The following is a 136899-nucleotide window of genomic DNA, read 5'->3' on the forward strand; positions in this document are numbered from 1 at the left end:
ATCTTTGCTTCTTTGTATGCTTTTTCTTCCATAATTATTTGATAACTGCTATAATTATTCTTTTGTTCCCGGTTTGTTCCCCTTGTTTTAGGTATTGTTTTATTTGCCCCGGAATGATTTTTCATTTGCTTCTGCATTCTTTCTTAACTCCTAGAATCCTTTTCTTGGCTTTGGAAATACTTTTATTTGCTCCTAGCATCCTTTCTGTTGTTGCTACAATTCTTTAATTTCTTTAAATAAAGTTTTCTTGTTCCTTTGCTTTCCTTCTGTGTTTTCTTCCCTCTCCGAGAATCCTTTTATCTGCCCCTGGAATACCTTTCTTTCCGGATACCCGGAATGCTTCTTTGCTTGTGGATCATTTCCTTTGCTTTTGTTTGTATTTTGATGTGCAGTATTTTTCACGCCATTTTGTTTAAAGCACAGAATTAACTCCGTGTGTATAGTAAGACATACAAAAAAAAGTCAAATGAGTTTATCAAATGCTTCCAAGAATTAAATCTTCTATTGTTCCATAAAAGACAAAAGCAGGTCACTTACTGATATGGAGCCTTCACCTTGCCCAGTTGCTGTTACTGATAGGTCTCCATTTGCCATGAACTATCGAAAGCAACACAATATTAAAAAAATAATTTTTTGTCCATTTTTTAAAATTTAATAACAGAGCTTTGCAAACTTTTATAAATTGTATCCCACGACCTTGACCACAATAAGGAGCCTCTTAACCTATGTGTTAGTTTGCAATAACTGCAAGACCATCCTTTTTTTTAATGTCCCGGTCCCCAGATCGATCCTGAGCTCAGGGTTTCATCTGGGTTCTCCATTTTACTCCCACTTCCCAAAAACATGCTAGTAGGTGGATTGGCTATAGTAAATTGACCCTAAGTGTGTACGAGTGTATGCATGGTGCCTTCTGTCCTGTCCAAGGTGTATTCCTGCCTCAAGCCCAGTGTTCCCAGGATATGGTTGGAATCCACTGTAACCCTGACCAGGATAAAGCACTTATCTATTCTCCCTGTGTTCTTACCTTGTCTGAGCGCTGTAGGCTTTTTTCATTTTTGGAGAACGAGCCTTTAAACTCTGTAGCTCTCGCAGTAGAACTGACGACGACAGTCAACGATCCCTCCCTGGATCGAGGTTTCTCAGTCATGTACTTAGCGATAGCCTCAAACACCACAGCTGTAGCCTGAAGGTGGAGCGGAGTACTAAATAAAGCCATTTATTAGCGTTAACATTAATAACAGTGAAACAACAGTAGACACTGTAACAGATACTAGGCTACTTTTTTGCAGTTTTTTTTTTTCTTTACACATTAATGTTCTGTCCACGGATCCAGGACATACATCTTTAGACATACATTGCATTGAATTATATTGTCAGTGGAAAAAGAGACTTCCAGTCATTAAAAACGTTACTCATCTAGCTTGATATATCACCTGTGTGTGTTACACTAGAAAACACAGGACTGCCTATATAAGCTGAATGCAGTGACTTTTTGTGTGATGTAACACAAAAGGAAGCTACAATGAGCTTTAAATGAACTTTAAACTGGATAACATGCTTCCTGAAATAAAAGTGAATAAAGGCATAAATGAAAATGAAATGGAAATTAAAATAATATGCAGCACGTTACCTGAGTGGAGCGGTATCCACCATAAAATCTTTGATTTGCCTTCAGCCATCTTACGATGGGTTTGGCGTGCTCAAAATCACGAACTGTAAGAAGTGCCAGGAGAGCGTAACCGGTTGCCTCCAGTGTAAAATCATGACTCTGGCTCACTGGCCAGTGGCTCCGGTCTTTAATAAAGCACACACACATCTATAAATCCACGCTAATAACATAGCAACATGCTAAAGCACCCTCAACACACACATATTACCAAGACATTATAATATTATAAAATATGGTGCAAATCCATCTTCATTCATCTGTATATCTGTAGACTATCAACATGCCAATGAATATGATGTAGATATACAAATAAAGTCATTAGCAAACTAAAGTTCAGCAGGAATTATAGATATATTTAGCCAAAGAAACAGATACAATGTTTTTCATTTAGACTTAGGAAGGTCACTCCATCTTTTGGGCTGTTTAGCCTAGTTTAATTGTTTAATTTTTTTTTGTATTTTGTTCAGCTATTTAAAATACAGCCTACTGTATTCCAATGGGAGATTAGTAGAGACACCATTATGTTTTCATATGCTCAACTGAGATGAACCATAAAAATATATAATAAGTGAATTACAGGTTTCTAGATAGACAAAAATATTTCTATATACAGCACGTAACCCCCCCCCCCCCAAAAAAAAACAAACAAACAAAAAAAACAAACAAACAAAAAACACACAAAAAAACAAAAAACAAACAAACAAAAAAGACACAAGATGTTTCCACTTTGGGAGTGGAAATGTTCAGTGTCTGGCTTACCAGGTGAAGCAAATTTGAACAAAAGGTCAGAATCCAACTGATCAGCATTCGCCAGAGCACAGGACGCCAAGGCCACGGCATATGGATCAGAAGCAGAACCGATGTTCTGTGCAGTGTAATTTGTTGCCTTGCTTATGGAAGTTGAAAGGTTCTGAAAAATGAAATAAAATAAGAGCCTGGTGATTGAGTTGAAACATGGGATCATACTCAATTTTAGATGGGTCAGAATGATATTTAGATCTAAAATGCTATTGATGTAAAATGCTTTTTTGAGGTATAAAGTGAATGCATTTAAATGATCTGCACATAAACATACACACACAGCTTAAAAACCTTCATTTAAGAACTGATGCACTGATATATGACATTCCACAACATCAAATGTAACTTTAAATGGTAATAAAAAAAAGTGTGTTCTTTATTAAATAAATGATCACAATCATTGGCGAATTGGGACTTTGAGATACAAAACGTAAACTAATCTGCCTCAGCATGGCATGAGTAACTCTGTTTCATCACACCACCCTGTCGCTGATCGTTTTACCATAACAGCAAAATAATGAAAGGTACACAAATATGGCTGTAGAGATTATGTTGTGAGGAATTGGTAGTGGAGGAAGATAATTTATCGCTGTGCAGGTCATTTATTGTGGAAAGTTGAAAGAAAGCAAACAAAATCGTGAAAACTAGAACCATCGACATGAAGTATGGCTAGGAGACAAGAAACATTCAGACTATAAGCTATAACACGGTTGGACAACAACCCACAACAGCAACAAAAGATTGACAGTAACTATGTTTCCATACATGTATTTTTATGTGAATTTTGGGATTTCGCATAAAACAAAAGCTGGATGGAAACACCAGATAAATAAAATCGAATAAAATTCTCCAAAATGCACAAAAAAAAAACCCCAATTGAGGCAGATATTTTTTTTTATTCCATAAGAAGACATGTGGAAACACATTTACTGAATAAATTCCTCGGTGTGCATCAAAAAAGTCATGTGACTTTGCCTGAACAAATCATGTGATTGGATAATTGGTTCAGAAAAGTAAAAATGGCGGTGAGCGAGATGCACCAGTTTCCCCCAGAAGTGACGATTTTGTTGTCTTGAACACACGGGATGGAAACGGTGCTTTATTCACAATGTTTTATATGATATTACAATTTTCCACACAAGTTAAATCCGCATCTATGACGAAAACATAACTAATACGGTGCTGAAAACTGGAACATATGATATATAGTGGTGCTAACAAATGGACATAATGTGACACAGGTGAGAGTGCTTAATGTGGTCATGTGATGTCGTGGGAATGATGAGTAGTGTAGTTCTGCACCATTAGCTGACACGTGTTAGTTTTTTGCCTTTGTACTTACAGGTACATCTTTTTGACAAATCGTGCTACACTTCTGTAACGCGATCAACACAAAAGCCGTCATAGTTAGACCGGAATATTTGCCCTGAAAAAAAAGTCAGAATCACATAATCCCATGGTCAAACCCTTTAGTGTCTCATGTCAGTGCTCTAGCATGTATAAAAGGCAGACCGAATCTCGCTATAAGACCTCTAGATGAATATTGTGCCTGGCTTTTAGTACATCACAATATGTTCTTTTGACAAGTACAAAATGATTTGGGCTTCCCGGTGATTCAAAACATCAAATCTTCTCTTATTATCACTAGTTAGCAAGGGAAGTCCCACTGATGTAGGCATTAGACTCCTATATAGTCTTATATGATTAACAGTATAAACAATAAAATAAAATAAAAAGCCAGTCCCATGCTTGGGGATTGTCCATGACGTACCAAATCAGCATTTTCATTCAGCTCTACAGAACCCGAATATTTTAAGAATATTTTTTTTACTTCATCATAAAGATAAACAAAAATGAGATGATTTTTTTAAAGGAACATTGGAACAATCATTTTTACCGAAAGTCTGATTTTAAAAACTTTACCCTGAGCAATGCATAAAGGTTTAAAAAGTTCAGCTGGGGTAACTTACACCCATAGAGCTGGAGTAAATATATTCCACTTCAAAGAACCTGCCTTCAGAATCCTGAGTGCTTGTGATCAGCCAGTTGATGGCATCGCAAATGACATTTTCCTCTATGTAGATCAAATCGCTCGCCAGACTGAACATTTTCACCACATACGCAGTTAACCTAGAGAGAAACATGTAAACATGTAGGTGTGTGTGTCTGTGTGTGTGTGTCTGTGTGTGTGTGTGTGTGTGTATGTGTGTGTGTGTGTATATATATATATATATATATATATATATATATATATATATATATATATATATATATATACACACATGCACACACACACACACACACACTATGGGTCAAAAGTTTGTCGACTGAAATGTTTCTCATCATCTTAAAAACCTTTTGATCTGAAGGTGTGTGATTAAATACCTAGATTGGTTCCTATTGATAATTTAACTAGAGTTTCCTGGACAGAATTTTGCTCTAAGATTTCTGTTGGTACAGTTTTCTCCATTGCTTATAAAGGTTTCCGATCACTCAGAATAAACTTCTAATATTTAAAATAACAGTTAAAAAAAAAACTTACCATGTGCTACCTTTTTTATGAGGGTAAATGGCAAAAGACTTATCTACAGTATGAAACTTGAGCTCCGTCACATAGCCTGCGATAAGAGGAAAAACAAAGACTTAAGTAAGAAAGCAGACTCCCAAATAATAGCAAATATTGTAAGTGTTTAGTGGCTCAATATGTGTATCTGAGAGTGCAGCACTAGCACCTGCTTCCAGACCTCACCTTTTCTAAATGCTCTCTGGACTGAAATCTTCCTTAGCACAATAAAACCACATGTAAATGCAAATGCCCCATTTAAAGCCTTATATCCAACCTGTATTAATGTGATGGATAGCTTCGCTGCGTTTATCCACCCCCAAATCCGTCCACTGGTTGGTTTTGTCCAGGTAATGTGTTGCGAGGAGAGGCAGGACCATGGCCATCAGGTTTTGTTCTCCACAGCCACTGGGCGCTTGAATGAGACTTTCTAGACCTTTACCGCTGATGGCTTCATTAATCATCTGTGCTAATGGTCTGCCTGTAAGAATGGACACCACCGTATACGTCACAGTTTACAAACCCTGCTGAAAAGCATTTAACAATACTCTGTGGTCAAATATTATAATACCACCATACAGATCTAGTGACAGGTCTGTAATAGCACAATGTTTCATCTATACAGTATTCTGCCAAGTGCACTATACTAGGTCTGATCATGCCAAGAATTCACTTCTTCTCAAGTTGTCTTCAATTAAAATGCTTGTTAAGATAAAATACAGACCATAGACCAGCAGATATTTATTCAGATTTATTGCTTACACTGTATGCAAGGAAAATCCATACACGGGCAAGCTATGTTTAGATGAAAGCAAAAACAAATCTGTACAAGAGTAGCTTGTGCTCTCAACTTTAGGAAATTAATACATTCAAACTTATTTCCTGTAGAAAGAAGTCGACAACAAACTATTTATGTGTTTACAAAACTGAATCAAAATGAAGCACTGGAAAACTTGAAAAATGCAGTCAGGAAAACTCTTAAAAAAAAAAAAAGTAAACATCACAATGAGGAGAGTATAAAATGAAGAAGAATGAATTGCTGAGGTAGGACAAACAATCGTGATCAGTGATTGCTCTTGAGTTTGAACGCTATTATACTTGACTTACTTGAGTTCTGTGCATGAGCACCATTATTAAGTCATTTGCCTATAGTCTTCCACTTCCTGTGTATTTTTTTGTGATTTGTAAAGAGTATAAATGCCAATTTTGGTTTATTTCATTTCACTCTACATTTTCATTCTCCCCCTAATTTATAAGTGTTATTTGGCTTTATTAGCTATTTTATCATGTCACAGCAAACCAGTGACTACCTTTCCCATCCTGCACTGTGGCCTACAAACATGGCTGCCATGGACCGCAATTCCCAGAACACTCATTCATTCTAATCACGCACACCTGCATCCAATCTCACACGCACTCACAACCACAGTATAAAGAGACAGTTTGAACACAATGACTTTGTGAAGTACTGAGTGTTATCACCGTACCAAGTGTTTGTACCCTGTTCCTCGTTTTGATTTATGTTCTTTAATCTTGTTTCTGGTTTCTCGTTCTCGATTCTTGCCTTGCCTCATTTATGCCTGTTCGCTGATCACCTGACCCACTGCCTGTTTTTTGACCACGCTGTTCTCTTATGATTCGGATTTGTCTTCCTGTCTCTCTTTATTAAAAGCTCTTATCTGCACTTGCATCCGTCCTAACCTTCATTACGTGGAATACATGATATATTTTAGAAGTATTACCTCTAACAGCTATGTATGTGTGGGCTGGGGTGTCTGGCATTTGGTGCTCCAGGAACGGCCTCTTGAAATCTGATCTTTGCACTCCACCTTCTGAAGACAGACAGCATGAACATTAAGATGCTTATTACCAAAAGTGTTTGTCACTGATGGTTGATAGTTGCAGCCAGAAAGCGTTTTTAAATTCACTTCAAACCCATGATCTGACTCTGCTAATTCATTCACCTGATGGAAGAAGATAAGCGTTTACTTACCATACTTGTCAGGCTCTAATATTAAAGTGACCTCTCCTGTTGATGTCAAAACACCCTGAGTCTATCCAATGCAACAGAACAAAGAGACACAGAGCAAGAACAGGTAAAAGGAGACGGTGAGGCTGTTCTACTAATAATCTAAACAAAAATTTACTCCTTAAAAAACCTAACTAATTATGTGGACAATTAAACATCACACCCATAACGTGACTGTTAAACATCTCATTCCAAAACCATGGACAATAATATGGTGTTTGTTATAAAAGAGGTAGTTTTAAACTCTGCAGTGGATATTGAAATGATTTATACACACTACTGGCTATATTCCAAGTCAAACACTGGCAGTAGAATGAAGGGCTCAGTGACCTTAACATTGCACTGGATGCAATCTTTCTAACTAAATGTGAGCTTATAGCCAACTCTTCAAATCTATTAGTGGAAACAAGAACAATTACTTCAAGTCAGCTTCAAGCCTATGTTTATAAGGAGGATCTCAAACAGACTCCAGCACAAGTGATTCCTCAAAAACCGTGGTGAGTGGACAATCCTCGGTTCCTTTAGAAACCTACTGGACGGTACTGAGATGGTTATACTGAGATGGCTGCCCATAAACTATCAGGGTAGATAGGGACTTCCTGCTGTTTAGCAGTCCTTGGAGAAAATGCTCATTTCTATCCTGCTGGAGCTGTCCCGACTCAAATGAAGACCTCTAGATGAATCAAAGCCTTAGCTATGAAGCAATAGGCCACAGAAGCTCACAATGAGATGATCAATCCTGTTATGGTAAATGGTCTGCACTTATATAGCGCTTTTTAAACAACAGTGGTTCTACATTCACCCATTCACACACACACACACACACACACACACACATATATATATACCAATGGTATCAGAGCTGCCATGCAAGGCGCTAGCTTGCCATCGGGAGCAACTTGGGGGTTTAGTGTCTTACTCCACACTTCGGCACGTGGAGTCATGTGGGCCAAGAATCAAACCGCCAACCCTATGATTAATGGACAACCCACTCTACCACCTGATCCACAGCCAAACAAATTCAAACAGCTTGTTGTTATAGTGACAAACTGCACATTAATGGTATTGGGATGAGATGTTCAACAAGCACATATTTTTGTGATGCTCAGGTGTCCACATACATTTAGGCATGTAGTGTAGGTTAAATCTGTCCGCAGGATCGATGGCATTTTTGTTAATTTACAAATCAATAATCAAATGTCAATAGCTTACCACTACTTTAAACGATTGCCGCACACCATCTGTCGTCTGTGATTCCAAGTCAAGGGCCTTCACCTCAATGTAAATTACTCCTACATTTAGAGGAATGATGACAAAAGGGACAGCACGGGAGGATTTGCCTCCAATGCTGACAGTCGTGCGATACTTGCTTTTAAAGCTGGCCATGCTACATATCTCCTCATTCTCCTTCCACTCCACAAAAACCTGTGGAACATTAAGGATAAAGTAGATTACTTACTGATGAGTGATGGTCATAATAATTAGATGTCACATTGCTGGCTTTGTCAGCTGAGTGCAATATTCGAAAAGATGTACGAAGTCAGTTTTGAGGACAAGCAACCTTTTTCATTGGAGTTTTATCTAAGTTATGGATAACTGCTTTGATTTCTATTTGCTCGCCGACCGCAGCAGAGTAAGGCAATTTCAGATCAATAAAGAACCTCTTCTTAACGATCAACTCATATGGCTCTGCCACACAAATACCTAAGAAAAACCGAAAACAATAAGTTATTTTTTGTTACATTTGTAATTTTGAGTAACTATCGTTTTTTACTTTTAAAAAATCGGTACAACATATTTGGAACATAAAAACATGCTTCTTCTGGATACTAAATAAGTCCAATTTGTGAATTTGAGCACACTCACCATAATCATCTGAAATGCTGACAGCAGTGACCACCCAGGTGGTGATGGAATCTGGTAGGTTATGAGAGCTGATTACGAAAGCAGAGTCACTGTGTAGAGAAACAATAACCTCATTGGATTCATTTAATTTCTGCACCATATGAGATTTATTTATTTTTTGCATAATGAGCTACTTGCACAAACACTTCTGTGTTATATTTACCAGCGTTCCAGTGTTTCTCCCGTCAATAAATGTCAGTAATGTTCATCGGATATGTAAGAACACTTACAAAACCCGTTCTATCAACCTGGAAAAATTTGTCACACTATGTGCTGCATCATGAATACACTACTATGAAGGTGAGATATAAGAATATATATTAACAGAAACGAACAACCAGGCTAGTGTTAGCCAACACAGTTCACTGCAAAGTAGCTTGTGCTGTTGCTAGCAGGGTGTCTTCGCTTGAAACTGGATACCACCCATGATATTATTTTTTAGACACGTATATTAAATTATATGTGATTTTCTTTGAAAATTTATCGTATGTCTCTTTTAAAAAAAAAGAAAAAGAAAAGATGATAACCCATATGCTATAAATAATGTCAACCTGAGTAAACACACAATATCGTTTTAATTTATTTATTTTTCTTTACCGTAGCAAAAAAAAAGTTAGCCATGACTGTGTGAAAAACTAATTGCCGCCTTAAATTTAAAATCTGGTTGTGCCACCTTTAACAGCAATAACTGCAACCAAATACTTCCGATAACTGGAGATCAGTCTATCACTTACTTCTAGGACTAGGACTTACTCCTACACTTTGGTTCATTGAGCTTGAGTTTCAATTTATGGACTGAAGACCGGACATTCTTTTGTGACTTCCTGGATGAATAGCTCCTGTGCTCTTGGAGGAATTTCGGAAGTTCGGACACTTCTGGGAAGGTACTTTGGAGTCCCCAAGACTTTGAAATAGCTCTGTGACCCTTCCCAGGCTGATGTATTTCAATCACCTTCTTCCTCATCATTTCTGGAATTTCTTTCAACTTTGGCATCATGGGTAAGAACTTTTAACCAACTTCATGCTGATGAAAAAGTTCTATGGAAGTGTTGATTTGATTGAACAGGGTTTGCAGTAATCAGGCCTGGTTATGTCTAGTCCAGCTGAACCCCATTATGAATGCAGTTTCATAGATTTGGGGAATTAGTAACTATGGGTGCAAATATATTTTCACACAGAACCAGTTGATATTGGAGAACTTTTTTGCTTCAATAAATAACATTTTTATTCAATTAATTCAATGAATTTTTATTCATTTTTATTTAACGTATTTACTCAGGTTGCCTTTGTTTTAGCTTAGATTTAGTTTTAATTTCTGAAACTATTTATTAAGATATAAACAAAAACAGCACTGTGAAAAAGTATGTTTTGTAATTTAATAATAATAATAATAATAATAATAATAATAATAATAATAATAATAATAATGTTTCTTGTTAGGTGTCTGTAATTAACCGATGCCTTTCTCTCCCACACACTGGGTCGTAGTGCTTGAATCCTGTAGCCACTATGGCACTGTGCTTGTCTTCTCTGACTTTCTCTGGTTTTGGTTTAAACAGGTGGTCTGGTGAGAAGTGTCTGTTAAAGCCTTTTGTGTGGGTAAAAAACTGGCGAAATGCTTGTGGTGTAAGTTTGCTAACCATTGTCTCCTGAAATCAGTCTAAGCTGAGAAGCTTAAAGATTAAAAGTGCTACATTTCGAAGATCTTGTGCAGCGAGGAACATGGTTCCAAATGATATCTCCTAATTTGTACTGGAAACACATTACGACAGACACTCCTTTTGATCACATTAAAAAAGACAAACAGTAGTGACAAATGTGAACAGTGGTACCGGGAAATTGAGAACTATACAATTTCAATACTAAAAAAAGCATTATAACTGTGCCTACGCCTACAAATGTATTGTCACAATTGTTAAGTTGTTTTGTGTATTGCCCTGTATAAAAGGAACAATTTGAATGTATATTTGCAATGGATTTAAGTAGTATTTCTGAGGGTGCAATTGCTTGATTATGCCACAAGGGGCATAAGTGTTCACTTATGTGAGCGCTAGTAGGGCTGCGCGATGCTTCCGCTTCTCAGACAGAGAACAGCTTGCTGAGCGATCACAATTAACATCGCCTGTGTCTGATTTTCCTGTACAAAACAGGACACAATATCTGTTCACAGGTTACTCATGCTTGAGGCATGTAACATAAGCCTTAGTGCAAGTAGCCCATTATTTAAAATATTTCATATATATTTACATATATATGTCATGCTTCAAGAATATGAGCAGGAGTGAAGATATCAATACACTAAAAAATTTACTATGAATACAACCATACTTCAACAATCATTTTCCAGAATCTCCTCACCAAAGAAAAGGAACCCTGAAAAGGCACCCCTTCTAACTGCACACACTGTATAGCATGGAATGCTCTGCAGACTTACTAACATTGAAGGTCAGACTGCCAACAACACTACTGGAAGAGTGTGCAATTCAACATCGATTTCAGTTGGAAGTAATTGCTAGCAAGAAGGCCGGACAAAGAGACCCGCTTCAACTCAGCTTCAATCTCTGGCTCTTAAGGAAGGTCTCTAAATGTCTCCAGTACAACAGGAATGCCCCAGGCTCCTAAAAACTGTGGTGAATGAAAGCACCTAATACCCTTAAGAAAGGATTAATCTGCCTATGGGACCCTAAAGAGATACTTAACATGGTGCTGTGTAGCTCTGAGACTGCTGCCACATACACTTAAAGGTAGGGGTTTCCATAATAGGGGTTGCATGTGTTCCATGTGGGGTGGCTTGCTTTACAAATTGGGTCATGAGAGTAACTCACAATCTCCTCTTCTTTGTGTTGATGTTTTGAAATATCAAGACTGCACCAGTGCAGGATGTCTGCAATAAAAATGGACAAATGGAAATCTGATGGACGGGGAGTTTTGGTATCTAGTGAATATCGGTTTTAATCCTATAAATTCACATAAATTACAAGGTGAGTGTGTGAACAAGGCCATTTGCTCTGCATGTGCACACAAAGTAATGCATCAGTTATAGACCCCCCTCTTCCTTGCATTGGGCTGAATCACACCACCCCAGCATGGATTATTTTCCTCGAACAGCAGAGCACTTCCCAGTAGACCAGTAAATCAGTGCAAGGAATATTCCTGGTTTTTAGTTGCGCATGCTACAGATACACGTTACTAAGATAATTAAATGTGAAAATGTTTTTAAAATGTGTAGGGTGGTCAATGTTTGGGGTAGCAGACCCACAGACACAGGCAGAAGTGACAGCAGAAGAATCTGCCAGGATGCTACATCAACTGTCTAAAGCAGCTGTTAGAACCATATCCTTGTCAGTCATCTTGGAACCACAAATAGGGCTCTTGGGTCTAGCTGCTGAATCCTGAAGAGAGTGGGAAGTAAGCCTGTTCGTGAGTTGTCCCACCTGAGGAGACGCTGTTGCAGGTGGAAATTCTGTTCAACTAGTTCATGGGGAATCATCTAAGAGCCTACAAGAGCAATTTCAGGAACAGATGGACCACTCACAACCCTCCCGTTGGTTGTCCACAAACGCCCAGTCACACTTAGCTCACTCGATTGAAACAGTTCAGGTCCAGTTGCAGGGTAACCCACTTCTGGAATTTTCTGGAATACTGTTATTAAGCCTAGGGGGATCACTAATGCAGTTGTTACCATCTATCTTGAGTATAATGTGTAGGGAGATGAAGCCGGATGCAAGTGTGAGTGCTCTGTATGGAAAATCCAACAATCAGAATCAGGAGAACAGGCGAAAGTGAGGCATTTGGGAAACATGACTGAGACTTATGGACAAATTAGACATAGTAATTAAGGGATAATACAAACAGATCAATATATTTGGGTAATAAGCTGATGACTGAAGGGGGAGGTGCATCAAAACAGAAATCAAAACAAACGTGAGCATGTGCCGTTTGCGTTTATGTGGTATGCCTGCTCTTGGAAAGCAAACCTAAAGAAGCATTTTTTGTCACACAAAAATTGTAATAATTCTGTACAATTTTTTTATACAATCACTTTTGCTCAGTTTTATTAAAAGTCCCAGTAATACTGAAGTGCACAAGTCATTTTCTACTGACCAGTTGTTATTTCCTCCACAGTTGGGAATCTCTTTCATATCCCACATCATGCTCTCAGGGAAGTTTGAGCGCGATGTGATTTCATCAAACAGTTCATCTGCATCTTTCTCTTCACCTTAAATAAAATTTCATATGTTCTATAAGTTACATTCAACATACATCACAAAGTTTTAGGAATAGTTCATGTTATTCCTATTACTATTAATGCCATAATAGTATGTTGTATACTTTGATATTCAACTCATTACTTATTTAAAAAGAGTGTACTGTTTCAAATGAGAACTTTAAGGATTTAGATTTAAACATATTTGCTACAGTGCTCAAATCACCAAAGACCTTCGCATTTCACAAAAGTGAGTACATGCTTTAACTTTGATAGAACAAGTGTGTGAACGTCTTTTTTTTTTTTTGCCAAGATGTAAATACTGGCTCTCTTCTTCTTCTCAGTGATAAGTGGGTGTCAGAAATGGAAAGTTATGCAGCACCACCTTGTGTACCAGGGGTATTTCTGCGTTTCAGTAAGCGCCATCTACTGTCAGGGAGTGAATCTGCGCTTTTGTTCAGCGCGTCGCCCCGCGTTTAACGCCTGGGTGTGAACACAAATGGTGTGAACCGGGCTTAATGGTGTTTCATTCTTATTTACAATGGATCACTCAAACACTAGGTCATTATTAAGCTTCAGTTTATAATGCTGAATATTTTAATTGACATCACGGTATCAAAATGGCATCAAATTAATTTTTTTTCTATCTTTACACCCCTAATTTTTTTTTTAAACATATGCATGTGCTATAATGCATTAACATTTAATTAGCTACTGCTGAATTTTTGTGACCCACTGTTCCATTTTTACATGCCAGCTATTGTAACTTCATTATGTCATCTATTTAAGGCTAGGGAATTATTACATTAACCAGTTAGCAAACAAGATAGCATAACTTGTGATAACTAGTGAGTTAGCAATACAACATAAGTCCTCCTCTTATGCTGAAAGTGGCCTCTCACTTAAACACAACAGCTCCCTTTATTGGCGCTAAATCTTTTCCTCATCTAATCAATCAATCGACTATCCTGACTGACAATATCATTCAAAAAATATTTTTTGTACCATCGCTCACATTTAAACTTCTCTTTCCATCTTTACCACCGACCTGTCTATAACAACTGCCTTCAAATGTAATATTTAAATGCATTGTAAAATGTTTTAATGCCAAAAAAAGGCAAAATGTAACTTACTTCTGGCCAAATGCAGCTCCCCATGCACAGATTCTTTTCTTAAATCAGCAAGTTTCTGGCAACAACGCAGGAAGGCTTCGCGGCATTCATCTCCATCAGTAATATACTGAGATCTTCGCTCACAGGTGTAACCCAGGAAGTTTTCCACCATCCCATCCCTGCAGCACTGCTTCTGTGTGTCACTGTACTCACTCACTACCTTGAAAAATGGGTGTCCGTGTCAAAAAGATAAAAAAAAACTTTATATATAACAAGATCATAAACGTTGTACATTATAAACGGTATATCTTAAAGTAATTTAGTATCAAGTTTATCGGTTTGTAGAAATTATACTAACCCAGTTTGCTTATGATTTGTGATTTGGTGATGGCACGCCGCTGTCTTTTTGGATCAGGTGTGCATGAGGTCTCTTCAAAGATAAAAGATAGGGGGAAAATACCTGTTTTACTGTATATATTTCTATATTTTCTTATGTACCACCATCTTGAAGAACATGGTCTCACTCTTCAAATTAGTAACAAATCACATGACCCTAATTGACAAATTGCTGTAGTCACATTATATGTACATTTTTAGGTACCTTTTAACCACTCGTTCATCTTGACACATTCTTATTTTTCATTGCATTTGTGTGAAGTGTCAAGTCGTATTTTACACAACGAGGCAAAATGGTAAAGTATTAAGTAATAGCAATCATTTAGAATGTCTGAAAAACTTAGATCTTTTGTGAATTTTTTTAGCATTTTAAAAATTTTTTTTGGTCTAGCTTTCTAATTTCTGTATAATTGAACCATTTGTCAATTAACACACATTGCAGATAATTAAAAGTGGATTGCCCCACCCACCTACACCCCAGCAACCACATGGAATACCATAGTAACCAGCTACTATATGGACTGGCTTCGTCCTTTTTAAAAAAAATAAATATAAAAAATCGCATACTCTTTGGTAATCCCAAATAAAAAGAGTAGGCGTGTACTTAACACTTAACATGCCATCAGATCTGAAAAGCTATTTTGAGCATTACAGGTGTCTAAATCTACCCTAAAAACTTTACCACACCTCTTCGGTCAGCAGAGCTTCCTGCAGTATTTGATATGAACAGCAGACCTGCATCATAGAAAACCCCCATGCTGTCTTTACCACTGCCAGCTGTACAGCCAATGTCATGCTGCTCAATAACATCCCAGATCTGTTGGTGGGAGCAATGAAAGCACTGTATTCAGCACGTGTGCACTGTATATAGCTTCAGAAATATTCACAAACGGTGTTAATTATATAGCATCGGGGCAGACAAATCATATTATCCATCTATTAGCTAGCCCACTGAGCATGTGAAAGCTCCACTGTGCTGCCCAGTCCCAGTTTTGGAAACTGAATAGGTTAAAAATTGGTACTTAATACAACCCCAATTCCGAAAAAGTTGGGACGGTATGGAAAATGTAAAAAAAACAACAACAAAAAGAGTGATTTGAAAATTCAGTTCAACCTGTACTATATTGAAAACACATTATTAACACATTATTTGATGTTTTATTTATTATGATATTTTACTTTGTGGATTTAATTTATTTTTGAAAATATAAACTCATTTTCAATCTGATGACTGCAACACACTCCAAAACAGTTGGGACAGTCGACTGTTTATCACTGTGTAACATCAGCTTTTCTTTTAATAACACTTATTAAGCGTTTGGAAGCTGAGTGAAGACACCAGTTGGTGAAGTGTAGAGTAGCAAGTGGAATTTTTCCCTGTTCATCCGTTATGCATTTCTTCAGCTGAGCAACAGTACGAGGACTTCGTCGCCTTATTTTGCGCTTCTCCATTGGAGACAGGTCAGGACTGCAGCAGGCCATGCTAGCACCTGCACTCTCTGCTTATGCAACCATGCGCTTGTAATCCAGGCAGAATGTGCCTTGGCGTTGTCCTGCTCTGGATGGCAGCATATGTTGCTCCAGAATGTGTACATATCTTTCTGCATTAATGATACCCTCACAGATGTGAAAGTTACCCATGCCATGTGCACTGACACGCCCCCATATCATGGGCACTGACACACCCCCATACCATATGCACTGACACACCCCCATACCATGGGCACTGACACACCCCCATACCATGACAGACGCTGGCTTTTGGACTTGACGCTGATAACAGCTCAGATGGTCCTTTTCCTCTTTGGCCCGGAGAACACAACAGCTGTTTTGTCCAAAAACTTTTTTGAAATGTCGACTCGTCGGACCAGAAAACATGACTCCACTGTGCTACTGTCCATCTCAGATGAGACTGAGCCCAGAGAAGTGGGCGGAGCTTCTGGACAGTGTTGATGTTTGGCTTCTGCTTTGCATAGTAAAGCTTTAACTTGCATCTGTGGATGCAGCGGCGAATGGTGTCGACCAACAAAGGTTTACCAAAGTATTCCTGAGCCCATGTCAGGATCTCCATAAGAGACACATGATGGTTTTTAAGACAGTTACGTCTGAGGGATTGGAGATCACGCGCATTCAGAAGTGGTTTTTCGGCCTAGCCCTTTATGCACCGAGATTTGACTGGATTCCTTGAATCTTTTAATTATATTGTGCACTGTAGAAGGTGAAAAGCCCAAAATCCTACTGATTTGTCTTTGGGGAACGTTCTTCTCAAAGCGTTGGATTATTCGCTGACGCATCTGTTGGCAGATCGGCGAGACTCGACCTTTTTTGGAGGCTCCTTATATACTATGATCAGACGATTACCTCACCTGTTTCACATCACCTTCTTATTTCAACTTCTCACATTGCTATTAGTCCTAAATTGGCCCTAAATTGCCAACTTTTTTGGAATGTGTTGCATGCATCAATTTCAAAATAAACATTTCTCTTCAAAAAACTTTGCAGTTGATTAGCTAAAACATCAAATACCTCATCTATATACATTTTTTGTTTAAATACAAGTCAAAGTACATTTACACATCACTCCTCTTTGTTTTTATTAGCATTTTCCATACTGAACCAACTTTTTCGGAATTGGGGTTGTATAATTCAATAACATACGGCAAGCTAATTAGCTAATAGGATAGCTGTAAGGATAAAAACTCAAAAGGATCATTGATATGATACAGTGGTGGCTTGATACAATACAGTTTCAATACAACAAAAGAAATCATTGCCTGTACATTATAAAAGTTCAATAACTGAAATCCAAAGGTCTGAAACACAGAGCTCTTTATTTCACATTCATCTCTTAGCTAGCTGTGCTGTGAAAGTTACAGCTCTCTGTAATTTTAACATGCTTTTGAGTCATATGTTTTCCACTTTCCAAATATGAACGTCCCAAACACTACAGTGATTTCTTTGTTAGCCCAGACGGAATCAGCCTACTGTAACCTAATCAGTGCCCAGGCTACTGATTTGTTCAACCCTGAGCCTGGTGCTAATTACTCACCTTGGTTTGAGTGAGTCTGTTTTTGTTGTTTAGGATGTAGACACCCTTATCCACAGCTATCAGATAAACAGATTGTCTGGGACTCCCAGTAATTTTTAAATTAATTACATTAAGAGGTGCATATGCTGGTTGAGGATCGTCTACTTCCACTTCAAGCTTGATGCATTAGGAAGAAAAAAAAGAAGACATTATCAATTGCCCTGACATTTAACTTAGATTTGACTTGTGTGACTAATATACTAACATGTCAGATTACAGTGTTTTATGGCTGAGAAGATGGCTCTGCTTTTATGTGCACCCCACCTCATCAGTTTTAATCTTTAATTATTACTTTTTTAGTATAATGTTATAATGTTTTAATCAGTTCACGTAGATCTTTATGGACATTCCATCCATACACTGGTGTAACATTTATGGAAGGACTCTTCAGCGTTAGCACTTTGTAACAATCAGAGGTAAATCTTCAATCCATTTATGCGCGGTGCCTGCTGTAAAAGTCCCCATGAACAAGCTGTTACTATAGAAACGATACCAAGCGCATTAATATAAACCCGTGATTTGCAGCTGTAGTACTGCCAGAGCTGCTGTTCATAGAAAATGAATCAGAGTTCAACAGCACTTCGGTATAAAAATACTATAAAATAGCACAAATCATCATGGATAATCTCACAGGCCCGTGAAAACCAGAAAGACCATTCATCTAATATCATCAGTGATGTGTGGTGTATAGTTGCTTTTTAATGACACCTTTTCCGGTTTACTGAGGAAAAACAGATAATAAACTAACCGTTCCAATACACGTGTCCTTCACATCAACCCAGATGGAGTCAGCAACAACCTCAGTGTCCCCTATATGGTAATATGCCACCAGTCGAAATGAAGGAAGCATGTCCTTGGTTATACTCAAGCCAGGTATGCTCATCACAGGATTATCACGTCTAGTCAGCTTAGAGGCGCTCACAATTTGCCCTTTACTTATGATCTGGGAAAACCGAGGTGATAATACATATGATAAAAGACACAAGACATTATTTTGACCAAATGCAAAAATGTTCATTTGTGAGAATATACAATGAAGCTACATACCATATAAGTAATATCGTGGTTTTTATTTGTATAAAAATCAGGAATGTTGATCGAGATATGGAGCGGATTTCCAATCTTCAGCTCTCCAGTAGGTAAGTTAATGTGCAGGTAGTTTTGGGAGCCAGGTTTAGACTTGTAGGCATGTGCCGTCCACGTGTTAACCGCTTGGCGTCCCTTCCCGGTGTTAAGTTTCTCATCATTAGTCTCTACCTTTGATGAAATATAGTAATGCTTGAACTAAGGCAAAGAGTGCATGAGGAAAACAGACCTATTTTCATATAAGAATCACTTTTTAACTGGTGCAGCAGGTGTTAAACCTTTTTAGTTTTTTTTTTAACCATATATATCATCTAATATTAAGAGAAACTCCACATTAACAATGAATAAACTCAGGCCCTGATTAATCCACTTGCCTGAGAAGGTATGTTATTTACCCAAATTGTTTCAGCATGTAACGATTCCTCTTAATAATTTCCCCCCATATTTAAAAATAAAAATAAAAATTTCTGCCTTAAATGTAAGCTGCAAAAAACAATACGGTAAATGCTTCATTTATATCCTGCACTTATTATAGACGAGTGGCAGCAGGTTAAGATAAAACTAAATATAAATGAGGAGTGTAGAAGTGAAGCTTACGGTGAAATTTGTCACATGTTGTGTTTTATAGGTGTTTATGGTGAACATAGCCACGCCGTTCTCCATAGTCCGTCCTTTCTTACCATCGGGTTTCAACAACAGTTCAATGTTTTTTGCTGGCGTCCCATCAGGGTTCAATACATACACCTGGGAGATGGGAGATCACACAAAGCTCTCTTAGCTAAATCACTTCACCCAATATTTTATGCATTTAAATGAGCACTCAACATAAAGCGCTTCGTTCAGTCACTACCGCGAATGAATAATTAGCTACAATAATGGGAATCAAATGCCACAACAAATGATCTCTCTATCTCATGACACATTTGTTTTAGTTATTCAGGCATTTTACACAACTGGTCTCTCAGCACAAATCCTAGACCGGGGGTGTCCAATCTTATCCGGAAAGGGCCGGTGTGGGTGCAGGTTTTCATTCCAATCAAGCAGGAGCCACACCTAGGGTTAGGGTTAACCTGTTTAATCAGTTGAGCTTGGCTTTCAATAGACTCAGGTTTGGCTTCTGTTTGGTTGGAATGAAAACTTGAACCCACACCGGCCCTTTCCACATAAGATTGGACACGCCCCCTATCCTAAACCATACCATTCCTCAACTATTTACTAAAAAATGACAGTGTTAAATGTTTGTGTTAATTTGTGCATTTCATATACTTGATGTCTTGTAAAATGCAGAACATGGCAAAGATACAATTCTTGTGACTGTTGATGGGCAGTCGGTCGTATCAGTTTCAGTAACAACCCTATTGTTTGTTTCCAATTTTAAATGAAAAAAAAAAAAATCTCAGATTCTCAATGCAGTCTCAGATTTTTGGACCTCACAGATATATGTGACAAATAAAGGCATGTACCTTGTGCTATCTTTGCATTTTGTCAATTTTCAGCTTTATGTCACCTTTCAGGCTTTCATGTCATGCTAATGTTCTTTACTTGCTTTTAAGCCATATGTCAGCTTTTGAACTTTGTATAGTCCACAATTAGGCTAGCTTTGTCAAAAGGTATACGCTTTATTATAATTGCGTATTCTGTATATATGTAAATATTCCAGATTGGCTTCTTTGCACATACTACTAATATTATCAGATGTTCATATTTTGCACATTACCGGATTATCGTGTCCTGTATACTGTAGCTGCACGCATACTGTAGGGGTGAGGAGCTTTTCTTTTGGAAACTTTTATTTAGATTGGGAGAAGAGAAGAGACTGAGGTGATAGCATCTTGATCCTTCAAACCGCATGGACATTTTCTTTACATGTTCCTTCTTGGGAATCTCGGAGGCAGGTAGCTTGCATAATCTTAATGTAGCTAAATTGACTGAAGCAGCTGCTTCAATTAACTCTGAATATGAGGAACCTTTGGACTTAAATCACAGGCCCTATATGCTCCTCCTGAAAATCCTCTCAATGGGTATATTATTTGTCCTGACTCCTCTACACCCATGTACTTGAATTGATTTATGAACTTTCTTGCCACTGTTGCCTCTGGGTTGTTCGTTAGGGATCTAAATCTGCTTTCTGGTTTCTGTAAGGTGCTGGAGAATAATGTATATTGTTAAAAGCTCCATATAAATATAGCTGAAGTGAATCGATCTAGTTTGTACCATGAAGGTAAAGGGCATTCCAGGTTTGAAATATTTGGGGGTTCTGGTGAAGTGGATGGTGTAAGGTGACGTCACTATATGAATGCCCCTCCTCTCAGCCTCGACCATTTCACTGCCTGAAACACACACACACACACACACACACACACACACACACACTCACAGAGTTGTAATAAATGTTATGAGATGCTAAGGAAGACTGAGTTTGCATGACTGTGTGTGAAAGACAGGTGCTAATCTCTGTCACGCCATTTACATAGTTTTATCTGGTGCAAAACTCACCCTATAATGATGCATGTGTAAGTAAAAGCATTGACTATGATGGGATAAAAAAGGAAGACTTCCAATTCTTTAAGAAATAATAATAAAAAAAATGTAGGTAAAATTTCAGGTTATTTATTTTATTTATTTATTTTTTTTTTTTTTTTAGAAAAGGGATGTGCTATTATTGGAAAATAATCAACCTCAGGGTATGATAATGATAAATGTTTAATTACTGTTGATATAAAAAGTCTACACACCCCTAAAATTTCACAGAAATAAAAATATATGGATTAAAAGTGCAGGTTTTTGGGATGTAAAACGTAAACCATGATAAATCATGTCGGATAATTCCCACCTTTAATGTGAAATAGCAACCACCGACACTCAAGTAAAAACACAAAAAAATATTTATGGGTGAAAACACAGAAAAAGAAAAAACTTATAATAAATTTCTGCATGACTGTATATTACTCTGAAGTAATTACTTTATTAAAGCACCTTTTGTGATACAGAACTCAGTCTTTTGGGTAAGAGTCTCCCAACTTAACACTTAATTTTATTCCACTCTTCTTTCCAAAAATGCTCCAGATCTATAAAATTGTTGGGGCATCTCCTGTGCAGGATCTCCATTCTTCTGAAGCCTTTTGTGCCTTTTGTCGGTATTGTGCTGGAAAGTGATATTTATCTTTATCTTGAGCTGTTTAACAGAGACCTCCATGTTTTGTTCCCAAATAGATCTCCGATTCCCTCTTGACTAGAGTCTCAGTAATTTTAAGGAAACAGCTGATCTTTATTTGGAGTTAATCAGAATCACTTCATTGATGACAACTGTCTGATAATTACTTTTGAACACGAGGCTGAATGTGATTATTTAATTCCGAGCACAGTCACATGACCCATTATAAAATGGCATGTACACTTAATCAACCGGGTTATTGTACATTTCTTCAGTTTCTATTTGTTTTTTCCACGTTTTTCACTTGAATGTTGTTGGTTGTTAAATCACATTAATGGTGGACAATGATCTGACATGATTTATCTCGGTTTCATTTTTTTTTACATCGCAAAAACCTGCACTTTTAACAGGAGTGTGTAGACTGTTTATATCCACTGTATTAAAGACAATATCATCCTTTTTATCCATTTATATTTACGTATAATGTTGTTGATTGTCTGTGAAGCACGTTCCTGTTTTCACTTACATTATAGCAGCTTCCATGTCAGAAAAACCCCATAAGATTTACCTCTGACTGTTTCAAACCGCTGACACTGGAGACTCCTTCCATGAATGTTAAATAAACTTGAAGAAAACTTCACAATTGCATATGGATCAACAACAAGCACATTATTCTAAACCTGTGATTTGCAGCTGCACTACTGTCAGAGCGTTATTATAGAAAATTTACCAATGCCTTCTGACCAATCAGTGATAAGAATTCAGCAGAGCTGTGATATGAAATGAAATATCAGTGAGTATTCTCATTCTTGATTCATGTGTCAGAGCCTAAAAGTTTCATGCTTCACTACTTACCAGTGTCAGTAAGCACACTGACAGATATGTATAGTGTGTCCCCGATGATTTGATGTATGTCTGGAAAGGTTTGAAGGATCTCTTCTCTGGTTAGGACTGCTGTACCTTCTCCAGCTCTAATCTACAGAGTTCAGGTCAAAAGTATGTTGTTTATGTACTGAATTATATCATTATCACTTACTGCAGAATGAGTTTGCATAAAAGAAACAACCACCCTGAAAAATGTGCTGGTTGCTGCTGTATATTTGTTATTCCTTTGAGAAATAGCTCAAATATATAGCTACATATTCTCAAATACATGGCTGTGCAGTCTCAGCAATATCAGTCACCTTTCACTGTTAGTGTCTACATTAATTACATTACATTACAGTATTTGGTAGACACCCTTATCCAGAGTGACTTACATTTATCTCACTTATACAACTGAGCAATTTAGGGTTAAGGGCCTTGCCCAACAGTGGTAGTTTGGCAGTGCTGGGGCTTGAACTCCTGACCTTCTGATCAGTAACCCAGAGCCTTTAACCACTGAGCCACCACTCCCTCCACTTTTGTCTAAAAACAAAAGAGTGAGAGCTTTTATTTCTCACTCACAACATCCAATTTATCGTGTTGAGAAATGCATTATAGAAATAGTGGAGACAGAAAACAGAGGACTCAAATTTACAGAATGCAACGCAGCGATAGTTATCGATCTAGAAGACGACAAGCATGATGGCGTTGATGGCATTACATGATTACTTAAAAGTTGAAGCTTTGGAAGCTGATCTGAGTGTACAAATGAGGAGGTGAGAGAGCTGGACAAGCTAAAGAACTAAAGAGCCACTGCATCACTCTCTTTAGGGAGAGATGAAGTGAGGGATTAATCCCACTTCGCCATTATCGGCAGATAGTTCAACAGCATTATGAGGAATCTAGGAAACCTTTAACCAAAGTAAAAATAGACCAACATGTTGATGAAAGAGGTTTCATTAAAGAGACAGAAATTCATTAAGGTCAGTTATTTTTAATTAAAAATGAAAAGGTATATCCATAGCCTTACCACAACCCTGTCCAGGGAGCTCCGGATGATTATTTTTTCCTTTCCGTGGAACACACCAAACACAACAAAAGCACTACCTTCAACATATTCGCCAAAAAGATACCTTAAAATAAGTAAAGAGTAGAAAGTAGAAAGGTCAAAAATAAATACATCACCAATCTGACATCTGAACTGTAGCAATCAATTAACACAATTTGTAGCAAAAAACAGAAACAAAAAAACTGCTACAAAGCCAAATACAGCAGTGGATCCTAGTAGATCATTCCTGTGCTGCTCTTTGATGGCGTGAGATTTCAATGAAGTGAGAACCTTTCAACTAGTGTGTTGCTAATTTTGGAGTTTAATAATCATGATCAAAAACATTATCATACATGAACGCTTACTTTGCATTGATATTGACAGAAAACTTTTCGTCATCGGCGTAGAAGAAAGATCTCTCAGGTGTCAGATTTACTTCAAAACTGGGCAGCCCTAGAAAGTAAAGTCATACAAAACGAATAAGGCATGATTTTGGATAATACAAACAACACGTTCCTGCTACCACATAGTAAAGAAAAAACGTATTATTCATTAAAAAATAGGCTTCACAAAGTATAGATGATGATGATGATGATGATGATGATGATGATTATTATTATTAGAAGTAGTAGTAGTAGTAGTAGTAGTATTGTTAGTGTAATAATAATAATAATAATAATAATAATAATAATAATAATAATAATAATACATCAATAGTGGTATTGTTATTGACCTAATGCCTATTAGTATTACACTTATTAGAATACTTACTGTATTCTTTGACCTCAAACTCTGTTGTGAAATTCTTATTAGGATTATCCTTAAAGCTTGCTGCTATTTTCCAGATTCCATTGCTTCAAATACAAGACAAGTCACAGTGTTATATTAACTATTACCATGTTCATGTACATTACATTTATGATTTGGCAGTTGCCCTTGTCCAGAGCGACTTACATTTATCTCATTTATACAACAAAGATAGTAAAGATAGTTGTTTATTTCAACACTGTGGACTACACTGTGTACAAGCACAAGAATGACAGAACTACTGTCGTGATTTCTTTCCATTGGCCCATCTCATCTGGGTAATTATTGAGATTGCTCATTGAAATGTGAGTAATGTTCTTGTAATGCAATTATAAAGCGATGGTGTGATGATAAAACATGTGTCTAAAAGTTTAGGGTTATTGCTGTTAGAAACACTTCAACAGGTTTCCCTGCAAAAACGATTTTATATTCAGAACCTCACGACAGCTGATCATACTGTATAAATGCGAAATCAACACTAAAGTGTAGTTTGGTGTGAGCTCATTAATTCGTGATCACTCAGAAACATTTTCAAAAACTGTGAAACAACTGCAGGTCAAAACCAACCTGATGGGATCTCCCAGTTTAAAGTCATGAGTTACTAATCCTTTGCTTACAGTAAGGAGTTTTTGATGAACAACGATCCCTTCCGGAGTCTGCAGATATAAATATAACCATGTTGTTATGTTTATATTATTTCCATAACATTTGACAAAAACTCGCATTACTGGGATTTGATAAATCATTGTACTTGTGCTTATTTTACAAAAATCTGTTTTATATAAACTTACCACTATTTTCACAATCACAAAATTGTCCACAGGCTTTATTTTGGAGTTCACAACAAATATTCTGGATTTTACTGAAGAAAGTTCACAAAAAGAAAATGTCAACAACGCAGCAATGCAAAACCAGACAGGCTCACATTAGGTATAAACATAGACTTACACACTGCTCAAACAGTTATGTACTGTTGACTTGCTCGTGGTAGAATTTGCCAAGGACATAGTCCTGTCTTTATGTTGTTATCACACAATCCTGACCTGTTTTATGTGATATCTCATTAAGCAAGTCCAGCATTGACCCAGCACCACTGTCTGAGAATTTATTAAAACCACAATATTTCACCCTGACATGTTTCCTGGAATGCCGTTCAAGGGCTATATCCATCCATCCATCCATCCATCCATTTTCTATACTGCTTATTCTACGCAGGGTCGTGGGGATCCGGGAGCCTATCCCAGGCGACTTGGGGCACACGGCGGGGAATACCCTGGACGGGGTGACAACCCATCGCAGGGCACAATCGCAACATGCAAACTCCATGCACACAGGGCAGAGGCAGGACTCAATCCCCAACCCTGGAGGTACGGGGCAAACGTGCTAACCAGTAAGCCACCGTGCCCCCCAAGGGCAAAATGTAAAGTAAAAAGTAAAAAAAAAAACATGTTCCGTTAGAGGAAAGACGGGGTGCTGTGATAAAGCAGAGTTACTATAACCACCCTGAAGTTTTCCTACAACAGTACATCCATCATCAGCTCTAAATATGACCCCTTATATTAAAAAAAAAACCTGTTAGAATATAGTGAGTTAGAGACATTGACCATTTAATGTTTGATCAGGTTTTCAGTAATTGTACGATGAGGAAAAGTAACACTCACCAGTAGTATCTGGAGTATATATTGGTTTATCAGTCTGAATAAACAAATACCCCGACTGAAATGAGACCATAACAATTTTCTCCATGGCAATGGTATTATTAATTTTTGCTTTCAGATAAACATACTGTTGTTCATCAGAGTCCACTTTAAAAACTTTATCGTTGAAGGGAATCTACAAAAAGCAAAAAAGGTGAAAATCAATGGTACGTTCCAACGTTTACATTTACTGAGTACAGAATCTTTACTTATATTGAAATATTAGCAGTATTAATTTTAACAGCAAATTCAAATTGAGTTTTAGACTTGAAAAGAGATACAGATGAAAATAGATATGAAGTATAGTGATATTTTAGTTACAATATTTGGTTATTGTTAGTCCTTTGTTCCAATTTAGTTGACAATGATATATCACGTAATTGAAGAGGCAGCAGGTGCAAGTGCCGATTTATTAGAAGAAACGGAAAAAAAAAAGCAGTGAAACATGAACTAGGAACATAAACACTGGAACAAAAGCAAACAGGCATACTACGAGCACAGCTGTGGAAGGCACAACTACACAGAATACAAAGAAAACAACGCTAGAACATAAATATATGTGATGTGCTCATATGATGTGCAGTGGTTGATGGGTATTGTAATTTGTTGCCTTATAGGTGCCAACCTGACAGAGACCCCATTTAAGGCTCGGCTCCTGACGCACAAAAACAAGTTAAACAGAGGGGGTCCTAGACAACCTGAGGAGATGTCCCTCAGCTGATCAGGGTTCCTAAGCACGCTACTCCTCGCAGAGCTGGTAGGAGGTATGATGCCCCTCAGTAGGCAACGAGGTGACACGTTCTGCTCGGAACAGCCGAGGGGTCACAGACATCTAAGGCGGAGCACGAATGCGGAACGATATTCACCATGATGCTGGTGGGGAGAGAGAAACCCAAGGCGGAGCCAGAGGGGGAGCAACATCCTCCGTGATGCCAGAGGGGGGAGCGACATCCTCCGCGATGCCAGAGGGGGGAGCAACATCCTCCGTGAAGCCAGAGGGGGGAGTGGCACACACCACGAAGCAAGGGGGAAGAGTGACGTCTGCCACAAAGCCAGAGGGGGGAACAATGACCTCTGCGAAGCCAGAGAGGGCAGCGACATCCTCCACGAAGCTAGAGGGGGAGCAACATCCTTCATGAAGCCAGAGGGGAGAGTGGTGCACACTGCAAAGCAAGGGGGAAGAGTGACATCCTCAGTGGTGCAGGGAGGCAGAGTGATGTCCTCAGTGGAGCAGGGAGGTGGAGCGACATCCTCATCCTCAGGAAGATGGAGCGACATCCAAGGTGGAGCAGGAAAACAGAGTGATGCCCATGGCAAGGCTGTGAGCTGTAATGGTGTCCTCTGTGGGGCCAAGGGTCCAGGGGACATCCTCAGTGGAGCAAGTAGGGAGAGAGACGTCCTCAGCGAAGCAGCGAGACAGAGTAATATTCTCAGCGGAGCAAGGAGGCAGAGAGATGGGGCAAGGAGGGTGGGAGATGGTTTTTGTTGGGTTAGTAGCCTTATGTGATAGGGTCATGTGACATGCAGTGGCTGATGGTTATTGTAGTTTGTTGCCTCGTAGGTGCTAACCTGGCAAGATGACAGTAATTTTAATCAACCAGTCCATCTAAAAGCAGCTTTTCCTAGGGTATAAAACATTTTATCACAAAATAGTCACTGAAATTGAAAACGTTGCTCATGTCACCAAACAAGTAAGCAGTATGACAGCATGTGGGGTGGCTGTGGCTCAGGTGGTAGAGCGGGTTGTCCACTAATCATAGGGTCGACGGTTCAACTCCCAGCCCACGTGACTCCACATGACTCCTCCATGTGACTCCACATACCGAAGTCTCCTTGGGCAAGACACTGAACCCAAAGTTGTTCCCAATGGCAAGTTAGCGCCTTGCATGGCAGCTCTGCTACCACTGGTCTGTGAGTGTGTGTTGGCATTATGCATCTCCAGTGATCAGATCAGATTCCATACATTGTTTCCGTTACAGAAAGACAGTTATGCACATTTAATATTTCAGATACATTTATTTTTAGGCAGAAATGTCTCTTGAATCATATCTCATATACACATGCTGTAATTGTGTGGTCTGGTAGCAAAACTTATAAATGAATGAGATGAAGAATGAAGTTTGGTGTTCTGCAAGGTTCTGTTTCAGTTCCCAATTACTATTAAAACCAATCCTTTTTTTTTTTACTCAGAAAGGATCATGTGTCTTTTATAACATACACATCTGACAGGTTAGGACATGATATAATAGGACATGAACTGATTAGATAATTACATTAATAACTTGTTTCACACATTGTCTATTTTTTCCAGTTTAATTTTTTTCTTTTTGTCTGTCACGAGTTCCCCTTTAAGCAGCGCGCTGTGGAGCACGTGAGCGCGCGTGCACGAGCAGGTGCGAGCACCTGCTTTTCCCTTGTTGACAATCGTGACATTTCGACACGTGCATTTGTTTATGTTTCTGTTATGTCTCCTCCCCGTTCTGTCATTGGTTGTTGTTTCATGTGTGTCTGAATCGCCCTCAGCCGTCGGCCAGCGTAATTTACAACGCTGATTATGTCCACATATATACCGCGCGCCTCCCAGCACAGCGCGGAATATTGAGTTATAGTAGATATAACGATAGATAACCACAACCACAACCACAGTCACAGTTCATAATTCCATGTTTCATGTTTCATGTTTAAAGTCATAGTCATAGTCATAGTCATGTTTAGGTTCGTTAGTTTAGTTCACGCTGGTTTCTCCGCTACCAGTCCCTCGCTGTAGCTTATGCTTCATGTTTTGCATCTCGACCCTATTTTCCGTGACCACGACCTTGATTTATGCCTAGCCCTGTGTATGCCTGTTTGCCGATCGCCTGAACTTTGCCTGTTTTTGGATTACGTTTTGGATCACGTTTTGGATTTGTCTGCCTGTCTCTCTCTTAAATAAAACCTGTTCATACTGCGCTTGCATCCTACCTTATCTCCGTTATGTCACGAAATGTGACATTGTCTGTCTGTCCAAATCTCAGGAACACATGGCATGTTTTGTTCACTTCCTGCAGTTGGTCGATTCAGAGTCGAATAACTGCCTTAAGAACTGCACTGAGGTGGAAAACACACCAGTGTTCCATTCAAATGGACTAAACATTGCATTCGTGAAAGCATCCTTAGGTGTGTGTGGTATGACTGAATGGAACGCTTGTGCGTTTTCCGTGGGGAAATACCAGCCAATGTTTTTTCTAATCTTGAACTGTCAGGTTTCTGTGAGTCTGTGATAACTGTAGCCTCAGAATCCTATTCTTGGCTGACAGAAGTGGAATCCAGTGTGGTCTTCTGCTGTTGTAGGTCATCCACCTCAAGGTGTGAGGTGCCATGCATTCTGAGATTGGGCTCTTCTGCCCAATACAGTCGTAAAGAGTTTTACTGTAAACATTTAACCGTTCCTGTCAGGTTACACCAGGCTGGCCATGTGTCCATGCACTAAACTAGACATTATGCTTACTCTTTAATACATCCAGTATTTAAATAACATAATAATTGATAATAATCATTAAAAAAGATGGATCAGATGGAAAGATGGATCTCAACATCATATAGCCGCTGTTGGAAAGGGGTCAGATATGCCGAAGATGCTAACAAAGCAAAGAATGTGCAGGACCTGGAGGATTTTCCTGAAGAACAGTGGGCAGTTTAACTGCTTAGGACAAAAAGTGACTCGTGAAGAACGATCATTTTAATTTATTTATTCATTTTCATATGATACATTTACATGTGATTCATTTACTGATTTGCTTCTCTTTAAATCCAGATTTAGACTGTGATATTACAAAGGTCTTTCCAGATTATTACTTGCCACACTGTATGAGATAACCCCAGTAAAATTGCCTGAATTCTATAATATAATTTGTTCACCATCTTAGGTTTAAATCCTCTAAAAACTGATTTGCAGTTGACTAACATTACTCCGTTCCTGTTCACATACTTCAAAACACTGGCATATTTTGTTTACTCTCACAATCCCCCGAACACACACACACCCAAAGTCTCCATAAAAAAAAAAAAAAATGAGACAGCAGTGTTTCCCACAATAACCAAAAGTTGTCCACAAAGTGAAAACAACTCGGAGAGTAAGATGAACTAACCAAAAAAATTACCAAGACAAAAGTTTCCAGTAAGAGAAAAAGCCCCTACTGACTTCAAGTCTAAGAAACAGTCTGCGCACAATAATAAATATAATGTCTTTAACTTTTAAAGACTTGTAACAAATAATATAACCGTGTAGGACGTAAAGCAGAGGAAAAAACACTAATACAATTAAATAAACAGAAACTCTAACCCAGTTGGAGCCTCAACACAGAGAACCACATTAATACTGAAGTAAACTCGTGAAGAACTATCACAAAACATAAAAACGGTTGTTGATCATCCAGGTAACGACACACGGTATTAAGAATCACACATATGTAAACTTTTGGTTTATTTAAAAGGGTTCATTTGTGTAAATTCAGTTATTATTGTGTCTTGTGGACTATATGTAAACATCTGTTATGAGAAATAGCGTATTCAGGGCCGTACAGAATAAAAAACAAAATGTACTTTTTATGATCCATCTTATTTATTATTTTTAATTATTTTGAAATAATTCTGCAAGGCCTATGTAAACTTATGAAAGTAAATCATATACCAAATGACCTTTTATGATGTTAAACATGGATCCATATTCTCTGGGTTAATAAACCTGTAATAAAAACCTATCGGCTCTTACTATCGGGGCGGATAAGACTTACCTTTACATCAACAAGAGCTTGATAGTTGTTTTCAGAATTTAGTGTGACGTAAGTATTGTTGATTTCCGTGTGTTTATCAGGGAAGTTCATTACTGTGATTTGGAATTTTAAAGCATCTGTGCCTTTGTAGTCCTGTGCCTCCACAAACACCTGCTCTATTGATCCCACTCGCAGGATCTGGGGAGCTGCCATGATGTACCTGAGAGTACAGAATAGAAAGGATTTTAAAGATTAACATGATTAATTATCTTCGCTCACAGAGATTGAGACGTATACAACTGCATTAAGATGTGGATTTTTAAGATGTGGATTTTGGTAAAAGAGCAAACATGTTATTGTAAGTTAACAATATTTGTTGTGATGTCAATATTGGAAATAGATGTAACATGATTTATCTTGGTTTCGTTTTTTACATCACTAAAAATGGCAATTTTAAGAGGGGTATGGGTATCAAGGTACTTTTTTGCCCACTGTATATATTGTGTATGTGGTATTGTATGATGAACAGAATACTTGATTATATACATTATTTTATCATATTAGTACTTGTGGGTTATGTGAGGCAAAATCCTTAAGTGGTGCCTCTGTGAACTATTTCAGCAAGATCATGGCTTAATAATCCCCAAAAAGTTCCTAACCATTTAGGGAGTTCCATTTATGCCAGGAACACTGCACAAGCTTTTCAAGAAGGAGGAATGAAAAAAAAAAATCATTCCATCACAATAATTTGTTTATAGAGTGTATGTGATTGCTTGTTAGCAGTAGCCAGCTAACTATCTCCATCCATTTTTTATACTGCTTATGCTATGTGTAACAGATAAAGGAAAAATAGGAAATATAATTTATTTTTTTTTTGTGTGTTATTTTATGGTATGTGATGCTCTGTAAAGTGTATTAATTTTGCCAAAATCCTTTGCGGTTATTTAATAGTTTGCTGTTCTTGGTGTTGGGAGTACTTTATTTGTGTTATAGCACTCTTTGCTGGTTGGTAGCAGCTGTATCGCGTCATTTCCGGTTTCTTGTCAGTCGGCGTTGAGTTTGACTGAGAGAGTTATGTACTTAAGCCAGCGCGATTATAAAGTTCGAATTTTAAGCTTTAAAAGTAATAATAGTAATAGTACAATAGTAGTACAATAGTAGTAAAATAATAGTATTATTAGGATAGATGGACTGTGTCGTTTTTGTTGTGTACTTTACTAGTAAAATTAGTTTGTGAAACATGAGCAAATTAGCACGTTTTTCTCTTATGTGTGTGCTAGCGGTTGCCATTTTATCTTCTTATCGAGGTATACGCTTGTTATGTTCTTATATTAGGTGTGTCGTGAAGATAAATCCTGTATGACGACGTTTGCTCTCTTTGAACTCTAAATAGGTATGTGCGTGTGTTTTGTACTCCCATTACCATGTTCAGTAAATGTATTATTTTAGTCAAGTTCACTGTATTATGCTATTGTGGTACAGTGTATTTGTAATTATGCTGTTTGTGTAATCTTTTTTTTTTTTTAATGGAATATATATATATATTTTTTGTTATGTGCCAGTTGATAAATGTGCATCAATATAATCATTATTTGTGGTAATATGTACAAAGTTAAAAAGCTAATTGTTATTAATAATATAACTGTATGTCATAGAACACAATGGAATGACATTTGTTATTCGTATCTTTTGTATTTTATTAACATGTTTCGAGTTAGTCTCACGTTGATAATGAGTCGGCGTTGAGTTTGACTGAGAGAGGTTTGTTGAGAAGATAAACCCTGTATGACGACGTTTTGCTCTCTTTGAACTCTGAATAGATGTTGAGCTTGTCTGTGGGACAAATAAACCTGAGTTCAACAAGATACACCGGTGTCCAGTGTCTATTGAGCACCAGAACACAATGCAGTGTAGCCGGGCTAGGCAGGACGGACTACATATGCAGGGTCACGGGGGAGCCTGGAGCCTACCCGAGGGAACTGGGGGCACAAAGCAGGGGGCACCCTGGATGCGGTGCCAACTCATTGATGGGCACAATCGCACACACATTCTCATACCACGGACAATTTGGGAATGCCAATCATCCTACAACCCATGTCTTTGGACTGGAGGAGGAACCGGGTTACCCAGAGGAAACCAACAAAGCATGGGGAGAACATGCACACAGAGTGGAGGTCGGATTCAAACCCCCAACTATGGAGGTGCGAGGAACTAAGTGCTTAGCACTAAGTCATCGTGCCCCTGCTAAAGATTTCAGATTTTAGATTTCACAGACATGTGGTACAAAAGATTTGCTGCTGATCAAGTGAAACTCACACCTTCCAAAAGATAAACATCTAACATGTTGTCTGAAGGAATCATAGTACTCACAATGGGTCACATAGTGTGAGCAGGGGGAGGGCGAGAAGCCCAGCCGTCAGCCACACCACGTCCACCTGCATCCTGACTGCTGGTCCTGGATCAGTCTGAGGAAGTAAGTATGTGTTAGCAAGACTCTGCACACCGACTTTCTGGAAAAAAGGCTCCTCTCTGAAACATCTTTATACCCATCCTCTCTTTACTCAAAGATCACAATGGTCAATGAACTACAGTACTTTGAACAGTGTTTTGAAACACACACAAACAAGCACGCACGCGCACACACACACACACACACACACACACACACACTTACTTGAATTTTACCTTTCAGTACAGTTCACTGTGCATGCTTTTGTGCAAACCACAAAAAATTGTTTTAGCCTTTCAGTCTTATAGCTGTTATAAAAAGCACTTATTGTCAAGACTTGTGTCATGTTACATGCCACTGTTTTTCTTATGATCCTACATACAGTGGTCAAGATATTGTGGGCTGGGAAATTTTGACTTTTTGTTTGTGTCCCCAACTCTATAACACAGAACAAGTGAAGAGTTAACACCCCCCCCCTCTCTCTCCCTCTCCCTCTCTCATACACACACACACACCTCTACGATCAATGACTTGGGAGGTCAAGGCCATTCCTGCAGGCTCTGGTTCTCGTAAATCAGACATTTACAGTTTGATCTGTTTAATAATTAAATGTCGGAGAAACTTATCTGTGTCCAGTCTCACTTTATTGAACTTTAGAGAAGCTATATGCAAATTGTTGAGAGCCACAATTACCTATAACATGTCAAAATAAATGCAATAATATCTTTTCAGCAGGATGTATGTTTACAGTTTACAATTACAGTATGTTTACTTAATCTTTGCAGTTTACAATTAAGGATAATTTTCTCATTGCTGTTATTTAAAACAAATTTAGCAAACAGACATTTGAATTCTTGCATTCCTGGAAGTGTATTTAAATTTTCATAGATCACCAATATTTTGAGCATTGTATGTAAATAGCTAGAAAAAAAAAGCTGTAACATGACTGGGGCAATGCTATAGAAAACATAGCCTGTGTTTTTATTTCTGTAATTGTCCTTAACTGGATGTTTTTTATTCATTCATCCTGAGTAAGTATCTTATTCTTGGCAGAGTTTGAACACTTATCCAAGGAGAATCTTGGAACAACTTTACTAATGTACAAATTATATGTATATTAGTTCTCTTGCATGCATATATATATATATATATATATATATATATATATATATATATATATATATATATATATATATATATATATAAAACTGGATATTTTTCCACCATAAATATTCATCCATTAATATTTCATAACTGTTCAGGGCCAGCACAGATGTCGATGTGCATGTTTTGGGGGTGAGAGGAAACTGGAGAACCCAGAGGAAACCTGTGTGAACAGGGGGAGGGCATGTCAAACTTCGCACAGACAGTAGCCCAAACTCAAAACCAAACTTGGGACCTGGGCACGGTGGGACCAACTGCACCACCATAAATATTAAATGCCCTAAATTACTGCATTTATAAAGGGGGCATGGTAGCTTAAGGGTTAGCACATTTGCCCACCTTCACCTTGTTTGTGTGAGTCTGCATGTTCTCCCTGTGCATTGGGGGCTTCCTCCAGGTTCTCCAGCTTTCTCCCCCAGACCCAAGATATGCATTGTAGACTGATTGGTGTTTCAAAATTGTCTGTAGTGTGTGAGCGTGTGTGTGATTGTGCCCTGTGATGGATTGGCACCAAGTCCCCTGGAATAGGCTCTAGGCTCCTCATAACCCTGTGTAGGACAGACAATACAGAATATTGATGCATGGACTGCATTTATACTACATGTGAGATTCATTGAAATCTGAAAGGCCATGGTTGCTGTATCGTGCCTTTTACAGTCATGTAACACACTTACACATGTCACATGTAAGTAGACAAAACAATGGATGTACATTGAAAGACATTAATACTTGATCTGTGCTCCATTACAATCTGGCCACGAGACTACATCTCACATCCTGTTTCAGCTCTTGTTCTATTAGGCAGCTCCGAATTTCTAAAGGTTACATTTACACAATGCGATAGCAGCAGGTCAAGTGACTTATGGGAACTCTTACGGGAACTCTGATTAACCCTTCACCAAGCTCATGCTGCATGGTTGTTCTGCTGCTAATGTTCTGGAGCTAAAAATTAAACTTAAATTCTACTTAAATTGTCTAACAGAAATGTTTTTGGCTTCTTTAGTTGGTTGAATATATATATATATATATATATATATATATATATATATATATATATATATATATATATATATATATATTCACACACACACATACAAGCCAAAATTTTTTCTAAGTTGGACAAAATTAAGTAGAATTTAAGCTACATCCCCCCCCCCACTTTTTCACAGCACTATACATAAAGATAAATACTTGGTAAAGGGGTTACTGAAGATAAGATAAGATAACATTTATTGATCCCACACTGGTACATTCACTCGTTACAGCAGCTCAGTTACACACACAAAAAAAAAACAGATAGGAAAGAATACACATTAAATAGGAATTTAATTGAAATAAAGCATCTAGAAAAAGAGAGTAGTAAAAAATAATAATAATGGTAATATGTACACTATGAACACCTCAACCTATGTACAGATGAATACAAATTTGAATATATACAGATGTGTAACACCTTGTTTATATACATAAATGAATAAATGGATTATTGCGGAGTTAACAATAGAGGGCTGAGCAACAAATAATAATAATGTGTGGGTTGATGATGCAAAAAACAGCTAGCAGTGCTACATTATGTTGTTGCTGCATTAAAGAGTCTGACTGCTGTAGGGATGAAGGACCAGCGGTAACAAAGGTCCTTCCTTTCTTGCACTGAGGGTGCAGCAGTCTGCTGCTGAAGGAGCTGCTCAGGGACCCCAGTATCTCATACAGGGGGTGAGAGGAATTGCTCATGATAGATGCCATCTTAGCTAACATCCTCCTCTTCCCCACCACCTCTAAGCTGTCCAGAGGGTAGACCAAGACAGAGCTAGCCCTCTTAACCAGTCTGTTGAGACGTTTCCTGTCCCTCTCTGTGCTCCCAACTCCCCAGGAAACTACTGCATATAAGAGAGCAGATGCTACCACAGTGTCATTGAAAGTTTTAAGCAGGGCCCTGCACACACCAAGAGTCTCCTCAGAAGGTGGAGATTACTTTGGCCCTTTTTGTACAGGACATCTGTGTTTGTGGACCAGTCCAGTTTATTGTTGAGGTGAACACCCAAGAATTTATATGTCTCCACCCTCTCGATGTCCATACCCTGGATTCAACAGCGTAGACCGGGTTGGCCTCCTACGGAGGTCGACTACCACCTCCTTTGTCTTGCTGGCGTTGAGGCAGAGGTGGTTTAATTCACACCAGTTGACAAAGTCAGCGATGACCTCCCGGAATTCCTGATCGTTTTCCTCTGATACTTGTCCAACAATGACTGTATCATCAGAGAACTTCTGCATGTGGCAGCTGTTAGTGTTATGCCTGAAGTCTGCTGTGTACAGGGTGAAGAGAAATGGCGTAAGCATTGTACCCTGCGGTGCTCCCGTGCTGCTGACCACCACATCAGACATACAGTCCTGGAGCCTCACATACTGTGGTCTGTCAGAAAGTTAGTTGGTGATCCATGCATCCAGGTGGCGATCAACTTCAGCTCCCAAAAGCTTCCCCCTAAGTAGTGATGTCTGAATTGTGTTGAAAGCACTGGAAAAATAAGAAAACATGTATTCTCCAGGTGTAGAAGTGATCTGTGCATCAGATAAATAATGGTGTCCCCAACCCCATGCCTGGTCGGTAAGCAAACTGTAGGGGGTCTAGCTCTGAGCTCAATAGGGTCTGCAGCTGTCGCAGTACAGTTCTCTCCATGGACTTCATCAGGTATGAAGTTAAGGCTACTGGTCTGAAGTGGTTTGGCTCACTCGGATGCGCAATTTTGGGTACTGGAACCACACAGGAAGTCTTCCACAGTACTGGAACTTGCGCTAGTCTCAGGCTCAGATTAAAGATGTGCAGGATGACCTCACTGAGCACAGTCTTTAAGCAGTCTGGAGCTGATTCCATCCGGGCCTGGGGCCTTTCTTGCCTTGATATTTTTTTTAGCTCCTTATTCACCTGATTGAGTGTCAGAGAGAGACTGCAGGTGGGAGTTATTGGTGATCCCTGATGAGTGGTATAGGGGAGGGGTGTGAAACCTCCTCGAGTTTGGGATGGTGAGCAGTGGAGAGGTGTGAGCCGTGTAATGCTAATATCTCAGAAGCTCTGAGGCGTGAGTTGGATGATGCAGATATTCCTGGAGCCCTGGGGTGGAGGAGGGGATGCCTAATGGCTCAAGAGGGAAAGGTTGAGTTGCTGACAGGTCTGAGGTCTGGTTGGAGAAGTTGAATGAATAGAAGATGTATTGAAGGATTGTAGGTTGTGTGGGTGTTGTGTAGCATGTTCAAGCTCTGGTCCTTGCTGTTGTCTTGGTTCAGGGCCTGAATGGCCTGTGAGAAGAAGCTCCTCCTCATTTCCTCTGTATTGGCCTTCAGGGAGCAGAAGCACTTCCTTGAATGCAGCAAAGAGAAGAGTCCATTGTTTGGATGGCTGAAGTCCTTCACTATCTTCCTGGCCTTGGTCCAAGAAGGTCAGGGAGCTCAGTGTGGATGGTACACACAGTTGATCGCACCACCCTCTTGAGAGCCCGCTTATCCTACATGGTGCTGCTCCCAACCCAGGCTTTGATGCATCCCCTTGGATGCTCTCGAAGTGTAAACGTTCCTTACCAACTTTACGTAATGTCCTTTGGCTTAATGAATGCACCTACAGTCTTCCAGCACTGAATCACCGAGGCACTCCGGTAGATGTTGAACCAATACAATTATTTTATCTCAATGATAATATTGATCTTTAGCAACTTGCTCAAAGAACATGTGGTTCGACTTCATTTTGATGTTTAAACCAAGGTTTAAACCATGACAGATGTGTTTTCCTGCCACTAAGGATCTCGCCCCCTAGCCCATCATCCTGTCTCCCAAGTTCGTGGCCCCTTTGCACTGGGGGCTGGAGGAAGCAGTCCGCTGGAAACACCGGGAGGAGCCAGATCCTGCTGAGGGCTCAGCAGGCTGACTCTATGTCCAGCGCAAGTGTGCGGCTGCAGGTCTCCTCTTGGGTGCACACCTCGCCTTTGTTGGGTACCACGGCGCCATTCTCACCCTAGAGTTCCTGAGCCGCTAGTTTTAGTGGCCCTCAATGGACAAAGATGTCTGAGCCTACATCATGGCCTGCCATACCTTTGCCTGCAATTTCCTGCCAGTGTCCTATGGGAATGGGGTGATACTTATCATGGGTGACAGGTTCTCAAAGGCCTGTAAATTTATTCCATTACCAAAACTCCCCTCAGATAAAGGTATCACAGATTTCCTCCTCCAGCATGTGGTACGCATGCATGGCTATCCTACCAACCTGGTGTCACATCTTGGTTCCCAATTCACCAGTTGATTTTGGAAAACCTTTTGTCCTCTCATAGGTGCCACAGTGAGCCTCTCATCAGGGTTCCATCCAGAGTCCAACGGCCAGACAAAATGGGTCAATCAGGACCTGGAATGGTCCCTTCACTGCCTGGCCTCTGCCAACCCCTTGGGCAAAACACCTAATGTGGGAGGAGTATGACCACAACACCCTTTGGCACTCTTCCATGGGCATGTCCCTATTTGAATGCCAGTTCGGCTACTCTCCACCCATGTTTGCTGAGCAGGAAGTGGAGATAGGAGTCCCTGCAGCTGAGCAGTTGGTCCACCACTGTCCTAGGGTCTGGCAGAAGGCCAGAACAGCCCCACAAGTGGCTGTCCAAAGGAGCACTTGTGTGGCAAATCCACCCTGGCCAGCAGGTGTGACTGGCCACAAAAGATTTACTGTAATGGGTAGAATCTAAGTAATTGGCACCCTGTTACATCAGCCCATTCAAGATCCTGAGAAGGGTAAACCCTGTGGTGTACTACATAGAGCTCCCCCGCTCCATGAAGATCAACCCTAATTTCATGTCTCCAGGCTCAATCTCATCCTCTGTAGCCACTTGGCGGTCTCCACCAAGCCAGCCCTGCCCCCTAATATATAATATAATTTGTATATTATGTAAGCCACTAAAAATCACTAATTGAGAGTGAGGCGGACTGGCAGGTGAGAAGAGGGAAGAATAGTCGGAGCCCAGGTCAGAGAAGGTGACATCTTCCTCAGACTGAAAGCTGGAGGGGGGTTCTGGCTGTGTAGAGGCGTCAATACACACATTCACGGGGCAGATTCTGTATCGGAGAGTGGGGGGACCCCGCATTTCCATTTCCAGAGGGGGTGCGGCGAAGATAGTTAAGTAGCACCATGATATCAGCAGTGAGATGCGCAAGCTGATAATGAGTGTCCAGATCAAGATCCAGATCCAGTAAAGGGGAGAAGAAGGAATGACGATGGGCACCTAGACACACAGAAGCGGTATTAGGCGGATATTGACAAATTGGATTCACACTTTAAAGATCTTTAAGAGTACTACACTATGGTTTACTAGTCGAAGAGTCAAAAAGAACTATAAGAGCTGAGGAGTGCTGACACACACACACACACACTCTCGCACAGTCAAGGGCGGGCATGTAGACATAACACACACACACACACATAAATAATTTTATAAGAATAATGAAAAGGAGTATTAAGATAATAATAGAAAACTCTTTAGAAAATACCGAATAGTAGGATATGCAGGACAGTAGAAGGGTAATGATAGTATGAAGTAGGAAGTACAGTAAACCGTTTTTCAAGCAGTATAACTATATATAAACTAGAGATATAGAGCAAATATGAAAATAAATTATAAACTAGAAATACAGGAAAATGTAACTTACTCATAATTCAGATGGTGAAGATTCTTGTCTCGCAAGGAAGGCCTTAATTTTAAGAGAAAACCATGAGGAGCCATTTATAAGGGTGGCTGAGTCAAGCTGCCCCCGTGAGTAGTAAGATCAAGTCAGAATAGTAAGACCAAGGTCACTCTAAATTGTTTTGTCTCTCCACTTTTGATTCTATGGGTAATTCGAAAACCCCTGGTTTTGATTCTATGTGTAATTCGAAAACCCCTGGTTTTGATTCTATGTGTAAGTTGAAAAGCCCTGTTTTTTGAGCTAATGGTAAGTTGAATAGCTCTTTTTTAACCCTATTGGTATTGATATCATAGTCTTCTTGAAACATATTGGTTATTTACTGTGTAAATACAGTATAAATACTGTAATACGGGACGGCTGTGGTGCGGGTGGTAGAGCGGGTTGTCCACTAATCGTAGGGTTGGCGGTTCGATTCCCGGCCTGGGTGAATCCACATGTTGAAATGTCCTTGGGCAAGACACTGAACCCCAAGTTGCTCCCGATAGCAAGTTAGCGCCTTGCATGGCAGCTCTGCTACCATTGGTGTGCGAGTGTGTGTGTGAATGGGTGAATGAGACACAGTGTAAAGCGCTTTGGATAAAAGCGCTATATAAGTGCGCCATTTACCATTTAAATACTGGAGCTTAAGCTCAGGGTAGCAGATCACTTCTGAGAATTCTCATCGGTGTGGATCTCGTGTGGTGGAACGGAACCAATAAAGCTGGACCCTTGCTTCTTCTCACTCACGGCTGGTGTCTTTTTTTCTATCTCCAACTGGGCTCAGAGGTAGATGTAAGTATTGGCTTCTATGTTGAAGTTTAAGTGTTTTTGGGTAATAGGCTAAATTTGAGCCAGCAATTTCCATACACATCCAACCAAAATTATGACTCACACACACACACATAAGGCTGATAAAAAATAAGTAAATGATTAATAATGAATAATAATGAATTTCTGTACACATCCAACTGAAAATATGACACGCATTCACATACACACACACACACATACACATACCCTGTCCACTCAGAACAAAAGAAATAAAAATTGCTACATCCGGTAGCACCATAAGTTTATAGAAGAAGAAGGCCTCACCCACCCTCTAGGTTTAAAAATACTCTGTACTTCGAAGATCATGACCTTAAAACATGGCTTGCCCTAATGCACCGAAAAAAAACTTACTCTTTTTTGGGAAGATTACAAAAAAATTTAGAGCATGAAATAATTCAATATTGGGTAAGGTCAAAAGGATGTCCAGCTGGATTTTTTTCGATGCAGAAAAAGGAACCATTGTGCTTTTCAAGTTCTGGGTCCCGGGTCACATCCACTGGAGCTGCGCTACTGAGACCGTAACTTTTAATGAGTATGACTGGAAAAAGTTCAGAAAATGGTGCAAGGATTTTGACTACATTATTAGTATGGACTTCTTTTCCCCGGATGCATACATTCGTAAATGGAACAGTACATCTCTGCAATGCAAATACTGCATCAGAGCAACAAATTTCTTCAAGAGGTTTCGCTGCACTGTGTTGCTGTATTAACCGGTGAGAACGCACCTGATAACAAAGAGAACTGTGAAGTGAAGTTTGAACGAACTAGCTGGCATGATCTACAACGCTACTTCCATCAAATCGATGAATTATTCCAAAAAATTGGAAGAGACAAAGAAATAGCCAAAATAAAAGTAAGACTAGAAGATCTCTTCTGAGATCGTCAATATACTACTCCTGAGCAGAAACTCCACCTTCCCAAGTCTCCTCCCACATGAGATATAATTGAGTCTGAATACATATCGAGTCAATACATTCTGAGCATCAGCATTCAATATGGCTTCTGAACTCAGACCCGTTTTCTACAACTCTAATGCTTCCCTGTATGATGAAGTGACCAGTTCGGGTTTTGAAGATGGCGAAAACCTAGGAAAAAGAAACTTGACCTATGTGACAACAAACGATGAAAGCGACGGCTGTATAACCAACACCATGCTAGCCATCATACTTGCGGTTACGGGAGAACTGTTGGACAGAATTATCCAACAAGATCTGAAGGACAACTGCCATGGCTGCGCGATCGATCCTCCGAGTCAACTCAAACACGCGTGTTTGTTCGATCCTGACGAGTACTATCTGCACCTAAACACCTACAGATTGCTGAAAAAACTGTTTAAACCGTGGTTCAAATATACGTTGGAAAGAGATCTGAAATTGTGTGGTATCAAACACACTCCATTGTGCCCTGCGATGGACTGGCACCCTGTCCAGGGTGTACCCCGCCTTGTGCCTGATGCTCCCTGGGATAGCCTCCAGGTTCCCCCGCGACCCTGAAGAAGGAGTAAGTGGTAGAAGATGGATGGATGGAAACACACTCCATCCCTGGAAAAAATTCAGGGTATCGCTGAAGCCATCGTGTGTGAATGGCAAGACGAGCCTCACATCAAAACCATACTGAACGAGGTCAAGAAGAAAACCAAAGACATTATCAATGAGCAGGTGTACGAAGACGTTGTGGACTACTGGACCTTTCACTCAACTCTGGAACCCGCTGACCCACCGCATTCGTGGGAAACTTCAAAACAAGCCAAGTCTATTCTGACTGCGAGAGAAGCCTGAAGCCAAACAAAACAAAATGTTGAAGACATTCGTAAATAGAGTGTGTCCTTAACACGTTGAGTATATCAAGTTTTATCTTACATGTATTGTTCAAACATTTGAATGTAAAACTAATCATGTGTCTAAACCCGTGTGTGATATAAATTGTTTAGAATGGAAAATGTTACTTTGATTGAATATGTAATACCTTACTCACGTGTTTTGAGATAAAATGTTTAATCTACACTTGCATTTGATCATTCTTGTCTTGACACTCGAAAATGACTGAGTGATTGATGAAGAATATATATTATACGTCATCAGAACCTGGCTCGTACGGTGGCGTTGAGAGTTTGGAAAGAGCTATTGTTGAGAAAATAGGTAAAAGAGCTAATGATACTGAAATAAAAAAAACTGGTTAGTAGAGCAGGATGCGTACAGTCTACATAAACCAGTATCTACACAGTTTAAAAGGAACAAGGTTTTTGTAAAGAACATCGATGAACAATGGCAAGATTTAGTCGATATGAGCAACCTGTCAGAGAGCAATGACAACGCGAAATTTATGATCATGTGCATAGATATTTTATCCAAATATGCCTGGGTATGTGTGTTACGAAACAAGACCGGACTCGAGGTAACTAAAGCCTTTGATTCCATTCTAAAGGAAGTTAGAGTTCCCAAAAACCTACAAACTGACCAAGGGAAGGAGTTTTTAAACAAAAATTTTCAAACATTAACAAAAAAACACGACATTGTTCACTTTGCTACGGGTACTGGGCAAAAAGCATCGGTGTGTGAAAGGTTCAACAGAACGCTAAAGACCAGGATGTGGAGATATTTTACTCCGAGCAGATACCGAGAGATCCCCCGGTATATAAATTACAAGACTATGATAGTGAAAAAATTGAGGGAACATTTTATGAACCCGAGTTACAAAAGATCATTACTGGGAAGGAAAAGACGTTTAAAACTGAGAAAATCTTGTCTGAAAAGACCAGAAACCGGAAAAAAGTCTGGGTGAAATGGATGGGGTGGCCCGATAAATTTAATTCCTGGGTTCCGGTTGAAGATGTAGTTAATATCACAAAAGGATCGTCGTGAACAAAGCTGAAATCTATATTCATTAAAACGTGGAAGAGTGCGGGTTCTTTGTGACGCTTCCAAGCAACGTATTGCTGGATATTTACCCAAATAATAAGATTGCGCACTACACTACTAAAGTCGCCAAACCAATCGATTTGAACGGGATATGGGAAGTATCGCTCACGGAGGTTCAATATATCCAGAGTTGGTACTTGTTAACACAGGAAGACTGTCCGTGTCATTTTATCCAGAGGGATGGAAAGAAAGCACAAAACAGTTACTTTAATATCACTCAAGCATATTACAAAAGTATCGAAGAACTGGTTAGTGAAATCAACAAAAACATGAAGAAATTGGAACTTGGAATAGAGATGACCTATAACCCTATGAAATAAAATACACATCGTGACCCCAAAACATTTAGCATTCATAGCTAATGGAAAATTAGCGTATATGCTCGGTATGTTCCGATAACTGCCCGAGAACCAGACGCGCCTAACCCCGCTGATATTCACGCAGGCTTTTACACGATGTATGTATATACAGACTTTATCGAGTATCAATGAGTTGGTGATAGTTTTGCCCTGTTACTGAGATGCGTACATATAACGGGTGAAAACAACAAAGTCGTCACAATTACTTATGATAAGCTGCATTACGCACCTCTCACCAAGAATCACATTACCAATATAGTAAGTAAAGTCAAAACAGATCAGAACAAGCCTATACCTTTTAGTTATGGGAAATTTGTAGCTAAACTACACTTTAGACCCACTAAACATTTTTTCCGTATGAAAAATGATGGATAGGGGCTACGTTCACCCCCAGACCTACATGGATTATTATGTCCATCAGGCTGGAAATGGCCTTCCGGGGTTTCAAGGCGCCCCCACCATGTATGGGTCGGCGCTAGGAGGTCTGTTCAAGGGTCTTTTTAGAATGGATGCTCTGTTCCTCAAAAGGGGATTTGCTATTGCAAAACCTCATTTAAAAACAGCGGCTAAAGGTTTCGTAAGAGACGTAGTGAGCAACATTATGAGCAAGACACAAACTCAGAATCAAGACGGATCAGGGCTTGCATTGATTGCGCTTAAAAAATCTAAAAGGCTTCCAAGGTGTCGACACGTGATTCCGAATAAAAGACGTAAGGTTACTAAAGTCAAGACCAGTGTGAAAAAGACAGAGCAGAGAGGCAGCAGACATCCTTCCATCTCTCACAAGAGAAAGTGGCTGAACATTTTCTAACATCATGGCTTTCTTACACAGTCTATCCTCAGAGTGTACCAAGACAGAATTGGATATTTTCACATTTCATATTTCACACCTTATACCCAAACGAGTATCGAAAATTACACTTATGTCGAAATACCTCCACTTTCCGCTCTTACAGACAACGGGCCCCTGGAGTTCTACGTGGCTGGAAATGGGGAGGATTACCTAGGCTTGAACAACACTTTTATACATCTGGCCTGTAAAATCGTGAATCCCAACGGTTCCAATATAGCTAACGATGCAAAGGTTGGGGTTGTTAACTATCCTGTAGCCTCACTTTTTTCACAAGTGGATGTCATGCTCGGGGATCATCTTATATCTCAGTCTAGCAGTACGTACCCATATCGAGCTACCTTTGAAAGTCTTCTCAACTATGGAAGAGGTACCCTGGAAACACAATTTTGCACTGGGCTATTCTACAAAGACACAGCTGGGCATATGGACGCCACAGACCCAGATGGCCGAAACGAAGGTCTCAAAAAAAGGGCCAGTTTCAGTGCTGAAAGCAACACCTTTGACCTGATTGGACACATCCACTCGGATATATTTTTTCAGGATAAACTTTTAGTGAACTGTATCGATTTGAGGATTAAAATGGTTTGCAGCAAAGCTGAATTCTGCTTGATGAAGGAAGGAAATGCAAATTTCTTTCTGAAAATGCTCAACGCTTCTCTTTTTGTGAAGAAAGTATCTGTCTCACTGTCTGTAAAAATCGGTCACGGGCAAGCTCTTCTCAGTACTACAGCCAAGTACCTGATTGAAAGAGTCTGTTTGAAGACCTTCAGTCTAGCTGCAGGGAGCCGCATTTGTTCACAAGAGAACCTCTTCCTCGGCCCTTTACCTAAAACCATTATCTTTGGGATGGTTGACAAACGATGCCTTCAGCGGGTCGTACAATAAAAACCCATTTAATTTTAAACATTATGATGCAGAGTTTATAGCTCTCTATGTAGACGGTACTCAATATCCTGCAAAATCTTTTCAGCCTGTTTTTCAGTCCGGTAATGTGGTCCATGAATTCCTTTCTTTAATTCAGCTGAAAGATCAGGCTTTGTCAATAAACAGAGAAGAGTACCTGAACGGATATATTTTATTCACATTCAACCTGAATCCTACCAATGATTGTGGGCAACATTTGTCATTAATAAAGTCGGGAAATATGCGATTGGAACTCAGATTTCTCCAACTGCTTCCGTGCACAGTGAATCGAATCGTGTACACCTGTTTCTACAGTATTCTAGAAATAAACAATCGAAGAAATGTGCTCATTGATTACCAGTAACGCATGGATACCAGAGAACTAACGGAGGTTATGAGAAGTTGTCCTGAAATAGAAAAAATATTTCACGGCGTGATGGCCTGTGACGAGCTACCTACGAGTACGCTGAGAAAGTTTCCTGCTTTGTTCATCGTAAACACACATCCGAGACACATGCCGGGTGAGCATTGTCTAGCTTTATGCCTTAATGACGAAACCACCAGAGAATTTTTTGACTCGTACGGAAACCCTCCAGACTATGAACTCTTTTCTCAATTGATTCATTATTTTTTGACAAAGAACTGTTGCAAAATAAAATATAACCCTGTACAAGTTCAAAACTTTACTTCAGTTTGCTGCGGGCAACACTGCGTGTATTTTCTGTGTCACAAAGCTAAAGGTTATTCGTTTAACGGCATTATGTCTATGTATAGCAAACATTTAAATAGAAATGATAATGGTGTTGTGTCTTTTGTTTAAAAAATGTACCCTAGAGTAAATAAAAAGCATTCTTTTACTTGTGTACAATGTTCTAACTCTCTAGATATGTTTCATTTGCATATGTAGTGGAATGATAAATGACGACGCTTCACAAGAAAATTGTTAAACAAAAGTTATTTTATTGAAATAAAGGGTAACACAATATAACATTTGTTGTCCCTAGTCATTTCAAAAACCAAACCAGTCAGAATTGTTAAAAACAGGGGATTTGAAAACTGGCTCAGAATCATAGTCTTTGCTTTTAGGTGGGGAAACAAGATGAGAGATCTCTTTAGATCTTTTTATGTCAGATATTTTGCGTCGAACACCACCATTAGGTATTGCTGAAAAGGGTATATTTAGGTTGGCTACTGTCTGTAAGAACTCTTTCCAGCCTAAAGGCCTCCGTTCGTTGGATACTCTATGATGGGCAGTGAGATTTTTAAGCAGATCCACCATGTGAGATCCTTTGATAGTGTTTCCTTTAAAAATAAACTCACCGCTATCATTCCACGATGCACCGGCTTTTAAAAGTTTTTCCATAACGTATGAAGCGTTTCTTTTGTTTCTCGCAGAAATGTTAGCGAGCACCTCTTGTATGATCTCGTCTTTGGGCGGTTTGGTCACCGATGCTTCCATTTTGCTTTCCGGTATTTTAGGCAGGGACAGGGCCAACTGAGCGGTTTCCTGCTCTCCTACTTTAACCAAGTTTAAAAAATTTTGGAGCACCGATGCGTAGAGTTTCGCCTTATCGTAATCGTTCAGATCAGTCCTTGTCAAAATACCTCGTATTGCATCGTCCAAGTTGTTTTCAACAGTCTTTCTTAAGCTTTCCTTCTCTGCGGTGATGTTTCTAAGTTTAGCAAGCTGATGTTGAGGGACTAAATACATTTTCTCCGCAGTCTCCATGTTAATTGTTGCGGGATGCGATTAAGCTGCTTATAAAAGGAATGGCTACACTGAGCAAAGGCAGAAGAAATCCTCCGGATTGATTAATAACTTTCCTTTTTCTTTCTAGGGACGCTCTTTTATCCGCAAATAGTTTGTCCATTTTTTTTGTTTTTTTAAAACCCGGTACTGTTTTGTCGTCAGCGGAATGTGCCCCCTGAGCACGTTTAAAGCTAGTTCACATATGCTCAGGATGAGATCTGTGGGCGCATCACGTAATATATCCTTTCTCTTTTGGGGTGGAGACCTGTGTAATGAATTCAGTAGCGGGAGGGTTTTTTTCAATCGATCAGACATTTGTTGTCAATATTTTAAAGTTTTTTCTTCTTCTTCGAACATACACAACCGGATTCTCCCCCAGAAACAACCCTGACCGGAGACGAAGTTCTTCTGGTGTTTGTGCTTTCAGGTCAACAAATAAATACCCGTAAGGTCTAGAGACGGCGTCGAGAAAGCATTCTAAAAAATACTTGCTGTTACCCGTGAATGTGGCAGGGTAAGTGACTTGGCTGTCTTATTGGTTCTGCTTGGGATATGGTTTCGGCAGACCAATAGGATGAGAGCTACCCGATTATTTAAGGACTCTTATTTTGGTAAGCAGATAGGTGTCTTGGTGATTCCGAGTCCCTCGCTCCCCTGGCGTTCCCACTTCCGTTCAGGTACGTTCAGGTACGTTCAGGTACGTTCAGGTACGTTCAGGCTTTGTCACGGAGTAATGAGGTGAACACCTCAAGGCTAATTTGTTGTTTTTTATAGTCTTAGAGCGGTGCTGGTGGCGCGTGCATTGAGGTGAATTGGCGCTGGAGATCGCGTGAAGTGATCGCAACATTTGAACTGAACAACTGAATGATGTGTGTGTATGTCGAGCCGCGGTACCTGTGAGTAATCATACAACTTCGCGTCTGGTGTTTGTTCAATATAATGGTAAGTACACCTGTCCCTTTTTCATATTGGGACTTGGTAGATTTAGGTTGACCCTCTGATCTTTGTGTTAAGGTAAGAGTGCGGAGTTGAGCTAAGTCTTCTCTAAGACAAACCCCTAGCCCACGATGCTACATGTGACGCCGCTGCTGTTTTGCTTTAGTGCATCAACAGTTATTTTGCTTTACCTGGTTTTTGTTTAACAGTCATTTTCTCCGTTTGATTTATTGTTTTGCTTCATGGGCTTATGTATTTTGTTTCACTTTAGTTTTGGATGTATGTCTGGTTTGCTTTATAACCACATATAGTAAGAGAGAGTAGTCTGAGAGTGGTAAATTAGTGTTTCCTAGCCTCAATCCTGTTTCAGGTTTGTTGTTCCACCTAACCAATTTACTACTTTTTGCTGCGTCATTATTGCTGTGTTTATTTGCAGTGAACTTTGTGGGTATGATTCTGATTAGTGGGGTGCTTTTCCCTTTTGTACAGCTGGTGCTGTCATACTAGCCTGCCCTTCATACAGGAAGCCTCAGTCCTCCTATGATTGTTGTTAACTTTCTCCTGTGACTGTTTTATTTGACCAATGCCTGACTGTGTTGGCTGCTTCTTTTAAAATAGTTCTTGGCCAGTCTTTTTATCTTTAAAATAAAATGTATTTTTATATGGAAACCCATGCCTCTTGCCTGTTCTAAGTGGAACGTACTTGCATGTACTTATTTGGGTTATTTTCCCTGTTTTTCTCGGGGTGGCGTAGTTGGTACAAAACGAAACGAATGAGCCACATTGCTACACCCGGATACATTTGACGAGCCTGTATGCTGATCTGTAATTTGTCTCTAGGGTTTTTAAAAAGAACCGTGTAGTCAGTGTTCAGGTTGATTATTCTGCTAGTCTTGCCTTGAAAAAAACAAGTTTTGAACGAGGTAGATGATGCTCAGATTTCTGTGGTGGGTGTATTTTGTAAAAGCCTTTTCTATTTCCATAAAGTCATCGATTACCAACAAGTGTTTTTTTTTTAATTTTTTAATTATTTTTATTTATTTATTGGGTGGAAATAGTTTGTCATCACACAAAGAATCAGGGATTCCTTGAAGAAATTTTATATTTATTCTGGTTATCAATTCATCGTACAGAGGTTGCCAACACGTATAACACCAGACAATGTTTTTGGGAACTACTGACATTGCCTCTTTACAGTTTTTCAACAACATTTTGATAAAATAAGTTTTTCCACTATTACTCGGTCCACATACTATACATGAAAAGGTTGCATCCTTATCAAAAGCAGTCATTCATATTTTCCATTACAAACTCATCAACAGAAACTATATACACAAATAGTCTTAATATCCCTAAGGGAGAGTTGTAAAATCGGGTAATAAAACACGCTTATCGTACACAACCCTGAACCTTTTCAACTGTGTTGTTTCTCAAATGAAACCCCTTTTTATCTCACAATTTGGTTATGTGTGGTTATGAGTTGACCGGTTTGATCCGGATTTTTCACTTGCTCGGCCACCAGTTCTGTCAGTGATTTCAGATTGACAATTTCAGAATTGATGCAGCTTAAAGTAATGCCTTTAGTTTTCATTGTTTTTCCTTTTACGGTTTTATAACCGTAGGTTTTAGGACCTGCACTTACAAATTCTATGATTTGATCACCATCATCTAGTTCGCTGGTAAGACCACCCAAGTAATCACTTAAGGGTGGCATCCAGTCACCTTCCTTACTTTTAAAAATGGCGCTGTTGGTGTCTGTGTACAAACAACGCTGATCCAATTGATCCATCAAATTGTACAGCTTTCAGTGGTTTAATCAGTCTCTCGTCTGTGTAACGCCACTGCACCATAGCCACCTTCTCATTCAAAAAAGAGAACTGACTCACATTATAAATATCGGAGAACATGAACTGTAAAAACTCGGCAGGATCGCGAATTAAGGTCGTGTTTGATCTGTCAGGTCTTTGACACTTCTTACCACACTACGAATTTAGTGCAAGTTTAGCCACGGATCTTTTGGCAGGATTAATGGTGATCCCTTCATTCTCCTTATATTTGCGACTGTACTCACGTTTAGAGAATTCATCAATGACCCAGGAATGATAACCTGAACTTTCCTGTTTGGTCTTGAGGAACATTTTAATATATCTCGTAAAAAGCTCATCAGACCTTTTAGGAAAGTGCCACACTTTTAGAATTTTGTAACCTTTTTCGACAGCTTTCTCAATTTCGACAGAAGCCCATGTTCCGGTAAGAGCTCTCTCCTGATCCGTATGATCGCATTGTTTTAGCTGATGGTCGGCGCACTTTCTACATAGAGGAAAGAGGAGTTTGCTTTTTACACGAAACGGTAGACCAGGTGCCCACTTTTGCTCTGACGATACCGAAGTAATATTTCAGAGGTTGAAAGTCACGATAAATAATGATAGGGTGATCGATCGGGTGCGTCTTTTCTTATTTACAAATGGGTAAAGAGAGGTAAAATCTAAATAATCGATTCTCTCACCGGGTTGAGCTACATAACGCAAATGTAACGCATTTGTTCGACCGCCGAAAAGAGTATCTGGAATCGAACTCTAGTGTTATGCGTGATAAACGTATAACCGTTGTATGTATTACAACGAAACTTCTTAATAAGGCACTGACGCAATTATCCCCTTCAGCCACCCACTCCTCTCCTTCAAAATCAATACAGCATAAGAAATTAGTTACATGGGTTCTTGTTTGCTGTCTAGTCTCAATCATAAAACGCATAATTCTCATTGGCGTGGTCTTTCCTAGCCTGCTGCATAACACATCAATGCTCAATATCCTCATCGATATTTTTGGCCACAGAATAAGCATTTGGAATCGGCGCACGTGTCCCTTACGTTTAGAAGGTTTATTCCGCATCACACATTTACATTTATCGCAGGAGAATCCCGTTTCACACATAGAATATTCGCCTTCGCTTGACTGAATCTTTGCTTTATGCCTGTCGAAACAGCATTGTGATCTACATAGTCTCCGACACTCTGGAATTTAGTTACATTCTTAGGGTGCTTGTGACAATTGGGATCGTGACAAACATTACGGATATAATCGCATTCGTGTTTCCATAAAATGTCAAACCCAGAGTGACAGAAATGACAAACATGACACTTTCCTAAAAGTCTGGTGATACTTTTAACCCCATAACAGTGGTTGTCATGCAAAACCAAGTAAATCTTTTTTTCATGGGGACTCTTGCTAGTTTGAAAGAAAGAGTATCTGGCTTTGCTGACAGAACAGTATATGATTACAATTTTACAATTCAAATGTCTCTCAAATCTCAATACATCAGTGAAGCTGACTGTGGTGTTTACGGATAAGCCCACATCATGTTGTAATTTTCTAGCTATTTGTTCGGTTTCAAAATCGTTTTTTTCACGATTCAAAAGTTGGGTAACTGTTATGAAACAGGTGTTGCAGAAGCAGGTGCAGATCAACGTCTTTATTTATAAACAAGCAGACAAAACACAGGGAGCGTGGTCTATACTGAAACTAGGTTAAACATAAGACTAAAGTCTAGGCATGGCTCGAGAGCAGGACATGGAAAGAAGACCGCTTAGCATATGTAACTCATTCACCATTACATTCAAACATACGGATAATACTGCGCACAGCAGCACGAGGGGTTTAAATAACCAACATAATCAAGCTGAACCACAGACAGCTGGGGCAAATTAAAGATACACCCTCGAACATAAACCAATACCGGAACTGGAAGGGAACAAAACCAAAAGCCAAGGTGCGTGTCCATCCGCAACAGTCCTCTTTCCATGATCTCGTGCACGCGCACGCTCTGCAGCAGTCTTTGCAATTCAACGCCGCAGCGCCATCTGCCGGTGGGAGCGTAACAGTAACGCACAAGGCAAAATGTTGTCTCTGTTGTGAAAAATGTATAGATGCTTCATTTTCTTCTGTATGGTTTCTGAATTGAATATATGGCCTATTTTCCTTCTATTTACCCCACCCCGAGGTGGTTGGACGATCTGGACGTCTATTTCTAGGGTATTATCTGTAAAAATTTCACATTTACTCTGAATTGCATTTTTGAGCATTGTCAGAAACGAATGTAAATTGATGACACCATTGACTAATTGAACGCATGATGAAACATTGATCATATCACCTCTGATTTCAACGGTGACAACATCCTCAGCAGAAATGAAATTGCTAGCGATTTCAATCACTGTTTAAAATCTCTAAAACATAATTATAAAAATCTGCAAAGTTGTCGACATTAGCGATCGAAGAAAAAAAAATCACTGTTCTCCTAATCTGTGGTGTTGAATCCTTCATGATTAATTATACTAACCCATCACCATCTTGCGAATCTTGGATATCAGGTGATTCCATGTATTCCATTGTACTCATTATCATTTTCAGAATTTTGTGGAATATTGGCAGGGGTTTCGATTAAGTTGACCAGACTGTCATTTATCCTCATAAGACTTTAAGTTCGTATAACATACCATGAGAAGATAAAGGTCTAGGTTCCTGAGCGATTTCTGGAGTTGAGACGGTATTGTGATATGGAGATAATGCCATATTTTCATTGAGTTGATTCACTGCATCTATTAAACAAGGATTTATCTTGACACAATGTAACTGGCGTGCTTGATACAGTTTGACTGGAATTTCGGTTGGGATTTTCATTTTGAGTATTGCTCTGGTCTGACGATCTTAAATTTTAATTGAACTGGTTTACTGCATCGATTAGATCAGGGTTTAATTGTACTAAATGACCATGTTCATTTAGGTTAATTTGTAACTGTAGCAGACATTGATTTAATTCAGAAAATATGTCGTATGGCATCACTGGTGTGTTTGATACGTTGTAATTTGGACTCTGATTAGGTCTCTGACTAACAACCTGGTGTGACGGAATTAAACTTTCATTCAGCTGGTTGATCGCATCAGTTAAGCATGGGTTCAGGGTTGTATACAGATCATGATATAACAGACCATTTGAAGAACTCTGGTTTCCATCATAATAGAAATCATAAGGTAATGGAGTATTTTCGGTTCTCATTTTTTTAGTCTCTGTATCCGAACTGCATTTCGGACGTTTCTGCACCATATCTATTATACAATTTTCTAATCAACTTTATGTTCACTGTGAGACAACTATTCAAATTTTCAAGTATGCTGTACAGTAAAGGGACAAATTCCGTACCTTGATCAGATTCAAATGTATTATCAAGGTGTCCATAGTTTTCTAATAAATCAGTCTTTACTCGGAAGAATTCAAGCCACACTGTGAAGATCTCCTGTAATTCGAGGTCAAGTTGAACGTCGGCTTCCGAGTTGAATTCCTCTTGTTCTTCTATAGCACCACCATTTTCGAAATCACTTGTATCTATAAGTCACAGAACATGTAAGAGCTGCTTTTTTTTTTTTTTTTTTTTTTTTTTTTTTTTTAAATATACAAATAAAAAGTAAAATATACATCAACTCGCCTGAATTTTCACCATCATCACCACTGATAGTCACAAGGTCCTCAACTTCTGAATATGACACAAACAAAATATAAATGCATATGAAAGACTTTACAGCATGAAACATTCATAATTTTATGTTATGACTTACGAGTAGAGCTCAGATTCAAAAGGCTTAGAGCAGATGACTCAGGAAACTCGTCTGAAATAATCACAACGCTGTTGTCTAAAAACAGTAAAGCAAATAAAATATACTTTTATTTACTATACTATTTATTATACTTAAAAGTTACATTTAGCTCACTCCACAGATTTAAGAGACAATTTTTAATTGCCTAGTAGACTCGCATTCTTTTGATACATTATCCTAGAAACTAGAATCAGATGAACTTAGTTCGGTCTTGCTCTGTAATATAAGTGTATTGAAGATTAAAATTTAGATATAGTCTTGTACTAGATTACATAATGACTGGATAAGGATAATGATTGTTGTACTCAGAAAGGTTAGGGTTATATCAATATCAATTGGATAATTACATAAACATTCTATTGTAGTTGTTTTAAATACATCTCCTTACCTGCTGAGAAATCCATAGTTTCTGGAGGTTTTGAAGGATAGAGTCTGGAAATTTTTTCCTTCCTTTGCCGATTTTCCAAACTCTACGGAGTGTTAGCCTTTTATAGACAAGGGCATATGCGCGTATGCACTTGTGGAATGCACAATGAACGTACGGATCTAAGTGCAGACCATATGTGCAGAATGTATGCAATATTATCTTTAACCTAAATACATATCAACCTTTATGTCTATGTAACCGGTCCGTTCTGCCTAGCCCGGCTACACTGTGTTGTGTTCTGGTGCACAATAGACACTGGACACCGGCGTATCTTGTTGAACTCCAGGTTTATTCGTCCCGCAGACAAGCTCAACATTTATTTAGAGTTCAAAGAGAGCAAAACATTGTCATACAGGATTTATCCTCAACAAACCTCTCATTCAAACTCAATGCCGACTCACTATCAGCGTGAGACTAACTCGAAACATGTTAATAAAATACAAAAGACACGAATAACAAATGTCATTCCACTGTGTTCTACAACAGTTATATTATTAATAACAATTAGATTTTTAACTTAATACATAGTAACAGGAAATATAGATTTATTATTATTGTTGTTGTTGTTGTTGCTGCACATTTATCGCCTGGTGCATAACAAAAAAATATACATTCTATGAAGGAAAGGAATATACAAGCACCCACAGCAATCATGAAAAAGATCCTATACCACAACAACCTAATACAGTGAACTTGACTAAAATAATACATTTACTGAACATGGTAATGGGAGTACAAAACACATACACATACCTATTCAGAGTTCAAAGAAAGCAAAACGCCGTCCTACAGGATTTCTTCTCAACAAACCTAATATCAGAAAATAACATAAGCGTGTACCTCAAGAAGATAAAATGGCGACCGCTAGCACACACGCGACAAAAACGTGCTAATTTGCTCATCTTTCACAAACTCATTTTACAAGTAAAATACACAGCAAAAACGACACAGTCCACCTATCCTAATAATACTATAGATGATTAAACAGGGTTGTGCACTTGAAATGACTTAAAGCTTAAAATTCAAACTTTATAATTGCGCTGGCTTAAGTACATACCTCTCTGTCAAACTCAATGCCAACTGATGAGAAAAAGGAAATGACGTGATGCATCTGCTACCAATAAGCAAAGAGTGCTATAACACAAAGTACTCCCAACAGCAAACTGTTAAATAACTGTGAAGGATTTTTGTGAAATTAATACACTTTACCGAGCAACACATGCCATAAAAAACAAATAAAAAACAATAACTTATTTCCTCTGTTACATTCACCCCTCCTTAATTTCACCTAAATCCTAAACATACAGAAGGTCAAGCGAGATTGATTTATCTATCATATAAGGTACAACGTTCACACTCATTTGGTCCAACATAACCATAGGAATCTAATTCCACACACAGCATTTTAAGCTACTCATGAAGTAAGTTCAAAGAAAGCAGAAGTTGGTCAGGCTACTACTTCTCCTAGTTAATGTGATGCCTTTTACACCACACAAGATGTTGGGACCCTATACTTGTCAATGTGAACATTCTCTCATACAACCCCAAAAGAATGTACTAACTAAGAACATAACACAGTGCTCATGTCTACAGTCCCTCAACCCTGTTTAAAACAAGGTACGTAAAGACTGTGCCCTTCTGTTAAACCCACCTACACCACTCCTTGTGAAAAGTTTTTGCACCATATTCTCTATCAGCCTATTGACTACTTTAACAACCCTGCCTTTATGTCTTCTGACTATATGCGTCTCAGTCCCTAAGTCTTGTGTAGGTTTCTGACTATCAGTCACTGTCGTGGGTGAAATGCTGTTATGTTGCCCCGTCTCATCTAATTCAGGAACACTGATTAAGGTGTCAAACTCTGCATAAGTCTCGTGGGGGTTGGAGAGCACGTTGGAACTGGGCAGATCTCACAGGCAAGTCTCTCTCTCTCTCTCTCTCTCTCCTTTGTTCTCGTTATCATGGGCAGGATCCAGTTGGTATCTTTCAGGTGTCGGCTGATCAGAGCCACTGGTTGGGTGGTGTGGCATCTCATCCTCCATTCCCGATTCTGCACCATCTCCCAAGGACTCATCAACATCAGGTGACGCGCATATCCACGAACGGGTATGATCCTCAGAAGCTCATTGGGACCTTCAGTGCTGCACAAATGTTTCTGTACCCTTCCCCAGATCTGTGCCTCGATACAATCCTGTCTCGGAGGTCTCCAGACAATTCCTTGGACTTCATGGCTTGGTTTGTGCTCTGACATGCATTGTTAACTGTGGGACCTTATATAGACAGGTGTGTGCCTTTCCAAATCATGTCTAATCAACTGAATTTACCACAGGTGGACTCCAATCAAGTTGTAGAAACATCTCAAGGATGATCAGTGGAAACAGGATGCACCTTAGCTCAATTTTGAATGTCACGGCAAAGACTGTGAATACTTATGTAAATGTGCTTTTTTGTTTTTTATTTTTAATAAATTTGCAAAGATTTCAAACAAACTACTTTCATGTTGTCATTATAGGGTATTGTTTGTATAATTTTGAGGAAAATACTGAATTTAATCCATTTTGGAATAAAGCTGTAACATAACAAAATGTGGGAAAAAGTGAAGCGCTGTGAATACTTTCCTGTGTGTGTGTGTGTGTGTGTGTGTGTGTGTGTGTGTGTGTCTTATATAATCCATTTTTAACCTTCAACTGTTAAGAAAATGACATCTGTTAAGATAACGACGGTTGCTAATGACCTTTAACGACAACTGTTAAGATAATGGCATAAGTGTACACCATATGTAATATTATCTTTGGTGTACATCTCTCAACATAATTATGATTGATCGATCTAAGCGCAGACCATATGTGCAGAATGTATGTAATATTATCTTTGCTATAAAACTCTCAGGATAATTATAATCGATGACCTTTGACCTGCCAAGATAAATATAACTGCTGATAACCTTTGACCTAGACCTGTCAAAACCAATTAGTGATATGGACCATACAAACTAAACCTCTCTCTGTCCCCTACACAATATTAGGCAGGTGGCTTTAATGTCATGGCTGATCAGTGTACGTGTGCTTAAATTAATTAATATAATGAACACCATGCATCATTATTTTGACTTATTTTACTTTGTTAAATTTGTGTAGTATGAGCATGACTGTTATTTTAATAGTGACTGTGAGCAAACAAATACGGAAAGCACATTGTGGCAAAGGTTACAAACCAGACCAAACTAGAAGAGGTTACGTTACACAACTGTTTATTCAATGTTCTCCTTTTAGATAATCACAGAAAGCTTTTACATTATAGGATGAATGTTAGGATGGATAGTTGCTGAGGTGAGTGACGATAGTAAATTCACCATCACAGCAATAGAAAATAATCTTGGAAAGATATATAAAAAAACAAAACAAAACGGAAATCCATTTTATGTAGTGCATCCAAAGTCAGTGAGGGTTTGAGCCAGTCCACTGATGCCGATGTATTTGTCTTTGTATGCAGAAGTTTGACCTTCCTCCCTTGTGGGCCAGTATTCAATCCACGTCTGCTCACCCAAGATGTACTGCAGCCTGACAACAACAAACGATACAAATGAGGGTCTGATCACACAGATAACGTCATTAAAATGCATGTCTGAAAACTACAGGGATTTGTGTTTTCTCTCTTCTATACACCAAATTCAGCCCATGACGACTTTGTTCATTAGCTGATGAGTTAACATACTTTTCGTCTATCCTCGGTAGGTCAACACTTCGGCCCATGATGAGGTAGCTCTTGCCTTCCTCGAATCCAAAAGACTCTCTGCAGTTAGCATGACCCATGAAGCTCCTCACTTTTTCACGTACATCTGGATCAGAACCTGTAGAGTAAACCCCCAAACACATGAATTTGTCTGGTAACACTTAATCTTCCCGGAACTTCACTTGGACGTAGACATAGACAGACAATTAAAATAAACAAACAAAAAAACCCCTCAATATTATAAAGGATTAAAAATGTTTGTCCAAATTTACACACACACATATATACATATTGTGCGACGCACAAGAAACCAAGATCGCTCCTCCCATGACTGTCGCTGTGGTGCTGAAGCTACAGCTCCGCTTCAGCGCTATCAATGTTTTGGACAGCCGGAGAGCGTGTGGCAACGGGGCGGGGCCACCGACACATACACGGCTGCTGAATGGCGGACGGCATGGGAAAATTCCACCATCCAGCAGGCAACGGGAGAGTATAAAAGGGTCGATACTCCGCTCGCAAGGGAGAGGAGGCTCTCAAGGTATCTGTGATAACTGTTGTTGTGTGTTTTACAGCCATACCGCCCTCTGACCACACTCGCGGCTTCTCCTGACGGTAAGACGGGATCCCCGTTACTCGGGAAACCCCCAGCACACCCTAGGCAACCCCGCCGCGACGAAACACTTCACCTCACACCCCCACGTCCACACACATGCACACCCACACTCTCTCACAACCTGTTTCACAAAATAAAATCAATCAGTTATCGCAGTTCTTCCTGCTTGGTGATTAATCGGTAATTGTCGTTCTGCAGCATACACTAGGCGGCAAAAATGTGATGATGTGCATCGTGGAAATGTGCAGTTCACATTGTGGAAATCAGCATTCTACTGATTAGGTATGGAATGCATTTGCACTGTTTGAATGCCAGAGGCCCCAATCTGCACAACCCATAGAGTTAAAATATACAGAGAGCACACTGGTCACGTAATCGCGTTCTTTTGTGGAGAGCCTACGAGATCTGCATTTATGAAGTCTGATAGCCTGATAGCTCTGGTTTGCAAGAACCAACATGCATTATACGTTATATGGTTCAAGGACCCTGTTATAACGGTTTAAAAGAATTCTTCAGAAGCTTTCAAACAACGACAAGGGACGAGTAAAGCGGACATTTTAGCCAACTTTGGAGCTCTATTTCTGCCACGGAGCTCAATATGTTTCCCAGGTTAGAATAATTTTTTTTTTTATTATTAATTTGTCTTCATTCAAATTTTGTTCGGACTGTAATATTCTAAATAAGTGAAGTGAATAAAAATCATGAAGCCAGAATTGTGAATCAAATCAAATGATGACACGGAGTGTATCGGTACACACCTAACATGCACACGCAAGTACGAATAAATTCAGCAGTTCCAAACATTTGTTTGACTTTATGCAAACACTTACACACAACTTCACTAAAACATTTTAGAAATGAGGCCCAATGTTGTGGAATGTCTGTGAAACAAGGTAGTTCCTGGTATCTCATACTATACATCAGCTGGATCATGTCGTTCCAACACCAGCCTCTCATTGCACTGTGTATCGTATACACATCATTAAAAGCAAGCAGAACCCCGACCTTGGTTTAATACATACTTATTGTGAGTGAAGCGATATTTAAGATTACATTTACTGTGAAGTGTTGTCATTCAGATTAATAGTAAAACATACCTTCTTTCAGGACCTCTTCAATCTTCATTTCATAGAAATCCGTGTTTGGGTTATGGTCCACTCCCAATACTTTGACTTTATAAACTGCAAAATACATGCATTAAAACAGCAGCATTGTTTATATATATATATATATATATATATATATATATATATATATATATATATATATATATATATATATATATATATAATACATCATTATATAGATTATAGATTATAGCACTACATGAGTGAGGAATGTGTGCCGGCAGCATGTTTGTTTGTGTCTGAATCTGGTATATATGTAGTTCAGTGTTCACCGTAATCCATGTCGGCTTCACAAGCTTTTTTCTCCCGGTCTTGCTCATTAATTTTCTGTTTCTTCTGAATACTGCAGTTTTCTGTTTCAGGAAATATAGAACATTTCTCTCTTACACACAAATATGTAAAAAAAGCACACCTTTTTCTCTTGTATAATATGTGCATTTAGATACTGGAATCAGATCAAATTTAATATATATATATATATATATATATATATATATATATATATATATATACACTGTCACGACAGACCGACAGCCGCTGCACAAGAAACTAAATCCCACCACTGCCACGGTGGTGCTGAAGAGACAGCCCCGCTTCAGCACCACCAATGTTTCGGACAGCCGGAGAGCACTTGGCAGCGGGGCGGAACCGCCGACACACCCTCGGCCGATGAATGGCGCACGGCACGGGAGAATTCCGCCATCCAGTAGATGGGGAGAGTATAAAAGGCCGCTGTTCTGCTCGAAAAGAGAGAGCCCTCTCACAGTACATGTGCGTGTGGCTTCATGTCTGTTATCAGTGCTATCGCATTGCGTGTGTTGTTACTAATCGGCGTTGTGTGTGTTTTTTTTCTTCCAGACGATTCATACCCGAGCGAAGACTCCGCCCCCTGGCTGCAAACGCGGCGTTGCCTGACGGCCGAGAGGAACCCCCGTCGCTCAGGAAAGCCCCGACGTGACTCCAGGAACCCCGCAGATAACTGAACCCCTCACCACACGATTTCACACCCACACGCAAGCACACATGCACACACTCGCATTCACTCACACCCTCCAGAATCCTGAATAAAGATCCTACTCGACAACACTAAAACCGCCTCCCGTGTGTCTGTGCTCCACCCACTGCTGGCTAGTTTCCCTACTATATTTTATATATATATATATATATATATATATATATATATATATATATATATATATATATATATATATATATATATATAATTAATAATTTAATAAAAGTTTAATAATTTCTCCAGAATTCCAGATATATTATTACAGACTCCATTAGATTTTATTGATTGTATTCGTCAGCTGTAAACACGTGTACCTTCAGCACACTGGCACAGATCCTGCTGGTCACTGCACAATCTGTTCAGGGCTCCATCTTTCTTTACAGGATGGTAGAACTTCACACAACGTTCCCCTACAAAGATCACAAGGGTTCATGTGGGTGTGGGTGTGGTTGGGTGTGTGGGTGTATGTGTATGGGTGTGCGCACACCGTTTACCTGGAGAGTAATACTCGTACACACTGACAGCCGCAGGTTGAAGCAAAGCTACACTGGTTATCTTGTGCACTCTGAAAGCAATCCTGTCTGGCACGGTGTGCGATACCTGACAAGAAAGCAAATCAGCTTCAACAGAGCAGTGTTAACCACCATTTTAATACTTCAAATATTAAAAAAAAACCTGTTAAATGTACCTTATCTATGTAAATAATGAGGGAGCCTCGTTCTGAAAGCTGCTTGTCCATCTCAAACTTCTGTATGTATTTGTCCCTCCCACTGGTTAGCTGATATTAAAAAGTGTAAAAACATTGTCAGACACTGCCTTCTGTGAAAATATTTCTAATGCTTATTGTACAGAAATTATTCTCACAAGGCCAGAACTATCTGTAAGTATCTGGCAGATTTCAGCTTACATCCGTAAGATCTTTTTCATCCACCACAAATCCTGTCAGCAAGCCGATATCCAGAATGGTCATAGTGGCATCTCGGTTCAGATCCTTAAAGCTGGATCGACGTATTAAAAAGGAAGAAAGGTTCATTCTGAAAATCTGCAATTAACTGTTTAATATTAATACGTTTGAATTTCTTCATAACAGAACTGAATTAAGAATCAAAATGAAAAATAAGCTAATAATTGCATAGATCTACATGCCCTTTGTTTTGAAATAATACTCACAGAACGTCAATGATGACCTCGTAACTTTCTAGGGCATCTGGATACGATACTGAGAGATAAATATTAGAGCAGACAAACATTATAGCAGGGATATTTAAAATATCTCAATAACAAAAATAGTTGATGGAAATGAGTCGAAAGCAGGGATTAAACATGCGGTAACCCTCACCCAATCGTTCTCTTTTCAATTCAACTTTAAGATCATACTTTGTGCAGTCGCTCTTCTTTTCTATGGGTCTAGCATAATAAAGTGTCACTACCTATAAAAAAAGAGGAATTCTTTTTTTTTGGAATAAATACAAATACAAAAACAAAGGACGTTGTAGTCCCTTTGTAGTTTGTATTTCCATGAATACTCACTTTGAGAACTCCAGCACCAGTTCCCTTAGCAGTAATATTAAACTCTTGCTTCAGCTGAACCTGTAAAAGATATTTTTCAACAATGAGATCCCGTATCTGCTTTATAAGCTCTTTGTGGTCCATGGCTTTTCCAGTTGGATGTTACCAAGAAGATGTCAGGAAAATCCTACTGGAAGAACCGGACTTTATTTGGGGGTAATCAGTCACTTTAATTGATGGCAGGTGTACACTAGTTTAACATGAGTTTGAATGTTTTTGGCTCATTCTGAACACTGTCACAGTCCCAGTATTAAAAGGGCGCACACACTTAACGAGAAATGTTTTAGGGGGAAAAAATAAAAACTTCCAATACTCAGCTTTCATGTTTGTCACTTAATTTTTATATGTTGCAATTTCACAATAAAGGTGAAAATGATTCGCACGTGTTTTAACTTAGTTTCTATTTTTCTTTTTTACATCACAAAAAACCTGCCATTTTAACCAGGGTGTGTAGACTTTATATCCACTGCGTTACCAAGGTTTCTGTATTATCAAATTTTTATGACTGTTTGTTCAACATGCACATCACAGTCATATCACAGAGTATCTGAGAGCAAAACCTTCATCCTTTAGCAAGAGCTAGTCTTTACTTTAGCATGCTAACATTAGACAGTTAGCTAGATAGAATTGCTTGTTTTGGACTTTATTGTGAGCACCATGCTTATGAAATGCTTTTTAAGAATATATTTTAGAACAGTAAAACAATAGAACTAGTTTTCTTTGGACGGAAAATAACCTTGTCTGAACGTGTGAGATGTGCATTGTTCCTGGTGAAAGTCCATCTGATGGCACGTGTTCGTCCACTCACGCTCACTTCCACATCCAAGTCTGCATTCTGACCAGCCCTTACTTGCTTATAGTACTCAGCCACTGCTTGGAACACAATGATGGTTGCCTAGGTGTCATGTAAAAGCAGAGATACTTCAGTACAATCTCAGATTGAATTAACTTTGTCAACTCTTTTTAACTGAAAGAATTTGATTTACATTTATAATGACCAAAGGATGTTAGTAAAATCAATTCTTTTAAAAAAAACAAAAAACAACAATGTTTATACACTGGACCGAATTTTGAAAATTAAATCGTTACTTTCACTTTCTTCTACATCGAAGGTGACATGCATAACCCCAGTAATGTTACAGATCCAGACAGAAAATATAGAGTATTACTTCAAAGACGCCTTCGATTTTAAGCAAACAAACCAAATAAGCCAGCTGTCCAGCATGTTCAGTCAAATTAATAAAGGAAAGAAAAACAGAAAACCTACCTGGGTGGTGCCATGACCCCCATATGGACTACTCTGCCTATTGAGCCAATTAACAGCTTTTCCTGCTGCATCAAACTCCTTTGCTTTTACTAGAGCCAGCACAGCATATGCTGTTGCCTCCAGGGAGAAGTGATGTCCTCCAGAAACTTGCCAGTATGCACCGTCTGTGCACAAGATATACAAAGAAATGAAAAAGCGCTTCCTAGAGGGTTGAATTCATTTGAATTTAAGCGATCCTGACCTTCAGAGGAGAACTGCAGCAGGCGATCTCTGTTAAAATTGCCAGCATTGGCCAAGGCATAGGAAGTTATAGCAACTGCATACTGATTGGTCAAAGAGGGGAGCCTACGTTCCAAATATGCAATGGCTTTCTTGGAAGACTCTGGAAGACTCTAAATGACAGAAAGAAAGAGCAGAATTATACAAAAGCTGGGGTACATGTTTGATCATTTTCACCTATTACATATGCAGATATAAGTTGACATACTCCGACTAATTTGCCACAAAGATGGTTTGCTTCTTGCAGGGCAATCAGGACGAACGCTGTCAGAGAGGCGTCAGCATCATTACCTCGTACACCACCCTGGAATCGCACAGAAAAGTCTTTAGAGGTAAACCAGACTTCACAGAAATAGTAGATTTGAGGTTAATTTTAGATGTCACTAACGTCAGATGGAAAATAAATCTAAGCTCAACTTACAACCATCGAGCCTGAAAGCACTGGAGCACTTTCTTTAAACTCGCCGTCTGGCATCTGTGCATTTAGAATCAACCACTTGATGGAACCGCAGAGAACATTTTCATCTATGCTAATGAGGTCACTGGCCAGAGAAAAGACTTTGACCACATATGCTGTCAACCTTTACCACAGAGAAGGCAAGTGGTCAAAATATGACCTAGGATTGAATGATGTGTCAAAATTGATAAAGTACGCAAAATTGGATTGGTCTCTTACCATGTGCTGCTAGGTCTAGCTAGCCATGCAGCGTAAGAACCATCAGGTTTACGGAATGTAAGTTCTCGTGCATATCCTAAGAGAGGGAGAGAAAGAAGGATCATTTTCTTAGTCTTACCAGTTCCAAACTTTCAACCATTTTATTAAAAGCACCTCAAAAAACTCTTAAACTAAAGGCACCAACACTTTAGTAGATCTAAGCTGTGGATCCAGACAATACTGACACACTCTGGGCACACTCTTAAACACTATCTACCCAATAAAATAAAGCTAGACCCCTATCTTCTAGCATGGTCCAGTGGCTCAGCAGGTAGCATTAATGCCTCACAGGTCCAGGATGTAATTTTCTATAGCTTATGGTCAACTCATTGTCCTGTTAGGGCACGTACTGTACCAGAGAGAATTGTGCAATTAAAAAAAAGACAGGAGAAATATTTCTGAGACAAATTTTGCTAAGCAGAGCTGGACTGGAGGAGGAAGAGGAAGAGAGGAAGAGGAAGGGACGAGGTCTATACAGCTCTTTAATTCAGGGAAGGCAATTTCATAAGAAAAGCCTCCAGCTTGTCTCCGAGATTTTTTTTCAGCTTGCTGCTCTGGTTGTTTGCAGCTCTGGTGAAACTTTACACCATAGGATAACTCGTGAAATATGACAGATAAAGAGAAATGCTTCATGAGCAAAATGGCGTGTTACTGTGTGTTATACTTTTTATCTGTCACATTTGTGTCCTTACTAAACCTTATATAAACCTATATAAACCTTAGAAATTTGCCGTATAGTGTTTGGGAAGTGTTTGCTGTATAGTGTTTTCTCACCTGTCTGTATGTGCTGGATAGCCTCACTACGTCGTTGCACGCCAACTCCTTCCCACTGCTTGGTGTTATCCAAGTAGTGTGTGGCAATAACAGGCAATGTCATATAGATCATGGTTTGCTCGCCACAGCCATGGGGCTGTACGATTAGTTTCCCCATGAAGTTTCCACTTATGGCTTGCTCGATTGTCTGACTCACCTCCTGACCTGCAGGTAAATATATGAATAGTAAGATGGTTGTTAAGGTGGATAAGCAGGTAATCACTGTTGTGGTTAACATTATTATGTATTAAACTGTCTACCAATGGCCTTACAAGGAAAGAAGGTAAAATACAAAAGGATACAGTTACAAAATGATCATGGGTGTTGGACTATGAGTGTTTGGTGAGAACAGGTGGAAACGGGAGAAAGGAGAAGAGAATTGAGATTTGGAGAACCTATCACTTGACCCCCTCTTTCTACCATTGTTTTATAATTAGTAGTTTTTTCTTTAGGTGGGGGGTTGGGGGGTGTATCTCAGGGACGACACAGCCCCCCCAAAAAAGAAAAATTTTTAAAAAATAAATAAATAAAAATCTGATGGGCCAGACCAGGTGTCGTCTCAAGGATTACATTTGATAGGATTTTTTAAATTGTCAAACATGAATTCGGAATTCGATGGAGTAGGACGTGAAGTTGGAGACTCCTGCTGATTTCGATTAAAATTGTAATTAATTTGCTCTTTTCGGTCATACATTATATTTTGACTTATTCTACTCTGTTTCCTTGTTTGCAATTTTAACTTTGTGGTAAGTTAAAATGTGTGGAAAGAACACGAAAACCCGTGGTAGCATTCAGACACGACTGAGGCCCAGTGTGCGCGCCGCGAGCGAGCCTCCTTCTCCCCCTGAATCCACATTGCCGAGCGGTGACCCTGACTTCACCGCACTCAGGCTTGAGTTTCTGGCTTTACTGAGGAAGGACATCGCCGATATTTTTAAAAAGGAGCTCCAGAAGCTCCAGGAGACTCTCGGGGGTGCACTGTCTACTATCCAGCTTGACCTGCAGGCCGTGAAGGCACAGCTGGCGAGTGATAAAGTCGTTACCGAGGCTACCATGTCAACACTGAAAGGTACTGTTGGGGAAATGGAGCACGCGCTCTCCGGTTGCACCAATGACATAGTTCATATGAAGACTACTATCGAGTCACTCACTGCGACTGTGACTCAATTAGAGAATAAATGTGAGGATTTGGAGTCGGGGTCACGGCGCAATAACGTTAGGATAGTGGGAGTTCCAGAGGGCGCTGACACCTGTACAACTGCTGCTGTAGCGGCCTTGTTAAAAGAAACGTTTGGTCTGGAGAAGGAGCCGGTTTTGGACCGGTCCCACCGAACCCTTCAGCCGAAGCCCAAGCCTGGTGAATGACCATGAGCTATTGTGTGCGGATTCCACTATCACAGTGACTGTGTTGATATTTTACGCCGTGCGAGAGAGCTCCAACGGATTAAAGTGAGGGATTTGACCATCTCCGTTTTCCCTGACTACATAGCCAAGACAGTCCGGGCCCGGGCTGCATTTAACGAGGTTCGGCGTCAACTTCGTGGTATTGAGGGCGCTCGCTATGGAATACTTCACCCAGATCGGCTTTGCATTACATATAACGGTGTTCAGAAGGACTTTATTTCAGCGGAGTAAGCAGGAAACTATGTTAAACTCTTGATATTGGGGTGAACTGCATCACCTACACAGCGGAGTCTTTTTCGCTCTTCTATTATTTTTATTTTTTGCACTCGGCCTTCCAGCTCTACAGAATTTGGATTTTTATTGAAGATATTGTCGTTGCATTACTCCACCTAGATTTTGTGGACTTACTCCTCTTAAAATGTACTTCAGTATTAATGTGCTTCTCTGTTTCGATGCTCTGACCGGGTTAGAGTTTCTGTGTATTTAATTTTATTAGTGTTATCTCCTGGGCTTTACGTGCTACACTTTTATATTATTTGTTACAAGTCTTTAAAAGGTAAGGACATTACATTTATTATTGTGTGCAGACTGTTTATCAGACTTGGTAATTTTGTTGGTTAGTTCAGCTTACTCTCCGAGTTGTTTTCACATTGTGGACAACGTTCGGTTTTTGTAAGATACACTGCTGTCTCATTTGTTTATGGAGACTTTGGGTGTGTGGGTGTTTGGAGGATTGTGAGAGTAAGCAGAACATGCCAATGCTTTGAAGGATGTAATGTTATTTAATTGCGAATCTGTTTTTAGAGGATTTAAACCTAAAATGGTGAACAAATTATATTATAGAATTCAGGCAATTTTACTAGGGTTATCTCATACAGTGTAGCAAGTAATAATCTGGTAAGACCTTTGTAATACCACAGTCTTAAAGAGAAGCAAATTAGTAAATGAATCACATGTAAATGAATCATACGCAAATGAATCACATGAAAATGAAATCACTTGAATATGAATCTCATGAATATGAATCTCATGAAAATGAATCACATGTAAATGAATCATACATAAATGAATCACATGTAAATGAATCACATGTAAATGAACAATATGAAAATGAATAAATAAATTAAAGACAAATTGTCAAACATAACTAGTCTACTTGCACAATAGGTGGCAGTACACACACTTAAGTTGGTATTACAAAAAAAAGAAGAGTATGACTCAATTAATATATTCGTGTGCTGATCATATGATCACGTTTGTCATGATGAAACTGTACCATTACCAAAACGGGAATCATCTGCACTTTTGAAGAGCCCCTGGTCGACCCCCATAATGGTCCAGTTTCATGGCAAGCTTTTTAGGCACATTGTCCACTCATTCCATTGTCTGTTGCTAGTGCTTTAGAAGACTAATAATTAACCACACACACAAAGTTCTGAATTCCTTTCTAGCATGCACATTGCCCCAACCAGTCTAACAAAGGTACTAATGTATCCTCTGCTCTTTACCTGGCCCTGATACATCTGGACAAGAAAGACATTTACACGAGAATGCTGATCAGTGACTTCAGCCTGATTTTAAAGTCCATCCAACTAACATTTTTTCAAGTAGTCAGCATGGTCTACCGAACCTCCAGTACTACTCTCCTGGACCTGTATTGGTCCATACTGGCTTATATTGATATGTTGTGTTTCTTCTTACCAGCCACAGTGATGTAAGTTTGTGCAGGAGTGTTTGGAACTTGTCCATTTGGTACATCAGTCATCAAATGCAGAAATTGAACACCACCTTTTATTTAAAAAAAACACAGAAAGAACAAGGGAAATAGAATGAAATAGAAACTTATTTATGCACCTAAAAATGGAAAACCTGTATGTGCAGAATAAATGTTTTTTTCTTTTGTAGGTATAAAACACAGAAAATCTCACCAGGTACTCGAGAAGGATTTAGTTCCAAATTTTGTTCTGGGAGTTCAGTTAGGACACCTTCAGACTGAGCAAGTACAAAAAAATATTTCAGATCTTATGTTTATGGACCTTATCTTAATCTAAGCATTGCATTTCATTTCATTTAACACGGTATGTTAACAAATGTTTGTGAAGACTTGCACAACATCTATAAGAATGTTCATGCATTCCTTTGTTTGTTTTTTTCAGCTACATATAATTCTTTAAAATGCAACCCACATCCTGTTAAGGGTTTTTACTAATGCTGTATGGGAAAAAAATGTATATATAATCTGCTGATACTCACCACAACCTTCAGTTTTTTCCTTACTCCATCATGAAGTGTTGCAGTTGCAGCCTGCACCTCTATATCGTGGAGCCCTATTTCCATGGGAATAATCACATATGGGATGGCTCTTGTGGACTTGGGGTCAATGTTAACTGTGAGACGGTATTTGCTCTTTTTGCTGGCTGCGCTGCAAACATGCTCCGTCTCAAAGAATTCCACACGTACCTGGTGGGCACAGGAAGTCAGACAGATGTCCTCAGCATCAGGACAAAGCAGGGATTACGGTAACCTATTGTGAAGCAGGCATGAGTGTGAGTAGTGAAGTGGACTAAGTGGCTGAACTGAAACATTTCATTCGTATGTCTTCAGTAAACGGTTTCAGCCGGTCAGGGTGGCAGTGGATCCAGAGTCTGTCTCAGGTGCACTGGGGGCATGAGCAGAACTAGACCCTGAATATGATGCTAATCCATCACAATGCACTGTGAACATATGAATGCAATTTAGCATAGCCAATCAACCTGCTGGGCATGTTATTGTGAGGTAGGAAGAAACAAGAGGACCTGCATACCACCACACTGTTGTTGTGAACTGAACCATAAGTTTAATGTAGAATTGCAAATGCTAGAAAAAAATACCTTCTGTTTCTTATTGGAGAAGTTATAAAGAATAGCCTTGATTTCTAGTTGTTCATTGCGTACTGCCGAGTAAGGCAACTTGAGATCTATGAAGAAGTCTTTTGCCACTGTTATTTCATAGGGATCAGCCACACAGATTCCTATATGGAAAGAGAAATGTGTGTTTTAATAATTTTTCTATCATATGCCTGTCCTTGCAGGTGTTTATTTTGGATTTTTAGACATATCACTGTTTACATCAGGATATTTTAGATATGCGAAGCAGATGTGGCACTGACCATGGGTCTTAGACAGACTGATGGCTAGGACTTGCCAAGTAGTAATAGAGTCTTTTAGATAGTTTGTGCTCAATGTGAGGCTTGTTGAATCACTAGAGTAAAAAGGAAAAAGCAGATCAGATCAGTACTACCGTTAACCTCCAGAATGATATACTAACAGAAATATTGGATTATTGCATTTACCATGGTAAGTTTCCTGCACAGGCTGGCAAGTCTATGTCGTCCCACAGCCAGCTCTCAGGGAACTGTGTTCGGGTAACAATTTCATCAGAACTTATGTAGTCATCATCATCATCTTCACCTGGACACAATTATATTTCTAATCATGCCTTGGACTAGTGGCAAACATTCACATGTCAACTTGGTAGGCTTAAAATATCGATATATTTGCAATATTTGTGGAGCAGTGAAGCAAGCATGGCACTGTTGCATGAAAGTCTTTCCCCTCATTTTGCAGCCAACTTAAGTAAAGTAAATTATATATATATATATATATATATATATATATATATATATATATATATATATATATATATATATAATTATTATTATTATTAATAGTAAAATTATTGTTATTTTTATTATTATCATTATTATTATGATAATTTGTCTTTAGAGACAAGTTTTTTTTCTGCCACACTTAATGGTAACTTAAAGGTTTATAGGGGTCCATACACCACATAATTACAAAGGATGCTTGGACCCCACAGATCACCCCTTTAAGCTATATTTATTATTATTTTCTCTGTGTGTGTAAACACTGTGGAAATAAAATAAACAAATAAATAAATAAATAAAGGTAAAGCTATGTAAAAAGTTTGTGCGAACAGGTGTAACCATTTATAATGTTTATTTTCCATGCAGTTGACCAAATAAGATGATTTTCTTACAGGCACAGATGTAATAAGGACTATGGCTACACTATGTCTCTGTCTTCTTTGACTCTGTATTAAAGTACTGGACAACCATGTTAGCGACCACATTTATCCAAGCAAAACATGGAACTGGACAAGGAAGTTAGTTAATGGGGTGGCTGTGGATCAGGTGGTAGAGCGGGTTGTCCTCTAATCGTAGGGTTGGAGGTTCGATTCCCAGCCCACATGATTCCACATACCGAAGTGTCCTTGGGCAAGAACCCCAAGTTGGTCCCGATGGCAAGTTAACGCCTTGCAAGTTACTGCCTTACAGCTCTGCTACCATTGGTATGTGTGTGTGTGTATGTGTGAATGGGTGAATGAGACACAGTGTATAGCGCTTTGGATAAAAGCTCTATATAAGTGCGCCATTTACCATTAATGAAGCAATCGTTTGAATTAAGTGGCTTCAAAAAAACAACATTGCAATGATCAGTTTTTTGTAAAGCTCACATTTAGTTAAATTTGAAATACAGTTTTTAATATATATATATATATATATATATATATATATATATATATATATATATATATATATATTTTTTTTTTTTTAAAACCTTTCACAATTCAAACAAAAATAAAGCACAAAATGGGTTCTTACTGCGAGCCAGATGCAACAATTCTTCCTGGTTATCCCTGTGTTTTTGGATCTCTGTACAGCAGTCCAGGAAGGCCTGGACACACTCGGAACCATCCAAAATGTATGTAGCTCTCCGATCACATGAGTAGCCCAACCGGTTCGGCCTCAGTCCGTCACCACAGCATTTCTTCTGTTCGCCGGTATATTTACCAACTTAAGAAAAAGGTTATAATTGAAGATCTTCATGAGAAATTTGTGGCTAAATTAACAATTATACAAATTGGTGAATAAAAAGTCCAGCTTCTTACTCAGTGTTTGGGTGATCTGTAGTAGAGTCACAGCTCTCCGTTTTCTCTTTGGTGGGGCGGGACACGCAGGATCTATTAAAAAAAAGGAAAATTCTTACAGTATATAGCTTTTATCTGAAGTCTTACCCTACAGTTTTTCCCCGTAACTTTTCTGTACATCTTTAATATGTTAATATCAGTTATATAACAGTATTGTTGAATTCTGGATGATTCTCTGACTGTTGAGAAGGTGTTAATTAATTTTCCTTAACAGCAGCTCTGAGTGTAGTGCAGTTGCGAATCAAAAGGTTTGCATTAACGTGCTTGTTCTAATGCATTATTGTGTATGTAATAAAAACTCATTCACAGGGGCTTGCCAGATATAATTTTAAAACATACACTATATGGCCAAAGATTCGTGGACCCCCGACCATCACACCATATGTGCATTTTTGAGCATCCCTTTCCAGAATTATCCCCCCTTTGCTGTTATAATAACCATCACTCTTCTGGGAAGGCTTTCTACCAGATTTAGAAACATGGCTGTGGGAATTTGTGATCTCTCAGATTACCACAAGAGCATTATGTTCAGTGGGGTTGAGGTCATTTCTCTGTGCAGGACACTCGAGTTCTTCCACTCTGACCTTAACACACCATGTTTTCATGGAGCTCGCTTTGTTTACAGGGGCATTGCCATGCTGGAACAATTTTGGGCCTCATAGTGAAGGGAAATTGTAATGCTACAGCATACAAAGACATTCTATACAATTCACTTGGAACATTGTGTCAACAGATTGGGGAAGAACCACATATGGTTTGATACCACATATGGGTGAATTTTTCATTGAGGAGGTATTTAACATTGAGCGTTTAACAGTCAGAGGTAAAGCTGGACCAGGATCGTCTTCAGGACAGAGGAGTTTGCGGTTTCTTTGTAACACGGCAAGCTATGTTGTGTTTTGTTTGTTTGTTTGTTTTATTCTTCAATAGAATAAAGAGATGCTGTTGAGGGAACAACTGTTTGCAGCTGCTATAACACAGGTGATAACAGGATCTAACATGTTTCACAGATGTTCCACAACAATAATTGTAACTGCAAATGGATAAAAAGTATACTAGGTGGTTCTTTAATAAATGGAATAATTAGAATAGTTGGGAAATCGCTGTGGTATAAGCAGAAAGAAACACTTAGAGACAGGCTTGTAGCAAAATAATCAACTTTGTGGTGGTAAAAGTAACTGCTTCATCACACCACTTGCTGATGATTACTTATCCATTACAACAACAGTGTTTTATTTATTACTTTAAAAATGTCTGCTTTACCTGTTCTTATATTGGTACCTCCTGCTTTATCAGACTGAAACAGCAGACCTGCATCATAGAAAACACCCATATCATTTGTACCACTGCCTGCTGTACAGCCAGTATCATGCTTCTCAATGATGTCCCAGACCTATTGGGGGAAATAGACAAGAATATTACACAAAAGAAAGAATGTTACTGTAAATATGTGCAGTATATTTTCTCTGAGAAAATTAGATCAGCTGAGTCCCAGCACCAATCTGTGCAACACTGTTTTGCACATCTTGTGCCATTGACTGATTCCTGAGTAATCCGAACATAAAACTAAAAGATACAAGACGTACTCAGAGAATTAAAAACCTCTGCCAGGTATTTCTTACCTTGGTCTGTGTGAGTCTGTTCTTGTTGAGGACAAAGACAGCCTTATCCACTGCTACCAGACCAACCTTGGCACTTGGATCTCCAGTAACTATGAGATGAAACTCATCACCAGGCTCAAATACCTTCTTGACATTTAAACTCTCCTTTACATCCAGCTTGAGCTACATTACATAAGATTAGAAAAAAGAAAAGAAAAGAGAGAAACTAAATATTCATTAGCTGGCCCACCGGCCAAAACGAAGCTCCAATGGGCTATATTCCATTTAGTCACATCATATTCCCTACAGTCCATTACATTTTTATTCTACAGTCTATTATATTTTGTTAAGTCTACTGTATTTGATTATTTTTACTACATTCTCTTTTTATTAAGTGTGTATATCCTTAGTCCTTGTGGGACGAGTAACTAAGGAAACATCACATGTATGTAATATGTATGTGACAAATAAAGAACCTTGAACCTTGAACTGACTGTAGCAGATTGCCTACCGTTCCCATGCATGTGTCCTTCACGTCGACCCAGACCGAGTCCGACACGACCTCAGAAGATCCTATGTGGTAATATGCCACCACTCGAAATGAGGGAACCAGGTCCTTGGTGACGGGTAGAGACAGAGTCACTAGTGACTGCCCTTGTCTCTTAAACCTCTCCGCTCTCACAATCTGTCCTTTACTAAGGATCTGACACAAACAGAAGCAACAGAGCTTTATTTATCTATCTATCTATCTATCTATCTATCTATTTATTTATTTATTTTAAACATTATTTTCTTTAGTTATTAAAGTTAGGTTTTAGGGTTTGGTATAGGCTTAGCATTCTTATTACTGTAATACACAAGCCAGTAGAACTACCTCACAGTATCACCAAGATATTTAAAACAATGTGTATGTAAGAGATACCAACCAGATAAGTGAAATCTTGAGTTTGGGCACTACTTTTGAAGTTTAGATTGATGTTTATCTGATCATTGATTTTCAGTTCTGCAGTGTCGATGCTTATATGTAGGTAATTGTTGGAGTTTCCTTTGGTGGTGTAAGCCTGGGCAGTCATCTTGTTTTCTGCTTGTCTTTCATCTGGTATGCCTGGGGCTGTGGTTCTTGCCTGGTTATACAACAAAATGAAAATTTCTAGTATCATTCAGTGGTTTTAAAAATGTACCCTCTGCTGAAAAATTCCTCTTGATCCAGCAACCAGCTTCCAAAACACCGTCCAAATAACACTACAGTAAAGCAAACATTTATTTATTTATTGATCAGTTTAGTCGAGTAATAAGGAAGCTGGAAAATATCTTAGCTACTGGCCTGTTATTTTATTTTAAGCTGGGACTGGATGTAAATATTATGCTTCCTTATAATTCCTATTGCTGTGGAGTTCATTTTATTTATAAATGTTCACATTTGTCAAAACCAAATAGGTCCTTAAACCCTCTTTTACATGACTTACGGTGATTTGTAGAGTCTTGTCTTCTCCCTGGGTGTTCACTATAACCTTGGCCATGCCGTTACTCTTGGTTCGACCCCTCACATCACCGGGCTTGACCAACACTTCCACATTTTCAGCCGGTGACTGGTCAGGATTAGTCACATAAACCTTTTCAAATCCAGATCAGACATACAATGTGTAATAATTGTTTTTTAATGAGATTAAAATGCTGCATATCACTCAAAAGGACTGAATTTTCGATCATGGACATTTATGAAATTTAACATGAGCAACATACCGATGCTAATCATTTATGTTAATTATCTAGAGCTCCAGCAAATTATTACTTTTTTTTTTTTTTAGCCAGTTGTAACATTGTAAGGAGCTGTAAAGATATATATGTTTAAGAGAGCATGGTTAAATGCTGTATATATGTTATGGGGAAAGAAAATGTTTTATACCGTGACATCGAAAGACATTCCAGGGTGGAAGAATTTTGGGGTTCTCTTGAACTGGATGGTGTAGGGTGATGTCACAATTTGAATGCCCCCTTTCTCTGCTTCAACCATTTCGCTACCTGAAATATCGTTAAAGTTAAATGACAGCCGAAAGATGGCATTATGCAGTCCCTCCAGGATTTCGCAATTTTGTGATCACAGAAATTAATGCAAAAATCAAGGAAACTCTTCAGTATTTGGAGGAGCTTGCAATTGTTCAAAATGAACACCGATTTCCCACAGATTTGGGCCAAGACACGTCATGTGATGTCATCACAATGTGCATTCAGCCAAAGCCGTCTTCGATTCAGATGAGTACAGCTAAAATGTCTCATTTACCAACAAACATCACTAAATTAGGACTAAATTGTTTTGTGCGAGTGCAATTTCACAAAATTCCACAAAAAAGCACAAAAATCTCAGCAAATTGCATCGCAAACTTGGAAAAAAAAGCTGCAGCAAAATCAAGCGTTTTTGGCAACAACAATCACAAAAAGACTCAGTGAAATCATGTATGGACTGATTATGTAATGTGTGAATGTAGATCTCACTCAAACACACACACTCACACACACACACACACACAAACACACACACTGCTGGGGTCTTACCGGTCTCAGTTAAAACACTGACTGAAATGTACAAAGAGTCTCCGACCAGGTCAACGATATTTGGGAAGGAATCCTGGATCATCTCTTTAGTGAGCACTGCACGTCCCTCTCCTTTCCTGATCTATATGCAGCATAAAATACTACACATAAGTAGTGTAACTGAATATGAATACATTATTCAGAAAGAACAGATAATGTGTTTTAAGCAGACACAAATACAGATATGAATAGTTGGTGCACTATTTGTAGGGGTTTTTTTATGATTTTGTTTTTTCATTATTATTATTTATTTATTTATTTATTTTTTAAAAATAAGGATTGTCAACAGGGTCACAGGGCACCTGGTTGATACCAGAGGTGTACATAAGAACTGGGATCCTGTAGGACACAACACAAAAGTTGCAAAGGCAGGAGTTTAAAAAAATATATAATTATGTCAGATATGAAGCTCACGGGACCGAAACAGACAATGTAACAGAGTCACAGTGGTCTAAACTAGGCTACTATTTTGTTTACATTTTGATAGAAAATAGAACCAAGCAAATTAATTTAAAAAAAATTGTGGGCATTATACAAAACAAAAACAAACAAACAAAAAAACCTGGTTAATAGGATTAATGGACAGAGTCGTATGGACATCTCAAGTTAAGTCCAATTATGAACTGGAGTGAAGTAGCTGAGGCAGAGGAACTGTCAGGTCATTATTTACCTACCGATGTCATAATGTGAAACATCAGAAGTCTCTGGAACTTACCGGTTGCCTTTGTAAAGAGGCAGGCAAGGGGTGCTTAGAGTCATCCTTCTTAACTCCAAACACAACAAACGCAACACCATCCACATCTCTTCCAAACAGGTACCTTAAATACCATATAATTCACAAACGTTACATCATACACATAGCAGGCCCAGGTAAAAAAGAAATAATAATAATAATAAAAATAAAATAAATATATAAATATATAATCCATTTAAGGCATTATACAGTGAGGGAAAAAAGTATTTGATCCCCTGCTGATTTTGTACGTTTGCCCACTGACAAAGAAATGATCAGTCTATAATTTTAATGGTAGTTGTATTTGAACAGTGAGAGACAGAATAACAACAAAAAAATCCAGAAAAACGCATGTCAAAAATTTTATAAATTAATTTGCATTTTAATGAGGGAAAAAAGTATTTGACCCCCTCTCAATCAGAAAGATTTCTGGCTCCCAGGTGTCTTTTATACAGGTAACGAGCTGAGATTAGGAGCACACTCTTACAGGGAGTGCTCCTAATATCAGTTTGTTACCTGTATAAAAGACACCTGTCCACAGAAGCAATCAATCAGTCATATTCCAAACTCTCCACCATGGCCAAGACCAAAGAGCTCTCCAAGGATGTCAGGGACAAGATTGTAGACCTACACAAGTCTGGAATGGGCTACAAGACCATTGCCAAGCAGCTTGGTGAGAAGGGGACAACAGTTGGTGCGATTATTCGGAAATGGAAGAAGCACAAAAGAACTGTCAATCTCCCTCGGCCTGGGGCTCCATGCAAGATCTCACCTCGTGGAGTTGCATTGATCATGAGAACAGTGAGGAATCAGTCCAGAACTACACGGGAGGATCTTGTCAATGATCTCAAGCCAGCTGGGACCATAGTCACCAAGAAAACAATTGGTAACACACTACGCCGTGAAGGACTGAAATCCTGCAGCGCGCGCAAGGTCCGCTGCTCAAGAAAACACATATACATGCCCGTCTGAAGTTTGCCAGTGAACATCTGAATGATTCAGAGGACAACTGGGTGAAAGCGTTGAGGTCAGATGAGACCAAAATGGAGCTCTTTGGCATCAACTCAACTCGCCGTGTTTGGAGGAGGAGGAATGCTGCCTATGACCCCTGGAACACCATCCCCACCATCAAACATGGAGGTGGAAACATTATGCTTTGGGGTTTTTTTTCTGCTAAGGGGACAGGACAACTTCACCGCATCAAAGGGACGATGGACGGGGCCATGTACCGTCAAATCTTGGGTGAAAACCTCCTTCCCTCAGACAGGGCATTGAAAATGGGTCGTGGATGGATATTCCAGCATGACAATGACCCAAAACACATGGCCAAGGCAACAAAGGAGTGGCTCAAGAAGAAGCACATTAAGGTCCTGGAGTGACCTAGGCAGTCTCCAGACCTTAATCCCATAGAAAATCTGTGGAGAGAGCTGAAGGTTCGAGTTGCCAAACGTCAGCCTTGAAACCTTAATGATTTGGAGAAGATCTGCAAAGAGGAGTGGGACAAAATCCCTCCTGAGATGTGTGCAAACCTGGTGGCCAACTACAAGAAACGTCTGACCTCTGTGATTGCCAACAATGGTTTTTAAACCAAGTACTAAGTCATTTTTTGCAGAGGGGTCAAATACTTATTTCCCTCATTAAAATGCAAATCAATTTATAACATTTTTGATGTGCGTTTTTCTGGATTTTTTTGTTGTTATTCTGTCTCTCACTGTTCAAATAAATCTACCATTAAAATTATAGACTGATCATTTCTTTGTCAGTGGGTAAACATACAAAATCAGCAGGGGATCAAATACTTTTTTCCCTCACTGTACATCCATATAGGCATTATTCCACAGTGCTGGTGAATCCAATTAGTTTGTTTATTTTTTGGACAGGTACAAACAAATATAAAATCCGCACAAGTGGGATTAAAAACCAATGTTGATTCATTTTCTATAACAGCAGCTCTGACAGTAGCGCAGCTGTATTTCACAGGTTTATTTTACTGTGCTTGTTCTAATACCTTATTGTTTCTATGTTTTTTTTAAAGAAGAAAATAATCAACTTCTGGTAACTGTAACATTAACTCTGCTTCATCGCACCACTCGGTCTCACAGTATTGTACTGTAACAGCAACAGGGTGGTTTATTCCTTTATTTATTTTAGGCACTCACTACAACTGGACTTTTGAAATTATTTTCATGTATAGTAATGGATTACGTTCTACTTACTTGGCAGTTATGTCCACTCGAAGGTCCGGATCATCCACATAGAAAAAAGACTTGGATGATTTTAACGCTACTTCAAAGCTCGGTAGCACTGCAAAGTGAAAAGCAGCATTTTACCACACACACGTAGAAGTACCAAAAATATAGGGTTGTTTTTTTAGTCTAATTATAATCTGTACCATATTCTTTAACTTCAAATTCAGCAGTGAAGTTCTTCTGTGGGGTGTTTTTATACCGCGTTACTACAGACCATATTCCAGGTCTTAAAAAAAAAAAAAAAAGCAAGAGAGAGAGAGAGAGTGAGAGATAGAGAGAGAGAGAGAGAGAGAGAGAGAGAGAGAGAGAGAGAGAGGAGGGGGGAGTGAGAGAGAGAGAGAGATACTCAGAGAGAGAGAGGTGGGGGGGGAGTGAGAGAGAGAGAGAGAGAGAGAGAGAATTTCTATTTAAAACTTATAGATCACATTAATAGTCTCTCTAAGTATGACAATATGTAATGACTGTTCATGTCAGAAACATTAATGCAGTGGACTCACTTGGCAATTTCGGGGATGCTGTATGACCCTTTTATGGTCCCTTGCTTAGGAAAGATTGTTTCCCTGTTAATTGTGATGCCTTGAGAATTCTTGGAGGGAAAAAAAGGAAAACATTTGTGATTCAGGACAAGTGGACTTTTAAAATCGGTCAAGATGCCAACGATATCTCAAAAATAAAAGAAGATTTCTTCATCGTTCTTTCAGTAAATACATAATGGATGGATAAGAGGAGCAGAAAATCAGAAGAGATTTTATTTTAGCTCACGATTAGAAACTCTTGAGTGGGAAAAAAGTCCCAGCTGAGATGTTTGAGCACTTACTAGGATTTCTACATAGATTCCTCCAGTCTGGTCAGTGGGCTTCAGATCAGGAGTCAGAGAGAAGGTTCGGTAACGAACTGGAACAAAGACCATTCATTTCCTTTGTTTACACATTTAATTCATTAATATTAATTCCAGCAGCCATGCTGAACATGATTTAAAAAAAAAAATACTGACCATGATAAATGCATAAATAAATTAATAGAAATGTATTTAAATTTAAACAAAAATTCTATCTATCTATCTATCTATCTATCTATCCATCCATCCATCCATCCATCATCTATCTATCTATCTATCTATCTATCTATCTATCTCTGTTTTATGTTGGTTCCCTCTGATTTCATGTTCTCGGACTGCATTCTGCATCACTGCTTTCATTTTTGGCCACATGACAGTCTGTGTAATATTTCATCAGCGAGTTCAGACTGTTGTACCTTCTGTTCCAGGTGTGTAGATGCTCTTGTCTGTCTGAACGAATATGTAACCAGACTGGAAGGAGACCAGGGCCACTTTCTCGAGCAAGCCTGAAGGAAACTGAGCCTGCAGGAGCACGTACTGCTTCTCCAGTGGGTCATCGCTAAAGAAGTTCTTATTGTCAGGAATCTGAACCACAGCAAAACGATGCACTTCATTTTAGTGTTCATTAACTATAAAAATATAATCAGTTACTCCACAGCCTCTGAATTCGCCAAATCTCATTATTAAGGTAATCATTTATATAATTACTTTTTTTGATAAATGAATGATTATTTATTCAATACGATTATTTATACGTTTCATATTGTTAGTAATTAATATAATTTATGTTATTTATGGTCGAGTTCTTATACATAACTGAATGCTTACTTGAATTAAATGGGTTAATGTCATATCACAAAAAAACAGTGACTACATTTCCCATCCTGCACTGCGGCCTACAAACATGGCCACCATGGACCACAATTCCCAGAACATTCTTTCATTTTAGCCACACACATCTGCTCCCAATCTCACACACAATCACAGCACATATAAAAGAGACTCATGAAACTGTGTGTTCTGGGAATTGCGGTCCATGGCTGCCTTGTTTTTAGGCGCAGTGCAGGTTGGGAAATGTAGTCACTGGTTTGCTGTTAGATGACACTTAAATACAAAACTCAATAACTAAATAAAAACTAATACATTGGCTGAAATGTTCAGGAATAAAAAATCTTCATACCTGCAAAAAATAAAATAATTATTGTATAAATTCGAGCAATATGCCTAATATTTAAATATTTGGATTATGTTTAGAAATTAAATGTGAATATAGCATTTCATTTTGATAATAAATATCATAATAAAATAAAAGTAAAATAAAAATAAAATAAAAGATAAAGGGGTCAGTGGCTGCAAAAAAGAACCTCTTCGTGAACTCCTGGTTTAAAATACAGCTAAGTTCATGTTTTACACTATTCAATTTTCCACTCCTGGAAAATAAAACATCTCTTATTTATTTATTTATTTATTTATTTATTTGTTTGTTTGTTTGTTTGTTTGTTGAAATGCCCAGACATGCTTGGATACTGTATGTTTTGTCCTGCAATCTCGGAGAACCCACCACTATGTTTACAACAGCCTGGAAGTTGTTAGCAGCATTGAGGATGACAGATTCAGATGTCAGTTCTGTATTTCCCTGTGGGTGGTTCTTCACGATGATCTTCACTTGGAGGTCATTTCCACTATAATCCTGCGCCTCCACAAACACTCTCTCAGGGGTGCCAATCCGCAGCAGGTTTGGTGCCAGCAAGACGTTGCTGTCACGACAAAGAGGAAAACGTTTTTAGATTAAAATGTGCCATTTGGGGTGATTCCATCCGCGTTCAGGTCTCACAGATATTCCTCGACAAAAAACGTAACGTAAAGTAGACGCAAAAGCTGTATTTCTACACAGGTCAATTTCCTTCACATCAGCCGATGTTGCTGTTTCACTGTAAACGTTAATAAAACCTCCTGAGAGGGTGCAACAGAGCGTTCACCCTTTCATCAGGAGATTGGGAGTCTGAATTCTGATGATGATACAGCCATCTGAATCGACAGAGCAACTCTGGGTGGGAGGGGCCTACGTTCTCTTGCCTGTCAATCACAGCAACACTAGCTCCTGAGCTCATGTATGCAGAAGAGGGTGGATAGCGCTTTCCTCTGAATGTGTAACACAGCACGAGCAACAGGTCAACCCTCCCCATTTGGTAGCTATAGTATAATCGGGGTGGAGAGGTAGCTAATGGGTGCGAACTGGCAGGTGACTAAACTGGGGAGAAAATGTGTGTGTGTGTGTGTGTGTGTGTGTGTGTGTAGGGGGGCTACAAAATCTACACTTAGCACTTAGAAAACAGATTTTTTTTGTCAGTGCACTTTAATTAAAAAAAACTTTACCTTCAACTAGAACCATTTACATTTACATTTATTCATTTAGCAGATGCTTTTATCCAAAGTGAGGAAATACAAGCAAATACTTTAATAATATCAAATTATTTTGGGATAAATGTGAGTGAAAAGAATGCAAATGTACATTTCAACATGTTATGGTCTGTGCTCACGTAAAGACACCTGACATCATGTGAACAATATGATCACGTGTGAAAAATACAATCACAGGCACTATATGTGGAAAAAATTAATAAAGTGGGAATAATGTAGAAAATACAAAACATGTGAAAAAAATAATAACAGTTGCTGCACTGCTAATTTACTGTGTGTGTGTGTGTGTGTGTGTGTGCGCGCGCGTGTGCGCGTGCGTGTGTGTGTACTCACAGTGGGTCACATAGTGTGAGCAGGGGGAAGGAGAGAAGCGTAGCCGTCAGCCACACCAGGTCCACATGCATGCTGCCTGCTGCTCCTGGCTCAGTCTGAGGAACTGTGTGTGTGCTATCGAGAAGTACCGCAGCTTTTATACACAGGAACCTCAAACACACCAACTACAGCAGACCTCTCCCTCTCCACCTGTTCACTGGGATTATGAAACACCGGCATTAGGGGGAGTCGGTGCTGGAGCGGGGTGCAGGGGTGTTTCAACAGAATGGAAAAAAACAAACTTCAGAGATAAGACCATTCCTGACATTTACTCCTCACTGCTTATGCTCTAAATTATATTGTGCAATAGTTTAAACACACACACACACACACACACACACACACACACACATCACGCACACACACATACACACACAAATATGCTGACTTGTAAGAAGACCTACATGCTGATGGCAGCTAACATTTATACTTTTAAAGAGAAAACTTCCCCAAATTTTATTCAATATTTCTAAATATAATTACAGATTACAGGGAAGATTTCCTCATCTTATATCAAATATTATTGTTTCTAAACTATAAACTATTTATTAATGTAGTATTTTATTATATATATATATATATATATATATATATATATATATATATATATATATATATATATATATATATGTGTGTGTGTGTGTGTGTGTATTCTGTTTGTATGTTAAATTTATAGAACATTTTTTTTATAGTTGTTAAAAATAAATTTATTTTTCTGTTTGTAAAATATTTATTAAAGCTGTCTTTTCTGTAAATATATTTGCCTGTAATGTTAAAAAAAAAAAAAACAATTTAGTCGTGTTGGTGTTGTCTGTTATTTATTTATTGCATTTTTAAATCATTTTAGATCAGACTGTGATACAGACCATTACCCACGTTTGTTCATATTTTAGGGAGGACTGTACCAACCGTTCCTGGGCCTGAGGGATCTTCCTGCACTGACTACATTTTAGCACTCTGATCAATTACAGGTTCACTGCTGCTGCAGTCTCTTATTGTAAACAATATTTGTGTGTGTGTATGTGTGTGTGTGTGTGTGAGAGAGAGAGAGAGAAAGAGAGAGAGAGTAAATATTTATGTATTATATTACACGTGAAGGGTTAATTGAGCAGAGTTACCGTAAATCAGCTGATTTGCAGCCATCTTGTGTCAATTTAACCTTTGATCATTTGGACCTCCCCACTAGGAGTCTGTTATTGATTTTAATGCGGTCAGCAAATTAAAACTTTTTCTAATGATTTGAAATTGTGTTGAAGATGAAGATTTCCACCGTGCACAAGCATTTTAGCACACTGATCAATTACAGGTTCACTGCTGCTGCAGTCTCATATTATAAACAATATTTGTGTGTGTGTGTGTGAGAGAGAGAGACAGACAGACAGACAGACAGACAGACAGACAGAGAGAGAGACAGAGAGAGAGACAGACAGAGAGTGACACAGAGAGAGAGAGAGAGAGACAGACAGAGAGACAGTCAGACAGACAGACAAAGATACAGAGAGAAGAGTGAAATAGAGAGAGACAGATAGACAGAGAGAGAGACAGAGAGAGAGAGAGAGAGAGAGAGAGACACTACTCTCTACACTACACTACTGTGTCTAAGTGTTCTCAATCCTTATTCCTCAATCCTTATACAGTGTCCTTATTTAATTAATAAACGGACACTTTCCCCCCCAAAAGCCCACATGAAACCATACTCGGCAAAGAAGTAGCATTTGCCAATAAAGGCTCATTAGATTTTGTAACTTTGTGTGTGTGAGGTCCTTGGCTGCTTTTTGCTCAGTTTGTGTCTTTGTCCGAGGCCATACAGAGTAAGCATTTGGAATTGGCACACACATGTTCCTTACGTTTAGTAGGTTTATCCCATATCACACGTTTACATTTATCGCAGTAGAATCCCGTTTCAAACATAGAATATTCGCCTTCGCTCAACTGAATCTTTGCTTTGTGCCTGTCGAAACAGTATTGTGATCTACATAATCTGTAGTCTATAATCTGACATATAATCTATAATCTGACACTCTGGAAATTTAGTTACATTCTTAGGGTGCTTGTGACAATCGGGATTGCGACAAACGGTGTAGCTATGTAACGGTGTAGCATTTATGTGTCCATAATATGTCAAACCCCGAGTGGTAGATATGACAAACATGACTTGTTCTTAAAAGTCCGATGACAGAACGATTTTACAATTCAAATGTCTCTCAAATCTTGATACATCAGTGAAGCTGACCACGGTATTTATGGATAAACCCATATCATGTTGTAATTTTCTAGCAATTTGTTCGGTTTCAAAATCATTTTTTTCACGATTCAAAAGTTGGGTAACGCACAAGGCAAGACACATCTTGTCTCTGTTGTGAAAAATGTATGGATGCTTAATTTTCTTCTGTATGGTTTCTGAATTGAATATATGGCCTATTTTCCTTCTAATTGCACCACCCCAAGGTGGTTGGACGATCTGGACGACTATTTCAAGGGTATTATCCGTAAAAAAAATTCACGTTTACTCTGAATTGCATTTTCGAGCATTGTCAGAAAAGAATGTAAATCGATGACACCGCTGACTAATTGAACGCGTGATGAAACACTGATCGTATCACCTCTGATTTCAATGGTGACGACATCCTCAGCAGAAATGAAATTGCTAGAGATTTCAATCACACTGTTTAAAATCTCTAAAACATAATTATAAAAATCTGCAATACTGTCGACATTAGCAATCAAAGAAAAAAAATTCACTCTTCTCCTAATCTCAGTGTTGTTGAATCTTTCATGATTAATTATTGTAATATTAGGCTCTAACCCATCACCATCTTGCAAATCTTGGATATTAGGCTCTAACCCATCACCATCTTGCGAATCTTGGATATCAGGTGATTCCATGTTTTCCATTGTACTCATTATCATTTTCTGAATTTTGTGGAATATTGGCAGGGGTTTCAATTAAGTTGACCAGACTGTCATTTATCCTCATAAGACTTTAAGTTCGTATAGCATATCATGAGAAGATAAAGGTGTAGGTTCCTGAGCGATTTCTGGAGTTGAGATGATATTGTGATAGGGAGATAATGCCATATTTTCATTGAGTTGATTCACTGCATCTATTAAACAAGGATTTATCTTGTCACGACATCACCGGCATGCTTGATACAGTTTGACTGGAATTTCGGTTGGGATTTTCATTTTGAGTATTGCTCTGGTCTGACGATCTTAAATTTTAATTGAACTGGTTGACTGCATCGATTAGATCAGGGTTTAATTGAACTAAATGACCGTGTTCATTTAGGTTAATTTGTAACTGTAGCAGACATTGATTTAATTCAGAAAATATGTCGTATGGCATCACTGGTGTGTTTGATACATTGTAATTTGGACTCTGATTAGGTCTCTGACTAACAACCTGGTGTGATGGAATTAAACTTTCATTCAGCTGGTTGATCGCATCAGTTAAGCATGGGTTCAGGGTTGTATACAGATCATGATATAACAGACCATTTGAAGAACTCTGGTTTCCATCATAACAGAAATCATAAGGTAATGGAGTATTTTCGGTTCTCATTTTTTTAGTCTCTGTATCATACAATTTTCTAATCAACTTTATGTTCACTGTGAGTCATCTATTCAAATTTTCAAGTATGTTGTACAGTAAAGGGACAAATTCTGTACCTCGATCAGATTCAAATGTATTATCAAGGTGTCCATAGTTTTCTAATAAATCAGTCTTTACTCGGAAGAATTCAAGTCACACTGTGAAGATCTCCTGTAATTCGAGGTCGAGTTGAATGTTGGCTTCCGAGTTGAATTCCTCTTGTTCTTCTATAGCACCACCATTGTCAAAATCACTTGTATCTATAAGTCACAGAACATGTGAGAGAGCTTTTTTTTGCGCTGGGGGCAAATAGAAGGTAAAATATACGTCAACTCACCTGAATTTTCACCATCATCACTGATAGTCACAATGTCTTCAACTTCTGAATATGACACAAACAAAATATAAATGCATATGAAAGACTTTACAGCATGAAACATTCATAATTTTATGTTATGACTTACGAGTAGAGCTCAGATTCAAAAGGCTTGGAGCGGATGTCTCAGGAAACTCGTTGTCAGAAATAATCATAATGCTGTTGTCTAAAAACAGTAAAACAAATAAAATATACTTTTAGTAACTTAACAGTTACTTTTTAGCTCACTCCACAGATTTAAGAGACAATTTTTAATTACCTAGTAGACTCGCATTCGTTTGATTCATTATCCTAGACACTACAATCATATGAACTTAGTTCGGTCTTGCTCTGTAATATAAGTGTATTGAAGATTAAAATTTTAGATATAGTCTTGTACTAGATTACATAATGACCGGATAAGGATAATGATTGTTGTACTCAGAAAGGTTAGGGTTAGGGTTATATCAATATCAATATCAATTGGATAATTACATAAACATTCTATTGTAATTGTTTTAAATACATCTCCTTACCTGCTGAGAAATCCATAGTGTCTGGAGGTTTTGAAGGATAGAGTCTGGAAATTCTTTCCTTCCTTTGCCGATTTTCCAAACTGTACGGAGTGTTAGCCTTTTATAGACAAGGGCATATGCGTGTATGTACTTGTGGAATGCACAATGAACGTACGGATCTAAGTGCAGACCATATGTGCAGAACGCATGTAATATTATCTTTAACCTAAATAGTTATCAACCTTATGTCTAAACACCAGATTCGGTTTTAAAGTATACATGTACTACAGATAATACTCAATTAGCTATGAACTTATTATTTAAACAGATTCATGTGTAATCACTGGACTCCAGCGATTTCATTTATTTATTTTTATAGCCGCCTGACTCAGCAACTTTATTTATCACAAATTTTTTTTGGGCCTAGTCGCTGGACTCAGTGTTTTATCAGATTAATGAAGCTATAGTCAGCGCATGCATTTATAACGGAGCTTATAGGTGTCTCAAAGAGGAAAAACAGATATAACTCACTCGAAGGACAGAACCACAAGTTAGCATTTCATCCGGTGAAAGGACCTAGAAAAGCACAACGTCTCCTTTTTCTGCATCGAAACAAAATCCGGCTTTACAACCGTTTGACATTACCCAATATTGAATCTTTTCATGGTCTAAATTTTTTCCTAATCTTCCCAAAAAAGAGTGAACTTTTTTCAGTGCATTAGGGCAAGCCATGTTGAAAGCTCATACACGTTGTGTTGTAAGTACAGAGTATTTTAAATCAAGAGGGTGGGTGTGGTCTTCTTCTTCTTCTATAAACTTATGGTGTATATTGTCGTATCTAAAATGACTAGGTTGCTGAATTTCCTCTAGTTAATCAATACAATAATCCTCAATTTACTGATCAAAATGAAGCCACAAACAAGATAGATGAGAGAAGCAAAAATCCAGTTTTTTGTTCAAAATACAACATGAGATCCCCTCGTGAGACGTCCCAAAAGTGATCTGAATCTAAGCACAAATTCAATGCCCTATTTATGCAGTCTTATCTTTAGGTTACGCCCAATTATCTCATTCTTTTGGAATCCCCATATACTTTATTAAGGTCTTTTTTTGATTCTCCTTAGAAACTACTTATTGGATTCTAAAATACCATTAGAACGACTTTTTCTCATTGTGAAATCCCCTTAAAGCACATTTTCAGCCATTGGATATCCCCTTATCTTCATGTTTTTCTTTTGGGTATCTTAAACATTTTCCAGTGCCCTTACTGCTATTCCCACTTCCGGTAATCGAGCTGTGCGCATCTCACCACCCGTTGTCCTGAACAATTTGGATATTTTCATCACTTCTTCATTATGGGTGAGATATGTTTTTATTATTGCTTAATGTCACACATATTTCTTCTCTAATTCTAAGTATGCTTATATGTTTTTTTTGGTGCTTCTTAGACATTCTGTGAGTACATGTGTGTTTCTCTTGAACATTTTTGTGAGTGTGTTTTTCTCAAAACATCGTATGAGGGTGTTTTTCAATTTTATGCTTTCTCTATGTCATGTATGTCACGTATCGTGACGTAACGGAGATAAGGTAGGATGCAATCGCAGTATGAACAGTGTTATTTAAGAGAGAGACAGGCAGACAAATCCAAAACGTGATCCACAAACGTAATCCAGTAACATGCAAAGTTCAGGCGATCGGCAAACAGGCATAAAGGGGCGAGGCAGGGATCAAGGTCGCAGTCACGGAAATACAGGGTCGAGGAACAAAACAAGAAACATGAACTATAGCGCGGGACTGGGGGCGGAGAAACCAGCGTGAACCAAACTAACGAACCTAAACATGAACCATGGTTATGGTTCTCTATCGTAAGGACTTTAAACTAAGATACTATAACTCATTCAATACTCCGCGCCGTGTGCTGGGAGGCGCGCGGTATATGTACAAACATAATCAGCCTCGTAATGGCTGACGGCTGAGGGCGATTCAGACACACATGAAACAACAACCAATGACAGAACGGGGAGGAGACATAACAGAAACATAAACAAATGCACGTGTCGAAATGTCACGATTGTCCACAAGGGAAAAGTGCACGCGCGCTCACATGCTCCACAGCGCGCTGCTTAAAGGGGAACTCGCGACAATGTATTGATACCCGTTTCCTACATTCCTTGCATGTGCTTGTACATGTATATATGTGAATATTTTTTAAGTGTTACCACTACTGTTTTATTTAATTTTCATCCTTTCTCTCTGCTGATCAACGCCCAGCTGCAGCTGGACTTTCTCTGCTGCTCAATCTCACAGGCCTGGGTGAATATATATACGCCATCAACTGGCTTATTTGGCCGTCGACGTTACAACTCTGCTGGAACGTCTCTGTTCCTCACCTGTACCCACCGGGTTTCCTTATTCTCCCGCTTATTGTATCATTCCATCGGTGACCTATGTTCATGCTTCTACTCAAACTGAAGCTCAACTTCTTCCCATAACTTCTGTGGAGGGCCCATTTATTCTTTCCTCTGATGATGATAGTAGCTTTGCTACAAACACATCATATGACCTTTCACCTACAAATTATTCTCCTACAACACCTATTCCCTCCCCAGAATATGTGTATGATAGTGATCCTCAATAAACGACATACTCTGTTACCCTCGTGTTTTCCTGTGTCTTAAATTTATTCCCACAATATACTGCCACCTACTGGATGAAGCATTTTAATTTCTTTTGTTCTGATTGGTCAGGGGGTATCCCCTCTCTCTCTCTCTCTGTGTGTGTGTGTGTGTGTGTGTGTGTGTGTGTGTGTGTGTGCGTGTGTGTGTGCGTATGTATGTGTGTGTGTGGGAACGCAACAGATTACAACAAACCTTTATTATATAAACCATTATCCATTTTTAACCTAAAAATGACATCTATTAAGATAACGACGGTTGCTAATGACCTTTAACGACAACTGTTAAGATAATGACATAAATGCAGCCCATATGTAATATTATCTTTGGTGTACATCTCTCAACATAATTATGATTGATCGATCTAAGCACAGACCATATGTGCAGAATGTATGTAATATTATCTTTGCTATAAAACTCTCAAGATAATTATAATCGATGACGATGACCTTTGACCTGCCAAGATAAATATAATTGCTGATAACCTTTGACCTAGAACTGTCAAAACCAATTAGTGATATGGACCATACAAACTAAACCTCTCTCTGTCCCCTACACAATATTAGGCAGGTGGCTTTAATGTCATGGCTGATCAGTGTACGTGTGCTTAAATTAATTAATATAATGAACACCATGCATCATTATTTTGACTTATTTTACTTTGTAAAAATTTGTGTAGTATGAGCATGACTGTTATTTTAATAGTGACTGTGAACAAACAAATACGGAAAAGCACATTGTGGCAAAGGTTACAAACCAGACCAAACTAGAAGAGGTTACATTACACAACTGTTTATTCAATGTTCTCCTTTTACATAATCACAGAAAGCTTTTACGTTATAGGATGAATGTTAGGATGGATAGTTGCTGAGGTGAGTGACGATAGTAAATTCACCATCACAGCAATAGAAAATAATCTTAGAAAGATGTATAGAAAAAAAAACAAACTGAAATCCATTTTATGTAGTGCATCCAAAGTCAGTGAGGGTTTGAGCCAGTCCACTGATGCCGATGTATTTGTCTTTGTATACAGAAGTTTGACCTTCCTCCCTTGTGGGCCAGTATTCAATCCACGTCTGCTCACCCAAGATGTACTGCAGCCTGACAACAACAAACGATAGAAATGAGGGTCTGATCACACAGATACTGTCATTAAAATGCATGGCTGAAAACTACATGGGTTTTGTGTTTTCTCTCTTCTATACACCAAATTCAGCCCATGATGACTTTGTTGATTAGCTGATGAGTTAACATACTTTTCGTCTATCCTCGGTAGGTCAACACTTCGGCCCATGATGAGGTAGCTCTTGCCTTCCTCGAATCCAAAAGACTCTCTGCAGTTAGCATGACCCATGAAGCTCCTCACTTTTTCACGTACATCTGGATCAGAACCTGTAGAGTAAACCCCCAAACACATGAATTTGTCTGGTAACACTTAATCTTCCCGGAACTTCACTTGGATGGACGTAGACATAGACAGACAATTAAAAAAAACAAACAAAAAAAACCTCAATATTATAAAGGATTAAAAATATTTGTCCAAATTTACACACACACATATATATATATTGTGGTGACAGGCCCGCGGCCGACGCACAAGAAACCAAGATCGCTCCTCCCGTGACTGTCGCTGTGGTGCTGAAGCGGAGCTGATGTTTTGGACAGCCGGAGAGCGTGTGGCAACGGGGAGGGGCCGCCGACACATACACGGCTGCTGAATGGCGGACGGCACGGGAAAATTCCACCATCCAGCAGGCAACGGGAGAGTATAAAAGGGTCGATACTCCGCTCGTAAGGAAGAGGAGGCTCTCGAGGTATCTGTGATAACTGTTGCTGTGTGTTTTGCAGCCCATACCGCCCCCTGACCGCACTCGAGGATTCTCCTGACGGCAAGACGGGATCCCCGTTACTCGGAAAACCCCCAGCACGCCCTAGGCAACCCCGCCGTGACGAAACACTTCACCTCACACCCCCACTTCCACACACATACACCCACACTCTCTCACAACCCGTTGGTGAATAAAGATTTTCACTGAAACAGTGAAACGGCCTCCTGTGTATCTGTGCTCTGTCCCTCACTGGCTAAGTTCCCTACAATATACATACACTTACACTTACACACACACACACACACACACACACACACACACACACATTATATATATATATGTGTGTGTGTGTGTGTGTGTGTGTGTGTGTGTGTGTGTGTGTGTGTATAATGTTTAAATTTATAGTTTTTAACCATAAAGTTTGTAAAACATTTATTAAAGCTGTCTTTTCTGTAAATATATTTGCCTGTAAACGTAAAAAACAAAAAACAAAAGTGTATTTAGCCGTGTTGTCTGTTATTCATTTTATTGCCTTTTTAAATCATTTTTGATCAGACTGTGATACAGACCATTATCCACGTTTGTTCATATTTTAGGGAGGACTGTACCAACCGTTCCTGGGCCTGAGGGATCTTCCTGCCCTGACTACGCTGCCCCGAGACATGTGAAGGGTTAATCGACCAGAGTTACCGTAAATCAGCTGAATTGCAGTCATCTTGTGTCCATTTAACCTTTGATCATTTGGACCTCCCCACTAGGAGTCTGTTATTGATTTTAATGCGGTCAGCAAATAAAATGAAATGTCATTTGGGACACAAATTTGGTATGTTGCCCGTGCCATGCTCAGACCGACGAATCGAAAATGAGATTGGTTGTAGACGATTTTCATAATCGATTTTATCAATCAGTTATCGCAGTTCTTCCTGCTTGGTGATTAATGGGTAATTGTCGTTCTGCAGCATACACTAGGCTGCAAAAATGTGATGATGTGCATCGTGGAAATGTGCAGTTCACATTGTGGAAATCAGCATTCTACTGATTACGTATGGAATGCATTTGCACTGTTTGAATGCCAGAGGCCCCAATCTGCACAACCCATAGAGTTAAAATATACAGAGAGCACACTGGTCACGTAATCGCGTTCTTTTGTGGAGAGCCTACGAGATCTGCATTTATGAAGTCTGATAGCCTGATAGCTCAGGTTTGCAAGAACCAACATGCATTATACGTTATATGGTTCAAGGACCCTGTTATAACGGTTTAAAAGAACTCTTCAGAAGCTTTCAAACAACGACAAGGGACGAGTAAAGCGGACATTTTAGCCAACTTTGGAGCTCTATTTCTGCCACGGAGCTCAATATGTTTCCCAGGTTAGAATAATTTTTTTTTTATTAATTTGTCTTCATTCAAATTTTGTTCGGACTGTAATATTCTAAATAAGTGAAGTGAATAAAAATCATGAAGCCAGAATTGTGAATCAAATCAAATGATGACACGGAGTGTATCGGTACACACCTAACATGCACACGCAAGTACGAATAAATTCAGCAGTTCCAAACATTTGTTTGACTTTATGCAAACACTTACACACAACTTCACTAAAACATTTTAGAAATGAGGCCCAATGTTGTGGAATGTCTGTGAAACAAGGTAGTTCCTGGTATCTCATACTATACATCAGCTGGATCATGTCTTTCCAACACCAGCCTCTCATTGCACTGTGTATCGTATACATATCATTAAAAGCAAGCAGAACCCCGACCTTGGTTTAATACGTAATTATTGTGAGTGAAGCAATATTTAAGATTACATTTACTGTGATGTGCTGTCATTCAGATTAATAGTAAAACATACCTTCTTTCAGGACCTCTTCAATCTTCATTTCATAGAAATCCGTGTTTGGGTTCTGGTCCACTCCCAATACTTTGACTTTATAAACTGCAAAATACATGCATTAAAACAGCAGCATTGTTTATATATATATATATATATATATATATATATATATATATATATCATAATACATCATTATATAGATTATAGATTATAGCACTACATGAATACAGTGAGTGAGGAATGTGTGCCGGCAGCATGTTTGTTTGTGTCTGAATCTGGTATATATATAGTTCAGTGTTCACCGTAATCCATGTCGGCTTCACAAGCTTTTTTCTCCCGGTCTTGCTCATTAATTTTCTGTTTCTTCTGAATACTGCAGTTTTCTGTTTCAGGAAATATAAAACATTTCTCTCTTACACACAAATATGTAAAAAATAAAAAGCACACCTTTTTCTCTTGTGTAATATGTGTATTTAGATACTGGAATCAGATCAAATTTAATATATATATATATATATATATATATATATATATATATATATATATATATATATATATATATACTGTCACGACAGACCGACAGCCGCCGCACAAGAAACTAAAATCGCTCCTCCCACCACTGCCACGGTGGTGCTGAAGAGACAGCCCCGCTTCAGCACCACCAATGTTTCGGACAGCCGGAGAGCACGTGGCAGCGAGGCGGAACCGCCAACACACCCTCGGCCGATGAATGGCGCACGGCACGGGAGAATTCTGCCATCCAGTAGATCGGGGAGAGTATAAAAGGCCGCTGTTCTGCTCAAAAAGAGAGAGCCCTCTCACGGTACATGTGCATGTGGCTTCATGTCTGTTATCAGTGCTATCGCATTGCGTGTGTTGTTACTAATTGGCATTGTGTGTGTTTTTTTTCTTCCAGACGATTCGTACCCGAGCGAAGACTCCGCCCCCTGGCTGCAAACGCGGCGTTGCCTGACGGCCGAGAGTAACCCCCGTCGCTCAGGAAAGCCCCGACGTGACTCCAGCAACCCCGCAGATAACTGAACCCCTCACCACAGGATTTCACGCCCACACGTAAGCACACACGCACACACACACACACACACACACTCACACCACTCACTCACACCCTCCAGGCGGTCCTGAATAAAGATCCTACTCAGCAACACTAAAACGGCCTCCCGTGTGTCTGTGCTAGCTGGGTGGGCTGGCTAGTTTCCCTACACTGGTGGAGGATGCGGGCATGAGCACAGACCCATGCACCTGAAAAAAAAAAGGGGGGAGAGTTTTTTTCCCTTCCCCTTTTCCCTTTGTTTTAAAGCCCCACACTCTACACCACCCTTAAAAAAAAATGTGCATTTTTTTTTTTTGTAAATAAAATGGATCCCACGCTGCAGCACCTTCTGGAGTCGAATCTCCAACAGCAAGCCGTGACACAGCAGCTCGCGCACAGCCTACAGGCCTGGTGGCCCTGAAAACAACGACTCCCGCAGCCGCAACGCCTCTCCCTGATCCCGGCTGCGATGTCCGATGCCTGCTTCCACCACTGACCCCCGAGGACGACATTGAGGCCTACCTAGAGACCTTTGAATGCATCGCCCGCCGCGAAGGTTGGGACAGCGACGAGTGGCCATGCATCCTTCGGCCCGCTGCTCTCCGGGGAGGCGCACACGGCCTACTATGCCCTCTCTCCGGAGGAAGCGGCTGACTATGGAGAGGTGAAGAAGGAGATCCTGGCGTGGTGTGGGCGAACCCCCCACCAGGCGGCGGCGGAGTTCCATTGGTGGAACTATCGGCCGGGGGTCAAACCACACGGGCAGATGGACACCCTTCTGCGCATAACCAAGAGGTGGCTTCAACCTGACATATATACCGCCACTGAGGTGGCAGAAAAGGTGGCCATGGACCGATTTCTAAGGGCTCTGCCACCAACAGAATGCCAGGTCGTGGGAGTGCAAGCAGCAGGGATGCCAAGGAAGTCCTAGCCAGCCTGGAGCGCGCTTTGGCCACCCTGGAGCTCGGCCGGGAAGGACGGCAGTCACGCAATCTGCCCATAATATTCCTGCCCCATCGGCCCAACTGCCAGCGCTACCCTGGGGGGGCTCAGAAGCCTGCCTGCCTATGGGACACCCAGGGACGAGCCCATGCTAACGGAGCCGGACCTGGGGCCACCCAAGAAGGCCCAAAAACCCTGGATGGCGGGGTGCGCCCTCCACATGCCAAACCCGCCAAGAGCCCCTACCCTGACGGTGTGGGTCAAACAATCCAGCAGACAATCCTGCCAGGAGAACTCAGCCGGGAAGGGACCATCACCGTAACCTGCGTCCATGGGGATTCCATGGAAATCCCAGCGGCCGAGGTCCAGATCCAGGGTAAAGCAGGCACCTGGCCACTCCTAGTTGGCGTCATCCCCAACCTCCCGGTGCCGCTACTCCTGGGAAGAGACTGGCCAGGGTTCCCGGCCAGCCCAGCTCCAAAATCCAGCAGGGCGCCTCAGCACACGAAAGAGACACGAGGCCTACTTGGAGCAAGACAAGCGGGATGCCACAGTAGAAGGTAAGCCGCATGCACATACTAACCCGATCTCGTCTGTGTTCCAACAGGTGAATTGGCAGGGGAACTTTTGGCAGGAGCAGAAGGAGGATAACCGCCTGAAACGCTGTTGGGCACAAGTGCTTCAGATAGAATGGGTCAACCAGAGCCCAAACCAGAGGCTCCCCTACTTCCTCATTAGGGGTGGTCTCCTATACCAATGGGCCAGCCGACAAGGGGAGATCGTGGACCTCCTGGTAGTCCCCAAGATGAAGACACAGATGCTGATGCACCTGGCCAACACCCATCCACTCGGTGGCCACTTGGGAGCATGAAACACCCTAGAAAAGCTAAAAGACTGCTTTGTCTGGCCGGGGATGGATGCAGAGGTCAGGGGCTTTTGCCAACAGTGCCCCCAGTGCCAGCGCACCGCCCCACGAAGGCCCCCGCCGGCTCCCCTTATTCCTCTGCCCATCATAGGCGTCCCCTTCAAGAGGGTTGGCATGGACCTCATGGGGCCACTCCCCAAATCCGCCCAGGGTCACGAGCAGATACTCGTTATCCTGGATTACGCCACCCGATACCCAGAGGTGATGCCACTCCGCAAAGCCACCTCCCATAATATTGCAAAAGAGCTGATGCTCCTCTTCAGCCACCTAGGGATACCAAAGGACATCTTAGCCGACCAAGGTACGCCTTTTGTCTCCAAACTAATGTCTGATCTGTGTCGGCTGTTGCAGATTAAGCACCTAAAGGCGTCCGTCTACCACCCCGAGACCGATGGGCTTGTCGAGAGGTTCAACCAGACCTTGAAGCAGATGCTACGGAGGGTGGTAAACGAGGAAGGGAGAAACTGGGACCTTCTCCTACCCTACGTCCTCTTTGCCATCTGGGAGTGCCCCCAAGCCTCCATGGGCTTTACCCCCTTCGAACTCCTCTTCGAACGGCAACCCCGAGGGCTGCTGGACGTGGCCCGGGAAGCCTGGGAGGAATGCCCTCCCCATTCCGCTCGGTCATTGAGTACATGCAGGAGATGCAGGAGAAGATTGACCGAGTGGCTCTGATCATCCAGGAGCATATGAGAGCCGCCCAGGAGGAGCAGAAACGAGTGTATGACCGCACAACACAACCAACAGCCCAGTAAGCGAGCGGAGACACAAACATACCACGTAAACCTGCTAAAGAAGTGGGTAGAGCCAACACCAGTAGTGTCTGCGTTTGCGACCCAAGACACAGGTCATGATGAGGGTACCTTGGTCCAGCTGGGTGAAGAGCTCACTCCCGGGCAAAGACAGGAGTTATCAGAGTTGGTGGGTCAATTCACGGATGTGTTCTCTACCTCCCCAGGGATGACGCACTTGGTCCACCACAAAATCAAGACCCAGCCGGGAGTGGTGGTGCGACAGCAGCCCTATCGTGTCCTGGAGGCCCGCCGCCAGGCTATCGAGGAGGAGATCGGCAGAATGCTGCGAGACAATATCATCAAGGAATCCAATAGCCCCTGGTCCAGACCCATCGTAGTTGTACCGAAACCCGACAGAAGTATGCGGCTATGCAATGACTTCCGGAAGCTGAACCAGGTCTCAGAATTTGACAGCTATCCCCTCCCCCGGGTGGATGACCTAGTGGAGCGACTGGGGAGTGCCCGATTCATATCCAACATGGACCTAACCAAAGGATACTGGCAAGTGGCCTGGCCCCAGAGGCAAGACCGAAGACGGCCTTCAGCACGGCGAGCATCCACTGGCAGTACCGGGTTCCTGGCAGTAGATAACCACATCGTCCAGCTAGGCAGCTGCGAAGGGACGATGTGGTTATCCACTCCTCCATGTGGTCGGACCACCTCCCCCAGGTGGAACAGGTGGTCCGACCATGTGGAGGAGTGGACAACCACATCGTCCCTTTGCAGCTGCCTACCTGGACGATGTGGTTATCTACTCCTCCACGTGGTCGGACCACCTGTTCCACCTGGGGGAGGTCCTTAAGGAGCTCTGGAAGGCCAGGCTGACAGCCAACCCCAAAAAGTGCCACTTGGGGCTAACGGAGGCACAGTACCTCGGGTACCGTATCGGCCGGGGCCTACTAAAGCCCCAGATGAAGAAAATTGAGGCAGTAAATTGAGGCAAACAGGTACGTGCCTTTTTGTGGTTGGCGGGGTACTACCGCCGATTTGTGCCTAACATCTCCCCTGTAGCCTCCCTCCTCTCAGATCTCACGAAAAAGGGCCAGTCGGACCGGGTGGTCAGCTGAAGCAGAAAGGGCCTTCCAAGCCCTGAAAGAAGCCCTCACCAGCACTCCAGTGCTACGCAACCCAGACTTCACCCTTCCATTCACCGTGCACACAGATGCATCCGAATCCGGGCTGGGCGCAGTTCTCTCACATACTTTCGACGAAGAGGAACACCCGGTCCTCTACATCAGTCGGAAGTTGTCCCCCACTGAGAAGAAATATGCAGCCGTGGAAAGAGAGGCCCTGGCGATAAAATGGGCCATCAAAGAGCTACGATATTACCTGGCCGGTCGGCACTTCGTCCTGGTGACAGACCACGCCCCACTACACCCTCGGCCAATGAATGGCGTGCAGCACGGGAGAATTCCACCATCCAGCAGACGTGGGGAGAGTATAAAAGGCCGCTGTTCCGCTCAAAAAGAGAGAGACCTCTCACAATACATGAGCGCATGGCTTCATGTCTGTTATCAGTGCTATCGGCATTGCATGTGCTGTTACTAATCGGCGTTGTGTGTGTTTTTTTAGTCCAGACAATTCAGACCCGAGTGAAGACTCCGCCGCCTAGCTGCAAACGCGGCGTTGTCTGATGGCCGAGAGGAACCCCAGTCGCTCAGGAAAGCCCCGGCGCAACTCCGGCAACCCCGCAGATAACTGAACCCCTCACCACACGATTTCACACCCACATGCAAGCACACATGCACACACTCGCACTCACTCACACCCTCCAGGCAGTCCTGAATAAAGATCCTACTCGACAACACTAAAACCGCCTCCCGTGTGTCTGTGCTCCACCCACTGCTGGCTAGTTTCCCTACTATATTTTATATATATATATATATATATATATATATATATATATATATATATATATATATAATTAATAATTTAATAAAAGTTTAATAATTTCTCCAGAATTCCAGATATATTATTACAGAGTCCATTAGATTTTATTGATTGTATTCGTCAGCTGTAAACACGTGTACCTTCAGCACACTGGCACAGATCCTGCTGGTCACTGCACAATCTGTTCAGGGCTCCATCTTTCTTTACAGGATGGTAGAACTTCACACAACGTTCCCCTACAAAGATCACAAGGGTTCATGTGGGTGTGGGTGTGGTTGGGTGTGTGGGTGTATGTGTATGGGTGTGCGCACACTGTTTACCTGGAGAGTAATACTCGTACACACTGACAGCCGCAGGTTGAAGCAAAGCTACACTGGTTATCTTGTGCACTCTGAAAGCAATCCTGTCTGGCACGGTGTGCGATACCTGACAAGAAAGCAAATCAGCTTCAACAGAGCAGCTTTAACCACCATTTTAATACTTCAAATATTAAAAAAAAACCTGTTAAATGTACCTTATCTACGTAAATAATGAGGGAGCCTCGTTCTGAAAGCTGCTTGTCCATCTCAAACTTCTGTATGTATTTGTCCCTCCCACTGGTTAGCTGATATTAAAAAGTGTAAAAACATTGTCAGACACTGCCTTCTGTGAAAATATTTCTAATGCTTATTGTACAGAAATTATTCTCACAAGGCCAGAACTATCTGTAAGTATCTGGCAGATTTCAGCTTACATCCGTAAGATCTTTTTCATCCACCACAAATCCTGTCAGCAAGCCGATATCCAGAATGGTCATAGTGGCATCTCGGTTCGGATCCTTAAAGCTGGATCGACGTATTAAAAAGGGAGAAAGGTTCATTCTGAAAATCTGCAATTAACTGTTTAATATTAATACGTTTGAATTTCTTCATAACAGAACTGAATTAAGAATCAAAATGAAAAATAAGCTAATAATTGCGTAGATCTACATGCCCTTTGTTTTGAAATAATACTCACAGAACGTCAATGATGACCTCGTAACTTTCTAGGGCATCTGGATACGATACTGAGAGATAAATATTAGAGCAGAAAAACATTATAGCAGGGATATTTAAAATATCTCAATAACAAAAATAGTTGATGGAAATGAGTCGAAAGCAGGGATTAAACATGCGGTAACCCTCACCCAATCGTTCTCTTTTCAATTCAACTTTAAGATCATACTTTGTGCAGTCGCTCTTCTTTTCTATGGGTCTAGCATAATAAAGTGTCACTACCTATAAAAAAAGAGGAATTATTTTTTTTTGGAATAAATACAAATACAAAAACAAAGGACGTTGTAGTCCCTTTGTAGTTTGTATTTCCATGAATACTCACTTTGAGAACTCCAGCACCAGTTCCCTTAGCAGTAATATTAAACTCTTGCTTGAGCTGAACCTGTAAAAGTCCAGGCACAGAAATCTTCTACTCAGTGTATATATTTTACTACAATATGGACAGAAATCTTAAAGCTGCAGAATGTAAACATTTAGTAATTTTGCCCTCTCGTAGATAAGGCTATTGTGACGGACAGGTGGAAGAACATTTTTTAACGTAGGTCGAGCTGTGCTCTTCTCCACGTCGTGGAGGAATCTGATGACTGAGAGGCAATTAATACACATTCAAGGAGGATTCAGGGCGTGTCCCAAACCACATTCTGCACACTACATAGGATGCCTAAAATAGTATAAATATTATTGGTGAACTGATACTATTTAGACTGTAGTATGTGGGTTGTGTGTATGTACAGTGGATATTTAAAGTATACACACCTGTTAAAATGGCGGGTTTTTGTGAAGTAAAAACAACAACAACAACAAAAAAAAAACCCCAATGAAACTACTATGAATCTCGTCAGAACCTCTTCTACCGTTATTGTGAAATTGTAACCTAGATATTAAAGTAAAAAATATTCCTCTTCTTCGTTTTTCCGCAGAAGCCTTAAGGTTTAGTGCCAAAATTTTGCGCCAAACATATCTTTTGGTATTATGGGCAAAAAAGTAAAACTTTAGTCACATCAGACCATAACATAACATAAAACATATTACTCCACATGGTTTTGGGAGATTTTATTATTTTATTTATTTATTTATTTTATTTATTTGTTTTGCAAACTTTATCCGGGCTTGGATAATTTGTTTTGTTCTTGGTTAAAAAAAGGCTTCCATCTTACTGCCGAACCTCGTACATATGAAGAATTCAGGAGATCGTCATCACATGTATGGAGCAACCAGTACTTGCCAGAAATTGCTGCATTCATTTTAATGTTGCTGTCGGCCTCCATGACTGGTTTTCTCCTGATCTTCTCCTTAATTTTAGAGGGACGTCCTGTTATTAGTAGTGTCACTGTCGTGCCATATTTTCTCCACTTGGTGATTATTGTCTTTACAGTGTTCCATGGTAAATCCAATGCCTTGGAAATTTTTTTTATAACCCTCTCCTGATTGATATCTTTCAACAATGAGATCCCGTAACTACTTTATAAGCTCTTTGTGGCCCATGGCTTTTCCAGTTGGATGTTACCAAGAAGATGTCAGGAAAATCCTACTGGAAGAACCGGACTTTATTTGGGGGTAATCAGTCACTTTAATTGATGGCAGGTGTACACTAGTTTAACATGAGTTTGAATGTTATTGGCTCATTCTGAACACTGTCACAGTCCCAATATTAAAAGAGCGCACACACTTAACGAGAAATGTTTTAGGGGGAAAAAAATAAAAACTTCCAATACCCAGCTTTCATGTTTGTCACTTAATTTTTATATGTTGCAATTTCACAATAAAGGTGAAAATGATTCTCACGTGTTTTAACTTAGTTTCTATTTTTCTTTTTTACAACACAAAAAACCTGCCATTTTAACCGGGGTGTGTAGACTTTATAGCCACTGCGTTACCAAGGTTTCTGTATTATCAAATTTTTATGACTGTTTGTTCAACATGCACATCACAGTCATATCACAGAGTATCAGAGAGCAAAACCTTCATCCTTTAGCAAGAGCTAGTCTTTTCTTTAGCATGCTAACATTAGACAGTGAGCTAGCTAGCACTGCCTGTTTTGGACTTTATTGTGATCCAGCAGCACCATGCTTATGAAATGCTTTTTAAGAATATTTTAGAACAGTAAAACAATAGAACTAGTTTTCTTTGGACGGAAAATAACCTTGTCTGAACGTGTGAGATGTGCATTGTTCCTGGTGAAAGTCCATCTGATGGCACGTGTTCGTCCACTCACGCTCACTTCCACATCCAAGTCTGCATTCTGACCAGCCCTTATTTGCTTATAGTACTCAGCCACTGCTTGGAACACAATGATGGTTGCCTAGGTGACATGTAAAAGCAGAGATACTTCAGTACAATCTCAGATTGAAATAACTTTCTGTCAACTCTTTTTAACTGAAAGAATTTGATTTACATTTATAATGACCAAAGGATGTTAGTAAAATCAATTCTTTAAAAAAACAACAACAACAATGTTTATACACTGGACCGAATTTTGAAAATTAAATCGTTACTTTCACTTTCTTCTACATCGAAGGTGACATGCACAACCCCAGTAATGTTACAGATCCAGACAGAAAATATAGAGTATTACTTCAAAGACGCCTTCGATTTTAAGCAAACAAACCAAATAAGCCAGCTGTCCAGCATGTTCAGTCAAGTTAAAAAAGGAAAGAAAAACTTCTCAACTTACCTGGGTGGTGCCATGACCCCCATATGGACTGCTCTGCCTATTGAGCCAATTAACAGCTTTTCCTGCTGCATCAAACTCCTTTGCTTTTACTAGAGCCAGCACAGCATATGCTGTTGCCTCCAGGGAGAAGTGATGTCCTCCAGAAACTTGCCAGTATGCACCGTCTGTGCACAAGATATACAAAGAAATGAAAAAGCGCTTCCTAGAGGGTTGAATTCATTTGAATTTAAGCGATCCTGACCTTCAGAGGAGAACTGCAGCAGGCGATCTCTGTTAAAATTGCCAGCGTTGGCCAAGGCATAGGAAGATATAGCAACTGCATACTGATTGGTCAAAGAGGGGAGCCTACGTTCCAAATATGCAATGGCTTTCTTGGAAGACTCTGGAAGACTCTAAATGACAGAAAGAAAGAGCAGAATTATACAAAAGCTGGGGTACATGTTTGATCATTTTCACCTATTATATATGCAGATATAAGTTGACATACTCCGACTAATTTGCCACAAAGATGGTTTGCTTCTTGCAGGGCAATCAGGACGAACGCTGTCAGAGAGGCGTCAGCATCCTTACCTCGTACACCACCCTGGAATCGCACAGAAAAGTCTTTAGAGGTAAACCAGACTTCACAAAAATAGTAGATTTGAGGTTAATTGTAGATGTCACTAACGTCAGATGGAAAATAAATCTAAGCTCAACTTACGACCATCTCGGCATGATACACTGGAGCACTTTCTTTAAACTCGCCGTCTGGCATCTGTGCATTTAGAATCAACCACTTGATGGAACCGCAGAGAACATTTTCATCTATGCTAATGAGGTCACTGGCCAGAGAAAAGACTTTGGCCACGTATGCCGTCAACCTTTACCACAGAGAAGGCAAGCGGTCAAAATATGACCTAGGATTGAATGATGTGTCAAAATTGATAAAGTACGCAAAATTAGATTGGTCTCTTACCATGTGCTGCTAGGTGTATTTATCCATGCAGCGTAGGAACCATCAGGTTTACGGAATGTAAGTTCTCGTGCATATCCTAAGAGAGGGAGAGAAAGAAGGATCATTTTCTTTGTCTTACCAGTTCCAAACTTTCAACCATTTTATTAAAAGCTCCTCAAAAAACTCTTAAACTAAAGGCACCAACACTTTAGTAGATCTAAGCTGTGGATCCAGACAATACTGACACACTCTGGGCACACTCTTAAACACTATCTACCCAATAAAATAAAGCTAGACCCCTATCTTCTAGCATGGTCCAGTGGCTCAGCAGGTAGCATTAATGCCTCACAGGTCCAGGATGTAATTTTCTATAGCTTATTTTCAACTCATTGTCCTGTTAGGGCACGTACTGTACCAGAGAGAATTGTGCAATTAAAAAAAAGACAGGAGAAATATTTCTGAGACAAATTTTGCTAAGCAGAGCTGGACTGGAGGAGGAAGAGGAGGAAGAGGAAGAGGAAGGGACGAGGTCTATACAGCTCTTTAATTCAGGGAAGGCAATTTCACAAGAAATGCCTCCAGCTTGTCTCCGAGATTTTTTTTCAGCTTGCTGCTCTGGTTGTTTGCAGCTCTGGTGAAACTTTACACCATAGGATAACTTGTGAAATATGACAGATAATGAGAAATGCTTCATGAGCAAAATGGCGTGTTACTGTGTGTTATACTTTTTATCTGGCACATTTGTGTCCTTACTAAACCTTATAAATTTGCTGTATACTGTTTTGGGAAGAGTCTTCTCACCTGTCTGTATGTGCTGGATAGCCTCACTACGTCGTTGCACGCCAACTCCTTCCCACTGCTTGGTGGTATCCAAGTAGTGTGTGGCAATAACAGGCAATGTCATATAGATCATGGTTTGCTCGCCACAGCCATGGGGCTGTACGATTAGTTTCCCCATGAAGTTTCCACTGATGGCCTGCTCGATTGTCTGACTCACCTCCTGACCTGCAGGTAAATATATGAATAGTAAGATGATTGTTAGGGTTGATAAGCAGGTAATCACTGATGTGGTTAACATTATTATGTATTAAACTGGCTACCTGTGGCCTTACAAGGAAAGAAGGTAAAATACAAAAGGATACGGTTACAAAATGATCATGGGTGTTGGACTATGAGTGTTTGGTGAGAACAGGTGGAAACAGGAGAAAGGAGAAGAGAATTGAGATTTGGAGAACCTATTACTTGACCCCCTCTTTCTACCATTGTTCTATAATTAGTAGTTTTTTCTTCGGGGTGGGTGGGGGTGGTTGGGGGCAGGAGTAATGTTGGTGTGTATCTCAGGGATGGCACTGCCCAACCCAATAAAAAATAAAAAATCTGATGGGCCAGACCAGGTGCCGTCTCAAGGATTGCATTTGATAGGATTTTTTAAATTGTCATACATAACTAGTCTACTTACACAATAGGTGGCAGTACACACACTTAAGTTGGTATTACAAAAAAAAGAAGAGTATGACTCAATAAATATATGCGTGTGCTGATCATATGATCACATTTGTCATGATGAAACTGTACCATTACCAAAACGGGAATCATCTGCACTTTTGAAGAGCCCCTGGTCAACCCCCATAATGGTCCAGTTTAATGGCAAGCTTTTTAGGCAAAGCTTTTTAGGCAAAGTTCTGCCATCCTTTCTAGCATGCACATTGCCCCGACCAGTCAAACGAAGGTACTAATTTATCCTCTGCTCTTTACCTGGCCCTGATACATCTGGACAAGAAAAACATTTACACGAGAATGCTGATCAGTGACTTCAGCCTGATTTTAAAGTCCATCCAACTAACATTTCTTCAAGTAGTCAGCATGGTCTACCGAACCTCCAGTACTACTGTCCTGGACCTGTATTGGTCCATACTGGCTTATATTGATATGTTGAGTTTCTTCTTACCAGCCACAGTGATGTAAGTTTGTGCAGGAGTGTTTGGAACTTGTCCATTTGGTACATCAGTCTTCAAATGCAGAACTTGAACACCACCTTTTATTCCAAAAAAAAACACAGAAAGTGTTTTTAAACTAAAAATGGAAAGCCTGTATGTGCAGAATAGATGTTTTTTCTTTTGTAGGTATAAAACACAGAAAATCTCACCAGGTACTCGAGAAGGATTTAGTTCCAAATTTTGTTCTGGGAGTTCAGTTAGGACACCTTCAGACTGAGCAAGTACAAAAAAATATTTCAGATCTTATGTTTATGGACCTTATCTTAATCTAAGCATTGCATTTCATTTCATTTAACACGGTATGTTAACAAATGTTTGTGAAGACTTTCACAACATCTATAATAATGTTCATGCATTCCTTTGTTTGTTTTTTTCAGCTACATATAATCCTTTAAAATGCAACCCACATCCTGTTAAGGGTTTTTACTAATGCTGTATGGGAAAAAAAATGTATATATAATCTGCTGATACTCACCACAACCTTCAGTTTTTTCCTTACTCCATCATGAAGTGTTGCAGTTGCAGCCTGCACCTCTATATCGTGGAGCCCTATTTCCATGGGAATAATCACATATGGGATGGCTCTTGTGGACTTGGGGTCAATGTTAACTGTGAGACGGTATTTGCTCTTTTTGCTGGCTGCGCTGCAAACATGCTCCGTCTCAAAGAATTCCACACGTACCTGGTGGGCACAGGAAGTCAGAAAGATGTCCTCAGCATCAGGACAAAGCAGGGATTACGGTAACCTATTGTGAAGCAGGCATGAGTGTGAGTAGTGAAGTGGACTAAGTGGCTGAACTGAAACAATTTCATTCGTATGTCTTCAGTAAACGGTTTCAGCCGGTCAGGGTGGCAGTGGATCCAGAGTCTGTCTCAGGTGCACTGGGGGCATGAGCAGAACTAGACCCTGAATATGATGCTAAACCATCACAGGGCACTGTGAACATATGAATGCAATTTAGCATAGCCAATCAACCTGCTGGGCATGTTATTGTGAGGTAGGAAGAAACAAGAGAACCTGCATACCACCACACTGTTGTTGTGAACTGAACCATATGTTTAATGTAGAATTGCAAATGCTAGAAAAAAATACCTTCTGTTTCTTATTGGAGAAGTTATAAAGAATAGCCTTGATTTCTAGTTGTTCATTGCGTACTGCCGAGTAAGGCAACTTGAGATCTATAAAGAAGTCTTTTGCCACTGTTATTTCATAGGGATCAGCCACACAGATTCCTATATGGAAAGAGAAATGTGTGTTTTAATATTTTTTCTATCATATGCCAGTCCTTGCAGGTGTTTATTTTGGATTTTTAGACATATTACTGTTTACATTAGGATATTTTAGATATGCGAAGCAGATGTGGCACTGACCATGGGTCTTAGACAGACTGATGGCTAGGACTTGCCAAGTAGTAATAGAGTCTTTTAGATAGTTTGTGCGCAATGTGAGGCTTGTTGAACCACTAGAGTAAAAAGGAAAAAGCAGATCAGATCAGTACTACCGTTAACCTCCAGAATGATATACTAACAGAAATATTGGATTATTGCATTTACCATTGTAAGTTTCCTGCACAGGCTGGCAAGTCTATGTCGTCCCACAGCCAGCTCTCAGGGAACTGTGTTCGGGTAACAATTTCATCAGAACTTATGTAGTCATCATCATCATCTTCACCTGGACACAATTATATTTCTAATCATGCCTTGGACAAGTGGCAAACATTCACATGTCAACTTGGTAGGCTTAAAATATTGATATATTTGCAATATTTGTGGAGCAGTGAAGCAAGCATGGCACTGTTGCATGAAAGTCTTTCCCCTCATTTTCCAGCCAACTTAAGTAAAGTAAATAAAAAATATATATATATTATTAATAGTAAAATTATTATTATTATTATTATCATTATTATTTTGATAATTTGTCTTTAAAGACAAGTTTTTTTTCTGCCACACTTAATGGTAACTTAAAGGTTTATAGGGGTCCATACACCACATAATTACAAAGGATTCTTGGACCCCACAGATCACCCCTTTAAGCTATATTTATTATTATTTTCTCTGTGTGTGTAAACACTGTGGAAATAAAATAAACAAATAAATAAATAAATAAAGGTAAAGCTAAGTAAAAAGTTTGTGTAAACTGGTGTAACCATTTATAATGTTTATTTTCCATGCAGTTGACCAAATAAGATGATTTTCTTACAGGCACAGATGTAATAAGGACTATGGCTACACTATGTCTCTGTCTTCTTTGACTCTGTATTAAAGTACTGGACAACCATGTTAGCGACCACATTTATCCAAGCAAAACATGGAACTGGACAAGGAAGTTAGTTAATGGGGTGGCTGTGGATCAGGTGGTAGAGCGGGTTGTCCTCTAATCGTAGGGTTGGAGGTTCGATTCCCAGCCCACATGATTCCACATACCGAAGTGTCCTTGGGCATGAACCCCAAGTTGGTCCCGATGGCAAGTTAACGCCTTGCAAGTTAATGCCTTACAGCTCTGCTACCATTGGTATGTGTGTGTGTGTATGTGTGAATGGGTGAATGAGACACAGTGTATAGCGCTTTGGATAAAAGCTCTATATAAGTGCGCCATTTACCATTAATGAAGCAATCGTTTGAATTAAGTGGCTTCAAAAAAACAACATTGCAATGATCAGTTTTTTGTAAAGCTCACATTTAGTTAAATTTGAAATACAGTTTTTAATATATATATATATATATATATATATATATATATATATATATATATATATATATTTTTTTTTTTTTTTTAAACCTTTCACAATTCAAACAAAAATAAAGCACAAAATGGGTTCTTACTGCGAGCCAGATGCAACAATTCTTCCTGGTTATCCCTGTGTTTTTGGATCTCTGTACAGCAGTCCAGGAAGGCCTGGACACACTCGGAACCATCCAAAATGTATGTAGCTCTCCGATCACATGAGTAGCCCAACCGGTTCGGCCTCAGTCCGTCACCACAGCATTTCTTCTGTTCGCCGGTATATTTACCAACTTAAGAAAAATGTTATAATTGAAGATCTTCATGAGAAATTTGTGGCTAAATTAACAATTATACAAATTGGTGAATAAAAAGTCCAGCTTCTTACTCAGTGTTTGGGTGATCTGTAGTAGAGTCACAGCTCTCCGTTTTCTCTTTGGTGGGGCGGGACACGCAGGATCTATTAAAAAAAAGGAAAATTCTTACAGTATATAGCTTTTATCTGAAGTCTTACCCTACAGTTTTTCCCCGTAACTTTTCTGTACATCTTTAATATGTTAATATCAGTTATATAACAGTATTGTTGAATTCTGGATGATTCTCTGACTGTTGAGAAGGTGTTAATTAATTTTCCTTAACAGCAGCTCTGAGTGTAGTGCAGTTGCGAATCAAAAGGTTTGCATTAACGTGCTTGTTCTAATGCATTATTGTGTATGTAATAAAAACTCATTCACAGGGGCTTGCCAGATATAATTTTAAAACATACACTATATGGCCAAAGATTCGTGGACCCCCGACCATCACACCATATGTGCATTTTTGAGCATCCCTTTCCAGAATTATCCCCCCTTTGCTGTTATAATAACCATCACTCTTCTGGGAAGGCTTTCCACCAGATTTAGAAACATGGCTGTGGGAATTTGTGATCTCTCAGATTACCACAAGAGCATTATGTTCAGTGGGGTTGAGATCATTTCTCTGTGCAGGACACTCGAGTTCTTCCACTCTGACCTTAACACACCATGTTTTCATGGAGCTCGCTTTGTTTACAGGGGCATTGCCATGCTGGAACAATTTTGAGCCTCATAGTGAAGGGAAATTGTAATGCTACAGCATACAAAGACATTCTATACAATTCACTTGGAACATTGTGTCAACAGATTGGGGAAGAACCACATATGGTTATGATACCACATATGGGTGAATTTTTCATTGAGGAGGTATTTAACATTGAGCGTTTAACAGTCAGAGGTAAAGCTGGACCAGGATCGTCTTCAGGACAGAGGAGTTTGCGGTTTCTTTGTAACACGGCAAGCTATGTTGTGTTTTGTTTGTTTGTTTGTTTTATTCTTCAATAGAATAAAGAGATGCTGTTGAGGGAACAACTGTTTGCAGCTGCTATAACACGGGTGATAACAGGATCTAACATGTTTCACAGATGTTCCACAACAATAATTGTAACTGCAAATGGATAAAAAGTATACTAGGTGGTTCTTTAATAAATGGAATAATTAGAATAGTTGGGAAATCGCTGTGGTATAAGCAGAAAGAAACACTTAGACACAGGCTTGTAGCAAAATAATCAACTTTGTGGTGGTAAAAGTAACTGCTTCATCACACCACTTGCTGATGATTATTTATCCATTACAACAACAGTGTTTTATTTATTACTTTAAAAATGTCTGCTTTACCTGTTCTTATATTGGTACCTCCTGCTTTATCAGACTGAAACAGCAGACCTGCATCATAGAAAACACCCATATCATTTGTACCACTGCCTGCTGTACAGCCAGTATCATGCTTCTCAATGATGTCCCAGACCTATTGGGGGAAATAGACAAGAATATTACACAAAAGAAAGAATGTTACTGTAAATATGTGCAGTATATTTTCTCTGAGAAAATTAGACCAGCTGGGTCCCAGCACCAATCTGTGCGACACTGTTTTGCACATCTTGTGCCATTGACTGATTCCTGAGTAATCCGAACATAAAACTAAAAGATACAAGACGTACTCAGAGAATTAAAAACCTCTGCCAGGTATTTCTTACCTTGGTCTGTGTGAGTCTGTTCTTGTTGAGGACAAAGACAGCCTTATCCACCGCTACCAGACCAACCTTGGCGCTTGGATCTCCAGTAACTATGAGATGAAACTCATCACCAGGCTCAAATACCTTCTTGACATTTAAACTCTCCTTTACATCCAGCTTGAGCTACATTACATAAGATTAGAAAAAAGAAAAGAAAAGAGAGAAACTAAATATTCATTAGCTGGCCCACCGGCCAAAAAGAAGCTCCAATGGTATATTCCATTTAGTCACATCATATTCCCTACAGTCCATTACATTTTTATTCTACAGTCTATTATATTTCATTACGTCTACTGTATTTGATTATTTTTACTACATTCTCTTTTTATTAAGTGTGTATATCCTTAGTCCTTGTGGGACGAGTAACTAAGGAAACATCACATGTATGTAATATGTATGTGACAAATAAAGAACCTTGAACCTTGAACCGACTGTAGCAGATTGCCTACCGTTCCCATGCATGTGTCCTTCACGTCGACCCAGACGGAGTCCGACACGACCTCAGAAGATCCTATGTGGTAATATGCCACCACTCGAAATGAGGGAACCAGGTCCTTGGTGACGGGTAGAGACAGAGTCACTAGCGACTGCCCTTGTCTCTTAAACCTCTCCGCTCTCACAATCTGTCCTTTACTAAGGATCTGACACAAACAGAAGCATCGGAGCTTTGAGTTATTTATTTATTTATTTATTTATTTATTTTAAACATTATTTTCTTTAGTTATTAAAGTTAGGTTTTAGGGTTTGGTATAGGCTTAGCATTCTTATTACTGTAATACACAAGCCAGTAGGACTACCTCACAGTATCACCAAGATATTTAAAACAATGTGTATGTAAGAGATACCAACCAGATAAGTGAAATCTTGAGTTTGGGCACTACTTTTGAAGTTTAGATTGATGTTTATCTGATCATTGATTTTCAGTTCTGCAGCGTCGATGCTTATATGTAGGTAATTGTTGGAGTTTCCTTTGGTGGTGTAAGCCTGGGCAGTCATCTTGTTTTCAGCTTGTCTTTCATCTGGTATGTCTGGGACTGTGGTTCTTGCCTGGTTACACAGCAAAACGGTTTTAGTTAAACGGTCTGAAATTTCCAGTATCATTCAGTGCTTTTAGAAAAATTCATCGTGATCCAGCGACCAGCTTCCAAAACACCGGCCAAATAACACTACAGTAAAGCAAACATTTATTTATTTATTGATCAGTTTAGTTGAGTAATAAAGAAGCTGGAAAATAACTTAGCTACTGGCCTGTTATTTTATTTTAAGCTGGGACTAGATGTAAATATTATGCTTCCTTATAATTCCTATTGCTGTGGAATTCAGTTTTATTTATAACTTTTCACATTTGTCAAAACCAAATAGGTCCTTACACCCTCTTTTACATGACTTACGGTGATTTGTAGAGTCTTGTCTTCTCCCTGGGTGTTCACTATAACCTTGGCCATGCCGTTACTCTTGGTTCGACCCCTCACATCACCGGGTTTGACCAACACTTCCACATTTTCAGCAGGTGACTGGTCAGGATTGGTCACATAAACCTTTTCAAATCCAGATCAGACATACAATGTGTAATAATTGTTTTTTAATGAGATTAAAATGCTGCATATCACTCAAAAGGACTGAATTTTTGATCATGGACATTTATGAAATTTAACATGAGCAACATACCGATGCTAATCATTTATGCTAATTATCTAGAGCTCCAGCAAATTATTACGTTTTTTTTTTTTAGCCAGTTGTAACATTGTAAGGAGCTGTAAAGATATATATGTTTAAGAGAGCATGGTTAAATGGCGTTGGATAAAAGTAATTTAGAACTTTTATACATGTTATGAAGAAAGAAAATGTTTTATACCGTGACATCGAAAGACATTCCAGGGTGGAAGAATTTTGGGGTTCTCTTGAACTGGATGGTGTAGGGTGATGTCACAATTTGAATGCCCCCTTTCTCTGCTTCAACCATTTCACTACCTGAAATATGGTTGAAAGACACGTCATGTGATGTCATCACGACGTGCATTCAGTCAAAGCCATTTTTGATTCATGTGAATCGCAGATGAGTACAGCTAAAATGTCTCATTTACCAACAAACATCACTGCGAAGGACTAAATTGTTTTTCGTGATTGCGATTTCGCCAAATTCCACAAAAAAGCACAAAAATCTCAGCAAATTGCATCGCAAACTTGGGAAAAAAAGCTGCAGCAAAATCAAGCGTTTTTGGCCACAACAATCACAAAAAGACTCAGTGAAATCATGTATGGACTGATTATGTAATGTGTGAATGTAGATCTCACTCAAACACACACACACACACACACACACACACAAACACACACACTGCTGGGGTCTTACCGGTCTCAGTTAAAACACTGACTGAAATGTACAAAGAGTCTCCGACCAGGTCAACGATATTTGGGAAGGAACGCTGGATCATCTCTTTAGTGAGCACTGCATGTCCCTCTCCTTTCCTGATCTATATGCAGCATAAAATACTACACATAAGTAGTGTAACTGAATATGAATACATTATTCAGAAAGAACAGATAATGTGTTTTAAACAGACACAAATACAGATATGAAGCTCACGGGACCGAAACAGACCATGTAACAGAGTCACAGTGGTCTAAACTAGGCTACTATTTTGTTTACATTTTGATAGAAAATAGAACCAAGCAAATTCATTTTTAAAAAATTGTGGGCATTATACAAAACAAAAACAAACAAACAAAAAAACCTGGTTAAATGGGATTAATGGACAGAGTCGTATGGACATCTCAAGTTAAGTCCAATTAAGAACTGGAGTGAAGTAGCTGAGGCAGAGGAACTGTCAGGTCCCCCCCCCCCTCCCCCAACTGCTTCCCAATGTTTCTGGAGGACATATTGCTAGACTTCACATTTGATTTCAAAATTGTTTTAAACACTTGGTTGTATTTAAAAAAATAAATAAATAAAATCCAATCCAATCCAAGGTTGAGGCCATGCCTACTTAGTGCTTAAATCTGAACACATGAATTTGATCTAACAAAAGAAGTGCGTGAATGAATCAGTGATTATTTACCTACCGATGTCATAATGTGAAACATCAGAAGTCTCTGGGACTTACCGTTTGCCTTTGTAAAGAGGCAGGCAAGGGGTGCTTAGAGTCATCCCTCTTAACTCCAAACACAACAAACGCAACACCATCCACATCTCTTCCAAACAGGTACCTTAAATACCATATAATTCACAAACGTTACATCATACACATAGCAGGCCCAGGTAAAAAATAAATAATAATAATAATAATAATAAAATAAATATATAAATATATAATCCATTTAAGGCATTATACATCCATATAGGCATCATTCCACAGTGCTGGTGAATCCAATTAGTTTGTTTATTTTTTGGACAGGTACAAACAAATATAAAATCTGCACAAGTGGGATTAAAAACCAATGTTGATTCATTTTCTATAACAGCAGCTCTGACAGTAGCGCAGCTGTATTTCACAGGTTTATTTTACTGTGCTTGTTCTAATACCTTATTGTTTCTATGGTTTTTTAAATAAGAAAATAATTAACTTCTGGTAACTGTAACATTAACTCTGCTTCATCGCACCACTCGGTCTCACAGTATTGTACTGTAACAGCAACAGGGTGGTTTATTCCTTTATTTATTTTAGGCACTCACTACAACTGGACTTTTGAAATTATTTTCATGTATAGTAATGGATTACGTTCTACTTACTTGGCAGTTATGTCCACTCGAAGGTCCGGATCATCCACATAGAAAAAAGACTTGGATGATTTTAACGCTACTTCAAAGCTCGGTAGCACTGCAAAGTGAAAAGCAGCATTTTACCACACACACGTAGAAGTACCAAAAATATAGGGTTGTTTTTTTTAGTCTAATTATAATCTGTACCATATTCTTTAACTTCAAATTCAGCAGTGAAGTTCTTCTGTGGGGTGTTTTTATACCGCGTTACTACAGACCATATTCCAGGTCTTAAAAAAAAAAAAAAAAGCAAGAGAGAGCGAGAGAGAGAGAGAGAAAGAGAGAGAGGAGGGGGGAGTGAGAGAGAGAGGGAGAGAGAGACTCAGAGAGCGAGGCGGGGGGTGGGGGGAAGTGAGAGAGAGAGAGACAGAGAGAGAGAGAGAGAGAGAGAGAGAGAATTTTCATTTAAAACTTATAGATCACATTAATAGTCTCTCTAAGTATGACAATATGTAATGACTGTTCATGTCAGAAGCATTAATGCAGTGGACTCACTTGGCAATTTCGGGGATGCTGTATGACCCTTTTATGGTCCCTTGCTTAGGAAAGATTGTTTCCCTGTTAATTGCGATGCCTTGAGAATTCTTGGAGGGAAAAAAAGGAAAACATTTGTGATTCAGGACAAGTGGACTTTTAAAATCGGTCAAGATGCCAACGATATCTCAAAAATAAAAGAAGATTTCTTCATCGTTCTTTCAGTAAATACATAATGGATGGATAAGAGGAGCAGAAAATCAGAAGAGATTTTATTTTAGCTCACGATTAGAAACTGTTGAATTGGAAAAAAGTCCCAGCTGAGATGTTTGAGCACTTACTAGGATTTCTACATAGATTCCTCCAGTCTGGTCAGTGGGCTTCAGATCAGGAGTCAGAGAGAAGGTTCGGTAACGAACTGGAACAAAGACCATTCATTTCCTTTGTTTACACATTTAATTCATTAATATTAATTCCAGCAGCCATGCTGAACATGATTTCTGTCACGAAAAAAAAATATTGACCATGATATACAGTATCTCACAAAAGTGAGTACACCCCTCACATTTTTATAAATATTTGATTATATCTTTTCATGTGACAACACTGAAGAAATGACACTTTGCTACAATGTAAAGTAGTGAGTGTACAGCTTGTGTAACATTGTAAATTTGCTGTCCCCTCAAAATAACTCAACACACAGCCATTAATGTCTAAACTGCTGGCAACAAAAGTGAGTACACCCCTAAGTGAAAATGTCCAAATTGGGCCAAATTAGCCATTTTCCCTCCCCGGTGTCATGTGACTTGTTAGTGTTACAAGGTCTCAGGTGTGAATGGGGAGCAGGTGTGTTAAATTTGGTGTCATCGCTCTCACACTCCCTCATACTGGTCACTGGAAGTTCAACATGGCACCTCATGGGAAAGAACTCTCTGAGGATCTGAAAAAAAAGAATTGTTGCTCTACATAAAGATGGCCTAGGCTATAAGAAGATTGCCAAGACCCTGACACTGAGCTGCAGCACGGTGGCCAAGACCATACAGCGGTTTAACAGGACAGGCTCCACTCAGAACAGGCCTCGTCATGGTCCACCAAAAAAGTTGAGTGCACGTGCTCAGAGTCATATCCAGAGGTTGTCTTTGGGAAATAGACGTATGAGTGCTGCCAGCATTGCTGCAGAGGTTGAAGGGGTGGGGATTCAGCCTGTCAGTGCTCAGACCATACGCCGCACACGGCATCAAATTGGTATTGCTGAAGACAATTTGCTGAAGACAAGCAGACTAAGGACATGGATTACTGGAACCATGCCCTGTGGTCTGATGAGACCAAGATAAACTTATTTGGTTCAGATGGTGTCAAGCGTGTGTGACGGCAACCAGGTGAGGAGTACAAAGACAAGTGTGTCTTGCCTACAGTCAAGCCTGGTGGTGGGAGTGTCATGGTCTGGGGCTGCATGAGTGCTGCCAGCACTGGGGAGCTACAGTTCATTGAGGGAACCATGAATGCCAACATGTACTGTGACATACTGAAGCAGAGAATGATAAGTATGCAGTATTCCAGCATGATAACGACCCCAAACACACCTCCAAGACAACCACTGCCTTGCTAAAGAAGCTGAGGGTGAAGGTGATGGACTGGTCAAGCATGTCTCCAGACCTAAACCCTATTGAGCATCTGTGGGGCATCCTCAAATGGAAGGTAGAGGAGCACAAGGTCTCTAACATCCACCAGCTCCATGATGTCGTCATGGAGGAGTGGAAGAGGACTCCAGTGGCAACCTGTGAAGCTCTGGTGAACTCCATGCCCAAGAGGGTTAAGGCAGTGCTGGAAAATAATTGTGGCCACAGAAAATATTAACATTTTGGGCCCAATTTGGACATTTTCACTTAGGGGTGTACTCACTTTTGTTGCCAGCGGTTTAGACATTAAAGGCTGTGCGTTGAATTATTTTGAGGGGACAGCAAATTTACACTGTTACACAAGCTGTACACTCACTACTTTACATTGTAGAAAAGTGTCATTTCTTCAGTGTTGTCACATGAAAAGATATAATCAAATATTTACAAAAATGTGAGGGGTGTACTCACTTTTGTGAGATACTGTATAAATGAATAAATAAATAAATAAACACATAAATACATGAAGTTTTGAATTAGTATTTCTATCGCTGTCTATCCATCCATCCATCTCTCTTTATCTGTCTGTCTCTCTATCTATCTATCTATCTATCATGGTAGAGTGTCTGTTTTATGTTGGTTCCCTCTGATTTCATGTTCTCGGACTGCATTCTGCATCACTGCTTTCATTTTTGGCCACATGACAGTCTGTGTAATATTTCATCAGCGAGTTCAGACTGTTGTACCTTCTGTTCCAGGTGTGTAGATGCTCTTGTCTGTCTGAACGAATATGTAACCAGACTGGAAGGAGACCAGGGCCACTTTCTCGAGCAAGCCTGAAGGAAACTGAGCCTGCAGGATCACGTACTGCTTCTCCAGTGGGTCATCGCTAAAGAAGTTCTTATTGTCAGGAATCTGAACCACAGCAAAACGATGCACTTCATTTTAGTGTTCATTAACTATAAAAATATAATCAGTTACTCCACAGCCTCTGAATTCGCCAAATCTCATTATTAAGGTAATCATTTATATAATTACTTTTTTTGATAAATGAATGATTATTTATTCAATACGATTATTTATACGTTTCATATTGTTAGTAATTAATATAATTTATGTTATTTATGGTCGAGTTCTTATACATAGTTGAAAGCTTACTTGAATTAAATGGGTTAATGTCATATCACAAAAAAACAGTGACTACATTTCCCATCCTGCACTGCGGCCTACAAACATGGCCACCATGGACCACAATTCCCAGAACATTCTTTCATTCTAACCACACACATCTGCTCCCAATCTCACACACAATCACAGCACATATAAAAGAGACTCATGAAACTGAGTGTTCTGGGAATTGCGGTCCATGGCTGCCTTGTTTTTAGGCACAGTGCAGGTTGGGAAATGTAGTCACTGGTTTGCTGTTAGATGACACTTAAATACAAAACTCAATAACTAAATAAAAACTAATACATTGGCTGAAATGTTCAGGAATAAAAAATCTTGATACCTTCAAAAAATAAAATAATTATTGTATAAATTCGAGCAATATGCCTAATATTTAAATATTTGGATTATGTGTAGAAATTAAATGTGAATATAGCATTTCATTTTGCAGATAAAGGGGTCAGTGGCTGCAAAAAAGAACCTCTTCGTGAACTCCTGGTTTAAAATACAGCTAAGTTCATGTTTTACACTGTTCAATTTTCCACTCCTGGAAAATAAAACATCTCTTATTTATTTATTTATTTATTTATTTATTTATTTATTTATTTATTTGTTGAAATGCCCAGACATGCATGGATACTGTATGTTTTGTCCTGCAATCTCGGAGAACCCACCACTATGTTTACAACAGCCTGGAAGTTGTTAGCAGCATTGAGGATGACAGTTTCAGATGTCAGTTCTGTATTTCCCTGTGGGTGGTTCTTCACGATGATCTTCACTTGGAGGTCATTTCCACTATAATCCTGCGCCTCCACAAACACTCTCTCAGGGGTTCCAATCCGCAGCAGGTTCGGCGCCAGCAAGACGTTGCTGTCATGACAAAGAGGAAAACGTTTTTAGATTAAAATGTGCCGTTTGGGGTGATTCCATCCGTGTTCAGGTCTCACAGGTATTCCTCGACAAAAAACGTAACGTAAAGTAGACGCAAAAGCTGTATTTCTACACAGGTCAATTTCCTTCACATCAGCCGATGTTGCTGTTTCACTGTAAACGTTAATAAAACCTCCTGAGAGGGTGCAACAGAGCGTTCACCCTTTCATCAGGAGATTGGGAGTCTGAATTCTGATGATGATACAGCCATCTGAATCGACAGAGCAACTCTGGGTGGGAGGGGCCTACGTTCTCTTGCCTGTCAATCACAGCAACACTAGCTCCTGAGCTCATGTATGCAGAAGAGGGCGGATAGCGCTTTCCTCTGAATGCGTGACACAGCACGAGCAACAGGTCAACCCTCCCCATTTGGTAGCTATAGTATAATCGGGGTGGAGAGGTAGCTAATGGGTGCGAACTGGCAGGTGACTAAACTGGGGAGAAAATGTGTGTGTGTGTGTGTGTGTGTGTGTGTGTAGGGGGGCTACAAAATCTACACTTAGCACTTAGAAAACAGATTTTTTTTGTCAGCGCACTGTAATTACAACTTTAACTTCAACTAGAACCATTTACATTTACATTTATTCATTTAGCAGACGCTTTTATCCAAAGTGAGGAAATACAAGCAAATACTTTAATAATATCAAATTATTTTGGGATAAATGTGAGTGAAAAGAATGCAAATGTACATTTCAACATGTTATGGCCTGTGCTCACGTAAAGACTCCAGACATCATGTGAACAATATGATCACGTGTGAAAAATACAATCACAGGCACTATATGTGAAAAAAATTAAATATTATGAATAATGTAGAAAATAAAAAACATGTGAAAAAAATAATAACAGTTGCTGCACTGCTAATTTACTGTGTGTGTGTGTGTGTGTGTGTGTGTGTGTGTGTGTGTGCGTGTGTGTGTGTACTCACAGTGGGTCACATAGTGTGAGCAGGGGGAAGGAGAGAAGCGTAGCCGTCAGCCACACCAGGTCCACATGCATGCTGCCTGCTGCTCCTGGCTCAGTCTGAGGAACTGTGTGTGTGCTAGCAAGAAGTACCGCAGCTTTTATACACAGGAACCTCAAACACACCAACTACAGCAGACCTCTCCCTCTCCACCTATTCACTGGGATTATGAAACACCGGCATTAGGGGGAGTCGGTGCTGGAGCGGGGTGCAGGGGTGTTTCAACAGAATGGAAAAAAACAAATTTCAGAGATAAGACCATTCCTGACATTTACTCCTCACTGCTTATGCTCTAAATTATATTGTGCAATAGTTTAAACACACACACACACACACACACACACACACACACACACACACATCACGCACACACACATACACACACAAATATGCTGACTTGTAAGAAGACCTGCATGCTGATGGCAGCTAACATTTATACTTTTAAAGAGAATCGTTACAACAATCTGAACATTTCCCCAAATTTTATTCAATATTTCTAAATATAATTACAGATTACAGCGAAGATTTCCTCATCTTATATCAAATATTATTGTATTAATGTAGTATTTTATATATATATATATATATATATATATATATATATATATATATATATATATGCATGCATATATTCTGTTTGTATGTTAAATTTATAGAACTTTTTTTAATAGTTGTTAATAAATTTATTTTTCTGTTTGTAAAACATTTATTAAAGCTGTCTTTTCTGTAAATATATTTGCCTGTAAATTAAAAAACAAAACAAAAACAATTTAGCTGTGTTGTCTGTTATTTATTTATTGCATTTTTAACTCATTTTTGATCAGACTGTGATACAGACCATTAACCACGTTTCTTCATATTTTAGGGAGGACTGTACCAACCGTTCCTGGGCCTGAGGGATCTTCCTGCACTGACTACACTGCCCCGAGGCACGTGAAGGGTTAATCGAGCAGAGTTACCGTAAATCAGCTGAATTGCTGCCATCTTGTGTCAATTTAACCTTTGATCATTTGGACCTCCCCACTAGGAGTCTGTTATTGATTTTAATGCGGTCAGCAAATGAAAACTTTTTTGTAATGATTTGAAATTGTGTTGAAGATGAAGATTTCTACCGTGCACAAGCATTTTAGCACACTGATCAATTACAGGTTCACTGCTGCTGCAGTCTCATATTATAAACAATATTTGTGTGTGTGTGTGTGAGAGAGAGAGAGAGAGAGAGACAGACAGACAGACAGAGAGAAAGAGACAGACAGCGAGAGAGAGAGACAGACAAACAGAGAGAGACAGACAGACAAGCACAGAGAGAGAGACAGAAAGAGAGAGAGACAGACAGAGAGACAGAGAGAGACAGTGAGAGAGAGAGAGACACACAGAGACAGACAGAGAGAGACAGATAGACAGAGAGAGAGAAAGAGAGAGAGAGAGAGAGAGAGAGATAGGTTAAATTCCCAGCACGTATATGGCTTGACCTTTAACCCTAAACTGCTCAGATTTAAATTCAGGCTGTTTTCCACTTTAGATAGAAAGTCTGCCAAAATGAATAAAAGTAAACACAAGAGATTATTAAGTAAGGAGAGTACGGTTCTCTGCTCAGAATCTAAAGGCTTTGAGTTCATTCATTAAAGTGCCAAGCTGCTACTGCTGGGCCCTTGAGCAGGGCCCTTAACCCGAAACTGCTCAGTTGAATAAAGGAGATAAATGTAAGTTGGGCATCTGCCAAAAATGCCTTAAATTCAAGATGCCACCTAAAGTAAAAGTTCATCCGCGTGCTGCTCGTTCTGCACCTGCATGTGAATGTTCAAAATGTCATTCACAAAAAAAAGGGGTGGGGGAATAAATGTAAAGTACTAAAAAGCGTCCTAATTTATTAAATATGTTGTATAAAAAATAATGAGCCTGAGGTCATGCACATGTTATTGTGACTGGCGAGAACCTCAGACTGGGGGTGGGGTGTAATCTGAATAATTCTGTAGGATAAAATTAATAAAAGTTATTAAGAAAAGACGAGAAAACGAGAGAAAAGCAGCTCGTCTTGTGCGCGCGCTCTGTAATGGCGCGCGCTCTCTGAACCACGTGACTGCCAGCCAGGTGGATGCTGCTCATTACTCACACGAGGAACAGGTAAACGGGAAGTCCGCCTGCTTTCCTATAAACAACAGAACAGTGACGCTTCCGGCTGAACGCGTCCCAGCAAACCGAGTCCGATGTTTTGTTTTGTGAAAAACGGGGATTTTTTCTGTCAGGAAAACAGGGACAGACTCTCAGGAGAGGAGACACAGCCTATCGACTTGTCAGGTGAGGTGTGTGTATATGTTATGTATGTATGCATGTATGCATGTATGGGTGTATGGGTATATGCATGTATGGGTGTATGGGTATGTGTATGCATGTATGGGTGTATGGGTATGTGTATGCATGTATGCGCGTATGTATGTATGTGTGTATGTGTATGTATGTATGTATGTATGTATGTATGTGTGTGTGTATGTATGTGTATGTGTGTGTGTGTGTGTGTGTGTGTATGTATGTATGTATGTATGTATGTATGTGTGTATGTATGTGTGTATGTATGTATGTGTGTATGTATGTGTGTATGTATGTATGTATGTATGTATGTGTGTGTGTGTGTGTGTGTGTGTGTGTGAGAATATTTTTTATGTTGATATATATACATATAAGAAAGCAATGGTGTCTCTTGCTGTAAAGAAACAAACAAAACTGGTTTTTAAATTAGCTTTAAAAGTGACTCAGACGCCTGGCCAAACAGGACAATCAGCATACTTCTAAACTACCATCAGGTGCTGTCAGATTGGGCCGTTTTCAACTATTTACTATTCACCTTCTGTAAAATAAATAAATTAGCCTGTTAATTATTTTTCATTTCTGATTTGAACAGCTTTGCCTCGCACCTTCAGAATTCGGGGTTCGAGTCCCACCTCCTCCCTGTGCTTTAGGGGTTTCCTCCGGGTACTCCGGTTTCCTCCCCCCCATTCCAAAGACATGCTCTGTAAGCTGATCTGCATCTCTAAATTGTACATAGTGTGTGAACATGTGTGCAGTTGTGCCCTGTGATGGATTGGCACGGAATCCAGGGTGTCCCCTGCCTTGAGGTCCCGGGAATAGGGTCCCCACAACCCTGTCTGGGATAAACAGTCCAGAAAATGGGTGGGTGGATGGATTTGAGTGGTGTGTTAAAATAAAATAATTAAAAAATCTTTTGCATGATCCTGCAACAGAAGTTCAATAAGCAGATTATTTATCAATATGCTGCTTTTATCTGTTTCTTTTGAGCGGCCATTTGACACCACCACTTTCTTTTTTGCTACAGTATGTAATACAGAGAGAATGATTTGCAAAATAAAAAGCATTTTGTGAAACCAAATGACATATCAAGCCCGTTATCAGGGCAAAATTACCTAACCCTTCAAGTGTACCTCCTATTTTATTCATTGATTTAAAAAAATAATAAATATGTTTTTGTTTTTATGCCTTTAGACGGGTATGTGTCAAAGCATGTCAACTAGACACACGATTAGGAGACTATGTGCATGCCATGCATTTTTTTTTCTTCAAACACACACCATTCATGCTAACACTCACAATATGAGAAATACAACACTGACCCATATATTTTTCTGAAGCTGCCTTAATAAATACCGTTTAATAAATAACGAATTGTTTCCCCCTTACAAATAATGTGTACGGGTTCCAGTGTTATAACCTCATAATGTTTTTTTTTATTATTATTTTTATTTTATTTAAAAAGCTTAATCTAATTTTGACCTGAGTTTCTACTTCAGTTCGCCTCAGTTTAATTATACAGATTTTTACACTAATTACCAAAATCATTGTGGTAAACTACATCGTAAGAGTATTTCATAGAGAGGAAATACAAACCATACCGAGTGCACTGAAAACAATGATGGGTATTAAAATATCCATTAAAAGTCTCGGTGTATAAGTCATGTTTTCTTATAACTTGTAGTTGGAATCTCGTTAAATAGGATCATATTTCTTAGCAGGTAAAGTGCTCAAACTCAGCGTTTGATACATATTATTATTATTATTATTATTATTATTATTATTATTATTATTATTGTTGTCACATGGTATCATAATCATTCCGCCATCCTCAGGAAATAGTTTTTATCCGTCACATGATGTTCTGAAAGTGGTTGTGTATCGTTATGTTGTATATTAAGAGCACTGAGAAAGTAGATTGCAAAATAGTTTTAGCAAGCGGATGTTCTCATGAGAGTGCATTCATTTGTGCCAGTAAAAGAGTGTTGTTCATTAAAACTAATCATTAACTACATCGGTGATTAGTCATCCTCTAACAGTGGACTCTTTCAGGGTTGTGTGAATGTGAGAATAAAACTGTGGTGTGTTTCCCAAACTGCATGGGGAAATCATCTGTAATGAAAATGTCAGAGGAATGACTCCATAAGGACACACACCCTGAGTCTCCTATATATAAAAGTATATATAATCACATCACACACACACTGTGTATTGGGAAAAACAGCAATAAGAAGATTAAGTAACTAACTGACTATGCTGTACATCTCCCACTCAGTCATGTAGTTTTCTCCTGAACAATATGAGGAGGTTCTGATTTCTCTCCACAGACATTACTCAGGGTCTTGTTCACTCTGAAATGAAGTACAGTAGTCCAATCTTTTGTCAAGTGTTCTGCCAAAGTAATGCTGCTTATGCATTGCCGTGGCAAACAAAAAAACAAAAAACCCTAAAATGGAACCTTTTTATGAACCAAGGAACTTTTTAACTTTTTTTTTCTTTTCCCTCCTCCATGGATTCACGAACTGTAGCGTGTCTCCACCATAGGAGCAGGGGCCAGCCGAGTCCAACGTCCAGGCACCCTTTTAATTCCTGTGGTGGAATTATAGGGGTCAGGTTTTTTTTTATTATTATTATTTTCTCTTCTACTGCACACTGCTGATTGATTAATCACAACCTTCGCAGAATGTCCAACCATATAACGACCAATTATAAACGTACTAACTTCATGTATTACATCATCATAGTTCCCATGGTGCTAACATAGGACAGAAACGTCTCATTCTGGAGCGTTCTCCCTTTAGCATACGCTCTCGTTCTAAATTTCACTCGAAATCACATTTTTAGATGACATCACGTTCGACTTGCACCTATGGGTTTGGGGCTTCGACTCCCCTGGCCCTGTGTAGGACAAGTGGTATGGAAAATGGAATGAATCAATTAGTTGGTCTTCATTAACATAGTGTGTGTGTGTGTGTGTGTGTGTGTGTGTGTGTGTGTGTTTAGGGGACCATGGTGGTAGTGACGCTGACTGATGTGCATGCAGCCCTGGCGTTTTTCACGCTCGCTGCTCTGGCCGCGGTGCTGATGGTATGTGTGCTATGCAGGAAACGCAAGACCGAGGGAACCTACCGGCCGAGTGCAGAGGAGCAGAAACAAGCTGAGGGCCAGGGACCCGAGAAACCAGGCCTCCCACTGCCTCTGCCCAAAGAGGAGCGACTGATCTGAGACCCTTCTTTAACCACATGGTGTGACTGAACTTAGAAATGTCGTTCTAAAGCAAAGTTTTATTTACAGTATGACACAATAATGGCAACTAAGAGGGTTCTGTTCCATTCTAGAACCACACTTTATGATCTAGAACTCCATGTATTCTGTAGTACTTTAAATTAAACCACTGATGATGCTCTCGCGCTCTCTCTCTCTCTCGTGCTCTCTTGCATTTTGTTACTGAAAATGATGCTTTTTAAAAATGCTCTCCAAGGTGGAGGAAAAACAAAAAAAGTCACTTCATGTGGACGAGAGAAACGCATGTTTTTTTTGTTTGTTTGTTTGTTTGTTTTTTTTATTAATGAAGTGTTGCTATTGTATTAGGACATGGTTTATGATGATTGTTGACCAGGTGGTCACACTGTGTGTCTCTCTTTACAATTGAATTCAGCTTTGTATATTATTCCACCTCACTCATGTAGATGTGGCAGGACGTGACCCGTGCTGGGCTGCTCCGGGTTCCACCGCTACGGTGCTACAAACCGAATGGAGCTTTCGGGTGAGCACTCTGAATTCGAGTGTAATCTTAAGCAGTAGTTCCGCCCATTCAAATCCTCGTGTTCGTCATTATTCTTGGTTGTGTCGGTGTTTGTGCACGTTTGTCCTTCTCTATCGCTCAATGTACAGCTCTTAACATTACTCTTAAAGCATTTTACATTCGAGAGCTTGATGTACTGTTGCACCTAACGGGCCGGTGTGGTCATGTGACTGCTTTCACGTCAATTTTGTGTTTTCACATGAAGGGAGAACTTTGCGAAAGAGTGTGTGTGTGTGTGTGTGTGTGTGTGTGTGTGGCTGGTGAATGTCTGTTAGATCTGCGCTCTTGCACAGACGTCCTGTGCTGTATATTTGACCTCAATACCAGGACTTTACAGGAAAGCTTGCACAGCTTGTCTGCTAATGCTGTTTACTTTTTAAACATGGGCATAATGAGTGTGTAATGAATTTAATGTATTCTCTAAAAAAAAAAATCTAATCAAAATCAAATCTAATGTAAGTCATAAGCAATTTCTTACACTGAATAATAGAAATAAAATTTGCATTTGTCATTTCCTTTTGTTTCTGAATCAAAATGATTACTGTATTAGTTGGCAGTCCTTCTGTTTAACTCCTAACCTGGGATATACTGCTTTTTTTGTTTGTTTTTTGTTTATGTATTTTGCATTTTATTGCGCTAACTTGCTGAAATGTGTAATGCAGGTATTGACGGGACTCAGTTTTTGGCAAATAGTTGTCAATGTTTACTGTGTCACTCGCTCAGTGTGCCCTAGAGGACAAAGCCCACCAATTTAGTGTTTACTGTTAAAAATCCTTTCAAATACCCAAATTCCGAAGGCTGGAAGAAATAAAGTACTAGTTAACTTTATTAAGTAAAACTACTCAATATTTTTTTTTAAATCACTACGTTTCTTTATAATCATATATTTATAAAGTCAAAAGGTGACTTTATTTTATATATATATATATTTTTTTAAGCATCAGACTGCTCTGAGGAGATGATCACAGTTCCTAACAAACCTAAACTTCTTTTCTTCCTGAAGAGAAATGGTATTCGCCAAAACGTACAGCCTACATCTAACACAAATTTAAATCTGTATGAAAATTGGTTGTTTTATTTCATATGCAAGGCTTTGTACTACCTTCGTTCTGTACTACCCAAATACACTCACAGAGACCAGGGTTGGGTGTTACTGTAATCTAATGACTCTTTCTGATAACGCAGTAATGTAACGCATTACGTTTTAAATGTATATAATTTGATTACAGTTACTGACGTCAATAAAATTGCATTGCAAATTTACTGTTAAGAAAACAATATGAAGTACAATGCATTTTTCAAATAGATCAAAAAAAAATTCTCTTTATCGCTGGATAATTTCCACTTGGAGTGGTTTTTCACGACGTAACTGAACGTCAGTAAAAGACGGCGTGTAATTTCATATCTTTGAACGGAGGCAAGACTGATCAGACAAGAAAATTCGTGGAAATACACGCGTCTTATTGGCTGACGTGTCTCAATTCTGCCAAACGCTAGCTCACAGTCAGTGTGAGGAAAAATGGATACACGTCGATTTCTTTATTATAATTTTTTTTAACCAGTAAAGGTGTTGAAACTGAACCAGTATCATCCTCTGACGCTGAGCAGGAAAACAAGGCGTGTAAACGTCTATGAGTTCCAGTTTACGTGAACGTGATCTGAGCAGAGCAGAAGGAAAGATAATTATGAAAAATCCAACTTTTTCTGATCATGTCCTACAGTGACGTACTAAAATTACTGAAAGAACTGAGTTTCACTCTGCATGACTCTGTAGCAGCTAAACTCATACAGTGATAGCGTAGCTGTGCCTAGCGACACCAAACTAGCCGAGTTAGAAAAGTTTGATATTTTATCGATCTGGTAGTCTTATGACAAGACCCAAGGCAGGTTTTATGATTAATCCGACTTTTTCTGATCATGTCATACACTGACGCATGCAAAAATTACTGAAAGGACTACGAGTTCCACTTTTTATAGTGTATTTTTGTACGTTTTGAAAGTAAAGTAATGAGTAATCTGATCACTTTTCACACGCAGTACTCAATAATGTAATCACTTTAGTTTTAAAGTAGTAATTAGTCATCTGTAGTGGATAACTTTTTTTTTTTTTAAGTAACTTACCCAACACTACCAGAGACACCAGTTTTTTCCGAGCTTTATTTTTCTCCGTAAAGTCTCTATACACATTTCATTAGAGGTCGTATATGAGAGGATGAGATGAAACAAACGATGTTTACAAGATTTTCATTATTTATTTATTTTTTGCATGTCAGACAGTACATATGAACTCATCGCAGGTAGGAACTAAAGTTGTGAGTGAGGAACTGAAAAATGTCGCACCGCATGCACCATAGGATTCTTCCCAGGAACCATTTGCCCTGGTTTGGTTTGTTGCTTTGCTGCATTAGACCTGTTTTTGAGTAGAATTGAGAACATCGTAATTCAGACGTTGCTTGCAGGTGCAGCATGAGCAACAGTTTAAAAAGACGTGGGTGGCTGGCTACACACGTCTCAGAGGAAACACGTGACTGTCTTCACCCTCCCTGGTTGGTTGCTATTGTACTGTATGATGGGGAGATCTAACTGGTGAGGGGCCAAGACTAAGTTAGGGAAGGACTAAATTAATTAGCCTTAGCTCATGCAGTATTTTCCCATGTTACATGGTTTACTGGTGAAAGAGGCAATACATTACCACGAGTAACTAAAATCAGCATATGATTAGAAAATGGACATCTTTTTATTTTGTGAAGTTTCCTTCTACTTTTACTTTCATAATTTACTTGACTGATGTTTAAAAGATTTACTTAAATCTTAACTAGGTGAAGAATGTGGTGTTGTGTGTAAAGGTTTTTTTTTTTTTTTTTTTTTTTTTTAAACCCAAGAGTATTTACTTTCATTTTTTTTTTTTTTTTTTTTTTTTTTAAAAAGGGTAATTGCTCTCTTACTTGAGTAAAGATTTTGTCTACTTTAGCTTCTAAATTCCAGATTTCCAGAACCAGTGCACTCCTTCATATATTTCTTTGGAGAGTTTCAGGAACTATCATCAGTGAGTGTAATATTGTTAATGAGTGTAAATATACTTTTTTTTCTCATGGGGGGAAAAAAATAACACCGTCAAAGTCTATAAGATTTATTTAGAAAGAAATTGATTTTTTTTTTTTTTTTAAAAATGGACAAAAAAAATGTGCTTTTAAATGTTCAGTTTTGCGAACTGGTTTGAAAAGTAGGACTGTTGTGCAACAGTGGAGCAAGTACTGTATCGACCGCACTTTAATAGGTTACACATTAATAGTAGGATGTGCTTGAGTAACCTAGACATCTGCTTGTGCTTTTCTTAATAATACACCTCTGTGGTCACTCCAAATAAAGTTGGGCATCTCTGGCAGCTAACACTGACATGGCCATGAAACGATCCCTGCAGTCAGTCACTGCTCAAATCTCTTTTTAAGTTCAGACACTTTCGGTAGAGGAAGGTCTTCGTCCTCTGTGGCTGTGGATGATAAATTAGATGTGGTTGGTGATTTTATGGTCAAGTCATCAGTTTTTGTACTCGCGGTTACCCGAAGGGCTTCAGGGCCTCGTTGAGAGATGTTTAGAGGTGTATCTAAAGTTTTGTGGCCATAACTGGGTCTTACGGTCTCAGGTGAGCCCTTGGTCTGGTAGGCCTTGACCTGGAACAGGGCCACTTTGGAGAGCACTTTAGGAGTCGATTGGTCTCTGCACTCTTCCTGTCCCTCATCTTTTTTGGCTGCATTAACCAAACTGTCTGCATTCAGTTGTTCCTCAGCAAGGTGCTCCTTTTCCTGGGGAGAGTTTCTAGGTAGACTCCCTGGGTTGTTGTTCTTCTGAGTTAGATCTTGGTGTCCTGAATGGTGTGTGTTGTTTATTGCCTCTTTTACTTGCCTCTCCTGGGCTCCATTACTTTCCCCATTATCATCATCAGGTTTGGACTGCCAAGTTCTTTCCTGATTTTCTCCTGGTGAGCTGCTATTTTCCTGATGATGTTTTCTGTATGATCTGATAGTTTCACCTGGCACTACTTCAGATGGTCTGCTAGGTTCCTTCTTATCTTCCCTGCATGGTCTGCTTGTATCCTCCTGATCTTCTCTGGATGATGTGCTAGTTTTCTTACAGTTTCCATTCAGCTCCTCTTCAAGTTCCTGTCTTAGATCCATGAGATCCTCCTCTAATCTTCCAAGATCCACACATGGCTCCTCCTCCCCTGAGGTAATGTGACCCTCTCTCAACCCATCTCTCATGCCCCTTTCTGGTTCGTCGTTTGGCAGCTCGGACTCCTCCTCCTCTATATCTGGCCCCTCTTCAAGCCCCTCCTCCCAGCTCATCAGACTGCCATTGTTCCCAGTGGAAAGACTCAAGCTCTCCTGACTGGGTGTGGCTAAGCTCCTCTGGACACATGAGGGGTAAATTGACAAAAATAGATTAATTTCTTTATCTATTTATTTATTTATTGCTGAAAAAGCTTTGAAGATTGATTGCGTGTGCATGTGTGTGCTCACTCTGTTGATGAAGTCAGTGCAGTCGGAGGTGAAGACGTCGAGGCTGCGTGTGCTGTACAGCAAGCCCGGCTCTGTGGAGCTCTGCGTGCTTAATGTGTCGAAGATCTCCCCAAGCAGGTCCATCTCCTCAAGATCAGCCATCACGGAGAACTCGTCCTCCTCGGTGAGGTCATCAGAAGCCAACTCTACACAACTGCACACAAATACTCGAAAAAATGAACCTGTGTGTGGTGTGGTGTGGTTCTAGCAGAATACTGAGTGATGGGGTGGAGCGATGATACTCTTATTACTGCTCTAGTTGATTATTTTACTATAACGGCATATCCCCAATTGCTTTATTCTCTTTATACCACAGCAACGGTTAACATTTATTCTTCGTTAAAGAATATTATACTTTTTATCCGCTTGTAACTACATTATTCCATTAAGATTGTGAAACACTTGCGTTATCGCAACTATAAACATTAAACTATAAACATTATGTTTCCTCACCAGCAAACTTGAGACAAAACTGCAGCTTGTCGTGTTACCAAGAAACCGCAAAGTAGTGTAAACTCTCAGCTTTAACTCTGACTGTTTTCAAAGTGCTGACACTGGAGACTCCTTCCTTTAATGTCAAACATCTTATATAAAACCTCACCATATCAACAATTCTATACATTTTTAATCCTTTTATGTGAAGAATCTGAGGCCTGTTTAATGAAGCAGTTTCAGTGGCTACTCGGGTAAGTTTGTGTTTAGTTTCATCTCAACAAGGTGGAATGTTTTTTTTTTTAGTGGGTTAACCGTCGGTTTTCCCGATGACCTTCTGTATGAAAGATATGAATTTTCGGCAGATGGTACAGTTGATCTATACCGGCTTCTTGAGCCGCACATAAGTCTGACACGCCGACGCCACGCTCTTACTGTACCGCAAACTGTAGCCTATGTATTGCTTTGTGGTTCTTTGCGAGTGGTATATACTGTACAGTACTGTGCAAAAGTTTCAGGCACATGCAAAGAAATGCTGTAGAGCAAAGAAAATAAAATAATACTATATAGAGCAGTAAACGGTAACAAATGAAACAAAGGTAATATTTGGTGTGATGACCCTTTGCTTAAAAAAAAAGTAGTCTCAGGTAGAATTAGTGCAGTTTTATAAGGAAATGAGCTGTAAGTGTTATCGAGCATCTTGCAGAACCAGACATGGTTCCTCTGGAGATTTTGACCGTCGCACTCGCTTCTTATTTTTGCAGCAAATCCCAGCAGCCTTTGTTCTGTTTTTAGTCTGAAAAGTCTCTTACCAACTTCATACTCTGCTTTCTTTACTGACGTACAAACATTTTACTGTAACGTTTCATTTTGTTTCATAATGCTTGGAAATGTTTTCGTACTGACTCGATAGTGTAGAAGACATAAAATAAAAATCTATAAAAATGTTTGTACTTAAAAAATAAATCAATCAATAAATAGGGTGGCTAAAACTTTTGCACATTACTGTACATGCATGCTGCGGTATTATCCCTGTCATAATACATTTTCACAAACTGATATTTATTTTAATAATATTTAATGAAATAATTTACATTTATATTAAATCAAATGACACGGAACATGTCAGGGTTGTAAGTTTTAGAACCCAGACACACCCCGGTTTATTCTCACTGCAAGCCTATAAAAGTAAACTTGTGTGTTTTTACCTGCTTTTTGTGGTTAATGGAGGATTAAATCAACTTTTAATGTGTCTGCATAATAATTTCTTGCTCTTCAATCAGAAGTATGCTCACCTGCTTTTTTCCCCCCATGCTGAACATTGCTGCCTGTTTGCTGCAAAAGTCTGGATTTTATGTGATTTATAAGATAAGATAAGAATGACTTAAGATGAGTAAACATTTAATTCAGAGTTAAAACCTGGGCTGACTGAGAAAGTTGATAACCAGCATCATGAAACCTGTTAACCTTTTAATTAACCCAATTTGGACTTCTTTATTTCCCTCGACCCAAAACTTTCTCCGCAGCTCAGAGGTTGTTCAGCTCGCTTTGTGAAACAGGCCTGTGTTGTACAACTCCCTGTGGATGAGCGGTTACTATAGAAAGAATAACGCGTTAGAGCGAGCGCGTCAGTATGACCCTGCGGTTTGCAGTCGAGCTGCTGTTAGAAATGATTAGATAACTTCATCATACACAGGGATGCAACGGGGAGGTCCAACAACTGCCTCTGAGGAACAAAGTGACTTGTCTTTTCAAAAAATGTACTTGAAGTGTATTATAAACACATTACTCGACATAACGTTATTAACATTATTATTAACATTATTATTAACAACTGTTACTGTTCCATGAGTAGTTCTTCATAGAAATACTTTTACTTGTAATTGAGTAAACTTTTTAGCTATTCTACCCACCTCTGGTTGTGACCATCCCTATATCTGTGTTCTTTTAGCATGTGAACAATCTCACTGTCACACACTCACTCTCTCTCTCTCACACACACACACACTCACCACTCGTCTCCCCAGCTGCCACTGTTGTCTTGCGGTGTTTCCTCCCCCTGCTGGACGGTTGGTTTGCGTGTGGGCCTGCGAGGTCGGGACTGGAAAAACAATGTCATCATTAACATCCATGTTTGTAATCAATATTTTAATCCAAACTCAAACAGAGCTCATCTTAAATCTTTGCGTTTTGAATATCGGAGCTCTTAAAACTAATGGATGGAGAAGAATGAGCATGGACTTCAGTTTTAACACGCTTGACTAACTGGAAAATGTCTTTGAAACCCAGTGAGTGTCTGACCTTAAACAAGTCTATTTCCTAAAAATATAGATAGAAGTACACGGCCCGATAAAATGGTCCCCGGGGAGGGTAGTTTATTTTGTCTGGGGTTCCATTATAACGTCTCATGAATCTGATTGTTGTAATAGGGGTCCATAATTTTTATTTTTTTTATTTTTATTTTTTTGTGACGGTGACGGAAATAACAAATAAATCAGTAAATTGTTTATATATCGCACTATTATCAAATATATTATTCTACTTTTGAATAGATTTTAATCCCATCATCAATAACCCCCAAACCAAAAAAAACTACCCCATTTTCCTAATCTTGAATTTGATGAGAATTTAAAGAAAAACGTGTTCGTTCTGAAAAAATAAAAATAAATAAAGTAAAAGCTCTACAGCTTCAATGAACAGCCAGAATACTATCTGAATAATCAGCGTAATATTGAATCAGATGGATTATGTTCGGAAAATAAATCCGTACTGGTGTCGGTTTTATGTTTAGGTTACATTTATAATCGTCCTAATGAAACCTGAAATCACTGACGTCATGAGATTACTGCTGTAAATAAAGATTTCACACACACCTTATATCAACGAGACAAAAACCCAAGAGGTATTTCTTCACCATTGTGACAAACTAAATAACACTGAATTAAACTGTAACACGTCAAATCCTAATCCGCGAAAACCGAATTATCGGGTTGTTTTAGATCACATGTACCTTTATTATTATTATTGATTATTGTTTTGGTTATCACAGTGAATGTCTTCAACCGTTTTCGCTCTACTGCTGTGTGGGGTGCAAGAGTCACCTTTCCAAAATGCTGTGTGATCGGTAATCTGTCCTGAAGGCAGTCTGATTTGTTGACGCGGTACGGGTGTGTGCCGCACACAGACCCTCCTCTCTGGAGCATGTGAGCTTGTTTCTGTTCCTGAGAGAAATACAAGCAAAGATGAATGTTCTTCACTGGCTGTCTCTGTCTTACTACTACTACTACTACTACTACTACTACTACTACTACTACTACTACTACTCTCTCTCTCTCTCTCTCCCTCTCTCCCTCTCTCTCTCTCACTCACTCACTCTCTCTCTCACACACACACACACTCTCTCTCTCACACACACACACACTCTCTCTCTCTCACACACGCCTTGTGTCTCACCTTTGATGAAATGAGGTTCTTCAGCTTGCTATGACATGTGACCTGAAACAGTCGAGCAGGAGATAAAACGAGTTACTAGAAACGTAGACGCCTTCTGAGAAAACACAAAGCTTGATCAGTGAGCTGCTGCTGGAAAGATACATTTCAATCAATCAATAAAGAGTGTGTGACGTAATGCAATATAAATCATATCAATCTCCTGTTCCTGGAGCTTTACCTTCCTGAAGACTTGAGCTCCAACCGTAATCGTGCCCAAACTGACCAAACGCATGTCGTTCGGAACAATTCATACTATAAATAATGAAACCCGTCGCCATGCTCAATAGGGATAAATTCACACTTAAAATCCGTATCCTGTGTTTATATGTTTCTGTAAAGCTGCTTTGAGACAATGTCCGTTGTTAAAAGTGCCATACAAATCAAACTGAATTGAATTGAAACTGATTTAATATTTTTTAATTGAGTCGATATTCACACGATTGGACTGAAATACCACTCACGTTTTTGTACATCTGAGCCTTGGACTTGACCGTCAGAATGAGAGATCCTCCTCCTTTCTGTAAAGCAGTGAAGGACGATAACGTTACAACACGACTCGGTTCATCGACTCGGAGCGTTTCACCGCTCTCATGGCATTTTAGAAAACAGGACCAAATACAGCACATGGATGAGTTTGTGGAGGATAAAACTGACCTTCAGGTTCCCCATCCACTGCTGGTAAGATTTTGCGCCACCTGATGCGTGGACAAAATAATATTACTGAATCGAAACAAATCAAAACGTTATTGAAATAAACCATGTAATTATTAGAAAATAAATTTCAATCCTTTACATTTTAACTAGAAGATATTCGGGTGCTGCTGAATTCTGGGTTGTGATTGGTCAGAAGGTGTTGATTAATTAATTTTCTATAACAGCAGCTCTGACAGTAGTGCATCTGCACATCACAGGTTTATATTAATATTAATGCGCTCGTTCTAGTACGTTATCGTTTCTATAGCAACCGCTCATTCACAAGATACACAGAATTTAAAAAAATGTACTGCTACAATGAAGTTTTCTGTAATGAGATGTTTATGTAAAGTATCCAATGGAAGGAGTCTCCAGTGTCAGTGCTTTGTAACAGTCAGTGCTTTTTTCTTTTTTTTTCTTTTTTGGTCTTATTAAGAGAGAATGAAAGAGGAAGGCATGTTTATAGCTGCTATATCATAAGGATTTCTGGACTTTCGAGCACATTTATGAACGTGAGGAGATAAACCACGAACCTGACGATGCGCCGCACTGCAGTATTTCCTCCTCAAACAGGTCGTCTGGCTCTTTCTCTCGATTGAGCATCTCTAGACGTCCGTCAATAAACTGGAAGCACACGTTTATATGTTTCAGTGACGTGACGAGGCGTTACGCTGAGGTAACGTCTTGTACGAGTATAAAAGCGCAAATGAAAATAACTGCGTTTTTTTTTGACCATTCACTTTACTGATTAATGAATGGATTAATATAAAGTCATATTTTTATTTTAAACCTTTCAGTCGTTTATACACATATGAATTTTTGTTCTGTCAAAATATTACATATATTATAAAGTAAATGGATTGTCCATGAGTAAAAAAGCTAAAACAATATGCCTGGAATAATAATAATAAAAAGAAGAAGTAGTCGTCATACTCTGACATCATGGTCCTCTCTGAGACATGGTTAAATAGGCCTAAAGCAACACGAATTCCATGATATACATCGAGGGATATACTGTTTGTTATAAAACATTTGCTACAGTACATAAAGATGAGAACAACAAATAGTCTAGCGAGCTACAGAAGATATACGCATTATATAATTTTCCTAAAATATAACAGAAAATGAGCCTTAAATTGATGGTCGATAAGTGTGGACACTACACAGGAAAGAGGATTAGAATGACTGAAGGTGCCTTCATCAGAGATGTCAGGTTTTATTCTCTTTATCTCTTTATTACTTACTGGTGCTGTTACTCTATATGCACTGCAAAGTAAATATTTGAACACTAGAGGGCACTATTGGGGCATTTCTCTTCCAGAATCAGACTCAATTAGAATCAAAATCAATTCTGATGCAAGAAGTAAAAGGGAAAGTGTGTGTGTGTGTGTGTGTGTGTGTGTGTGTGTGCAC

General features: G+C 39.4%; 4 protein-coding genes across 4 annotated transcripts in view; all 4 read right to left on the reverse strand.

Annotated features, from left to right (window-relative positions):
• Positions 1-33702, reverse strand: part of LOC128601906 (complement C3) — a 43121-nt gene extending 9419 nt beyond the window's left edge. Inside the window, exons 1-31 of the mRNA XM_053615338.1 lie at positions 33548-33702; positions 31199-31397; positions 26391-26562; positions 25521-25591; positions 25297-25385; positions 24694-24776; positions 24288-24375; positions 23905-24007; positions 22866-22986; positions 21071-21186; positions 19454-19600; positions 18818-19027; positions 18519-18713; positions 17732-17887; positions 15370-15499; positions 14645-14716; positions 14308-14502; positions 13072-13186; positions 8929-9017; positions 8624-8766; positions 8275-8487; positions 7027-7087; positions 6776-6865; positions 5311-5514; positions 5013-5088; positions 4441-4600; positions 3813-3896; positions 2429-2579; positions 1631-1794; positions 1025-1183; positions 538-597 (exon numbers count right to left, since the gene is read on the reverse strand). Coding sequence (XP_053471313.1) covers positions 538-597; positions 1025-1183; positions 1631-1794; positions 2429-2579; positions 3813-3896; positions 4441-4600; positions 5013-5088; positions 5311-5514; positions 6776-6865; positions 7027-7087; positions 8275-8487; positions 8624-8766; positions 8929-9017; positions 13072-13186; positions 14308-14502; positions 14645-14716; positions 15370-15499; positions 17732-17887; positions 18519-18713; positions 18818-19027; positions 19454-19600; positions 21071-21186; positions 22866-22986; positions 23905-24007; positions 24288-24375; positions 24694-24776; positions 25297-25385; positions 25521-25591; positions 26391-26562; positions 31199-31397; positions 33548-33618 — 3987 coding nt within the window. The 5' untranslated portion in view covers positions 33619-33702. The remainder of the gene's footprint in view (positions 1-537; positions 598-1024; positions 1184-1630; positions 1795-2428; positions 2580-3812; positions 3897-4440; positions 4601-5012; positions 5089-5310; positions 5515-6775; positions 6866-7026; positions 7088-8274; positions 8488-8623; positions 8767-8928; positions 9018-13071; positions 13187-14307; positions 14503-14644; positions 14717-15369; positions 15500-17731; positions 17888-18518; positions 18714-18817; positions 19028-19453; positions 19601-21070; positions 21187-22865; positions 22987-23904; positions 24008-24287; positions 24376-24693; positions 24777-25296; positions 25386-25520; positions 25592-26390; positions 26563-31198; positions 31398-33547) is intronic.
• A 24641-nt stretch (positions 33703-58343) lies between these two features.
• Positions 58344-83506, reverse strand: LOC128602412 (complement C3). The gene is made up of 41 exons (XM_053616187.1): positions 83401-83506; positions 82208-82403; positions 81063-81231; positions 80626-80702; positions 80306-80394; positions 79952-80034; positions 79776-79863; positions 77542-77644; positions 76788-76908; positions 76141-76256; positions 75701-75847; positions 75161-75358; positions 74746-74937; positions 74256-74417; positions 73897-74026; positions 72595-72666; positions 72308-72499; positions 70976-71093; positions 70793-70884; positions 70515-70654; positions 69898-70104; positions 69573-69636; positions 69346-69432; positions 66202-66405; positions 65389-65464; positions 65134-65293; positions 64921-65016; positions 64675-64825; positions 64434-64597; positions 63903-64061; positions 63128-63187; positions 62937-63027; positions 62768-62816; positions 62505-62595; positions 62286-62375; positions 62092-62197; positions 61912-62007; positions 60855-60935; positions 60553-60636; positions 58825-58960; positions 58344-58670 (listed from the first exon to the last, which is right to left on the reverse strand). The coding sequence occupies exons 1-41, from the start codon at positions 83469-83471 to the stop codon at positions 58529-58531; spliced, it is 4950 nt and encodes a 1649-aa protein (XP_053472162.1). The 5' UTR covers positions 83472-83506; the 3' UTR covers positions 58344-58528.
• Positions 83507-91352: 7846 nt separating this feature from the next.
• Positions 91353-120284, reverse strand: LOC128602411 (complement C3). The gene is made up of 41 exons (XM_053616186.1): positions 120169-120284; positions 118985-119180; positions 117890-118058; positions 115869-115945; positions 115549-115637; positions 115201-115283; positions 115024-115111; positions 114398-114500; positions 113647-113767; positions 113149-113264; positions 112685-112831; positions 112143-112340; positions 111743-111934; positions 111255-111416; positions 110896-111025; positions 109593-109664; positions 109306-109497; positions 108037-108154; positions 107854-107945; positions 107576-107715; positions 106958-107164; positions 106632-106695; positions 106434-106520; positions 105287-105490; positions 104507-104582; positions 104252-104411; positions 104039-104134; positions 103793-103943; positions 103552-103715; positions 103021-103179; positions 101200-101259; positions 101009-101099; positions 100840-100888; positions 100577-100667; positions 100358-100447; positions 100164-100269; positions 99984-100079; positions 94544-94624; positions 94260-94343; positions 91833-91968; positions 91353-91677 (listed from the first exon to the last, which is right to left on the reverse strand). Exons 1-41 carry the CDS (start codon positions 120237-120239, stop codon positions 91536-91538), a joined length of 4950 nt encoding a protein of 1649 aa, XP_053472161.1. The 5' UTR covers positions 120240-120284; the 3' UTR covers positions 91353-91535.
• A 9143-nt stretch (positions 120285-129427) lies between these two features.
• dennd1c (DENN domain containing 1C) overlaps positions 129428-136899 on the reverse strand; it is a 16274-nt gene continuing 8802 nt past the window's right edge. Inside the window, exons 15-22 of the mRNA XM_053615283.1 lie at positions 136020-136110; positions 135448-135488; positions 135255-135311; positions 134755-134796; positions 134403-134522; positions 133314-133402; positions 130831-131023; positions 129428-130719 (exon numbers count right to left, since the gene is read on the reverse strand). Coding sequence (XP_053471258.1) covers positions 129739-130719; positions 130831-131023; positions 133314-133402; positions 134403-134522; positions 134755-134796; positions 135255-135311; positions 135448-135488; positions 136020-136110 — 1614 coding nt within the window. The 3' untranslated portion in view covers positions 129428-129738. The remainder of the gene's footprint in view (positions 130720-130830; positions 131024-133313; positions 133403-134402; positions 134523-134754; positions 134797-135254; positions 135312-135447; positions 135489-136019; positions 136111-136899) is intronic.

The sequence above is a fragment of the Ictalurus furcatus genome, chromosome 26 (genome assembly GCF_023375685.1).
Source record: "Ictalurus furcatus strain D&B chromosome 26, Billie_1.0, whole genome shotgun sequence".
Classification (NCBI taxonomy): Eukaryota; Metazoa; Chordata; class Actinopteri; order Siluriformes; family Ictaluridae; genus Ictalurus; species Ictalurus furcatus.

What these genes read in the sequence shown, in the direction of transcription:
- LOC128602411 (XM_053616186.1), bottom strand. Translation starts at nt 120,239, where the DNA reads ATGCATGTGGACCTGGTGTGGCTGACGGCTACGCTTCTCTCCTTCCCC. An exon ending in GAATGTCTTTCGATGTCACG is followed by an intron (nt 112,832 to 113,148) that starts GTATAAAACATT and finishes GGATTTGAAAAG; the next exon opens with GTTTATGTGACCAATCCTGA. An exon ending in ACAGACTCACACAGACCAAG is followed by an intron (nt 111,026 to 111,254) that starts GTAAGAAATACC and finishes TTCCCCCAATAG; the next exon opens with GTCTGGGACATCATTGAGAA.
- LOC128602412 (XM_053616187.1), bottom strand. Translation starts at nt 83,471, where the DNA reads ATGCATGTGGACCTGGTGTGGCTGACGGCTACGCTTCTCTCCTTCCCC. An exon ending in ATTGAAAAGAGAACGATTGG is followed by an intron (nt 62,817 to 62,936) that starts GTGAGGGTTACC and finishes TTTATCTCTCAG; the next exon opens with TATCGTATCCAGATGCCCTA. An exon ending in CTACCGAGGATAGACGAAAA is followed by an intron (nt 58,671 to 58,824) that starts GTATGTTAACTC and finishes TGTTGTTGTCAG; the next exon opens with GCTGCAGTACATCTTGGGTG.